Source organism: Mastigoproctus giganteus, chromosome 9, assembly GCF_048544385.1.
Source record: "Mastigoproctus giganteus isolate SK-2022 chromosome 9, ASM4854438v1, whole genome shotgun sequence".
Taxonomy (NCBI): Eukaryota; Metazoa; Arthropoda; class Arachnida; order Uropygi; family Thelyphonidae; genus Mastigoproctus; species Mastigoproctus giganteus.
Genome location: NC_143583.1, coordinates 54912334 through 55034229, shown reverse-complemented (window position 1 = coordinate 55034229; position 121896 = coordinate 54912334). Strand labels below are relative to the sequence as shown.

The 121896-nt window shown below is 38.9% G+C and overlaps 2 protein-coding genes across 4 annotated transcripts; one reads left to right on the top strand and one right to left on the bottom strand.

Moving 5' to 3' along the window:
- Positions 1 to 6000: 6000 nt before the first annotated feature.
- LOC150080252 (uncharacterized) lies at positions 6001 to 83314 on the top strand. Of its 2 annotated transcripts, none has more exons than XM_090382104.1 (7): positions 6001 to 6066; positions 8836 to 9012; positions 21931 to 22294; positions 25100 to 26418; positions 72043 to 72248; positions 79623 to 79805; positions 82017 to 83314. In XM_090382104.1, the coding sequence occupies exons 3-7, from the start codon at positions 22099 to 22101 to the stop codon at positions 82174 to 82176; spliced, it is 2064 nt and encodes a 687-aa protein (XP_090238230.1). In that variant the 5' UTR covers positions 6001 to 6066; positions 8836 to 9012; positions 21931 to 22098; the 3' UTR covers positions 82177 to 83314. The 2 variants fall into 2 exon arrangements, with proteins under 2 accessions (XP_090238230.1, XP_090238229.1); XM_090382103.1 differs by having other exon boundaries at positions 8810 to 9012.
- A 2164-nt stretch (positions 83315 to 85478) lies between these two features.
- On the bottom strand, positions 85479 to 115249 carry LOC150080251 (putative defense protein 3). 2 transcript variants are annotated; one of them, XM_090381428.1, is made up of 4 exons: positions 115158 to 115249; positions 100574 to 100805; positions 88818 to 89028; positions 85479 to 85675 (listed from the first exon to the last, which is right to left on the bottom strand). In XM_090381428.1, the coding sequence occupies exons 2-4, from the start codon at positions 100776 to 100778 to the stop codon at positions 85609 to 85611; spliced, it is 483 nt and encodes a 160-aa protein (XP_090237554.1). In that variant the 5' UTR covers positions 100779 to 100805; positions 115158 to 115249; the 3' UTR covers positions 85479 to 85608. The 2 variants fall into 2 exon arrangements, with proteins under 2 accessions (XP_090237554.1, XP_090237555.1); XM_090381429.1 differs by lacking the exon at positions 115158 to 115249 and adding an exon at positions 112565 to 112668.
- Positions 115250 to 121896: the final 6647 nt, after the last annotated feature.

Sequence of the window (121896 nt, the reverse complement as noted above, 5' to 3'; positions counted from 1 at the left end):
TTAATGATAGAGGTTAACATAGCCTTACAGTACTACCCCTGCAAATATAATTGCTTTACTAATTCCTTTATACTGATACTTTCTTTTTATTACCTCTGTACCACCATTACATTATTTTATAATCATTAACATTCATAACAAATTATCTCAACCTTAGTAATTAACTTGATTAATACAACACGAACGTTCCTTTTTTAAAAGGACTATCACTCAGTTCCTTACAGAGCTGGGTTGAGTCCTTGAGTTCACGATTCAAGAAAAAAAAAAAAAAAAAAAACAGGAACAGACTTACGTTCCGGAATGACCGCTACTTCCAATTTTCTTGCGTTTAGGCTTCCTTCGTGGCAGACAGGCTTTCTTCCGTTTCTTGGGCACTCTCATTTCCTTAGTGGCGGAAAGGCTTTCTCTATTTCTTGGGCACACTGCCTTCCGATGCCGGACCAGAATTTCTTTCTCTTCTTGGCTCACTTATCTGTACAGCTGGCTATTATCACTGCCTTCCGATGCCGGACCAGGCTTTCTTTCTTGCACGTTTACCTTAAGCTTGCACTTTAACACTGCCTTCACTGCCTATCACTGCCCTCCCATGCCAGACCAGGCTTTCTTTCTCTTCTTGGCTCACTTATCTTTCAACTTAACCACCGCCTTCACGGCCTATCTCTGCCCTCCGATACCGGACCAGGCTTTCTTTCTCTCATGTTTTTTTTTTTCCTATTTCTTCTTCATCTTGCTACCGCTAGATGTGAACTCCGACCATCAAAAAATCTACTTCTACTTCAACCCACAAACACGACTTTCTCCCCTTGACCACAGAGAAGTCAGATATGGAATGGACACTTGCTCAAATTACACCCCCTCCCCGAACCTTACTCTTTCCATCAAGTTTGGAACGCCTCCCACAAGGACTGCAACCAATTCCCATACTGTTTATTTTTTTCATTCCGTCCTATTTGGTAAAACAACTCACCCCAGCTGTCTCCCTAGCGCACAAACCAACCCTTCTCTAGAAATTTCTTATTTTTTTTAACAGGCAGTATGGCCCTTTCATGTCTGCTGGTAACCTCCAAAACACTCATTTTCGTGTTCACACTTTCTCTCTAAATATGGCCAACTTATCCAACATTCAGTCACCCTGACGCCGTTTTATTTTGACGCGAACACTGGACGTCCACTCATTTCCTGTTTACTTTCTAACGGTCGCTTAGATCAAAAGAGACGCTTCGTAATCCAGTTTCATGGTCCTATTGTTCTTGCCCTCAGCAACCCTTTCGCGCCTGTTCCCAAATGGCACCTAGTCCTACCTAGTCTACCTAGTCCTGCTGTCCTTGTTTGCTCTCTTATATTACTCGAAATTTCTTGTTTAACTTTAGCTGCTATTTTAATTCACACGTCTAAAACTTTCCCATCCCCAAATCCAGTGTTTCTTCCAACTCTAATCTTATTAACATTAAAACTAAATATCCAATCTTATTACTTACTATCTTTAACTTAATACACGGGAATTAATGCTAATTCTCACTTTCCTTCGCCTTTCCTGGATTTATTTTAGCAAAACAAATATTTCTACTTTAATTTGTAAGATCTACATCTTACAATATGAATACCATGAGTTGTGCTTTGTAACTATAATGCTGCACATATCGTCTATTCCTGCATCCGCAACTATGTTCCAAAAGCATTTCAAGATCCTCACCTCCAGTTCACAGTCCAGCCTGATGTGTCTCACATTCCATCACGAAGGACTCATAATTTTCCCAATTAGACCTGCTTCTGCCAGAAGAGATAAGAATTTGAATAAGACTCACCATATTAACCCCTGGCAATAGTGACATAGTGAAGCAGTGTTTGGTGTCAAAAGGCACCAGGTCTTCCCCAACTTCGCGTTTGTTTCTCAGTGAAGCATACAGAGCTCTGCAAAGGGCTAGAATGTGTGAAAAGTCATGTTTGTTTCTGTGTGTGGTGTAGGGTTATGTTGTTCTCTGGCCGTTTAGCCGCAACGTCCTTGCTGGGACCACACGTTCCTCCTTCACTACCATCCTCGTGGGTAGCACAGTTGGTAGAATCTCCATCTTGCCCACATCGGTGGAAAAGACCTGAGTTCGAGTCCCGTCGCTGACATGAGGAATTTTTATGGGGATTTTTCACAACGTGGCTGGGTTAGTCGGTCTCAGGCGAAGATAGCATGTTTTTTTTTCTTCCACAAACTCGGGTTTTTCATCCAGCAAAAATAAAATCAACCTCAGAACACACGCAATTTACAGATAATATACACGGAGCAATATGACCTTAGTCGCTTATGATCCTAAAACCCAAACACAACAACAACAACCGTCACTACCACTTGGAGGGAGGCCAGGTAGTACAAAGGGCTATTAATATTATGTTTAGGCCACCGAATAATTAAATTCATCTGCCGTGCTGTGTGTGTGTGTGTGTGTCTTATATCTGGTAATTGCGTGTGTTCTATGGTCGATTTGTCTGTTTTGCTGGACGAAAAATCTCAGTTTCTGGGGGGGGAAAACCTTGCTATCTACGATAGCAAGGTTTTTCCCTGAGACTGACAACTCAGCCACGGAATGAAAAAAAGCCCACTAGAGTTCCTCCCGTGATCGACGGATTCGAACCCCGGCCTTTTCCACCTGGTGTGGGGAAATAGAAAAATGCTGAGTACGCTGGCTGGACACAACATAAAGTCGCCTGAACTTCCTAAGTCGGCCCAAGAAAAAAAATCTTTGAAAGTGAGCCCGGGAAATATAGTATGAGAGGAGATTAAAGCTATGGAAATAGGATGGTGGCTGTAGGGGAGGAAGCCGCCATAGAGTTGGGCTGAAGCCGTGGAAGGATGAAGAGGGGTAGTAGGGCAGATTGAAACCATAGTAAAAAACAAAAATACATAGGGAACAGTTTGCCCCATCAGTAGTCAATTAGCTTCACGTGCGTGAAAGCACTATCAAATGCACTGTAAGTGCATTCCCATCACAGGTGCGATGTCAGTATGTCAGCTAGGTTTGGGCACAATTTAGGGTTAGTTTAAATTCAGAGTGATTTGTCCAAGTCATTCAAGTATTTTCGGATATTGTCCGAGGATTAAGTGAAGCAGCAATGAACAGTTTCAAAAAGCTAGTCATTCAAGTTCTGTGAAGCTAGATATTGGTTTCCGTATGAAGGAGAGCTCTGCGTCGGGTGAAGGCATTCTTTGCGAATTGAGAGAAGGCATTCTAGACGTCTTGGTAGAGTATGAATTTATGTTGCGTCCCACGGGAAGGACACGCGCAATCGTAATCAGGTTAGCTCTGAGGTCATCTTAGTTAGGGCAATGGTACAATACGTGTTCCTAGTCCTCCTGAGATCCACAGGAGCATAGGAGCTATCTGAAATTCCCAAACTTGTGAGCTTGAATTTGAAAGATCCGTGATCTGTCAGAAGGTAGATAACATAGAGGCAGGCGAATACCAGGGAGGAGGTTTAGGATCAGTGATTGCTACATCTGGAAAAATTCGTTTGGTGGTAGCGTCTTTGGTGTTGTTATTATCCCAGCGTGACTGCCATAACTGAAAATGTTTGCTGGTGTTCCTCTTTTCCTCTCGTATATTATTAAAGACGTCCAAATTGTATCCTAAGATGGTAGAAGGGACAACTGTCCGAAGTCGATAAGTGAGGCCACAACTGATGACTTCCAAGTCCAGGGTAAAGTGCAAACGATAACCTGGAGAGCCGGTGTGCTACACGCCCTGTAGATTGTGAGTAACATGGCTCTTTGGATACTCTGCAGATTGTTGGAATTTCACGCCAGGGTTGCTCTGTGCCACCAAGCCTCAGCACCATAACACATTATGGGCAAGAAAATATCTTTATAAAGCAATATCAGTGTTTTCCCTTTGAAACCTTTCTCAGGGCGCGTAATGCGTTTGATTAGTGCAGTGTACTTCTCGATTTTATTGCTGAGGTGGTTGAGATGAACATGGAGGGCATTAACACCTGGCCAGACAGTGATAGTGTTTTTTGTCTGTCGGCACCGAAGATTTCCCCCAACTCTACGTTTTTACTCTGTATAGAATACAATACTCTGTATAAGGCCAGGATGTGTGTTAATGTGTGTTTTGTGAGGTATTACTTTGGATTGCGTTGTTCTTCTGGCCAGTTTGCCTGGGGACCTGTGGAAAGCCACCAGCACCCCACTTACCGTCACTGCCCCGGGGAGGCGGGCCAGGACACATTAAGAGAGAATAACTCGGGAGAGGCGAAACCTGGGGTACCCTAGGCCAGTTGCGCCTAGGACATGAGCTCAAGGTGGTCCAAAAGGAGTCCCACAGGGTAGCATATTTTCTGGCTTATTCTTCATAGCCATATTCATACCATTCATTGCTAGCAGATCGGACTTATTCTGCTATGCAGATCGGACTTATTCTGCTATGCAGATGATACACATTTGTTTATCTTTGATGTGCAAATAAATAAACAAATGTTTATCTTTGATGTGATAATCTTCTCACTGAAGCTAAACCAACCACACTTCCATTGATACAATAGCACACTTTAGTCCAGATAGTCTACCACCATATAACTCTGGAAGAGGTATTCTAAACAAAGCTATAGTTCCCGAGACATCAGACATCTTGACGCCTTCGCAATATAAAGATTAAGATGGAAAGCAAAGTTGCAGGGTCTCGTAAAACAGATCCTGCAACTTCGAACCAATACGTTTATAGGATTATCCATCCCTCAGTACTGTAAGATTCAGATCTGTGAATCAGCTTCTGCATGAACGCTTCGCAGCATTCAGTCAAACGAATATTGGTTGATCAGGTGCCTTTCAGACAAACGTAGCAGAAATGAAGCACATACTACCATTATTACGGCCTACATTTACACAACATTAAAATCAAACATTAAGAAAGAAAAACTACCACAATAAAAAGTATTACAGGCTACATTAGCTCTCTTCATTTCTGGAAAATTTGTCACTGGAGGATCCCACATCAAACCCTCAGAGCTTTTTACTTTTCTCCATAACAACTGCAACAGACATTATGTAGCTTCATCCCTACCAGCATGATACGGACAGTTCAGAACCTGGATGCAGATATCCATCGATTTATTTGTAATTAAAGTTACAGCAAGTGGTAATTCCAAGCATAACACTGCAAAGCGGAAAATGTGCCTAACCATGATCACTGTATGTTCAACTGAAAAGTGTCATTACTAGTGTGATTATTTTTTTCTAATATTTTGTATAATTTGTATTTCATTTTATAGTGATGTATCCTAATTTACTTTAATCATTCATTTTTGATTGTTTACCTCTCTAAATTATGAAACAGAATATTCCCATCTAGTCATTATTAGTAGATTGAAGATGTGCGACATTATTCATTTCGTCTATTTTCAGAGTATTGATTATGTCATGCTTTATTAATGATGTTAGTTATAAGTTATACCTTAAATGGTTTGCTAGTTTGATTTTAAAATGAAATATACGCTGGCAATCAAAAGGAAATAATCTATTAAAAGTCTGACGTAACATCTTCAACGAGTGAACATCATGACAAGTTCGTTAAAAACCTAACGTGATGCAATTAAATCACTTTTAAAGCTCGCTACGGCTCAGTTTCTCTTTTTTAAAGATAAGCAGCCTTTCAACCACTGGCTGATCGCTTTTAATAATGTCAGCACTTTGAAGATATCCTTATCTAATAAGGGGAAGTTCAGTCAAGTTGAACTGCGCAAAGCGCCAGCAACTACAGCGCTTCCTCAGATGAAAGTCTGCAGTTATCTGGAAGGCTGTCGTAGAAGACTTTCCCAGTGACCCAGTTTAACGTACTCTCGATGCTTCTCTAAGGCAAGTCAGTTGGGCGGGAGGATTTTCGCAAGTGGCAGTGACGATGGCTCAAGTTCCACGTGATTACTTGTCAGAGACATGCAGGATCCACTCACATAAGAAACGCCCCTTCTCGGAGTTAGTTGTCTTAAACGGTTCCGATACTGGGATCATTTGGTACAGCTGTTTTGAGAAGGGGTGAAAGTTATGCACGAGTACCATCTAATCATCGTCTGGAATTTCTGAAAGTATGATTATTTTTTGTTGTTTGTGTTGCTATGACTCGTTAATCGGAGTTTGGAATTGTTTATAAGTGAAGCGAGATCTTAAAGGTGCAAAAATATCCCTTTGCATGAGTTTCCTAACATCTTTTGTAATTGCCTTTTGTCTCTCACTACTTCATTATATAATTGGCAAACTAACTCCATATGAATTCCGTTAAATTCGCTATGGAATTTTATAACCTATTAAGTGTATTTTAATTTATTAATCCATGTGATAATTTATTCCGAAAAAAAAAAAAAAAAAAAAAACAAGAGAAGCTGACAGGGTTGCCAGACGTACCCTATTTCGGGGTATAATACCCCTTTTTTGGAATTATATTCCAAGATACCCCTTTTTTAAAATTTGAAATGTGGTATTTGAAAAAAGCAGAAATCATAAAACGCCCTGTTTAGATGATTATTTAGGAAGAAAGAAAGAATTAACTGACGAAGTTGTTGTTGAAATACACCCTTAAGGACTCAAAAAACGACCTTCTATCCTATTTACAAAGAGGTTAATAGAATATTTATATATGCTTACTTTGTAACCTTTTACATTGTACTTGACTTCTTTTTTATTTCATTGTAATGTTTTAAGGCTCAGGCAACAAACTTTTTTTTTTTTAAATTCCCAATATCAATATCGATTTGCTGAATGAAGAATATGTTCTGTTGGAATCATTCCATAAAAATATTGAGACAAAAGACCTCAAAATACCACAGATATCTGGATAAAATTTTTAAATGCATACGAAGTACGTATGCATTTAAAAATAAATACAGAACAAAATATTTTGTTTTTGCATTGCCTCACTGAAATGCATTGAGTGAGCGAGTATTTAGCTTAATGTTTAACCCATGGAAAAAGGACAGAAATAAATTAGACCGAAAGAATGTTGAAGAACTATTGGCGAAAACCAATCACAATATGTCATGCAAAGAATTTTACGCATATGCACTAAAAAATGAAAAACTGTTAAAGAAAATTCGCTCAAATGAAAAGTATTGCCAGGTAAACATTTTGTTTTTGATAAAATAAATCGAGTTTATTGAATATGTATTGTAAACAATTATGTAAAACATTTGATGTTAATATTTATAAAAGTTTCCTTTAGTGTTTATAACTCTTGCAATAAAATTTTCCGAATTAAAGCATATACTTTAATTCGTTTAATTTTATTAAAATTTGACTAATTGCATGAACTCATAAAAATCAACAAAATATAGAAATAAAATAGTTGTTATTAAAATTGTGGAATGAATACCTCAAACATAACGATGCTCCTTTAGGCTACAGAAAACATATGAACTGTGTTTAGCAAATAATTTTCTAATTTAATTCCAACTTTTACATGGCTGCCATTGTATTTACCACATTCCTTGCAATTCTTTAAGTTAACATTTTCCATAAAATGTATTTATTTACTTACGATTACTTATTTCGCAATATTATTTAACTGAAATATAGTGTTAAATCCACAGTAAATTTAACAGTAAATATCTTCTCACGAGTATGCGCATTTCGAATGATAAATAATGTTTACGTCATCCAATTGCCACCTGGTGGAAAATTATTTACCTTGGTGAATATTTTAATATAATATAAATCAAGGTGGAATTATTAAGGTAATTTCTTAGCGGTAATTTATTCAATTAATATAAATTTAAAACCCTAATATAATATTTAATTTAATATAAATAAATAAGTAATAAATATGTGATATGCAATTAATATTACTTATATTGTATAATTAATAAATGGCTATTTCTATCGCATATTTCAATTTAAAACTAGGTTGCCTCGTCAGATAGTTCTGAACAGCTGGCGAAGGTTTCTAGAAATTTTTTTTTTGCACATACAGTTTTTGATGGAAGTTGATGTCCATTCTATATTCTAACGCATAACATACAAATCTCATAACAAACCTTCAATTCTTTGCATTAGCATGCCTGCATTTTTGTAATGAATGGGCAGAAATTTTAGTAATCGATAGTCATATTACCAATATTTGAAACTTTTTTTAGAAGTTTACTTAAGTTATAGTTATTCAAGAAAATCCATAACCTATATTTCTATTATGTTTGCAATCAAATAGCATTTTATTAATTGTGGACGTTACCATTTACTTACATAAATGCGTAAAGCAGGAGATAAACGATATTTGAATTAATTAGATTTTTCCGACCACTTTTTGGTGAACAGTTTAAGATGAACATGAATCAGAAAGAAATTAGAATTTTTCATTAAATTTTATACCTTTAACCAGTAGTAAATTGAATAAAATATTTGACTACATAAATGTGGTTATTTATGTCATATTTCATATTATATTCGCCGATCGTTGTTTGGTGAACAGTATAATATGAAGATGAATCCGAAAGAAATTGGACTTTTTTCAATCAAATTTTGAACCTTTATAACCAGTAAGAAATTGAATGAAATATTTGATTACATAAAAATGCTTAAACTATTTGAATACTACCAGAAATTATTCAGGTCTTCAATTTGAAGAGACTTTATTATAATCGCACTCCTGAAATGAGATTTTATTAAAAAATTAAGCCACAGTCTTCATGGCAGAAAATTTTTGATAAGCGACGCCTAGAGATCCAAATAAATATCATACGCCTAGAAAAGAAGGCGGGAAGGGAGGAGGGAGATAAAATACTGTATTTTATGTCATTAATTCTTTGCTCAAGGCCAAATTTCTCCTTACTCTGTCTATAGCTCTTTAAAGTTCCAATTTTCACCAGGAGCGGAATTAACTGCATAACAAAGAAGTTGACAAGATTGCAAACGCCACTTTGACGCGCAAGCGCAGGTGCTGAGGCATTGGAGCAGCGGAGATTTACCGTTCGTACAACTCAGTGCTGGCAAAGGATGCCGCAGGTTGGAGGATCGTCCGAATTGAAGAATATGGAAAGGAATAGGTAAGTTTCTGTTGAAAACAATTATAACCTAGAACGAAGTGAGCTTATCCTTTCTTTTTACATAAGTCAGCCACAGTAATTATAGTCTCTGTTATTTATTTATTTAGTCTTTATTATTTTTATTAAAAGTAAGGGCAGCATTTGAAATATTTTATGAACGAATTTATTATTATGGAACTGTGTTCCGAATTGCAGTTGTATCTAAACTTCTTTGATGAGAGGGGGAGGAAATGAAAAGAGTTCTCTTTGGATTCGCCATTGAAATGGAAAGCGCAACAGTTGAAAATCAACACTTTTGATAAGGTGAAAAAGTTAAAATCGACAAACCGAAAGCTTATAAACCGTTGCAAACTAAAATACGCATGCAATTTTTATTGCAAACAAAAATATCTTGTACAAGTTGAAAAGCTACTTTTCTTGATGCAGGTGGTAGGGACAAAATGGGTAAAATTTTATTGTAAAAGACAGGAAGGGTATAAACATTTCGTGATAGGGTTAGCCAAACAGCTCATACACCAGCAGTGTGTTGCATCTGTAAATTGCGTGTGTTCTTTGATCGGTTTGGCTGTTTTTTTCTCTGAAAATCTGAGCTTCCAGAATAAAAAAAAAAATAAAAAAAAGAAGCATGCTGCCACCTTCCGAGACCGAATAACTCAACAACGATTTGAAAAAGGCCCATAAAGCTTCATTAACGGAATTCGGATCTAAGGGGTTTTTCACGCAGTGCATAGGGAAGACAGTGATTACAATGATCATTAAATGTTTTCCAAATTCATTTGTTATTTTTTCCATTATTTCCTAATTACACTTACAGTGATCAGACGTCCCGTATTATGAGAATATTTCCGCAATTAAATTTTCATTCCTTACTGTGAAATGTTTAGTATTGTTTTTGTTCTAAAGATACAATATCTTTGTTCAATGTACTTACAATACTCCTGTATTCAAATAAAACTGCGTTTGCTGCTGGAATGTATTTGTTTTGTGAAAAACGTTTGATATGATGCAATTTCTGTTTGGTGGCTGTAGTGTTTTCATGTAATAAAATTCAAATTCATAATCTAATTCATAAATAAATTCATGAAAATAGTTATTCTGATTAGTCCTTCGTTTCACTCATATTTGGGGCGGCAGTGTACATATATGTGCGATAAATTTTAGCTTACCTGTTTCTTGAAAGTATCACTTTTCGACGATGTTGCTGTTGTTGTTGTTTTAGGAGCATCAGCAACTAAGGCCATATTACTGTCTGTAAATTGCGTGGGTTCTGTGATTTATTTTCTCTTTGCTGGAGAAAAAACCATGCTACCCTCGTTTGAGACCGACTAACTCTGCCACGTTGTGAAAAAGGCCCATAAAAATTCCTCACGTCATCGACAGGACTCTAACTCAGGTATTTTCTATCCGGTGTGGGGAGGACAGTGAATCTGCTAACTGTGCTAACCATGATGGCATTTTTCGACAATTTTAATAACAAGTAACTTGGAAAATATTTAGAGGAATATTTTTATATCTAAAATAATATATAAATTGGAACTGCTACCCAAAAGTTATAATAATGATAGTATCAGCAACTAAGATCGTATTTCACCGTATATACTGTCTCTAAACTGTGCGTGTTCGTGTGTTTGCCTCTTTGCTGGATGAAAAACCCTAATTTCTGGAAGGAAAAAGCATGTAACCTTGGCCTGACTAACTTAGCCACGTCGTGGGGAAAAAAAAAAATTCCTCGAGTCATTGATGATATTCGAATTTGCCTTTTTCACCGGAAGGAGATGCTTATATACACTGTGCTACCCATAGAGAAGTTCTGAGAAATGTTATTGTTATTTTTTTTTAGGAGCATTATCACTGAGAAATGTATTTAAAACAAAGATCCACTTCAATGCACCCAGCGATTTTTCCATTGTTAGAAGCGAAATTCTAAACTTTTTTTTTTTCGTGTTACATTCACGTTTCCTGTGATTTTTTCTGGATTTCCAAGATGTCAGTAAATCTCTTTCCTTTGAGCTTCAGTGCCATCTTTGAAAACAAGAGTTTGCACCAAGCAAGGTCTGGAGTATTTAATAATGGTAGCAGTAGTTATTTAAAAAAATATTCGTAACCTAAGCATTTTCCTCTAACGCGGTCGCGTTATAAGGATATATCTCGCAATGGATTCTGGTAGCTCTCGTCACTTTAAGTTAATTTTTCTCCGAAACACAGCATTTGGCGCATTTCGATTGCCTTCGTTCTTCTTTGCTTGTTGCTGATTCGGATAACGTATAATTATGTAGGTGATAGATGACAAAGAGACATATGAACTGCCATCCATCTGACTTATTCTACGGTTGGTTTGTGTGTGAAACAGAAGAGGAAAGGAGAGGAGAGGAGAAGAGAGATAATATATATCGATGTAGGTAGAGAGATCATGTAAATACTAAATATTATACTAGAGCTTCATATCTTTTGGATTAAATGGAATTTACACATGTAAGTCATATTATACACTTAATTGCAGGAGAAGGGTATAAATGGGGATTATATATGTATACAGTTAGAATGTAAATTCGATTTTATTTCAAATTCATAAGGTATTGATAAAATCAAACTTAGTAATGTTTATGAAAAAGGATGTTTCTTTTTTTGTTTCTAAATAAATGTTTTTTTCATTGAACAAAAGAAAAAAAAACTAAACTATTTATTTATATAGTGAAACATCTCTTTAACTTCTCTTTGCAGCGACTGTACAGAATGCTGTGCAATGTTTGAGACAAATATTTCAAAGCATTTTTGACTGATAGTTTGAATGCTGAATAGTCCAAATATGATGTTTATCTACCCTTTCTTCAAATATAAATAGCATTTGTGAAGTTCCTTATTCTTAAAAAAAATAATTCATATCTCTCAAATTAAATTCTGGTAACTTTCGGCCATACTGACTGCAGTAACGTTGATTATTCGAACAAGGATCATTCACAGCATCGTTTATTATCTAATTCCACGACTGGTTAGTCACGGAATAGCATTCCTCCTGATCTGTACATATTCAATTAATTTTAAATCAGTTAAAATATTTAATTATAAAGTTTAAATTGTGTAGAATATTGTATACAAAATCTAAACGTGTAGTGCTTGCTGTCAATAATAGATATGAAACGTGGAGAAATAGAAGATAATGATCTTCTATTTCTCCACGAATATGGAGTAGAAGACTAAGCAATTCGACATTAAAAAATGCAGTTACTTGGGATATTCTAATTCCTTTTTTGAATCCCAATCAGTATCCAGTTTTGAGTTAATTTTTGATTGATAAAATGTGCATTTATAAAGTAGTATTTAAAACTTTAAAACACATTGAAACTTTTATTATTAAAGAAGGTTGAATTCAAGGGGACTGTTTCGATTTACTATTTTTTTTGGAGCGTTCTCTCTTTTATAGAAACAAATGCGCGCTTAACTAAAATCCGTTGAAGTTTCGTTATGAATATAACATAAATGCATTTCTTTCAAGAAGTTCAAATAATTATGATGAAAAATTCCGCTTGACCTTATTTTTATAACAAACCAATAGCGTTACACCATCATAAAGTTATTGGTAACCTCCTTTATTATATAGAGCTGTAGGATGTAATTTAATTCCAATACACGAATGAAATAGAGAAGGTCTCTGTTAGAGAAAGAATGATACAATATAATAGGATTTAATTTTTTTTTCTGTTCAGCTGCAGCAGACATGTAGCTACGAAAATTCCAATCGCAGCTATGGATGTTTCACAAAATAATAGAGCTCAACAATTTTTCCAGAAAAATAAAAAAAAAATAAACTGAAACGAGTGTCTCTTATAGACAACAAGTAACCTTCAGTTCCTTTCTTTTAACTAGTAATCAATGAATTTTCTATTAGATAAGCCCGTTAAGATTTTCGAGCTGGCGACCATAAAAGGTAATTATGGCGCTACTGACATTCATCTACAGATCATTGCACACACGTAGAGCGCTGAAACAACTTAAATGATCATTATATATCACTTATAGCTCAATAATAGCCAAGTTCTCGACGGTCCGTTGAAGAATATATTCAAGATATGTGTTGAAGCTTTTTATTGAGTCGGGAACTAATCATTATAAAAAGATATGGTGGAAAAGTGAGTCAAAGGAGCGCAGACAGGATTGAACATTTGTTATTTTTGACAAAGATGAATTCCAGAATTAAAAACAATAGCGGATATTGATTATTATAACAACTGTATTAAGAGTACAGTAAAATTTATTGTGTATGAAAGAGAAAGTAATGTTCATGGCAGTGAAATTAGGGCAAAGTAATTATTATTTAATAATAATTGTCGTGTATTATTTTATTGAAACAAAAATAAAAGCAAAGTCCCCAGTTCACTTGTATGTTTTGCGGTATTCCCGATATTTTCTGTAACCTTGATTTGTATTTTTTTTTTGTTTTGTTTTTTTGGAATTTTCTAAAATAAATAGTTCGCAGGAAATATTCCTTCCAATTAATATACTTCGAGTTTTTCGCTCTTAATTAAAGAATGTCATTTGTTTTTATATTTAGACTCTTCATTTACCAACCAATTTTTTTCTAATTTAGTTCGAAACTTAGTAGTGTCTTTTCAAGGTCCTTCTTCAATTGTGTTATATTTATATGTATATTGTTTCTAGGGTGATTGAAAAAATCCCCCCTCGAGATTTCCTGCGTTGGAATGCTAAGGATCTGGTCACTTTATGTTAGCTTAACTTCTTGTTCCAGGGAAAATAATGGAGTTACTGGTTAAAGAAATAATTATAGCATGGATTTGTTAAGAGGCAATCTTGTCTAACCAATCTGATTGGATACTCTAATGCAACCGCATGCAAAAAGTAATTCTGATATCATGTACTTAGATTCGAGGAAAACTTTTGATACTGTTGTACATAAAAGACTTAGAAATTGAAGCAGTGTAGCATTAAGGATAAATTACTGCTATGGATAAAGGGATGGTTGCGTAGGAGAAGACAGAGAGTAGTTTTTAATCGTAATGGGCACTGCTCTTTGTGGACTAATGTTATTAGTGGAGTTATCTAGGGTACAGTGCTGGGCCCATTGTTGTTTTCAGTATTTATTAGTGAAGGTATACTAAGCTTAATGTCTGAGTTTGCAGATGATACAAAGGTTGGCAGGTTGGTTAATTATAGTAACCAGCGTTAATTATAGTAATCAGTGTAATTATAATAATCAGAACTAGAAAAATTAGGCAGATGAGTTGAGAAATGGCAATTGAAAGTTAACATTGACAAATGCGGATGGGTAGAAGTAATCCCAGATTGAAGAACCAACTCACTCAGGGGAGAGAGGTGGGAGGGTAATTGTGCAATGAAGTTCTCTGCGCAGTGTAGAGAGGCTGCTAGGACAGCCTCTCTACACATTGGGTTTTTATCAATGATATATAGGAACTTTGCTAGCAGGCATAAAGAGATGGTTATCCGAGCGTACTAGTCAATAGTTAGGCCGCATCTTGAATACTGCACACAAGTGTAGAGGCTTCATTTTAAGAAGAATGTAAATCTGCTGGAACGGGTGCAGAGAAGGGCAACGAGATTGGTGAAAGGAACAAAATGGTGGTCTTACCAAGAAAGGCTTTATTGCTGCAAATTGTAGCATGTGAAGTCTACGCATCACATTATAAGTTTGCTTTCTTGCATCATTTTGCGACTACTAATACTAATACTAAATATAAATAGCAGACCACAGGACAGGGAAACCTTGTTTAATGTTGCCTCACTTGCTCGTAAAATGCAATGGTAGTGAAAATGTAGTCCACGGATGGGAAAAATGTAATATTTTGTAAAATAATTGATACAAGTTGACGAAATTTGGTAGTACTAGAGTTTCAGGCACATCGTAAATTAAACCACCTTGTGCTGTATATATTATGTCTATAAATTGAGTGTTCTGTAGTCGGTTTGCCTTGTTTTCTGGACAAAAAATCAGAATTTCCGGGAGAAATGCGCTACCCTCTCTTGAGAACGAGGCTATCTCAGCGACGTTGTGAAAAAAGGCCCATTAAAATTCTTTGCGTGACTAACGGAATCTGAACTTCAGGTCTTTTCTATGCTGTGTGGTGAGGGCATTGATTATATTAACTGTGCTACCAAGGCATGAAATTTGGTATAGAAGTATCTGTTATTTTATGAAGTAAGAGTGCTTCCCCTTTTATCCCTTATGGGAAAAATATATCATTTCTGAAAACATGCAAATTGGTTCATGTGTTCCTGAAAATGAGTACCGACCTGTTAGAGGAAGGTGGAGATAATACGAAAATATGATTACTGTGGCAACAAGGCAACATTCACAGCTAGCTCTTATACTATTAATGAGAGTGTTTAATAGTCTGAGCTCATTGAAGCCCACTCATCCAGGAAAGAAGTTTTTAATTTATGTAAGGTTTCGAGGGTGGTTGATAAATCAAAATTTGCCTTCTCCAGGGCATCCACACTTGATTGTTGTAACAAACTTCTATCTGTTGTATTAGAAGTAGGCAGTTTTGCTTAATAGGATTCATGTCTGGAGATCTCGGTGAACACTTTATTCGGTAAATATCCTCAATCTGAAGGCGGTAGTTTACCAGTTGAGCTCTATGAGAAAGGGAAAGGATAGATCATTGGAAGAAAGCTGGAGCCTATTGTACCCATAAAACTTTGACAAAGGTTTAAAAGATTTCGTCCATATACCTCAGATCAATCACAGTTTCTCTCTGGAAGATGTGCAGCAGAAACAAATGGCCACGTTCTCATGGGAGTAAAGCGTAGGCAACATAATCTCTGACCATCTATTTCGGATACAATTGATCCGGAGTTTTGTATATCCTTCTGTGATTGCTGGAAACTCGGAAGATAGTTGCTGTACTGTTATTTTCGTAGTCCTCTGGACGTTAGGGACAGATAAAGGCCTCCGTAGCCGAGTGGGCAGGAGCGGGAGTGCAGTAGCACACGCTCTTTGAGTAGACCGGGGTTCAAGCCCCTGACTGCTGAATACGGTCGATCTGCCAACCCGCACTGGACCAGCGTGGTAGATTATGGTCCATTTCCCTCAACATGAATTGTTGAGGAGGCTTCCATCCTGCAGTGGGTTGATAATGGCTGCACTTTACTTTTTTTTTATTTGATCATCCGCTAGTGTCGTTTCCTTCGGTCAGTCCTCTACGATACTTATCCTGTCTCCTGGAACTTCCTCCATAGTCGGGATATGAAATTTGGGTAGTCATTCCGGAGATCTACTAATTTCGTCTGGGATTAACTGTACACGTCAGTTAATCACTCAACGACGTTGCTGTTATTACATTGGAGCATGAAACGTTTCACACTCGTGCTTGATATATGTGTACAATATTTTCATGTTAAGGGTTCCCTGAGCCGAAGTGCATACACCGTGGCGTATTGCGCCTGTAAATTGCATGTATTTACGCAATTTACAGGCGCAATACGCGCCTGTAATAAACGACTTTTTGGGGAAATAAACTATGTCCCACATAGATCAACTAACTCGGCCACGGTGTGAAAGATTCTCATAAAAGTTTCTTACGCTATTGACAGGATTGAAACTCACGGTTTTCTCAGATGATATTGAAGGACAATGATTATGACCATCGTGTTATTCCTGAGGGTAGGTATATTTGCACAATCCAAGTGGCGCACTGTCAAACTACTCAAACCGCATTTAAATATTTGAACAGTAAAACGATACACGCTCACGACCTTCGGGGGTATACAGTGATTTCGATCACTCTCCCATAATGTGGGAAACTATTCGAAATTTTCCCATTCAGAACCCTACCATAAATTCATGGTAGGTTCTGAATGGGAGCAATATCTTTCATCTCGTACCTGAGTCCACTTGAAATTCCATAGACAAACAAAGACTTTTATGTTCCATGAATAAATTAAAGTATAATATCAAAATTGATAGTACAGCTATCTGAACTCTATTTTAAAAGAAGTCTGCACTGGTCCTAAAAGAATGTAAAAATACTTAATTTTTTTTCACTTGTAAAGGAAAGAAAATTTTAGCTGCAAGTTTAAGCTTCTCTCTTGTTAATATATTATCAATATAAAAATTCTACTAGAGACTGTTGTTTGCGGTATATGCGTATAATAACACGTAGATTAAACCATTTGGGAGTTCCTTGACGTTTGGAATCAACATTACCGATAATCCCCGTTTAGTTTGGCGTGAGAGAGCAAAATAAAAACTTTTTAAAAGGCTAAATGGTGAAGAGGAAATTCATCTAATGAAGATTCATTATGCATCAACTGTCCGGGCTTATAACGACGAGGCATTTCCGGAGTGATGGGCTTGACGATGCAGGCTAATTACTTTGCCCTCCCATTTTCCTGATTTGACTTCCCTGGAATTTCATATGTTGGAAGAAGGGAAAAGGCGAAACGACCGCTTTATGCAGTATAATTTTTCAATAACACAAAAGAGCTTGTGCAGGCGTTCCCAGACTTATTTTAGGGTTCCGTTCTGGAAACCAGTCCGTAAGTCGAAATGTTACGTAACTCGGAAACCGCCCAAAATCTGTATAAAAATGTAAACATGAGTCCACCATCTAAAACATCACTTTATTTATGTCTAATAGCATTTTTATATTACAATTATATACTCATAATATTTGCATTAGAATATTATTTGAAAAACAAAACTTTTAAAGTATGTATTCATACTTTAAAAGTTACACACACACACACACACACACACAGGAAATGCAACTTATTTCCGGTGTGTGAGTGTATGGGGGGGCGGTATATATAACACTGATATTAGTTGGAGGAGGATGAGGTTGAATAGAGAGCTCTCACGTCGTCAATATCGGACTCCTCTCCCGACTCTAAAATAGCCGAAGAAGTGGAAGGTCTGTAGAAGTATGGTGCTGAAGATGGATATGGCTGAAGTTAGAGTCAGAGAATCTACAAGTTCCTTCTTTTTTCTCACATCATCATCACTAACACCTGCCCTACTTGTATAGGTGTAATGGCTGAAGGCTGGATATGGCTGAAGTTGGAGTCAGAGAATCTGCAAGTGCCTTCTTTTCCTCACAGTAGACTTTAAAGAGGCAGAACTTTTTGCATGGTCTTTTTATTCGTTCTTTATCTTTCACTACTGGATGTTGCCAGCCTTAAAACACGTGAAGCGGTCTTGGTTGTTTTTCCACCTTCATACATTTTCACAATTTCTAATTTTTGCTCTTAATGTTATTGTATTCCGCTTTTTCGAAACACCAAGGTTGTCAGATCTACCCACATGTTTTCCTACCATACTGATTGAGATAACCCGCAATAATAATAATAATAATAATAAAACAGAAACAGTTATCTGCGAGCGGTAGTATAAATAACAGTGTGCAAAAATGAGACGAAGGAAGAAATAGTTTAACAAGAAGCTCCCATTCTAGATACAAAGAAGTCGTTGCACATCATGTGAGCTATGTACATGGCGAGTTGCGTACATGGGCAATGTCTGGTGTTCTTGGAAAGTTCCCACTGGAGACCGGGCTGTAGGTACCTTTGAAGTCGACAATCCCAGCTGATTTCCACACGGACATTTATTTTTTTTTTTTGAAATTTTTTACGTAAAGTCGGATTTCCGTAAGTCGGGGAGCGCCTGTATTTGTAATTACTTATCCAAGACCTTAGGGATCACGTTTTGAAAAACTAGCGAATTAGAAATTGGCGAACATCAATAAAATCGGCAGGCCCTTCTTCCTACCTTCATCCTATAGAAATTTAACATTATACACAGAGTGTCTATAAATTATTCACCTGGTTTTGAAGCTCAATTAAAATTTCTTTGTAAGAAGAATTATAAAACGGTTTTCTGCATTTAATAAAGCAACTCAGAGAATTTCTTATCACACAACCGCAATTCAGTAAACCTCTACATGGGCACTTTTGGTAGCACGTAGAATGTCAAGACAGTAGCCGATTTCATTCCAAGCGTTTGAAGCATCTCTCGAGAAATGGATGTCACTGTCTGTTCAGTTTGTCTTTTAACTCTGTGACGTTGCTAAATATTTTGCACACATCTTGTCCTTTACGTCAGTGTGCGACTGCAACAGGATCTAGATAATTTGGGCAGATGGGCTAAGAAGTGGCAACTGAAGTTTAACCTTGACAAATGCAAAGTACTGCGTATGGGTAGAAGTAACCCCAGAGAAACGTACCAACTATGTGGTACTACACTTAAGGTGGTAGAAAATGAAAAAGACCTGGGAGTAATTGTGCAGGAAGATATGAAGTTTTCTGAGCAATGCAGACAGGCTGCCAGGGCAGGTCATGGGGTTTTGTCAATGTTATATAGGAATTTTGCTAGCAGGGAGAAGGAGGTGATTGTCCCTCTGTATAAGGCAATGGTCAGGCCACGCCTTGAGTACTGCATACATTCTCATTTTAGGAAGGATGTAGATTTACTTGAGCGTGTACAGAGAAGGGCAACAAGATTGGTGAGGGGAATGAAGGGATCCTCTTACCAAGAGAGGCTTAAGTTCTGCAAATTGCAGTGGCTGGAGACTAGGCACCTGCGCGGTGATCTGATTGAGGTGTATAAGGCGTTGAATGGGTTGAGCACGCTGAATTCTGATGGGATCCTTCCACTTGTTCAGATTACGAACCTAAGGAGGCATAAATTCAAATTAAGAAAAGACAGATGTAGAATAGATGTGCGGAAATTTGCCTTTAGCCAGCGGGTGGTTAATTGCTGGAACAAACTTCCATCTGTCGTTGTGGAAGTTGATTGGTTGAATAAATTTAAGGAAGAACTGAACAGGCATTTGGAGGGAATGGTGTAATTTTTTTTTTTTTTGGCTGATGCTGCATTAGCTCATACACATGCTTTCTTGCATCACATGCCACTACTACTACTACGTCCAATTTTTTGCACACATCTTGTCCTTTACATCATAGGTGTGATATCTGGAGAACGAGGAGGCCATGGAATGGAACCATCCTGGCCGATACATCGGTTAGGAATTTTTTTTATTGAGGATACCGCGAATATGCAAGCTCCAGTGTGGTGGTGGTGTCCATCTTGCTGATAGAAAACATGAGGACGAATATTTCCCAGCTGAGGTGCAGCACACAATTCGAGCAAATGTAGGTAATTTGCAGAGTTCACAGTGTTTTCGTTGAAGATTTATGGCCCAATCACCTGGCTGAAAGCCAATACACACTACACGTTTACCTTGGGACTATCACACTCGACTTTATATTGAGCGGGGATTTTCAGATCCCCATATGCGACAATTCCACCAGCGATGAACTGATATTCCACCAGGGTGGAATATCAGTTCATCGCTGAAATCGACATTTTTTCAGAAGAGCTCAACTTTGTCTATATGGGCGAGAATGTGAACAGCGAATTCCTCTTATTGTGATTCGTCGTGAGGCTTAATTTCCTGAACGATTTGCACTTTGTAAGCATAACGTTTCAATCTCTTGTGAACCACCCAATGTTGTTTCGCGGTATTTGCAGCTGCAGGCTTGCCCGGCGGATAGATTTTGTAGGACTTTGGGTAAACATTTCCTAAACTTCATCTGCAGATACACTAGGCCTACCTGCTCCTTTCTAGTGCAGCACACTGCTGGTTTCTAGAAACTGTTTCAACCATCGCCGCATTCATCTCTCTGTAGATGGATCTGTCCAAAATTTCCTCTGAAAACGTCTCTTTACAGTCACTGGAGATTTGGTGTCCCACAGGCACAACACGCACATTGCTTTCTTCTTCACTATCCCTATTTTAATGCTGCACTGTCGCAATACTTGCTGGGATCACACCTACAAACCGCACGAGAAAAAACTCATTGAGTTGCTTTAATAGAAGCAACAAACCATTTTAAGATGCCTATTACAGTAAAATTTTAATCGAGCTTTATAATCAGGAGAATAATTCATAGACATACTGTATTATACAATGCTCTCTCCAATATTTTCAATTACTGTAGACAGTATTATGTAATGTAGATCGAAAATAGACTGATAGCGTTTCATCAGTTGTTCAACAAGGTCATCGCCTTGTTTAAAAACTGGAATGATATCCAGTATTGTCTCTCTTAATTATAATGCCAAAAACTAATGGACAAGTACTTCCGACAGTACAAGCCCTGCTAATGATCGGAGTTGACTTGCAGAAATTCGCTTCTGATCGCAATTACAGGCGCTCGTTGGCCGAACTTGTTCCCCTTTTGTTTGGCCCCTGATGTCGACTCATACCGATATCTCCATCTGCTATCTCCTATGAGGCGCATAACGGCACATCGCAGGCAAATCGACGAACTGTCTTCACAAGAAAATGCAATACCGAACAATAATTTGGCACTGTGAAATATTCTGACTTGTGTGAATATGCTTAAATATGTGCTTTGTACATATGAACGTGCACATACCTTGGTGCACTGTCTGCCTCACAACTATGTACATACTCATATCTATTGAATGGCTAATGCTACGTTTTTAATTGTTATGTAATCTTTTATACTGCACAAATTTTTATACTGTACATATTTTTATATTACCCTATATCATTGTCAAGCCCCTGGCCTCCTGGCTGTGGCGGGCACATTATTGTATCTTTACTGTACAATAAAGATTTTCTTCTAATCTGAAATAGTAGTTTTAATAGTAATAGAACAAGAAGTCCATTTGTGTGTTTACAGTTGTACCGCAGACACCATTAATTAGGCTTTCAGTAAACATGTTTGCTTATTCTTTTACTGTTCAATTTGAAGTTTCATTACCATCTGTTGTTCTTTCACGATTTATTCTTTTACTGTTCAATTTGAAGTTTCATTACCATCTGTTGTTCTTTCACGATGAGTGAATACAATATTAACCCAACTACACGTTTCATGTATTATTATATAACGTGTCATTACTCTTTTATAATTTCTCAGACACAACATTAGTGGACAATTAAGCAAAGGAACATCAACGCCCGTCAACACGTGTTCATGTGAAGAGACCATATGTGAACAGCTGACCTAAATGAGCGCTTTGCCCAGGAACTCCCTAGTACTGCGGGGGAAAGAAAGAACGCCAAGGCCGCCTATCAGACGATACCCATGTACCTTTGTTGTCCGCTGGTTTTGAGGACTTATCTCTGCGCGATGTGCAAACTTGAGAGAATTCTTTCCACGTCTTGCAGCGTCTTCGTGACAGTAATCCTGTTGGTCCGTGGATCTCTGTCGGCCAGTTCCGATCACCAAGAGATTAAAAGGGAATTAGCCACCATGAAAGAGATGATGGCTGATATTGAAGGTGAGTGGGTGTGTTGAATGTAACGTAGGATGTAAAGGAGTTGGTGATTACCTTTCTATATTTATTGTGTGCCTTTCCTTCTCTTTATTTTTATATATATTTAAGCGCTAAACGAACCGATTAAGATTTGGCATTTGTTTATATGTTTAATGAAGTAAAAACAAAGCATTTAGCTAAGATCCAGTGATGCATTGCTAAGATTCAGAGAGAGAGAGAGAGAGAGAGAGAGAGATCGAGAGATCGAGAAAAGACATAAACGCGACAATTTTAAATGCTGTTACGTTTATGTTAGCTTAGGTTTCAGATATATGTTGAAATCATACAACACTCGCCGAAGACCGACTAACTCAGCCACGTTGGGGAAAAGGCCAATAAAAGTTCTTGCATCATTGACGGGATTCAAGCTCAGGCCTTTCCCACTCAGAAAATACATGGCCTTTAATCACTGTCTTCCCACATTGGGTATTATGGGAAGACGGTGATTATACTCTCTGTACCACCATGATGATTAGTTTTGAATGTCTATATTTTTGGATGAATTGCGCTGACATTAATTATGAGGGACGCTTGAAAAGTTCATGGCTTGATGGATTTATTTGAAGAGGAGTTTATTCTTGTAATTTTTCATCATATTCCCGTTTGGAGTCAATGCACTTTTCCCATCAATGCCGCAATGCATTGATTTCAACTGCGAGTTTTCTCTTGGTCTTCCAGTAATGCATCCACTGCACCAATGTCGTCGCTGTCGGTGGTAAAATTGATGCCAGCTAGGTTTTTTTTTTTTTTTTTCAAATTAGGAAAGTCAGACGGTGCTAGATCTAATGAGTATGGGTTATAGTCCGGTATAGCCCTCGTGGGTAACAGAGTTGGTAGAATCGCCGTGTTCTTTCATGTTTTCTTCTATGCTTTTAAGAGCTGGAAGAAAATGGTCTTGAAGGAGTTTCCGGCAGCGTTCCGTATTAAACGTATCCAGTAAAATTGGCGCGACGATTCTAAGAGACTGACTGAGTTGTACACCACACCGTGCATTTCTTGAATGCAAAGGAGGTTCCATGCATGGGAATTCAAGCTGCCTCATACATGCATATTCTGTTTACCGAAATTTACTGAAGAAGGTGGAAGAGCACTTCGTCGATGAACGATGGTGAATAATCGTCTGGATATTGATGAAATGAATCACAGATAGCGAATCACCTTTCTTTGCCAACGTTGGTCACCGATCGTTGCATCTCTATTTTATAAGGAAACAGTTTCAAGTCTTATCAAACGACAAGACTTGAAAATTAGATATTTCTAAATTACATTAAATTAGACATTTCTTTTAAACCATGCTATTGAGATAGTCGTTTGATTTTCTTGGACTCAACAACAAACTTTCAAATTTGAGCCACCCGAGAACTAACTCATCTGTAATATTTCATGAATTGCGTGTGTTCTCTGGTCGATTTGCCTAATTTTCTGGGTGGGGGCTTGCTATCCGATTAACTCAGTTACGGAATGAACAAAAGCTTTTAAAAGTTCCTCGCATCATTAACGGGATCTGAACTCGGGCCTTTTCTACTCGGTGTGAGAACAACGGTGATTATAACCACCGTGATACCTGCGCAGATAAATTTTCTTGGACTACGCTACGTATATCCACTCCCTGCATGCGCCAAATATTTTCAGGCGTCTTTACGGACTTCTTTCTCCAAAAAAAAGCACTTATTGTTTGCCATACATCCAAACTTTAAGTATTGTTACTACCCTCAACACTTGATATTTCTGGACCTTTTTTGCAAGTAAATCTCACTTTAAATCGTGCTATCCTGTAACAAAACTGCCAGCTTGACGAAACCTTTATTACACACACACATAAAAAGACCTCTTTGCTAAGTAGTGTACTCCATATTGCTTACAGAATGTTTTCTATAGGATGCATCACTAACCGATGAAAATACTCCCATTTCGTACGTGTTTAAAGACACCCAACTCACCAATGCCAGTCCAATACATCATAAGATATAGTTGCTCAAAACTGTTGCACTTTTCCTCGATGATCCTGTTTATTCCAATATTACTAAAATGGTTTCGATTTGGAAAACAAGTACAAAAAATTCTGTCATAACAATCACTTTTATTTATCATTGCAAATTATAAATGATCCATCCCAAGCTAAAGTGCTTAAATTTGTTATTGCTTTGTTTATAAAGGTGTGCACTTTTAAAAGCAGTGCTGACAGCACTTTCCAACTTGAAAAACTGTTGTCAGCACGCCTTTTCAACCTGGCATACGCTGAATGAGCTGTGGGCTGGAAAGTTATCATGAAAGGAGAACGCCCTTAATGATTATGCCAGGGAGCTTTTCTTTGATTGCTGGGTGTAATGCTGAAATACAGTATTTCTGTTGAAATATCCAACTAATATTACAATGACCTTAAACTTCATTTAGGGTCATTGTAATATTTTTTCAGCAATATTTTAGAAAGGTGAAGATGTCAGCATAACTAGAACTTTACAGTGCTTCAAATTTCTCTGCATCGTTGACTTCTGAGAAGTGGGGAATAATAATGCATAAACATGGATCTTGGATTGACGTGAATGCTTTGTGGAGTTCATACCAGTTATGTTATTAATTAATAATTAATAACGTGTTAATAATTAATAATAATCTGTTATTAATAATAGTATTGATAATAGAAAAATTAACATGAAAGTGATCAGGATTCCTTTATTATCTTAAAGGAATCCTTATCACTGAAATTTATAAATATTGAATTTAATTAATTAGTAATGTCTCATGTACTATCTTCTTTGTCATCTGCAGGGAAACTGGAACAGTTCAATGCGCTCTACATTATGAGCCTTGATAAAAGAGTCAAAGACATTGAATCCAAGCTGCAGACGATATTAGCGAGAGTGGCTGAACTGAATAGGAAAAGTTCCCTTTTGAGCGAGATCCACAACGACATAGATTCCCGAAAAGAGTTACTTCAGAAAATTTCTAGGCATGTCGAAGACCTGTCTCGAAAGCAGCCAAGCCCCGTTGGTCGAAAGCACAAAGGGGAGAGCGAAAAGTTAGAAAAGCTAAGCGATAACGTCCAAGGTCTATTCCAGATCTTCAGTGGAGTAAACAGAAAGATTGACGGTGTGATTCAAAAGATTGATCACTTAGCAGGGATTGCCTCTCCGGAAGATGTCAAAATACTTTTGGATAGAAAACTGGCTTCCTTGGAAGCTGCAACAGAGAAATTTAGCGAGTGTTCCCTCTGTGATAAAACCACCCTAACGGATACTCTGAAAAGTACTGTGAGACACAGTGTAGATGGCGCTGCACGAAAACTGCCCTCTTGTTCTACCTTAGATGTTGAACGTGGAATTGGCAGGGTGCTCGATACAAAATTTGACGTTACGACAGAAATGCTCAATGTCGAAGTGTCCCGAAAATTGGAGAAAATGGCTCATCTGTTGGAGGGAGTTAAACACGAATGTCATCGACTGGCCTACGAAGAATTATCCTCTCGACATACCCAACTGGACTCACAGGCCAGAGTTCAGAATCATGAAAAACTACTGGATCTTCCCTCCATTCTGGAACAAAGGGGAACCGATGATGATCAGCCTCCTTCCAGAGAGAGTGCCGGGAGAATATTTAGGAAACTGTGGAGAAAGCTAACAGAACCAATAGGGAAGGTGGGCGAGAAGATTGAGGCATTGACTAACGTTATGGAAAGTAATACCCAGAGATATCATAATGAAACCATCGCCAAAATCAATGAATGGGCTTCCAGAGAGAAATGGTGGGACACATGCAACAAACAATACGAATCTTTGATGGAGAATACTAAAGACACTACACAACGGCTGGGATATATCGAATCAAGACAGATGACGGTACAAAACATTTGCAGCAAGATATTAGTGGAGGTAGAACGCATACGAGAAGCCACGGAAACGGGGAGTTTAGGTCCGAAACCTACGGAGGAGTCGCTGAGTAGCAGGGAAAGCTATGACATCGCTCGAAGTTGCACAGAACTCCAATCTCAGGGAATTATGAAAACTGGCATTTATACCATTCGACCCAAGGATTCACAGCAGGATTTTCTAGCGTACTGCGATCTCCAGACGGACGGCGGAGGGTGGACAGTAAGTGATCAACTGCTTTTATTTTTATTTAATTATTGAATTATTTTTGAACCAACTACACGTTTCATGTATTATTATATAACATGTCATTACTTTTGAAAAAAAGTAATGACATGTTAATTCTTTTTAAAAATATTTTTGAAAAAGATATTAATAATATAAATTGTGAAATGTATTAATATCTGATAAATTCATTTTTTATTTTATGGAAGACTACTGTACAAATTGGAGCAGTATGGCATTAAGGGCAAGTTGCTGCTATGGATAAAGGGGTGGTTGAGGGGGAGAAGACAAAGAGTGGTAATCAATGGACACTGCTCTTCGTGGACTAATGTTACTAGTGGAATCCTCCAGGGTTTGGTGTAGGGCTCATTGTTGTTTTCTGTATTTACCAATGATATTTGTGAAGGTATATCAGGATTAATGTCCAAGTTTGCAGATGATACGAAAGTTGGCAGAGTAATTGATGACAGTACACTATTGCAACATGATCTAAAAAAGTTGAGCAGATGGGCTGAGAGGTGGCAACTGAAGTTTACATGAGCAAATGCAAAGTACTGCATATAGGTAGCAGTAACCCCAGAGTAACGTACTAACTCTGTGGTACTACACTCAGGGTAATGGAGAATGAAAAGGACCTGGGGATAATTGTGCAGGCAGATATGAAGTTTCCTCAGCAGTGCCGACAGGCTGCAAGAATAGTTCATGGTGTCATGTCAATGATATACAAGAACTTTGCTAGCAGGGATAAGCAGGTGATTGTCTCCTTGTATAAGGCAATGGTCAAGCCACATGTTGAGTACTGCATACAGGTCTGGAGGCCTCATTTTACGAATAATGTAGAGCTGCTGGAACGAGTACCGAGAAGGGCAACAAGATTGGTGAGGGGAACAAAGGGATGCTCTTACCAAGAAAGGCTTAAGTTCTTCAAATTGCAGCGCCTGGAGAGTAGACACCTGCGGGGTGATCTGACTGAGGTGTATAAAGCCTTGAATGGTTTGAGCAAGGTCAGTGCTGATGGGATTCTTCCTCGTGCTCAGATTACTCACCTGAGGGGACATAAATTCAAAATGTGGAATGATAATTGTAGAATAGATTTGCGGAAGCGGGTGATTTAGCCAGCGGGTGGTTGATTGCTGGAATAGACTTCCATCTGTCGTAGCGGAGGTCGACAACTTAAGTAAATTCAAGGCAGAATTAGAGAAGCATTTGGAGTGAATGGATGGGTGAAATGGGAAGGAGTTTTTTTGTTTGTTTTTTTATTTGGCCGATGTTATATATGTATACTTTCTTGCATCATATGCCATTACTAATGCTAATGCTAATTTCTTTTTTGGTAATAAGTTTAATACAAATTAACAACGTTGGTGTCCAGTTTTAATGTTCAGTAGTTTATGCATAAGTTGAAATTTTAGGGTCTGTACCCGTAAATTACGAGTACTTCTTCGACATGACTTCTATTATGATCAATTTTCCACTGAAGCTTTTGCTTTAATCCTCTCAGAAAAAGAATTCTGCGGCGAAATATGTACACTGACTGTAGCAGAAAATAAACCTGGAGACTAACAAATGCTGTAGTTTAAAATATGCTATTTGTGACAGTTTTGCTGAACTTAAAAAAATTGGCTTCTCCCTGTCAAAGAAGGGAGAATTTTACGAGGAGGTATGAAGAGGGTTTTGTGTTCCCAACATTGGATGAGCTTCACCTATATTTTATCAATAAGATTTCATATACAGATATAAAGGTATAATTAATCAATTCTCAATATGTATTATACACATATAGATTATATAGAAATAAACCTCATCTATTTTAGGAGATAACGAAATTAGTGTCATCAAAATATCAGCCGATGACAGCACACATAAAGGTAAATGTTACGTCAATATAATCGCAATTTAGGCACAGTGTTTAGCTCAAAAAAATACCACGCTTATACTGCTTATTTATTTTTAGGATTCTTTACATAATAAAATAAAATGTTTATTTATCTGCTTGTTTGTCTATTTTGTATTCTTGTCTATACATCTTTTTCAAAATCTTCATTTTCAGGTTTTCCGAAAACTATACACTAAAGTTAAAAATAGTGAAAAGAAAATTACTGAATTAAATACATAACACTGATTCTGGCTGTTCTTTTTACATCCCTTTTTTTTTTAGATTTTACCAAAAATGTATGAAAATATAGAAATTTAACAATCACTAACAGGAGATTTACAAATATAGTGAAGCGAAGATTTTTTGTCATTATATAGTCATTTTGGGATTTGACATTTTTCGGCAAAAATTTCATTAATTCTTTAGTGTCATCATTTAAAGTTCTTCAACATACTGTCGTCAAGTGAGCTTTGCTGTTCTAAGAATTACAACCTATAAAAACGTGGTATTCAAAAAAAGAGGTCCTAAACATGTATTTTTAAAAAGTATATACAGTACTTGTTTAAAAGACATGGGCGAGAAGACAGTCTTTGATTCACGTTATGGAGAGTAATACTCAGAGATATCATAACGAAACCATCTCCAAAATCAATAAATCAATTAATGGGCTTTCAGAGAGAGAAGTGGTGGGATAGACAGACTGTGGAAATCAAAGGATACGAATCTATAATGATTAATCTATACTGATTGACCACTTTATAAGGAGCATCTTTATATTAAATGGAGCTCGCCTTCAATAATAGCACCATGTTCCTCTGCTGTTTCACTCTAATTGGATGGCCATTAGAGTTTATACCATCAATGGGATTTATGGTATAAACAACTTCAGTCCATGGACCCACCTTGCCAGATGTCAACAGTGCAGGCTTTTAGTGGCGAGGAAACGATGTGAGCAGTGTTTTCGTTGCACACATTGGACTTCTTTATATCAGGGGAGCAAATATTTGGATGCCACAGGTTGTCTGGAAATTGTCTCTGACCAAGTGCATCTTTCATGAGTGCAGTATATCCATCTGCGGATATGTTCTTCAGGCAGGATAATGCACTATGTCACAAAATTCACTATTGTCAAGAACTGCTTTCAAGAACATAAGAGTGGATTCACCCTACTGCAGTTTCAGTCCCCAGTCACCAGATCTCAGTCCAGTTGAGCTTCTGCGGTTGAGGTAGTACGAGGTCTTCGGAGTATAATTTCCCAACTATCTAAAAGTTTAATCAACATGGAACAGCGTCCCGTGGCACGACTTCGAAATTTTGTTGAGTCCGTGCTACGACGAATGAAAGGACGGTGTTCTGAGGTTCTGAAATAGGACCTATTTCCTATTAATCAATGTGCGATGAATATTATATGAGTGTATAATGAGAATAATGTTTTAAGTGAACATTTTAAAGAGCGACTTTGTGGGACTTCAGATTGAATGTTTCAGTAAAACTATTTATAAAAAAAAATTACAAATTACAAATGATAAATCCCAAATAGTAAATGGACACACATGAAAAATTCATGAAAAAATTCATTATTATTTTTTTAATATTCACAAGTCATATTTTTTAATATTTTGTTTAAATTAAACAGAATATAATTAATTCTGTTTAATTAATTTAATATAATGATTAAACAGAATTAATACAGTCCAGTCTTGGAATATGCAAGTTAAAACGAATCCTTTTTTGATATCGACCGAACTGAGACATTGAAAATTATTTTTTTCAGAAGTTCAAAGAATTTTTTACTATAAATGTATTTATTCCTTGCTTTGAGAACGATGGTTATTATTGACGTACTGTTTACCGTTCAACTGCAATAAAAATTATTATAAAAGACATAAAGATTCAACACAATCCATTCTAAATTCACCGGAATATTTATTATTAGGCGTTTTAATTAGTAAGACCGAAAAGGATCAACTTTTACGGAATGGCTTCAAGTTTCAATATGCCAGTCCGACAGTGAGAAGACCATTAAGGCGAATTTTAATAACTTTAGGATGATCAAGAGGTTCATAAAGTTTCAGAACAGTTTTTTCGTTGGTGGAATGCATAGTAAAATTTTAAGACTTTCATCTGATAGAAGTTTCCCCCATGTTCTTTATACGAACTTTAATTAAGAAATTTTCTCCAAAATATACTCTTAGTGGGTCTGCAGTTGTCTTTTATATCTCAAGCACGATGTATATGGATCACTCAAAGAGATTTTCCCCCCCATTTTGTGAATCAAAAATTTATGTGAAAAAAAAAACAAAAACTTGAACATTGAGTTAAAAAACACTTAACGTTACAATAGCACTCATATTTTGTTTCCTTCAGTCTACAGAATTTGAATTAATTCTGATAGGCAACGCAAGAGTAGTCCATTTTCAAATGGAATCAGATGGAGAGGTAAAAAGGTAAGGTAACTTGCAGCCATTATCAATCCACTGCAGAATGGAAGCCTCCTCAACGATTCATGTTGAGGGAAGTGGACCATAATCTGCCACGCTGGTCCAATGCGGGTTGGCAGATTGATCGTATTTATCAGAGAGGGATTGAACCTCTGTCTATTCAAAGAGAATATGCTACTGCAATAACTCTCCTGACCACTCGGCTACGGATGTAAAAACATAGCTGTGATAGAACACAGTTTTTTTAGCAACAAAGATGGACATTAAAGAATGTTTATAAACATGAGAGGGCACTCTACAGAGTCTGGAATCAGTTGTATGTCTTTTCTGTTTCTAGTGAGTTTTTTAATTTGTGATTTAAGTTTTATTTCACATTATATTTTTTATCTCGCTAGTCACGTAGCTGGGTTTATTACCTAAATCAAATAGGTATTTCAGAAGATATACTTGTTTGAATTAACAACTGTTATTAGCTGTGATTTTTGGTTCCAAAACCCAACTTTGTGTAAACGTATGTGTAATTATAAATAGTATATTTAGTTAAATATAAACAGTACAGTAGCTATTTTGTACATTGGTAGTTTAGTAGTGCTTTAGAGGCAAATGAAACTGTTCATTGGTTAGTGTTACTTTACGATAATCAGTAGTGGATGATTCCGATTGATATCAAAAACTATAGAACTTCAGATTTCATATTATTGTCTAGATATTGTTTTAAAAAGTAGCTCAACTAGAAGATGTCTCAGAATTCTTTTGGGGAAATTGGGATTGATGATTCACGTGTGAGTCTGTATCCTAGTGCAATGGTACGCTGAACTGTAGCTAACTGACCGTGATATATTTCTGTTCTCAAGGTGTAGTCCTCCTTGGTAGATTAATCTGCACTATGCATCACTGTCTGCCACTCGTTTGGCGAAGTCTGGGTAGAGCCAAGGGATGCTCTCCCGAAGGATCGCATATCAGGAATGGATCATCAGACGGAGAGTACTCTGGTTCCAATAGGGTAACGTTTGCCGGTGCTTCAATTGTTATGAAACTGCAAATGTATTTTGTAATCAAAAAATAACAGTCTAGTCTTAGTAGGGTACTAAAGTTGATGATGCTAAAAGCCAATTGTCAGTTCTTAAGTGAACTAAAGGCCATATGGTTATACAAGTGGGAACTAATGGCAAAATAAAAACGAACTGACGACTTGGTAAAGAAATAAAAATAATTTTGATATCATATACTTAGATTTCAGTGAAGTTATTGATATTGTTCCACACGAAAGACTGCTGTACAAATTGGAGCAATATAACATCAGGGCAATTTACTTGTCCAGATTAAGGGATAGTTGAGTGGCAGAAGACAGGGAGTGGCTATTAAAGAGCACGCTGCTTTTTATGGACTGATATTATTGGAATCCCTCAGGGTTCAGTGCTGGACTCTTTGCTGTTTACAATATTTATTAACGATATTGATGAAGGTATAATAAGTTTAAAATATCTAAGTTTGTCAGGGCGGTTAATGACAGGAATCAAGGATAACCACTGCAAATTGATCTGGAAAAATTAGGCAGAAGTGGCAATTGAGGTTTAACATTGATAAATGCAAGGTACTGCAAATGGGTAAAACCCAGAATAACATATCAGTTGGGTGGTACCATACTCAAGATAGTGGACAGCGACAAAGACCCAGGGTAATTCTGCAGTTCGATACGTTCTTGGAGCAATGCAAAGAGGATACTAAAGACATCTCATGGGTTCCTATCATACAGGAATTTTGCCAGGAGGGAGAAGTAGGTGGTTATTCTGTTGTATAAGGCAGTGGTTAGGTACGAAAGACGTGGTTCTGTTGGAAGACGCGTAGAAAAGAACAACAAAATTAGTCAGGGACACAGAATATTACTCCTACGGAGAAAATCATCAATGCCTGGAAACTAGGTACCTGCAAGGAGAACTCATTAAAGAGTTTAAGGCTTTAAAAGGATTGAGTATACTAAAGGCTGATCACACGCTATTCTTTCTTGACAACACACATAAAGGGACAATAATTTAAATGGAAAAGGATGGTTGCAGGAGAGATATGAAAAAATTTTATCCAGAGAGTACTTGACGGTTGGGACAAAGACAAACTGCCGTGTAATTTCAACAAATTTAAGAAATGATTGACGGTTAGTTTGTTAGAGGGAATCTATATATGTGTGGTTAGTTTTTTTTTTTTTTTTTTTTTGCTGATGTGTATAAGCTAAATGTAGATAATTGACTTACATAATATTTCCTCAGTTCTTCTTTCTACCTTCCTCCTCTTTTTCCTTCCTTCCGTTTCCTTCTTCCTCTTTTTAGAGTTATTTAGGAAGATATTCTGTAGAATCTAGCCCAGAAATAAATATTTTTTTTGGAAACTGATACAATTTCTACTTTCATTAGTCAAAATTAAACATTTTCAAACCAAATAGATCCGAATTGAATTTCTCTCAAATTTCTTTTGACAGAAGTAATAAAATCGGAAGACTTCTGTCGGTGGCAACACGTTATTTGCCACAGGGATGCTTACAGTTTCCAAGGTGACACTAACGACACAGCTACCGGTGCACACATTAGCCGCTATTTATGCGCGTGATGCATTATGTCGGCCACATTTATAAATCACTTCTTTACTAAGCCTTACGAGAGCCGACAATTTAATTAATGTCGTGACACTTGTATCTCGGCGACCTCTGCTCCGAAAAATGTCGAGGGTTGTTTATCTGCACGCGTCACAATGCAACGGTTTAGAGATTAAACGGCGTTGTTCACGAGTGTTCCTTATTTAGCGTCTTTCTATAGCGTTTCTCCCTTCAGGTGCAGGTGACGCCTTATCTCGCGCTTTCACTCATGTATGTATCCATGGAAACACACTGATAACCGCCGGATGGGTCTCCGTAGTCAGATGTTATCATTGGCCGAACATGGCACTTCCAAGTATACATCGGGCCGAGTAATAACGGCTATAAACAAACATCGCGCATCACCATCCACGTGCGATGTCGCCAAATGGGAGAACGGGTCACACGGTGTTTACGATGTTCAGTCTCACTCGCAATGATTCAGAAGAGAGGACTCGGAGGTTAGGGCACAACACACTTGTTTCCAAGGTTGTTTCATCTCTGGCTGAGATATTTCTTACTTATTTCAAGGACACCAGTATTCCGTGCATCTCATCGCATCGTTAATTTACTTGTTCACGTCTTCTTTCCTCGCTTTATCCTTTTCCTTCCCCCCCCCCCTTTCTTTCTTTACCACAATGCTCCGGATGGTTGTCCTCCAGTACAGAAAGACTCTTTCTCTTTCTCTTTTTTCCTTTCTTATTATTTCTCTTTATTTTTCTCCTTTCTTTTCTTTTCTTCTTCTGTCTTCTTCCCTTTATTTCTATTTCTTTCTTTCTTTCTTTCTTTCTTTCTTTCCCTTTTATTCCTTCTTTCTCTCGTTTCTTTTTTCTTTCTATGTTTATTTATCTTTTTTTTTCTTTCATTTAATTTCTTTCTTTTTAATTTTCTTTCCTTTTTCCTTTTCTTCATATTTTCCTTTCTTTATTTCATTTATTCTAATTTATCTCTTTCTCTTTTCTTATTTCCTTCTTTCTTATGTTTTGTTCCTTTCTTTTTTTCCCCTTTTACCTTCTTTTCTTTCTTTTCTCTATATATTTCTTTCTTCTTTTCTTTATATTTGTCTTTCCTTTTATCCTTTTTTTCTTTTCGTGCTTCTTTTCTTTCCTTTCCTTCTTCCTATTTTTTAAGTTTTCATCCCTTTTTTTTTCTTCCTCCTCCTTTTTTTCTTTCTCTTCTTTTTTCCTTTCTCCTCCTTTTTTTCTTTCTCTTCTTTTTCCTCCCCTTCATTTTACTTCTCTTTCTTTCTTTCTTTTTTCTCGCTCTTCTTTTTATTCTTTCTCTCTTTATTTATTTTTTCTCTGTTTCTCTTTATTTATTTTTTCTCTGTTTCTCTTTTTCTATTCTCATGGTATATTTCTTTTTTTCTCCCTTTTGATTCCAAATGATTTTTCTTCTTTATTTTCTTATCCCCCACTTAAGTTCTGTGTCTTCGTTAATCCGTCTACTGAATTCGTGAGATCTTGGATTTGAATTCCGTTGATGCCCAGAGGAACTTTTGGAGTTTTCGAACAGAGCCTGAGAATACATTAGCATTCTTCAATTTCTTCTCTTCTTCAAGAGGAGTTCCATTACGATGAGTTTCCTAAGCTTACAAGTTATTTTTGATAGGAATTTTTTTTCCGCCACAAAATGCAGTTCAAGGTGTCTTGGTCAGTTAAACCTCAGGCTGTCATATACTCCCGTACTCCATCCATCCATATCCTCCTAGGGCTTCCTCTTTTCCTTCTTCCTGGAGGTATCTATTCCAGGATAGCCTTTGGATATCTGGTTTCTTGCATCCGTTTTTACATGTCCATACCATGTTTCTTCGATTACCATAGTCCATACCATGGTTTTTCGATTTCACTCTGAAAAAAAAAAAGACAAACCATTCTTTAGACAAAGAAAATGATTTTTTACAGACACGGTTTATTTCTGCCCAATCGTTGCATTCAATATGTATAGTTCCTAATCTGAAGAAACCAATTCAACCCAACTTCCTCAACCAGACAATCTTCTCTGTCTATCTGTTTGTCTTTCTTTTTATTTCATCCTTCTTCTTTTTTTATTTAATTTCATACCACCTCCTCTATTCTCTCTTTCTATTCGCCATATTACTTTGCTCTTTACTTGTTTCGGTATTTTTCCTCTTCAGTCATTTTCTTTAAATTTTTACTGTTCTTTATACAAGGATGCCTCACTTTAACTTGGTATACAAGGCTTGGAAAACACGACTCTAATCGAAAGAAAAAAGGTAGATAAATGTAAACTGCAGCCATTATCAATCCACTGCAGGATGGAGGCCTCCTTAATGATTCATGTTGAGGGAATGGACCATAATCTGCTACGCTGGTCCAGTGTGGTTGGCAGATTGACCGTGTTTAGAAGTCAGGGGGCTTGAACCCCGGTCTACTCAAAGAGCGTGTGCTACTGCACTCTCACTCCTGACCACTCGACTATGGAGACCTCTAATCGAAAGAATTTTGTCATAAATTCCATGCTATGAATTAAGGTTTCATGCATTCTCTGACAACCGCCCTTGTGGGTAATACAGTTGGTAGGATCACTGTCCTCTCCACACCAGTAGAAAAGACCTCAGTTCGAGTCCCGTCAATGACGTGAGGAATTTTCATGAGCCTTTTTCGGATGTGGTAGAGTTAGTCGGTCTCAGGCGAGGATAGCATGGTTCCCCCTCCCGGAACCTCTGGTTTTTCATCCAGCAAACATTAAATCGATCTGAGAACTCATACAATTTACAGACAATATACACAGAGCAATATGGCCTTAGTGGCTGATGCTCCTAAAACCCTATTAAAACAACAACAACAACAAAGAATAATTTTATCATTCGATTCATGAACCATTTAATATCCGATTGTTTTCAAATAAGTAATTTTTATCGTCATGACTTCGGTAAACAGAAGGCAAATTATTACGGTTAGAAAGAGTCGTGATTATTTGGACTGTCACTGTTACTTTTCACTGTCTTTAAAGAGTCTCAAAGCGATAGGCTTGATAGTGATTTCACTGTTGTACCACTACACGATACGGAAAAGCTATCTTTACGTACATGAAAGTTTTTCTGACTGACTGCCACTCCAAGCTGACACACTGAAAGATTACCAGGCTAATAGTTCAACACATATTTCGAAGAGTTTATCGCTTTCGCTGTCATGTCCACCTTCTGATTTAAGAGTCACCTTCGCATTAATGTCTGAGCTCGTTACTTCCATCTGCGCCTAATGGCCACACTTACAGCGACACGAGCTGCTAGGACACCATTTAATAACACGTAACCTACGTTTCGTGTATTCTAGTGAAGCAAATAGCTTACCTGGATGATCAGCGCACTCCACTTTAATGAACTGCGACAAAAACACAAACATTAAAACCGTTTCACGGCGTGACGTAAACACTTTGCTTGTCGGAAATGATTTACTTCACTATTACTCATCACATTTGGATGGGTAATCCGGTGCTCGTCGGTCGAAGGCCACTCGACGACAAAGCACGCTCTTCGTAATCTATGCGGAGCCGTTGGAAAAATAGCGAGAATGGAAACACTATAAACTTAGTAATGTGTGTATGCGACAAACAAAAAAACTTAATTGGTATTCCAGGTCGTTTATCTTCATTTCTACCCATCGATCCTGCCGATGTACTCATTTGCTAAATGCATTGGTAAAGCCATCTTTTAACAATGCCAGATCTGAGGCTGGTCAGGAATGTTTACAGGAGATATGAGGGAAATGAGGAATAAAGAATAGCGACATAGCCAGAGTTTGGACCGCCCCAAGGCGCCAGGGGGGGAGTCCTCCTTTTTAATTGTTCGTGTGACCAAGAATTCAAAATATGTATATTTTCACTTGGGCATCAGGTGAAGCCAACTTGTGTATAATAGCAAAAATTTCAGTAGAATAAATAATAATAATAATAAGATTCTTTATTAACGTAAATTTTATACAATAGTGATTCCTTACACTGAATGCTTACCGTAAGTGATCTGTGAAAAAAAAACTAGGAAACTTTTCCCCCTTAAGAAAATTAGGTTTTTTACGCCTTTGTGTATATTGATGATATGTGTGATGTACATTGCCCTACCATTAATATCCGGACACCTGCCTTTAAGGGAAAAAAAGAGCTTTTATTGTGTCATTTAATATTTTGTGCTGAAACCTTTTGCCTTTATGACAGCCTTTAATCTTCGCGGCATACTCTCAACCTGCTTTTTATAAATGTCAAGTGATATTTTCCTCCACTCTGCCTTTAACGCAGCCATCAGTTCGTCCTTGTTCTTTGGGCGATCTCGACGAGCACGTACCCGACGATCCGATACATCCCAAAGATGCTCGGTAGGGTTCAGATCAGAACTCTGGGCTGGCTAATCCAACTTTTCCACACTCATGTCCTCAAACTACTCTGTTAGGAACTGAGCAGTAGGTCATGGCGCATTGTCTTGCTGATACATGTATGGGCCTTTCCCGAAGTATTGCCATAATGTTGGAAATGCATAATTGCCCTGGTATTGCACAGCATTCATGGTTTTGTCGATAACGACTAATGGGCCCAAGTCAAACCATGAAAGGAGTCCCATGACACTGCCTCCACCAAACTTCATTGTTGAGACGATACAATCAGGAAGGGACTGTTCTCCTGGCATTCGCCAAACCCAGGAATGGCCATCAGACTGGTAGAGTGCGAAACTCGACTCGTTTGTCCCTAGGAGTGTTTTCCACTGCTCTACAGTCCAGAATTCTCGCTCCTTACACCATGTTAATCGGCGTCTAGCATTTGTTGAGGTGATCAATGGCTTGTGAACAGCTGCACGACCATTGTAACCCATATCATGGAGTGTCCTTTGTATTGTACTAGTGCTGACATTAGTCCCAATACTCTCACAGAGTGTCTGTGTGACTTGAGACAATAGCAAATTACGATTTGGCGCACAGTTCTTCTCAGAATTCTCTTGTCCCGTTCTGTTAGTTTTCGGGGTTTACCAGGCCGTTTTTTTTTTGTTTTTTTTTGTCAGATTCAGTCCCATTCCTCTCCATTTGCATATGACGTGACTAATCGTTGACTTAGGGATCCCCAGAGTGACTGCAATGTCACGCATAGAATGCTAGCTTATGTGGCATCCTACTAGCATTCCACGTTGGAAGTCTGTTAATTCTGTTGTACGTGTCATCTTGCATGCTCACTTTTGCAATTGTCTGTTCGGAGCCCAGTGTGCATATTTATAGCAGGTCCTGTGACGTGTTGCATACATAGGACCTGTTTCCCCGTCCGGCAGGGGTGTCCGGATATTAATGATAGGGCAGTGTATGTATGTTTCGGTTTAAGTACTTACGCATAACTTGAGCCATCTGGTAGTCAAAAATATTCATTATTTATTTATTTTTAACGTGGAGGTAATTTTAGTTTATAATCTAAGAATATAATTTTATAAAAGGTGAAAACTTTCACGTGTCGCTTAATTTTTTTTAATGTGTTAAAACGAAAAATGATAAAATTAATTAATAATTTTTTTTTTTACGTTACAAAACATTTGTGTTAGCCCGCTAGCATGAATATATTTTTAATTGGTTTTTAGGGCGAAACAAATAGATGTGTTTCATTGACTCCTTGGAAGGGAAAAAGAATTGAAGTTCATTTGTGATCAGATGATCAAGTTAAAAGGTAAAAATATGAGTGGAATGTCGCAATTAAACTTTTATATTGACTTTTGATATTTTCCAAACAGTGCACGAATATAAAAGAGACAGTAACACAGACTGGTAATAAATATATTTTGAGACAGTGATCTCATAACAAAATACATTTTGAATTCAGTTGGTTGCGTCTTGGTAAAGTTCTGATGCCTGTATTTCACATCAGTGAACCTTATTTTATGAATAGTACTTCGTTTTAGTATGTGTGTGGGGACAGTTGTAATGGCAAATTATGAAGGAAAGCAAGCTTATATAGCATCAGCCAAAAATAAAGAAATAAAAATAGTTCACCCATCCGTACCCTTCAAGAATTTGTCTAGTTCTCGCTTCCACAACGACAGCTGGAAGCCTGTTCCACAAATCAACCACCCGCTGGCTGAAGGTAAAGTTCCACACATCTATCTTGCAACCATTCGTCCTCAACTTGAATTTATGCTCCGCACCATGTGTGTGTAGTCCCCGCAGATGAAAGAATACCATTAACATTCAGCTTACTCAATCCATTCAATACTTTAAACATCTCAATCAGATCTCCCCGTAGGTCTCGAGATGCTGCAGTTTGCAGAACTGAAACCTTTCTAGGTAAAAACACCCTTTTGTTCTCTTTACCAACCTTGTTGCCTTTCTCTGCACCCATTCCAGCAGATTTACATCCTTCCTAAAGTGAGGCCTCCAGATGTGTATGTGTATACAGTACTCAAGATGCAGCCTAACCAAGCCTAGCCTAACATGACATTATACAAAGGGATAATCATCTCCTCATTCCTGCTAGCAAAGTTTCTGTATATCATTGACAAATCCCCATGAGCTGTCACGGCAGCATGTTTACACTGTTCAGAGAATTTCATGTCTGACTGCACAATTACCCATAGGTCTTTTTCATTCTCCACTACCCTGAGTGTAGTACCACACAGTTGATAAGTTACTCTGGGGTTACTGCTAACCACGTGCAATACCTTGCATTTGTCAATGTTAAAACTTAAATTGCCAAATCTCAGTCCATGGACCCAAATTTCCTAGATCTTGTTGCAGTAGCACACCCTGATGACTGTCATTAACCACCTTACCAACTTTTAGGCGGGGTAGTCAGGTGGTGCTAAGGGAAAAGGGGTAAATTATGCCTAGTTACAAACCGGGTTAGATAATGATTTGTAACCAGAGAAACAAGTAGAAAATATTTAGAAACAGGGATAAGCTTAATCTTAATATAGAAGTCTTCAATGAATCTATTTCTTAGTTTAATCTAAGTTGAATTATAACTATTTTTGACCCACAATTTTCATAAAGAACAACTGGTTACATTTTATGGTGGAGAATGCGCATACATTAGAATCTTTCGTATAAGACTTGACAGACTTAAAATTTCTATATTCGTTTTATAGAGGCTCAACTTTGTTGTCTGGAAAGAAATCGTCTGGTTTTGGAATCGCTAAAGAAATAGTCTGTAAAAGCGCAACAACTCTTATTTACAGGCTGGACTTGAGAAAGTCTAAACCTTACCTGGCATTCAAGTTTAATTTAAGAGAGATCAATTTAAGCCTGCCTCTCAAAAGATTGCATTGTATTGTCCAGACGTGGACGCAAATTGTAGACTAATTTTAGAGAAAACTCGTATATTTGGCTAACTCATTTTCTCCGAATAAAGGAGATGAGATTTTGTTGAGAAGCAATTCAAAATCGACTTAATACTCGAAATAAAGTAGGGTATTAAATTGACATGGTAGGCTAGGAGTGTGTTAAACTAGGTGTCAATATATCGTTTAATTTATGCATATTCTTCGATTGGTTTGCTGTTTCCTGGATGAAAAATCCGAGTTTCCGGGAGAAGATCCATGCAAGGTTCTCCTGAGGCCGACTAATTGAGCCACCTTGTGGAAAAAGCCCATACGAGGAAAACGTTGTCTGTTATTGTTGTAGTGGAATTTTAGAAGCATCGGCGACTAATTATTATTAGTATATTGTCTGAAAATTTCGTATGTTCTGTGATCTATTTGCTGTTTTCTGGGAGAAAAAAAAACCACACTGTCCCCGTCTAAGACTGACTAACTCAACCACGTTGAGTTAGTCAGTCTAACTCAACTCGGAAAAAAAGTCCCATTAAAATTCCTCACATCATCAACTGGACTCGAACTCAGGTCTTTTTTATCCGGTGTGGGGACGATGGCGATTCTATCAACTGTGCTCCCTACGAGGGCACTGGGAAAAGGAAACACCTCTTAGTTTATATAGATGGTGATTGCAGGATAAATCCTGTGTAAATAGTTATACTATAACTGTTTTCCATACTATGGCGTATAAGGACATACAATAGGCTCGGAAGTATGTGAAAGAGAGAAATTGATAGTACACTCAACCTATTGTATCTATTGGATAATAGTGATCATTTCATGCTATTGTAGATTTGAAGATAAGGAAATCTGAAGAAACGAGTTTAGAAGCTCTGTGCAGGGATAAGAACGAGACACAGCAGAGGAAGGGGGGGGGATAGAGGAGGAGTATTGCTTTTTCAAAATAAAAAGATGTAAATTAAAGATATGGCCAAACTCCTTCAGAGCGCATTTGCTTCCCATAAGTTCCCGACCCAAATCTTTAATGGTTGCTTGTGTTGCACACGCTATATACAACCGTGTCTTAATACGCAACACCAGTAATCCACATCTGAACAGCTCAGGCCGATCGACAAGGTTGTTCTAAGTATGGACAGACGGTGAAAGCCTACATCGAAATTAGGGGTGGCCATATCTCCTACTGAGGACCACCTCTTCCCTTTGTTCCATCTTTGGCAGTGATGCATCTGTATCATGGCAGCCAGTGTCATGTTGCCATGTTTGAATAAAGTCCCTCTGTACCGTTTTGTTTCCGTTGTTGTTTCCTTCATCATTTCTGTACCTCACAAGGTTCCTTTGGTATGCTTTTCCCATATCCAGGCCACTCCTATGAGAAGCTAAAGGTGAAAATTTGACTGGTCCTTAAATTTTGCACACCAGCGTACATGGTTACGAAAGTTAGAGTAGGGGGAAATTGAAGGCCCAGGGGGCGACAGGTAGAGGTATGGGGGATACAGGGAAGGCGCCCCCAAGTTTACCAGTGGTAAGAGCCACTAAAGAGAGAATAGGGTAGCAGGAGAGCGAGGCGACGAGTCGTCTCGTCACCCTGCCAGAAAGAGGAGTTAAAGTGAGAGCCGGGCAAGAGTGCTTGGCTCAGGCCATTGTTTGTCGTCATTCAGTTCTTTTTGTACATCTCCATGGTTGCTCGGCGGAGGGCCGATGAAGTCGTCCTCCCCCCGCCAGGAGGAAAGGAAGTGGGCTGGTTAGGGTGCTCAGTTCAATTAGCCAAAAGGCAGGAGGCAGATGCTTCATTAGAAGTTTCACCGCAGTAGCTCTCTCTCATAGGTGCAGACTCAGTCTGTCTTCTGAGGGGTTCCTTCTCATTTTTATGGCTGTCGTGGTTGGTTGAGTTATTGTGCAACCAGGTTACATCTTCGCTTGTAGAGAAAATTTGGAGAAAATTATATATTCCTGTTTACTGTCAAGAAGATGATTTTCCCGGTCTCTAGGCAGGAAGGTGATCCTAGTGATAAGCTGGCAGCGGAGGTCATCATAGAGCTGACATTCATGCATAAGATGGTGCTAGTTCTCCAACTCTCCACAGCAGCAGCAGGCAGGATCGCCAGTGATGCCCACGGCTGTGAGTTCGGCTCTGAAAGCTCCGTGTCCGGTGAGTAAGAAGGTTGAATGTAGTCCAGGTGAGAACCATGGCGGTGCTTTAGGGAATAATTTATCCATATTTGTGAGGAATTTTTTAGTGATTTCTCCTTTGGGGGTGTTATCTCATCTGGATTGCTAAATTTTTGCGAGATGGGCAGTAAGTCTTCTTTTCTATCGAGCGACTGGTGGCAGAATCCGCACTGAAGCCCATGAAGGAGCATGCATTACCTTGGGACAGCTCGTAGAGGACTTCACATCTTGCCACTTCGAGATCGAGTGGGAGGGTTCCTGCCAGCACCTGCAAAGCATGAGTGCTTACTGTTCTGCAGGCCCGGGTAATAGCTGTAGCATGGCTCTGTGGGTGGATTCTAATATTCTATGGTTGACTGCCATGGTGACGTTGGAGTACCATGCTCCTGAAGCGCATGTAACTATTGGAATGAAGGCAGCTTTATAGAAGAGCTTGCGTGTTTGCAGTCCAGTCCCCAGTCCTTCCTAGAAACCTTAGTGACTGAGGCCGTGTAGCATCTGATTTTTTTCTTGATGTACTGGAGGTGCGCCTTGAAGGAGAGCGTGGTGTTCAGCATCACTCCCAGGTACCTGAGTTCTTTAGATAGCCGCAATGTGGTTGTGCTGATCTTGATTTGAGGGGATCATCTGTAATCAAGGGTTCCCCGAAGGAGGATGGAGTCTGTTTTCGCGTCCGAGGTCGTGAGGAGGTGGGTCTTGCCCATGTTTGCAGGATTTGAAGGGTGTGGTTTGCCTTCACTTCAAGTTGTGATCTGCTGTTTGCAGCGTCCGTAACGATAAGGTCGGCTGCAAAGGCTTGTGAGGAAGCTTCACCTACGTCCATAACATTTGTTCCACAACGTTGGTCGCAGTACAGAGCCCTGGGGAGGATAGCCAATATGGCCGCCTTTACATTCAGACGCACGTAACTACGCTCCATAAAAATGTGTTTAAATCTGAGCTAAAATTCCAAATTGTGTCTCCACCTGAACATAGTCATCTGATGAGTGCCTAGGTGAGAAAATTTTCGTTCCTTTTAGAGAAATTAGCCAGATACTAGCATTATTCTCTATTTTCCTTTGTTTGCGAGATCTGCATGGTCACCATGCGGCTCGAGGAGAGAGAATAGAGAAGTGCTCCGGTATAACGCGGCCACCGCGCTAGGATCTGGCCCTTGACTAGGGAAGTGCTTCAACGTGCTGCAATAGTAACTTTGGATAGGGAATATGTCCGAAACTTTCCTACCGAATTCTGTGCAATTTCAACCAAAGAAATTATTTTTGTTTCTCTCCCCCAGACCATAAACTTTCCATAGTGAGAACAAATCTATGCTCTGAAACACATTACAGCAAATCTGATGCCACAATCGTCTTTGCATATAAGGAAACCCCCCTAGAGAAAAAAATCCCGACCTTCTAGGGGTACTTTTACACTTTGCTGTCCCCCTCAAACTGCCAGTGGGGGATATCCCAAGAAAACACCATTCGTCAACATTCCCAAAGCGCAATCCTGACATAAAGGTGTAACCCCAATAATCAGAACTGTTCTCGATTGACCGGATTACACTATAAAATGGAAGGAAAACTAGGTAAAAACGGCGATAAACAGTCGCAGAGGCAGAAAGATGATCCTGTCATCGTTGACCTGTAGGAGGAAGGGGAGGACATCCCATCCGGGCTCCCCCAAAGTAAGCGGAAAAAACGCAAAGAAAATGTTCCAATACCTGAACGGGAAATGCGCTCCAAGACGGAGAACAGGGAGCAGCCAGAAGCTACTTCGCTGCAAAAGAACACCAACGAGGACAGGCAGCAGGACTCACCCCTCGACTCTGTCCTACCACAGGGAACTGTTTACGAGATGACCCTCTTCCTTAAAACAGTACTAGAAAATATATTTAAGGAGAATTCAAACAGAGTGTCCTCCGGACTTAGATCCCAAATTGTGACAATTTTCCACAAGATGGAAACAATACTATCACCAATACCTTGAAAGTGAGCGAGCCACCACTCGAGTTCATGCTTACATTAAATGCGGGGCACGTCAAATGCCACAGCGCGCCCCGACATATTCTGAGGCGCTGAGGCATAAAGGCGCCACTGCTGCCGATACCATGACCACTACAACCACAAAATGAGCAACTAGGAAGATGCTGCTCCCCACCACACATCTCGTGCTACTCAAACCGACCAACTCAGATACGCTAAAAACAAGTGAAGAAGTCAAAAAAGAGGTTATTGACTCGCTAACGCAGGAATTTAAAACAGCCAGAATCCGCTCCATACGGAAGACTAGAAACACTGGTGTGGTAATCGAAACGGAAAATAAAAAAGACGCTAAATTGATTCTCAATTTAGCGTCCACCAAGATCCCTACACTCGGTCTCATTGCAGAAACTCCTAAAGAAAAAGGCCCCTCAGTCATCATATTTGTCATAGACCCGAATCTGACTACAGAGACAATCTGTAAAGAAATCTTCATGCTAAATCTGCAACAAGACTTCCCCGACTGAGACTACAAAGGACTACGATGGAGACTACCCAGATCAACACCAGCATGTTGTCACTAATGCCATCCTACGAGCAGCGGACCAGTCGATCCGGAGATGCCCCCCCCCCCCCCCAGCCAGGCACTGTGCCGTGGTGGTCGCAGGAACTTCTACTTAGGAGAGATATGAACAGGAAAAGACGCGCCTTCTAAAGAGCCAGGAGGTCGTGGCCTCCTCCTGAGGTTCAACCCATCAGACAACAATACAGGGAGGCCAGGAATAACTATACTGCGATGATGAGGCAGCAGAAGAAACTGTCCTGGGAGCATCTGGTTTCCACAGTCGGCAGTACAGACCCATGGAGCATCATATGTAGGATAACCACAAACAAGTTACCAAGGAGAGAGGTCACACCCTCAGCCATCACCCCACAAGGCACCATGACAAACAACTGGCATGACACCGTCAACAACATTCTCAATGCCACCTTCAAACTTATCGAAGAGGACAACACTCCTTAACGGCAACAGCTGTGCCATGCCAGAAAAACCTACCAGTCGGTCCGAGTGGAACAACCATTCACCCTGCAAGATTTACAAACTGCCGTATAAAAAATAAAAAACAAAAGAACCCCGGGACTGGACATGCTTGGACCAGAACTGGTAAAAAAAGGTGGCCGAGTATGCCCCGAACTTGTTGTTAGACTTATATAACCACTGTCTTCGTCAGGGCTGGTTCCCCTCAGATTGGAAGGTAGTCAGCATAAAATTAATCATATAAAACCCATCAAAGCAGTCACATATACCGGAGTCCTGCCGACTTATAGCCCGCCTGTCTGTACTCAGCAAAATCCTGGAACAACTTCTTACACAGAAGCTTGAAGTACATTACACCGCAGCAAATTTAACAACAGACAAACAATTCGGATTCAAAACTGGGAAATCCACTATGGATGCATTAGAATATATCATAAATGCCGCGTCAAACTGCCAACGAAAGTATTTTCTTCTCAGTTGACTTTGCAGGGGGGTTCGACGTCCTCCGGTGGCAGAGCATCTTCGCAAGACTGAGCTACTAACCTGCCAACAAACCTATATGGATGCATTCAGAGCTACCTGAACAATAGGAGGGTCCTAGTGCAGGCTTCTTACTGCATGGTTGAGCGCCAGGCACACAGGGGCTGCCCTCAGGGCTCTGTACTGGGTCCCCTTCTATAGAACTACCTGCTGGATGAGTTCCTCTCCCTGGAACTGGGGGCGTGCAAGCGCTCGCATACGCAGATGACCTCTCCTTAATCCTCTGTGCTGATTCAAGAGCACAACTGGAAACGCTTGCCAACTCAGCACTTTCTACACTAAGAGAGTGGACTGAAACTCGTCACCTTAATATCTCTGTCACCAAAACCCAATCTATCCTACCAAAGGGATATCTAACTCCTACCAGACCACCGCAGATAAAAAATCTACAACAGAACGATCAAGTAGGACACAGAACTCAAGTACCTAGGAGTGATCCTGGACCGAAATTTATTGTTTACTCCCCACTTAAAATACATCCAGAAGAAAATGAAAAACTAAGTTGCCATGCTTTCCAGGATTACCCGCCACGACCGGGGTCTGAAAAGAAGAAGCCTAGCAATACTTTACAAAGCAGCCATCATCCCTGCGATTGCATGTGTTTCTGGTGTCTGGCACCATAAGGCCTCTACGGCGGTAAATCTTTGGCTACTCAACATCATTCACCGACCGATTTTATTAACTCTCACCAGAGTGTGCAGCACCGTATCTATTTATGTGCTGCAAGTACTCATTGAGACCCTCCCCCCTGATTTTGAAGTGATTCGCCTAGGCATGTTACAGCAGATTAGACACGGAAATCCAGCTGCCTTCCAGGATCACACCATATACCCAAATGCAAATCGGAAAGTGGAGAAGAAAAGACTCCACATCTATTTGCGATCAATATGGCAGCAGCAGTGCTGGACGACCTTCACAAAAGGGGAAGTAACGCGGAGTTTCCTCCCCGATCTACAGCAAATATACCCACAGTATCCGGCATGGCTTTGCCCTGGATTGTACAGTACGTATCTCCTAACAGGACACGGAGCGATCCGCCACAAATTACACCTTCTCGGACTCGAAAACAGCCCAATGTGTACATGTGGCTCTGTAGAGACCTGGGGACACCAGATGCGTGACTGCGAACTTTATGAAGATTTTCGTGTTGAATTAATCATCCAAGTGTGCCTTAATCCCAAAAACCGGGAACACTACTTACTGGAAGACGAAGCCTCATATATAGCATTCACCAAGTTTGCCCAGAACCTGTATGTCAGACAATTGACCATTCCTCTACCTGCAAACCTCGAATAAACGTGTCAAACAAAGCTTCTCAGAGATCCTCAACCAGACGTCAAGTTTGACTGCTTGATCCATCATGCAGGACGAAACTGAAACGCTTCCGAGAAGTGACAAAACTCCACTTCCCAGAACATTGACTACAGGACGGGACAACAGTCCCATGAGTGACTCCCAACTATGACATTTTGCACAACCTGCTCAGCTAAACCAACACTGGATCGCCTCTGCTGGGTCTCAAGTTTTTCTGGATGGTGCAGACCTGACCCCAGGGGTCTTGTTTGCTCCCACCCATGCACAGAGGCCACACTGGCGACCTGAGCCAGCTCCCTTGTCTGGCTCACTGTTTCACCTCTTCCTGGCAGGGAGGGGAGGGGACAGTTTGCTGTCCCCTCCAGGGCGCTCGGCCACCAGAGAGTCGACGGAAACGGCCAAGACGGAAACGGCCAAGAAGTATTTTTGATCATTGGCTGCAGCCTGTGTCAAGAGATTTCACAGAGCGTCAACCGTTGACATTCCTTGTCGGAAGCCAAATTGTTTTGGCGACGCTAGATTTGCTTGGAGATAGTAGTTTTGAATTCTGGTCAGAAGGAGCCTTTCAAGAAATTTACCGCATGCGGATAGCAGGGCTATGGGCCTGTAGGACTTTGGTTGTTCTGGGGGTTTGTTGGGATTTTTGATGATTACTATCTTCCATTCTCTGGGGAAGATTCCAGTTCTAAGGCATAGATTATAGAGATTTAGGAGAAGATCAGGGCTATGTCGACTACTTTCTTCACAATCTCCGTTTCCAATAGATCTGGGCCTGGGAATATTTTTTTCCTTTGATGAGGCATGCAGCCGCTTGGAGTTCCTTCAGTGCAAAGGTCGTTCCCTGGTATCTGTCCAGTAGTTGTCGTTTTCCTGACAGATAGTGATTTGTTCTGGCGTTTGTGGGTTTACGTTTGAGTGGAATGTCACGTCCAATATGTTGTTAATTAATTCTTCCCATGAGTTTGTGAATTCTTCTAGCAGGGTCCTGGCTGGTAGTTGCCATCACCTCCCCTCTGGGGAGCTTGTTAGTGGTCATCATATAGATCATCCCCCAGTGGTAGGAACTTCCATAGTTAGTGGTAGACGTCAGACTGCCCGGCAAATGGATGACTGGACCCAGGGTATCCCAGCAGAACATCGCCCAAAGCATGACACCGCCCCCCCATCGGCTTGTTTCGTCCCACGGTGCATCCAGGTGCCATCACTTCCACAGGTATATGACCCACACGTACCTGGCCGTCCACATGGTGCAACAGGAAACGTGATTCATCACACCAGACGACCTTCTTTCAATCACTCAAGGTCCAGTTTCGATGCTCGCGTGCCCATTGTAGGCGCTGTCACTAGTGAACCGTGGTCAGTATGGGCACTCGGAGCGGCCTGTGGCTATGCAGCCCCATTTTCAGCAGGGTTCGATGTACTGTGTGGTGTGACACATTACTCCCGTCACCAGCATTCCAATTATCGGCGAGTTGCGCCACAGACGCCCTTCTGTTGCCACGTACCATCCGGGAGAGCCTTCACTCACCTCGAGCATCGATGAGCCGTAGTCGTCCAACACCTAGCCGGCGACTCGTGGATTCCCCCTCCTCGGACCACTTTTGGTAGGTACTAACCACGAGCCGTGCCGTTTCGGATATGCTCTAACCCAGTCGTCTGGCCATTACAATTTGGCCTTTGTCAAACTCGCTTTAGTCCGCTGCCTTTCCCATCTGAAGAACAAGAGTAACACTGATTATCGGAGCTCAGTATCAGGTGTTTTTTATAACGTGTCCCGACCCGCGCACACACCGTAATTCATCTGCAGTTGCTTCGATTTGCATTACAACTTGCTGGTCATAATAGTAGTAGTAGTAGTAGTAGTAGTAGTAGTAGTAGTAGTAGTGGCACTTGATGCAAGAAAGCAAGTGTAGGAGCTTATGCAGCATCAGCCAAAAAAAAAAAAAAAAAAAATCACACCATTCCCTCCAAATGCCTGTCCAGTTCCTCCTTAAATTTATTTAACCTATCAACTTCCACAACGACAGATGGAAGTTTGTTCCAGCAATTAACCACCCGCTGGCTAAAGGCAAATTTCCGCACATCTATTCTACATCTGTCCTTTCTTAATTTGAACTTATGTCCCCGTAGGTTCGTATTCTGAACAAGTGGGAGGATCCCATCAGAATTCAGCGTGCTCAACCCATTCAAGGCCTTATAGACCTCAATCAGATCACCGCGCAGGTGCCTAGTCTCCAGCCACTGCAATTTGCAGAACTTAAGCCTCTCTTGGTAAGAGGATCCCTTCATTCCCCTCACCAATCAATCGTGTTGCTCTTCTCTGTACACGCTCAAGCAAATCTACATCCTTCCTAAAATGAGGCCTCCAGACCTGTACGCAGTATTCAAGGCGTGGCCTGACCATTGCCTTATACAGAGGGACAATCACCTCCTTTTCCCTGCTAGCAAAATTCCTATATATCATTGACAAAACCCCATGACCTGCCCTAGCAGCCTGTCTACATTGCTCAGAAAACTTCATATCTGACTGCACAATTACTCCCAGGTCTTTTTCATTTTCTACCACCTTAAGTGTAGTACCACACTGTTGGTACGTTTCTCTGGGGTTACTTCTACCCATATGCAGTACTTTGCATTTGTCAAGGTTAAACTTCAGTTGCCACTTCTTAGCCCATCTGCCCAAATTATCTAGATCCTGTTGCAGTAGCACACTGCCATTACTGTCATTAACAACCCTGCCAACCTTCGTGTCATCTGCAAACTTCGACATTAAGCCTGATATACCTTCATCAATATCATTGATAAATATACAAAACAACAGTGGACCCAACACCGAACCCTGTGGGACTCCACTAATAACATTAGTCCACGAAGAGCAGCACCCATTGATTACCACCCTCTGTCTTCTCCCACTTAACCATCCTTTTATCCATTGTAGCAACTTACCCTTAATACCATTCTGCTCCAATTTGTACAGTAGTCTTCCATGCGCAACAGTGTCAAAAGCTTTCCTGAAATCCAAGTATATGATATCAAAATTATTTTTTGCATCCAGTTCCTTTGTGACCACATCATAATAACCAATCAAATTTGTCAGACAAGACTTTCCCTTAACAAACCCATGCTGTGTCTGAATTATTGCTGCAGTCTTGTCTAGATGATCCTGCAATGCATCTTTAACCAGTGACTCCATTATTTTACCCGGAACAGAAGTTAAACTAACTGGTCTGTAATTATTCGTGTCACCCTTCGAACCTCCTTTGTGAATTGGGGATACATTTGCACATCTCCAGTCCGTGGGAACCTCCCCTGAATCCAAGGATGCTCTCATAATTATGGCTAAGGGTTTGCTTAGTTGCTTTGCCGCCTCCTTTAATATAACTGGATAGATCCCATCCGCCCCAGGTGCCTTTCTTATGTTTAACTTCAACAATTTCTCCTCCACTTTGCTCTCAGTTATTACAAAATCATTAAGCACACTGCTACAATTTGATAACCTTCTTCCATTTTCAAACTGTAATGATTCCTCACGTGTGAATGTAGATGCAAAATACTCATTCAGTTTGTTTGCTATCTGAGCAGGATCATCAACAGTCGAACCATCGATGTCAAGTGGACCAATCATATTCAGCCCCTTCCTTTTTGAGTTTATATAAGTAAAGAAATCCTTGCTGTTTTTCTTAGCATCTTTTGCCAAAGATTTCTCGTAATCCGCCTTTGCCTGCCGAACCTCCTTTGTGACCTGATTACAGACTAGCTTATATCTGCTACAGGCTTCTGCGTCGCCTGATAATTTATATGCATCCCATGCATTTTTCTTCTCTGTCACGAGTCTCATTAGTTCATTTGATAACCATTTAGGCCTAAACCTTGAACAATATTTCTTCATCGGTATGAAAAGTCTAGTAGCTTCCACGATTAATTCCTTGAATGCTTCCCACTTAGAATTTACTGTTTGTAACATAAGTCGATCCCACTGTACAGAATTTAAAAACTGTCTGAGACCACTGTACTCCCCTTTACGGAAGCAAAAACCCTTTCCTTTACCCCTGACGGTAGTTACCTCTTTGAGTAAATCCCACTTCAGCACACTGTGATCACTGCCACCTAGTGGTTCCTTTATCTGCAAATTCTTAATACACGAATGATCACTGCTGATAACCAGATCAAGAGTATTACTTTCTCTGGTTGCCTCTCGAACATGCTGCTGCAGAAAACAATCATCCAATAAATCCACAAAAGTCTGACTAGTGTGTGAGTGACCAACCCACAAGTTCCAGTCAATATCTGGGAAGTTAAAATCCCCCATTATAAGACATTCTGATTTACTGGCCCACTCTATTTCTCTGTACAATTGTTCATTGTACTCATTCGAGTCATTAGGCCTATAACACACTCCTACTCTTATCTTTGCTTTTGCAGTGCTTATGTCACACCAAACTGACTCAACAGTGCACTGTCCATCTATATCAACTGGATGCACTTCTTTTGATTTTATGTTTTTCTTAATTAACAGCATAACACCTCCTCCCTTTCTGTCCTGTCTATCCTTTCTGTACACATTGTACTCCCCAAATTCCAGTTCTGCATTCCTTATATCTTTGTGACACCACGTCTCTGCTATCCCAACAATATCCGCCTTTGATGTCTTGACCAACACTTCAAATTCATCAAATTTATTTACTATACTTCTAGCATTGGTATACATGCAAGCATACATGCTCCTATGCCTATTCCTTGTTACCCTAACACATCCCATATACCCAACTATTCCAGGATGACTGCCATCCGTCCCTGAAACCCCCAACACCCCTCGCTCCAGGTCGCTTCTTATTCTAATAGAAGTTGTGCAAGAATCACCTTCACCTCTGCCTGAGGTTACTGTTAAACTATTAGTCTTTGTATCCCCCAAGCTAGCAGTTTTCCGACCCACCTAACACTGCCTCGATAGCATCAGCAAATATTCTTGCACCCTTTCTATTTAAGTGTATCCCATTCCTGTAGAAGCAGTCTCTCCTGTTAACAAGTACAGTCCAGGCTGAAAAAAATTCTACCCCTTGAGCCTTGCACAGTCTTTCCAGGGCCGAATTGATCGACAAGGCTCTCATCATATACTCCCTCCTATCGTGTCTGGGCAGAATTGCACACACTTTCAAGTTCAACCCTAATTCTCGGCTTTTTTTCAACAGTGACCTGTACTTGTTGAGTAATTCTGCCGGTCTCCTACTCTTAATATCATTAGTGCCAACGTGTACAACTATATCACCTTTTGTGCCCTTGAAAGATGATATCCGCTCTACAACGTCATCAACCTTTGCCCCTGGCAGACATACCCTGGTCCTGTTCCACCTATCCTTTTTACATAGCATGTTCCCCGTTTCCCTGACAATAGAGTCACCAACAACTAATAGTTCCCGTGGGACCAGCGCATTCTGCCTTGGGGGTTGCCGCTGTGTTGCGTGATGACCAAGTGCAAGCTCTGGCGTTGATGTGGGCAGCTGAGAGCTTGATGGGCCCCTCAATTTATTTCCTTCGAGGGCATCCACCCTGTCCTTCAAACTCTCATATAGGCCCATAACAACGCTGAGTTGTCGCCTGATTTCCTTACACTCCTTACATCGCGCACACACAAAGACATCCCCCATGTCTTTGTGTGTTTTGGTTCATCGGTGTATATATAATAAAATAAAGTATTTTTATTACTAATTGCATACTTTAGTTCTATTTCCCTCCGGTATTTTAATTTAATACAGAAGATTTCAATAGTTTCTTTTTAATCCTGGAATATTTTCCCTTCAGATTAATGATTTATGTTAGCTGCTTTGAATAAACTATAAATAATGAAAAGAATATTTTCGTTATTTTCTGGTAGATGGCGCGACATGAAAATTCTTTCCTTTTCTTTTCTTTTCTTCTTTTTTTGTTAGTACCGGTTCCGAAATTTGTAAATTAGAACGTTTCCAGTATTTAATAAAACTGTCACACTAAAATAACAGATAAGACTCACGCAATTTCGTTTAAATAGTAACCTAATTTTAAAACGAAATTGAAAATTATTTTTCGTGGTATGTAATTTGTTTTGTTGGTAATATTTTTAGCCTGAAAAAGAACGCATTCGAAGCCTTGCGCCTTCGGTATTAATATTAATGTCTGCAAGTATACCAGACATGTCATACAACAAAAAAAGTCTCTTCTCAAATAATTAAAAAAACTATGATATATTAAAAGCTCTCAACAGAATATTCGAATTAAAACTGTTGCATTTTACAAACTAGAAACATCGGAGAAACAACGTGACAACATTTCTTTTCTGGTTGTCATAACGAGAAAAACAAAATTATCTGGCAAGGTGCCAATTAGGCAAGACAGATTTGTTTTGGTTTGTGTGTCGGCAACAGAAATGTTTCAATGTGTGAGAAAAGAAACGCAGTGGTGCCTTAGGATCTTTTTAACCCCGAGGGTCTAGTGTCAAGGCGCTAAGGGTGCATTGTATCAAACTTGGCCACGGTATCTATTATAACATTATTAAATTTAACAAGTTTCGGACTTGGTTCTACTAACAAAACCTCTTGTGAAGCGTATAGCGCCTGAGGATGCTGTGTTGGACAGCCCTGTTCTGTTGGTAGGATTATTCACGTAGCCTATTAACTTAGTGTCCTTCAAAATTTGTCTAATGGTTTACAGAACGCTAAACCTACCAATTCACGAAGAAAATCGATTTTGAATCCTGGGTGGTTAGATCAGAGGCGTCTAGCAGGCGACCTTATATCACCTGCGGCTCTGCAAACGATGCTCGCTGTTCTAGTGGTTGGAAATCGTATTCGATCTCTGATCAATATATAGTTTTGATGAATGGGGAGTTCATTCAAATATGCGAATGAAAATAAAAATAATTAACTTAAGTGTTCAATCCTTATTATATTTGTTAATTAGATTATATTTTATTTTTACAACTTGCCATTTTAAACATGTAACGATTTTTTTTAATGACTTTGATTTCTAATCGATATGTTTTGGTTTTCAGTGAAAGAAATTACTAGAAACAAATGATGAGATAAATGCAGTTTTTTGAATTTTTCTCTTCTCAGACTCGGATAATTCCATTTATGAATTTTTGCTTTCGAGGAATTCAAATATTGAAGTTCAAGGTCATTTTCAGATTTTACTATAAATGTAAACAAGGGAGCAAATTTTTTAAGATTCTCGTGGACTGCGATATAACTTTTTCTTTTTTTAATTGGCCATTTTTAATTGACCATCTGAGCACAACTAAGGGACAGTTTGAAGTTGAAGTTACTCTTTTTTTTTTTTTTTTAATATTGAAGTTAATTTTTTTAGCATTTAATTATCAAACCTTGCAAATCGTGAGTGTGGGTAGGAAATGTGAGGAAACATCGGCTGTAATGAATGAATTTTAGTTTTAAAAATGCGTTTGGTCTACAGTAGTTGATACAGCCGGATGTAACTGACAGACGGCGCCACCCACACAATGTGCGTGTGCTTGTGGTATCAGTTTATTTTACTTCGGCTAACCGACCGGGCTAGCCGAGTGGGTAAAGTACCTGCCCGGCAACCCAACGGTCGCGGGTTCGATTCCCGCCTCGGGCTTGGATCAAAGTACTGCAAAAACCTTGGGAGGTGCAATATGGCCACAGAAGCCGATGCGCCAACAACTACCAAATCAAAAAAAAAAAAAAAAAAAAAAAAAACTTCGGCTAACATATTTTCGCGATGAAGCAGATTTTATTTGCTGTTCATGAAAAGGTTGTTTCCTTTCGTTTATCAGTATGCAGTGGAACATCCCAGCGTGTTTCAATTTATTTACAATTTCTTTTATACATTAAGTCGCGTTTGCAAATTCATTTTATTATATTTTAATTTTTTAAACTGTTATACCCGGAAAGTTTTTGTTGATGTTCGGAATTCTGTTCACGTGAAATCCATTTTTTGATGCAGATCTAAATGTGTGTGTGTGTGTGTGTGTGTGTGTGTGTGTGTGTGTGTGTGTGTGTGTGTGTGTGTGTTTAATGCTCTCTTTACAATGTTGGGGAAATTAATGTTGAGGAAAAAGGAAAAGGAGGAACTTCACTCTCCTTGGATTGAGGCCCCATCTTTGTTGGGATTTGAGGTCTATTTCACTCTGGGTGCCCGGGTGGTTTGCATCCACTGCATACGCCGCCAAAGGATGGAACCTGCGATGGAGGAAGGAAGATTTAAGTATTTGGGCCATTTGTTTGGGCCATTTTTAATCACCGTCCTCCCCACACAATATGAAAGAGACCTGAATTCGAATCCCGATATCAATATATCAATGACAGAGGAATTTTTATGAGCTTTTTCCACAATGGCTGAGTTAGTTTATCACAGGCCAGGAAAATTTTGTCTATCTGATATCTAATATTGGCAAATAATCGGAAACTCGAATTTTACGTTCAGCAAACCGGAAAATGGACCACAGAAAACACTCAATTTACAGACACAATATATTGACGTGTCATTGCCTTAGATCCATTGATGCTTAACACACATTACACTACCCTCTATAATGTAAGAAATATTTTTTTTCAGTAATGACAATGATTGCAGTAGTAGGAGTTGTCTGGGAGGCTTTCTCCACACATATCCGTTTTCAATCTACCGGGAGTTGATTGAAGAAGCCGGGTACGTTATTTGGGAACGGCTTCTCGAGGGACTTAGGTCGGATTCCAGCTAGGAAGGAAGGAAGGAAGGAAGGCGAGTTGCTGCTTCCCAGAGATTTGTGAGGGAGTAGATGGCCGAGCGAAGATTTTAACTATGGAGGGTACTTCCATCCTATGTATGACGAGCTTCGCTAGCGTGATTATGTTAGTCTTTATGAGTAGAATCTTTCAGAGGGATCTATCGTATGGAAATGTAAAGAACGCTTTTTGGAACGATGAACGGCCTTCCTGTGGAGCGGTCCTATGAGGCAATTAATCTGGGTCATGGGCCAGACGCCCGTATCACAGAACCATATAGTGCTACTGGGGTTTAGGGGTTTGCGGTATAACTGGAATGATCTAATGAGATCCAATTATGGCAGGTTGCGAAGTTATAATAACTACATCTGAGAGTTAAGAAAATTAAAAATAAATTTTTATTTTATTTCCTAAGAAATGTATACAAAACATTCCCTATTATTTCTTCAGTGTGTATTAAAACAACAAAAGTTATTCATGAAAATCTTCAAGATCATATAATTGCATTCAATTTTATGTTTAATTTTAGTTATATCTTAATTGTAATTTGGCGCCTCCGTAGCTATGTGGGAAGGAGCAGTAGTGTGGAGCATACGTTTCTTGATTAGACCGGCGTTCGAGCCCGTGACCACCAAATACGGAGGATGCCGAAGGTCAGAGAATGACCACCGCATATCCCCAGCTCGGATAAAGGGTGAGGGTTGACGTCAGGAAGGGCAAACACTGACCCCACATATATAATGGGAAAAGGCGAGGGCAAAAAAATTTTAATTTTGATTTTTGGAAATTCTGTGGATTATGTTTTTGATGTCTTTAATACCATCAGTTAAAGTATAAAATTAGAAAAGTACCAACTTAAAATTAAAAATCCTAATAACGAAACTACGCTTCAACTACCAAAACCAAGAATACTTCACCTACAGAATGAAGAAACTTACCGAGCCCTCACTCAATTTACAATGGACCTATTCACCAGGCAGAAGGCGCTACCACCACCATAGTATCCGAGTCAATAGGTAAAAACAAATCAACGGCTGCCAATTCTTTTGCGCATCGCTGAGCCATGGATGCTAACGCCTTTGGACCAACTTACACAAGACTTGACCAACAAACCATCCGGAGTACAGAACCCACCTTGACTCCTCACATTTTGAGTAGTCAACTGGCCTCCCCACTTGATTGGGACAACACTAGCGGTGCAATCAAAGACAGGGTCCTCACATACTTTGACAAATTCCTCATCATTGACTCCTGGACCAAATTTTCCCCACCGCACATGACACATCTAATCAAGTTCCTGAACTTGACCATCATATTTTGGACTCCCGGTTTTGACCTCCCCACTATTCATTATCATGGACTACTGGACCAGCCTTCGGTCTGGATGCGACACAGGCTCACCGAATGGAGTTCCAATGACGACACCTGGATTAGACCTTCCCGAACACGACCCATTCCACAATAGCAGCACTGACGCCACTGGATTTCCACCAAATTGTCGGCTCCTGCTGACTGGCCGTGCTGGTCGTACCTACCTTGCATTTGCGGGGTATCTTTTTTTTTGAGGGGGGGTTCACTCCCTCTCATTCTTCCCTCTGATGAGGAATTGGGCATGCCACACTGTTAGCAGGGGCCATCTTCCCTGTCGGCCCCTTCCTTCTGTTTCCTACCCTCCAGTCTTCTGCCTCCCTCCCCCTTACTTTTTTCTTACACAACGGTTTTTGTTTATATGCCTCGCAGGTCTAAATCTAAATACATCAAAATTATTGCCCGATCTATTTGGCCCTAGAACACGTAATCAACGAACAACCTCTGTTAAAATTACAAAAAAAAAAAACAAAAAAAAAACTATTATATTTAGGCCACCCAAATAATGAAATTCATCTGCCATGCTGCGTCTTATGTCTGTTAATTGCATGTGTTCTATGGTCAATTTGTCTGTTTTGTTGGACGGAAAGCCCCAGTTTCTGGGGGGAAAACCTTGCCATCTACGTCTTAGACCGACTAACTCAGCCACGGAGTGAGAAAAAAAAAGCCCATTAAAGTTCCTCGAGTCATCGACGGGATTCGAACCCGGGCCTTTTCCACTCGGTGTGGGGAGGATGGTGACGATACCACTGTGCTACCCACGCAGACTGTTAAAATTACAACTGTTGCTCATGAAACAGCGATCATCTCATTCTAAAATCTGGTCCTAGACACTGAAATCCCAGGAAAGTATGTGGCAGGACCGGCCAGAGTACTCCAGCATCAGTGGTACACCCGGTCAGCCTCCCCGTGACACGGTATGGTAACGTCGGGTTACCATACCGTGCCAAGCCCCAAGCTCCTGTCTATTAGGTGGCAGAGCATTCTGTCACCTACATCGACCTGAAAGCTGCTTTCGACTCCATCAGTATCCCCTCACTTGTTCACCTCCTAGAAAACTACTTCTACATAAAAGGTGACATGTTGTGGTTTATCACAGCCCTGCTCTCTGACAGAACCATTCTTCTTAAAGCGGATCAACACACAATCCGGAGAAAGATCACTGCGGGAGTTCCCCAAGGCGGAGTTCTCTCCGGAGCATTATTCACCGCAGTTATTATTCCGTTTGTGCAACAGAGAGAAGACATACTCTGCTATGCCGATGATATTAAAATATATATTCAGATTAACCCTGGCGAACATCTCTCAAACATCAATAAAAAGATCTGTGAAAAGTTACACGACTTAGAATCCTATCTCCATCAATTTGGCCTCCTCATTAATCCTGCCAAATCAGCCCAAATTGTCTTTTCTCTGAAGCGCCAACCCACTGAAATCCAAGCTTCTCTAGACGGCATTCCCTTCCCAGTGGTCAAGATGCATATAGACTTGGGAGTCGTCTTCGACTATAAACTGAGCTTCAACCCTCACATTGACAAGCTCATAGCAAAATTCTGTCAAATGCGCTGGACCACAAAACAACAACTGTTCCACGTTAGAGATCTGGATGTGACTCGTCGGTACATATACACCTCAGTATACTCCGTCGTACTGTATGCCTCGGAAATTTGGGGGTCCGCGGCTCCTATCAACATCAAGCGCGTGTACTCCGCCGAATACTGGCTCCTTTGTTGGATCACGCAAAAACATCGTCGTCCACCCCAGCAAAGGACAACTGCGATGGCGACGTCACTTCACTTTGCCCGACTTCCAGATCTTGTATTTGAAAAACGCCTTGTTCTCACTGTCAAGATGACAACCGGAATGGTCTCGGAGCTAAGCATCTGGGAACTGTGTGGCTGGAGAATCCCTCTACCCGAACTGAGGTCAGCTCCCACGCTCGCAGCTCACTATAACAGACTAGCACTCAGTGACCGTTTTCTCCCCAGGGAGATGCTCCCCACAATCCTTTCAATTGACGGCGACCTCTATAGGTTTGTGAAGGATCGGAGGTACCGAAGACAGATCCTTAAGAGCCTGACCTTGGTCAGGCAAAGTGCACATTGATAAGGGCAGCATAATAATGCCCTATATATTGTAAATAATGTTCAAAGCACGATGTCTTTATGAATGTGTTTTAAATAAAGTCAAGAATATCTTTATGAATATAAATATTAATATAACATAATGTAAATCTGAATATCTTTATTATTTCATTGTAAATACTGTGAAAAGCATAATATCCTGTAAATAATCTGACACTGATTCTATTTTATTGTTGGCTCTGGGGGATGAGCCCGAACTTCGATGTGGGCCCCGTCTCCCCAAGGCTATTATTGTCCACCATCCAAATGATGCAAAGAAAAACAGCAAAGAGTTCTTTACTTATGTAAACGCTAGAAGGAAGGGGATGAATCAGATTGGTCCACTTGATATCGATGGGTCAACTGTTGATGATCCTGCTCAGGTAGCTAACAAACTGAATGAATATTTTGCATCGACATTCACACATGAGGAGTTATTTAGCGAGGGGAAAACCAGAGGTGTATTCAACTCTAGCAGTAAGCTAGAGGATCTTGTAATAACTGAGAGTAAAGTGGAGGAGAAATTGTTGAAGATAAACACAAGAAAGGCACCGGGTGGATGGGATCTATCCAGTTATATTGAAGGAGGCAGCAGAGGAAGTAAGTAAACCCTTAGCCATAATTATGAGAGCTTCCTTAGACTCAGGGGAGGTACCGATGGACTGGAGATGTGCAAATTTGACCCCAATTCACAAGGGAGGATCAAAGGCTGCCACATGTAATTATAGACCTGTGAGTTTAACTTCTGTTCCAGAAAAATTAATGGAGGCACTAGTTAAAGAAGCACTGCAGGATCATTTAGACAAGACTTCAGTTATAGCTCGGACACAGCATGGTTTTGTTAAGGGGAAGTCTTGCCTGACCAATTTGATTAGATACTATGATGCAGTCACAAAGGAACTGGATGCAAGGAATAACTTTGATATTATATACTTGGATCTTAGAAAGGCTTTTGATACTGTTGCACATGGAAGACAGCTGCACAAATTGGAGCAGTGTGACAATGGAGCCAAATTGCTGCTGTGGATAAAGGGGTGGCTGAGGGGGAGAAGACAGAGAGTGGTAATCAATGGACACTGCTCGTCGTGGACTAATGTTATTAGTGGAGTCCCTCAGGGCTCAGTGTTGGGTCCATTATTGTTTTCTGTATTCATAAATGATATTGATGATGGTATATCAAGCTTAATGTCGAAGTTTGCAGACGGTACAAAGGTAGGCAGGGTTGTCAAGGACACTACTGACACTATGCTGCTGCAACAGGATCTGGAAAGGTTGAGCAGATGGGCTGAGAGGTGGCAAATGAAGTTTAACATTGACAAATGTAAAGTACTACACATGGGAAACAGCAAACCCAGGGCAACGCATCAACTCTGTGGTACTACACTGCCAGTGGTAGAGAATGAAAGGGACCTGGGGGTGGTTGTGCAGGCAGATATGAAGTTCTCTGAGCAGTGCAGACGGGCTGCAAGAGTAGCTCAAGGTGTATTGTCGATGATATATAGGAATTTTTCTAGCAGGGATAAGGAGGTGATTATTCCCTTGTATAAGGCAATGGTCAGGCTACACCTAGAGTACTGTATACAGGTCTGGAGGCCTCATTTCAAGAAGGATGTAGAGCTGTTGGAACGAGTATAGCGAAGGGTAACAAGATTAGTGAATGGAACAAAGGGGTGCTCTTACGAAGAAAGGCTTAAGTTTTGCAAATTACAGTGTCTGGAGACTAGGCACCAGCGAGGTGATCTGATAGAGGTGTATAAAGCCTTGAATGGTTTGAGCATGCTCAATGCTGATGGGATTCTTCCTCGCGCTCAGAATAATCACCTGAGAGGGCATAAATTCAAATTGAGGAAAGACAGATGTAGGATAGACGTGCGGAAATTTGCCTTTAGCCAGCGGGTAGTTGGTTGTTGGAACAGACTTCCATCCCTTGTCGTGGAAGTTGATAGCCTAAATAAGTTTAAGGCTCAGCTGGACAGGTATTTTGAACGAACAAGAGGGGTGAAGTGGAAGTGGTTTTTTTTTTTTTTTTTGGCTGATGCTGCATAAGCTTGCTTTCTTGCATCAAATGCCTCTACTAATGCTAATGCTAATGCTAAAACCCCTGGCATTGCTGCTGTGAAGGGTCTATTGTATATACCACGTTTGTATACAATAAAGATTATATATATATATATATATATATTAATCGCCAAGCCCCTAGTGGGCTTGGCGACTAATAGACAGGAGGAACAAAGGGCACAACACAATATGCAGCCCATGACCCCCACACACCTTCAAATATTTGGCCCGTACAATGTACACCATCGGAGATCAGAGAAATCCCAGGAGCCGTTAGACATTAACATACCTTACACCTTACCTAAACATCATTGCTGATCAGGTACAGCCTTTCATAGCAACGGTCTTCCCTTCTGGAGGTGCCGTCTTCCAGCAGGATAATGCGCCATGCCATACCGCCCGGATTGTTCGAGACTGTTCGCGGAACATGAGGAAGACTTCCAGGTATTGCCCTGGCCTCCAAATTCCCTAGACACCAATCCCATCGATCATCTGTGGTATGTATTGGAACAACAACTCCGATCTACGGCGTCTCAACTACGGATCTTACAGGAGTTAAAGGTTCTGCTGGTTACGTGCTGGTACCAGATACCACAAGACACATTTAGAAATCTTGTAGCGTCCATGCCTCGCCGGGTACGAGCTGTTTTGCCTGCACGTGGAGGACTAACATCATATTAGATATGTGATCATAATGTTTTTACTCATCAGTGTGTGTATATATATATATATATATATATATATATATATATATATATATATATATATATATATATATATATATATATATATATTAAAGGGGCCTCAAATTTAAATATGGTCGAGGCCTATTTCATCCTTTAATTCATCCCTAACTGACCCGATTTGAGCAATCGTCGACATCAGAAGATTTGAAACAGTAATCCGACCAAGGAAAAGAAGAAAAAAAATCTCGTAAATCATCACATTTTGTACCCTTGTAATGCCAAACAACACGATTTTGAGAATGGCCATGAAAAAAAAAAAAAAAAAAAACGTTCCATTGGAGAAAAAACCATCAGCAAGTTGTGGCTTGACATGTCTAGACGACCTCACACTTCGACCGTGTACTTAGAAGGGTTGTTTGTGAGAAAAAGATCAAGACTGTTGGCATGCGTATTAGGATTGTCTGATATTCTGACTATACCGTGCCAAGGTATAGTCAGAATATCAGGTGGGTAAATGGACGATCTGTGCTAAGTCGTTAGTAATTGCAAAAGCCTCAGCATCTCGACCAGCTTGGTCAATTGGTCAGTTTGACTAGAAAACAGGAGCCACCTGGAGTTGTGAACATTAAAATTACCAAGGAAAATTACCTCACTGTTAGGAAAGTTGGATTGGAGAAAGTCAAATTTCAAAGAGAGAAAGTCAAAGTCCTCCAAGTGATCGGTAGAGGGAGAGCGATTGAGGATACGGATGAATTTGACAGAATGTGGTGAGAGATTTTAACCTAGAGAAGATAGAAAAGAGGAGATTACAAAGTACTGTCTCTGACAGCAAATATCAGAGCGAAAAAAATGCACAAGTACCACATTTGAAGCGAAAGGAATCATACAGCGAATAATTAGGACAAATGAGCGAGAGCAGTGGTTGAATCAACCGATAATTGAGATTCTGTCAAAAAAAGTACGTAGGACGTAGTAAGCGGAAAAAGGATTTACATTTACTTGACTATCTGTTATCTAATATCGGCAAATCATTATACAGGGTGTTTCAGTTAAACGTTTCAGAACTTCTAAGAGGGGTAGGGTACATCCTGACAACTCGAAATCATATAGCAATGTGGGGTCGGAAATGCTTTCCTGAAGCGGTATTGTACACAGAAGCACCATAAAGAAAAGAGACCGTAAGTGAGAAATCGTTTTAATAATACATGAAAAGAAGCAAAATGTACATGGATTAAAGTAAGTGTTCGAAGTTTCTTCCACGGGCTACAATGCACGCCTCACATCTCCGACGCATGGACATCCGAACATTCTGGAATACTCCAGGCGAATTCCGAATTTCTTCGGCAGCTACTGCGATTCCTGCTGAAGTGTTGTTTTCCGATGAGGCATCCTTCACAAGGGAAGGAATTTTCAACACGCATAACGACCATATCTGGGCGGTCGAGAACCCGCATGCAATACGACGTCGTGCAGCACAGATTCGATTTTCGGTCAATGTATGGGCCGGTATTATGGGAGATCACCTCATCGGACCTTACCTGTTACCGTGTCGTCTAACCGGACCTATCTACTTGATCTTTCTGCAGCAAGTATTGCCACAACTTTTGAGAGATGAACAGATTTCTGCATCGACGCAACAGACAATGTGGTTCCAACACGATGGAGCCCCTGCCCATTATAGCGGAGATGTTCGTAACTACCTGGATGTCACATTTGGTCAACAGTGGATCGGACGTGGTGGTCCCGTGCGTTGGCCTGCTCGGTCACCCGACCTATCATGTCTTGATTTTTATTTCTGGGGTCATATGAAATCGCTAGTTTATGACGCCCCTGTTGACAATGCTGAGGAGCTGGTTGCAAGAATCGCAGTAGCTGCCGAAGAAATTCGAAATTCGCCTGGAGTATTCCAGAATGTTCGGATGTCCATGCGTCGCAGATGTGAGGCGTGCATTGTAGCCCGTGGAAGAAACTTCGAACACTTACTTTAATCCATGTACCTTTTGCTTCTTTTCATGTATTATTAAAACGATTTCTCACTTACGGTCTCTTTTCTTTATGGTGCTTCTGTGTACAACACCGCTTCAGGAAAGCATTTCCGACCCCACATTGCTATATGATTTCGAGTTGTCAGGATGTACCCTACCCCTCTTAGAAGTTCTGAAACGTTTAACTGAAACACCCTGTATAAATACTTTAAACACCTTAAAATATTTAAATTATTTAGGGAATTTATAACTTGAGTGGCCACTTTATTGGGTACAGAGATTTTCCCCGATGTACGTACACTGAGTGATCATTGAATTATGACCACCCTTATGAAAAGTGAATGCGACCCGTTGACCACGTGAGGTACTAGAGTGCGCAGTGAATCGACCTACCTAGCATAGATATGGTGTCAGTAGGTAGTAAAATTCCGAGCGTGATGGGTAAAAGGAAGGATTTATCGGACTTCGATAAAGGACAGATTGTGGGAGCTCGACGGGCTGGTGCCTCGATTTCCCAAACGGCTGAACTGGTGGTGTGTTCGAGAGCCGCCGTAGTTAAAGTGTACCAGGACTGGCGTCAAAATGATCAAACAACAACCCGACGGTAAAACTGCAAATGTCAGCGAAAGGTTGAAGTTAGAGGTGAGCACTGGGTCCGACGACTCGTATACAGGCGAACAGGCGCAGCACTTTTTAAGAGTTGACTACCCAATACAACATGGGAACAATACTGCCATCACCATGCATCGCACCTCGCACATATGGGCTATACCAGCAGACGACTCCTCCGGCATCCTCGCCTAACCAAGGTTCATCGCCGTAAAAGACTAGCCGGGTGCAAAGAGCATGCAAGTTGGACGTTAGAAGACTGGAAGAGGTGTGCTGGTCGGATGAGTCACGTTATTTACTCCACACCGTGGATGGCTGTGTACGGATTTGGCGTCAACAACATGAGGTTCTTGATCCATCATGTATGGTATCAAAACTGCAGGCTGGTGCAGGCGGTTATACAGTGTGGGGCATGTTTCACTGGCAGGAACTTGCACCCTTGGTGCATGTGGAACAACGTATCAGCGGTCTCTGCTATCGTCAACTGCTTGCTGACTGTGTACACCCCGCTATGTCACACTTTTTCCCGAATGGCGATGGTGTCTTCCAAGATGACAATGCGTCGAGCCATCGGACACTTGTTGTGCAGGAATGGTTTGAGGAACACAGTTCTGACTTCCAGCATATCGATTGGCCTCCGAACTCCGCCGATATCAATCCCAGATAGCACTGGTGAGACACTATGGAAAGGCATATCAGGCGTTTGGATACACCAATCACATCCATACCTGTATTGCTGACCGCATTACACACAGCTTGGTTGGGCATACCTCCCGAACGCTTCCGACATCTTGTTGAATCAATGCCACGTCGGATAGCTGCTGTACTGAAGGCAAAAGGAGGACCTACGAAGTATTAGGTAGATGATCATAATTCAGTGATCACTCAGTGTATTTTACATGGCTATTAAAAATGAGATATGTTATTAACAACCCATCTTTTTTGTAAAGTTTTCCATTTCGATGCCGGATCTGAACATAAAAAATGGATCTCATCATTATAAAAAGAGTTACTAGATATATATCGGAACATAAGAAGGTTATTATATTATCTGTGATAATTTTTAAAAGTTTTTTATGATGGTTGACGCATTCTCAAAGTCTCTGGTTTTCTCAGTAGAAAATGGACGTGTCATTCTGTCGCAGCCGCAATTTAGCTTCTCTTCATACGTCAAAAGAAATGCTTATGCAGAATTCACATCACGTTGGCTGTCACCAATCGATATTTGGATAACGGAAAGAAACAGAATATTTTTCTTCAGAGACTGCCAACCTGGTGGAAGTGACAAGTTTGCTTCTGTTAGCATTTAATAAAAATATAAAGATAAAATAGTTGCTGACTCTCTCAAAGTTTCCTGAAGTGAATACACACTTCAAGTGTATATTAACAAAAGGATTAGCGCAATAAGAGAAAAGGCTATTACTGGTTTCAGATCACATTTTAATACGGCGTAGAACGTCCTTTGGTCTAATAATACAGCTCATCACTCTTGAAACTGCATGCATGACATCTTGGGCACTATTTATGCAACTTCACGAATAGCTATCTAGATATCAAAACACGCGATCTTTCTTGTCGATGTTCAAATTTGAAGTGATTTGAAATGACCAACTGAGTTCCAAATACCTAGATGTTCTTTGACTTTGTCTGTTTCGCGAAAATATTTCTCAATATTTGTCAATAAGCCTTTTCGACACAGTGTGAAAGGGGACTGACGATATCTACTGTCCTATCCTCGAGATGCTTATTAGTTAGTGTCCCAGTGCTTTGGTAACATAACGTACATAATACGTATAATATTTGTTTGAATTGTATATAATAAATACATGTTTGAGTTGTCAAGATTTACATTTGAACTTAATGAAAAGCAGATCTATCAACTTTTGGATTTTCTGGAAAGTTTTCTTTTCTTACGTGCTAATGTGCCTATTTCTTTTCTAATGTGCGTATTTTAAAATAATTAAATTAATAAAAAATAAACCAACTTTTATTAATGATATCGATTAAAAATAATCGTTGTAATGTTCAAAAACTGCCGTTAGGTGGCTCGTGACAGTTCGTCTGTTTGGTATTTGCTTTCAATTCTCCTTCTTTTTTGGACTCGAGAGGTTTTATGTGATTTCTTCATTTGTAAATAAATTCTCCTATTGTGCTATTATTTGCTTTTTAAAATGTTTCCGAAACGTACAAATGAGCTTAAGGATTTTCTTTTCTATGAATATTATTTTAGTTAGATGTGTCAGCATTAGTAGAGGCATATGATGCAAGAAAGCAAGCTTATCCAGCATCAGCCGTAAAAAAAAAAAAAAAAAAAAAACAGCCATTTCACCCCTCCGTTTGTTTGAAATACCTGTCCAGCTGAGCCTTAAATTTATTTAGGCTATCAACTTCCACAACAAGGGATGGAAGTCTGATCCATCAACCAGATGCCACTTAGTTTTTAACAACTTGTTTTGTGCTATTATTATTATTATTATTATTATTATTATTATTATTGTTTCTCTTATAATATTTCTTCCTGATTGGGGGGTTTCCACTCCGTGACAGATACTGTTACCAAGTACACAGGGTGGTTGTAATGTCTGGTGTTACTGTCGGTCGAGGAAATCATTGACTATCCTACAGGTGTTCAGGATTGCGACTTTCTGGAGTTCCTTATAGGTGTTCTCTGGGAGACCTATTGCTGCTAGGCTGCTATGTAGACTCTTTGGTACCATACCGGTGGTTGACACGATGATCGGGATGGTTTACTTCTTGCATATGCCACATCTCCTTGACCTCATGTCTCAGGTTCCTGTACTTCCTAATTTTTTCCTCATGGGTTTTCTGGACATTGCTAGTGTTGTGCACCGCAATGTCAATCAGGTAGGTAGGTAGCCTTTTCCATCTTGTCCACAAGGTTATGTCCGGTCTGTTGTGCTGGGTGGTCTTATCCGTTATTATGGAGTGGTCCCGGTACAGCTTGTGGGTTCAGGTCTCTAGTACTGCCTGGGGTTCGTACTTGTAGTATGCCACACTTTCTTTGGTCAACTGGTATTTCCTCGCTAGCTTCTGATGTATTATCCTGGCTACCTGTTCGTGTCTATGAGTGTACTCAGTCTGGGTAATCACCTTGCACCCCGCGATGATGTGTTGGATAATTTCTGAGGCCAGATGGCATCGTCAGCATGTGTCATCTGACATTCTGGGCTTCTTTGCGATGTATTTTCTATAGTTTCTGGTGTTGATTACCTAGTCTTAGATGGCCAGCACGAATCCTTCAGTCTCGGGAAAGAGCGTCCCGCTTGTGAGCCATGCATTGGAAGCAATGCTATCGATATGATCTTGATGGAGGTCATTGTAGTATCTGCCATGGAGTGTCTTCTTTGCCTATCTTTCTAACTTCGTTTCTTGTACCGTCTGGGCGGGAGGGGGTTCCTCTTCCTTATGGCCAGGTGGATTGATGCTGTGTTCTTCTCGAAGTAATCCTTCAGGTTAACTATCGCTGTTTTCTGTTGCTCTATCAGGTCTAAGGTCCCTTCCTCCTTCCTTTCGAGCTATTGTTAGTGTCTCCACTGCTGAGTTCGGGTTCATCATTGCCCTTGTCTTTCTCATGATATCTTCTAGCTAGGTGTTAGTCCAATCTATGACCCCGAATGTGTATGTTAGTACTGGAGCTGCATAGGTGTTTATGGCTTTAGCTGTGTTCCCTCCGTTCAAATTTGCTTTCAGTAGGCTTCTGAGTCTCTGATGATATTTTTCGGTCAGGCACTTCTTGATTTATTGTGCTCTAACTGCTGAGCCTGCATCATCCCTAGGTATTTGTAGGCCTCTCCTTCTGCCATAGTTTCGATCTCTTTACCAGTCAGCAGCTAATAGTTTCGGCCAACTAATTTTCCCTGGTGTAGTGTGTGGGTTTGCATTTGTCCAGACCAAATTCCATCCTGGTGTCCTTGCTGAATTCTTCGGTGATCCGGAGTAGTTGCTGGAGTTGCTTCTCGGTTTCTGCGTAGAGCTTGATGTCATCCATGTACATCAGGCGGGTGAGGGTGTACAGGTTCTTTCTTCCTTCTTTGAGGTTATATCCAGACTTGCTGCCATTGAGCATTGTGAATAGCGGGTTGAGTGCTAGACAGAATCATAGTGGCTCAGAGCATCTCCCTGAAAGATTCCTCTTCTAATGGGGATTGGCCTGGTTGTGATGTTCTCGACCTTAATGGTGGTACTCCATTTCGCCATTGTTGCTCCTAGGAAGTTTGTCACTATCGGATTGACCTTGTAGATCTTCAGAGTCTCTATTAGCCAGCTATGAGGTACGGAGTCGAATGCCTTGCGGTAATCGATGTAGGCCGTGTATAGGTTGCGGTGCTTCTTGAAGGTTTGCTCCATAACTGCGGCATCTATGGTTAATTGCTCATTTGCTCCTCTGCTTGCATCCTTTCTGCTGTTCGGCCATTATGTTCTGACTCTCTAAGTGGTCTGATATCTTCTTGGTTATGCAGCTGGTCAGGATCTTGTACATCGTTGGGGGGCAGGTGATTGGCCTGTATTTCGCCGAGTGTCTTGTATCGTCTTTAGGCTTCAGATATGTGACTCCTTCAGTGAGAAACTTATTATTATTATTTCTCCCTAATTGGGAATTCCACTCTGTGACGGGCACTGCCATTAAGTATACAGGGTGGTTGTAATGTTTGGTGCTACTGTTGGTCGAGGAACGCTCTGACTATCCTACTTATTATTATTATTATTAGTAGTAGTAGTATATGCTAAGGACCCTGGGTGTGGCAAGTCCATACTGACCAAATGTGAGCCTCTGGGGGTGGGCTCACATCTCGTGAGTGTGGACTGGTGAGATATGAGAGTAAACCAAAAAGGTAAAGGCAATTTTTGTGTAAAACTAACCCCTCCTAAGATCATCATATATACTACTCTGTTAGAAAAGTCTACATGTGTCTCGCTTGCTTGCACCTCAGGCAGTTTTATACATATCCTACTAGAGTATTCTAGTACGCTTTGTTTAATATGGAAAAAAAAAAATTATATTACTTTTCCACGAACTCTTCATGCTTCTCTGAACATTCTCACAGTCCACAAGCTTTTCAGATGTTCGTGGCATCATATACAAGTGACATCATATACTACGCAGTATATAATGTCTGTACATTGTGTGTGTGTGTGTGTGTGTGTGTGTGTGTGTGTGTGTGTGTGTGTGTGTGTGTGTGTGTGTGTGTGTGTGTGTTCTGTGGTCGATTTGCTGCTTTTTGGACGAAAAACCCGAGTTTCCGGGAGGAAACCATGCTGTTCTTTCCCCGAGACCGGCTAACTCAGCCACCTTGTGAAAAATACCCATAAAAATTCTTCGCGTTATTGACTGGATCGAACTGAGGTCTTTTCCACCCGATGTGGAGTGAACGACGACGACGACATCAACTGTGATACAACGAGGGCACACAGGAATTGAAATTTGATGTGCGTATTTGTTAAATCCATTAATGAAGTAGAGCTGGCTCTACAAGTGTGCAGATATGTGTCTAGGTGGGCACCATGGCATTAAAGTTGGCACAACACTGTTTCGTTCTGGAAAGTTATTTTTCATCAACATTGTGCAGTAGTAGTTTAAACAGCAATTTCACGCGACAAAAACAGCATGCGGCACTTCCATCTGTTAGTTGGTAAAGAAATTTAGGAATCCGAAATTTGATTTTTAGCTTTGGAGTAGCCTAGCACGTCTTAAAGTTTCAATGGAATGTGTTGAAATTATTAAAATCAGATTTGTACAGAAGCTCTGGCAAGTCTCAGAAAAATCGCAGCAGAATGTCAGAGAGCAGAGTGGTTAAAAAAAAAATTAAGTTTTACTCGTATAAAGTGAAAGTAGGAGAGCTTAAAGAAGCCGATAAAGGAAAGGGAATATCCTATTTCAAATAATTTTGACAACACAAAGCATTTGAGCTGGACATGCTGAACAATTTAATTTCCACAGATGAATCTTGGTTTTAATTGAGTGAATCCACCAACAGCCAGAATATTACGTGGAATACTAAAAATCTACACGTTCATGTAGAAATGAAAATCTTTTGTGAAAAGCATTTGAAAACAGATTCCTTTTAAATAATTCAAAAGATTCACGAAATGATTTAAATATATAACACAACCGAAAAACCACGTTCACAATTTTGGTTTTGTTTTAAATAACTTTCGTTTTCAAGTAATAAGGAAAATGTACTTTCATGCATTAAATGACGAGTTTGACCACTGAATGATTTTTATAAATTCCGTTGCCTGCAGCTGTAATAGATGGTACCAATTTCCACATCATAAATTGTGTTATGGGATTCTTGCGTGCCACAGCTCTTTCGTGTTCAAACCTATTAATGGTTTCGTAGGTCCTTAAATATAAAAATGTGCAGCAATTGAAACTATTTCTGTTTTTTTGACAAGCGACTTACCTTCCACTTGGTGGTAATAATTACTACTTTTAATAATTACTACTAAAAATTAATTTATTTGATAATATTACAGATTCAATTAATATCAACTGCTTTTTTGTTCCAGGCTTTATCAGACTTAAATAAATCGTCGAATATACAGTACAGTATACTGAAGCGAAAGTACTGCCATCTGTTGACAGAATTGTTAATTTGAAGGCAAGCTTAATAAATTACGAGTATTTTGCTTATTAATTTCTCTTCATTATCAGTGATACTAAAATGATTTATTTATTTAGTTGTTGTGTTCTTCGACAAGTATTCTATTGCTCATATAAATTTATGCTTATTATAATATGCTTCTTATAATAATACTTGTCGAATAAAATAATATGCTAATTTATGCTTATTATAATAATAATATTTATAAATGTTATTTTCGCACAGGTGATACAGAGACGAGGGGATTATGGAGAACCAAGACAAAACTTTACCCAAGACTGGGAAAACTACAAGAAAGGATTTGGCGATTTCTTACAGGAATTCTGGCTAGGAAATGAGAAAATATATTTACTTAGTACTCAAGAAGATGTCAAACTTCGTGTAGATTTAGAAGATTTCGAAGGAAACAAGGCTCATGCAGAGTATTCTAGGTAATGCAATTTCAATTTATGGCAGTAACCACAATTATCGTTGTAATTTAGCTCAACAGGAATTTCGGCGCTCGCTTTTTAACTTTTTAGCACATATACTTATCAGAGAAATTTATAAATCTTGCTGGTTCAATTCTTTGCCAATAGATAGCACTTGGTTTTTAAATGCGCCATCAGTTATATTTATATTTTAAAATTTCATTTATTTAAAAAAAAATGTTCTTAAAGTGAGGTTAAGATTATTCTAAAGCAATACTATTTCAATTTCACGTTGATGTGCAATAAAACCAGAGTAGAAAACAGTCTTGTATTTAATTTATTTATGTTTATGTTTGTGAATGGACTTATATATATTTATTTATTTATTTAAAATTTTTGACTAAATGGGCAGACATAAACAGCGATACATTAAGAGATATTTTTAATTAAAACAGTTTTAATTTTGAGGGAGGCCTTCAGGGAGTGTATTCACCCAATTGAAGTTAATTATGAGGCATCTTTGGATTCGGGAGAGATTTCTTTGGATTGGAGAAGTGCCCAACGTATCATCAATACATAAAGGCGGGTTTAAGAACGAAGATGGTAACTAGAGACATGTTAGTCTGACTTCAGTGGTAGGAAAAATCTTAGCAGCAATGATTAAGAGTGCAACCCAGGAACATTTAGATAGATATGGTACTGAATCACACCCAACATGGTTTGTTAAGGGAAAATCATGTTTAACTTATTCGACATAGTTTTATTTGGATTTTAGCAAGGCAGTAACCTGTCATAAGGGACTGAGTTGAATAAGCTGGAACATGTTGGGATTACTGGAAAATTTTTAAGATTGATTGCAGAGTGGCTGCAGGGCAGAAGCCAGAGGATTATGATTAATGAATATTCTTAAAGTGGGGGGGTCTCCCAAGGATCGGTTCACGGACCACTGTTGTTTCTTGTTTCATATGGATGGGACAGAAGGCTTGATGCCAAAATTTGCAAACGACGTAAAGATTAGTAAGAGTAACTAATGATCAGTACCAAGCAGCGCTTCTTCATGATGACTTGAACAGGCTGCAAGAATGGTCAGAAAAATGGCAGCAATATAAACATAACATTTTGCTGCATTAAAACTAATGCAGCAAAATGTAGTCTTGCACTTGTGGAACAGCAACTTCAAAATAAATTATACATTTGGTGGGGTTAAATTGAAAACAGTAAAGGAAGAAAGGTATCTGGGAGAGGAATTACAACACGGGCAGACATGAAGTTTTCTGAGCAGTGTAAACAGGCAGCCAAGAAAGCCCATGGCGTCCTATCAATGATTTATCGAACGTTATCCTGTACAGATATGGAGGTCATAGTTCGACTGTGTAAGGCAATTGTAAGACGCTACATTTGGAATACTCTGTTCAAGTATGAAGACCTCATCTCCAAAAAAGACATTGAACTTTTTGAAAGGGTCCAAACTCGCATGGCGAGATTAGCAAAAGGGCGACCATATAAGGAAAGACTCCGATTATGTAAACCACAGAGCTTGACAACCAGGCACCTTGAAAGTGACCTAATTGAGGTTTATAAGGGAGGGGTTAGTAAAATGAACGAAGCTGGAATTTTCTCTTTTAGCGAATTCCAGAACTCCAGGGTATAAATTAAAATTACAGGGAGGGAGGTTTAAAATAGACTAGGAAGTTATCTTTCACGCAGAGAGTCGTTGATTGCTGGAACAGGTTGCCTTCACATGTAGTTGACGCTGACAGTTTGAATAAATTTGGCCAACTGGATAGTTACCTAAGTAAGGAGGGAAGCGTATAATATGTATTTTCTTATCTACTCGTTCTACTCGATTTTTTTTTTTTTTTTTGTCAGTGCAGCAAAAGCTTGTGGCTTCCTTGCACTATATTGCTATTACTATTATTTACAATTAGCTTTCTCATAGTTTACACTGAGTAGCCACTGTATTACGCACAACTAACTAATAGCGAGTATGCCATCCTTTAGTTCTCAGAATAACCCGGATTCGTTATGGTATAGACGTAACGAGAAGTCGAAAGAGTGCAACAAGGGGTGTTGGTCCATGTTGATTCAGTTGCTTTTCGCGGTTCATGCAAAAGGGGTGGTTGCTGATTTCTACTCTGAACAGCTCTTTGTTTCTCATTCCACAGGTATCCAACTGAGAACTAAAGACCGGGGAGGCCACTGCAGTAGGTTAAATTCACTGTCATATTTCATTACAATCAGTTCTTATCAATTCAGGCTTTTTTCACACGTGCATTATTTTTTTGGAAGAACCTATCCACAGATGGCCCTCCAGCTAGAGGGGATGCATCTGTTGTTGCTGTTGTAATAGGCGTTTAGGAGAATCAGAAACAAAGGCCGTATTGCTCCATGTATATTGTCTGTAAAAATTGCGTGTGTTCTGAGATCGATTTTTTTCTGTTTGCTGGTCGAAAAATCCGAGTTTCCAGGAGAAAAAACCATGTTACCCTCGCCTGAGACCGACTAACTCAGCCACGTTGTGAAAAAGGCCCATAAAAATTCCTCGCGTCCTTAATGGGATTCGAACTTAGGTCTTTTCCATCCAGGGTGGTGGGGAAAGGAACTCCTACCCGCGAGAGCAGAAAAATAATTACCACAAGTAATGATTGTATAAGTGACCGTTCTATGTAATTTTACAAAGTTTATTCGCCTTTTTTGGAAAATATTTCCAGGAAATTATATCCATTGTATACTCATAACTATTGGTTGTTCAGGAATATTATACCTTTTTTATTGCTAGCGGATTCATCTTATCCACGCACAAATAACTTGGGCTTTTTATAGCAAACAGGCAAATCGACCACAGAATACATACCATTTACAGACAGAGTATACAGACGCCGCATAGCCTCAGTTGTTTTGACGCTTAACACACACACACACACACACACACACACACACACACACACACACACACACACACACACACACGCACACACACACACACACGCACTCGCGAGCGCTCATAAATAAAATAAATTTAGGCATAGTTTCCACTCAGTGATTCATGGCAGCCTGAGTGTCAGTAAACAAACAAAAAAGAAAGAGACAGGCTAATCTCGTAACACTAATCACCAATCTTCAACAAGTGTACCAACTAGCCTGTTTTGGCATAATTCCACTTTTCGCCCTTGCCCATTATAAATCGAATTGAAATTGAGCACATACACTGTTCCAGGAAAAGTCAGTGGACACCTGTAGTTAATGAACAAAATATCTATGAATTTAAAGAAATTAATAGTGTGGCCATAATGAGTGTTTCAATGTCGTAGAAGACTTTCTTCAAATTTCAGTTAGGTATTGTGGCATTTTTTTAAAGCTGTGTAAAAGCTAGTGGCATTGTGCTTCACTCCTTTAATCATTCGTGAGAGTTCCACTAACGAAATGGGCTGCATTAATTGTACCATAATTTTGCTTTCCAGTTTATCTCAAATACGAGGGGTGATCATTTATTTTTGCAGACTAGTGCAAGTGTTTACCGCGCGAACTTTACAAAACTGCCTCTAGAGGCGAATTCCAGTACTTGTTGAGCTAGTGTTGCGTGAAGAGTTTCGTAGCCTCGTATCACTGACGATGGTTTCAAAGCAAGTATCATGTCGGACATATAGATTGAACAGCGATATGTGATTTGTTATTGTGTCAGACGGGGCTTAAATGCATGGGAAACAGTTAAAGAGATGAATGAAGCGTATGGTAATCAGTGTCTTGGTAGGACAGCCATATTTAAATGGCACAAGCGATTCACTGAAGGCCGAGAGTCTGTTGTAGATAACCTGATCAGCCTTCCTCCTCAACAACTCCTGAGCAAATCACAAAATCCCAGGAAATCTTGGATGAAGGCAAGCGAATTACACTTCGTGAATTAGCTGTTAGAATGTCCATTTCATACGGTAGTGCTCACAACATTGTGAAAGATCACCTGAAAATGTCGCGAATCTGTACTCGTTGGATTCCACACAGTTTGACTCCAGAACAAAAACAGCAAAGAGTAGACTTGTGTGACGAAATGATTGACGTTGTGAAACACAGGATCAAAACTCCTTAAATCGAATAGTGACTTGTGATGAAACTTGGATTTTCACTACGATCTAGAGACAAAACAATAGTCGAGTGAGTGGAAACAATCTGTTGAAACAAGACCTAAGAAATTTCGAGCTTCTTGTTCTGCTGACAAGCAAATGGTTCTTGTGTTTTCTGACATAAAAAGCATTCTCGTTACACATTTTGTGCCTCGTGGAACAGCTATGAATAAGGAAGCATACTCTGAGATTCTCAGGGTGAAACTTCGCCTCGCCATTCGTGACAAATGTCAAGAACTTCCGGGTGTGAAGTGGTTTCTCCATAAAGACAATTCCAGGCCCTATGCAGATAATATTGTGCAAGCAGTGATCACTGCCGTAAGTGCCGAGGTTTTCCACATTCCCCTTGTTCACCGGACTTAGCCCCGTGTGATTTCTTCCTGTTTCCACGTCTGAAGAAAACTTTGAAAGGCAAGTCGAGTCCGACAACGATGCTCGCAGAGACACAACGGGAGCACTTTTCAGTCTTTCGAAAAATGGCTTGCAAGAAGCATTTAATGCGTGGGTATGACGGTGGCAAAAGTGTGTAAAGTTCAAGGGAGAGTATTTCGAGATGTTGTTATGGTTTTTATTTGGTTTTTAGGAGCATTAGCAACTAAGGCCATATTGCTCTGGGATATGCGGTGGTCATTCCCTGACCTTTCCGAATCCTCCGTATTTGGTGGTGACGGGCTCGAACCCCGGTCTAATCAAGAAGCGTGTGCTACGCACTGCTGCTCCTTCCCACCTGGCTACGGAGGCGCCGATATTCAAGGGAGAGTATTTCGAGAAGAAGAAATCCACAGAAGATTCAGATGATGAAAATTAAGATAGGATCTTGCACCAGTCCGCGAGTTAAATGATCACCCCTCATATGTTCAATTAAGTTGAGGTCTGGCTGTCTGCTAAGAGTTGGACCTCAACTCAACTACAACCCACCTCAACTAGATTGCAATATTCCTAGTAATCTTCTCAAACCAAGTGTTCATAATCCTCACTATGTTACAAAGCGTTGTCAACGATGTAAGGCACACAAAATTGTCTAGAACGCCAGTGGCTTCATGCACTGCAACTAGTGGACCTAGTTTGTTACGAGAAACACCCCCCACCCTGGCTATGACACCTCCTTTCCTCCCAACTTTATAGTTGGACAACAGCACAGATGGTAAGCGTTTTCCAACCATCCTCCATACTCAAATAAATGCATCAGACCGTAAGTGCATAGATTGTCACTCTGCAGCATCGATTTTCATTGTCCACAGATTATCAAATGCTTGTGGGCTGCAGCTCTTCTCTGTCAGTTCGTGACATGTCTTACGTATCTTAGAAGTACAGGTTTGCTTGCGGTTGGTCGAAGCTCCGAACTCATACGCTCTATGGTGTGGTGGCTAGATGTGGTAACTAAGTGTTTCAAGGCTTGTTGTCTATTGTAAATCAGTATTTCACACTTACGTGTTAATGATAATTTCTTGGGCTCAGTACTATCTCTGCATTTCCATTTTTTTTCACAGGTTGCTAACTTGTAAACGTTAGTTCTCGTAAGCATTTTCCTAAAATGACATCCGACTATTGTTCCCCTCTGAAACACTATTTTTGAAATGAACTCCAGACTATTATAAGCGTTCATATTTCAGAGAGATGTCTCAATTTTTAGTAGGCTAGTGTATATTAGAATGATAGAAGTTATCCCACCTTAAAATCAATGACTATAGGTTTCTCCAAAGGTTTGAAACCTTAGTCTTATCGTTCATTAACGTTGTGAAAGTTAGAAATCCAGAAGAAAGTTGATGTTAATATTATATTTCTGTAATTTTCAGAAAATGCATGCAGTGGAAGATAATTTCAGAGAGTGGAGATAGAGGGGAATGACTGAATGATGAAAAATTAGTTCGGTGATTTCAAAGTTTAATTATGAATGGATTAAAAGTTGGTCTAGAAGCAAAAATCAAAGAACGAGTGAAAAAAAAAGTCCAGAAGGGAATTTTTCAATGACTACCAATACCACTAATAATTTTAAGAATCTGGGAGAAGTTTGAGTTCAATGTTATCAAACAAGACATGCACATTCGGGACGTCTTAGTAACAACAGATCATTGTCAAAATAGAATTTTCATGGACTTTTTCACATCGTAGTCGAGTTAGTCGGTCTCGACACTTACATACCATTTTATTTCTTTTTTATATAAATTACTTCAATTTTGTCAGCCAGTAAAATTTGAAACAGTTGTTGCCATTTTAAGAAGTGGCTTTCAACCCACAAGACTGCCAACTTTATATTCTAACTGCACCTTAGAGAACCATAATTACGGAATAAGAAAATATTTAATGAGCCCTCGTGAGTAGCACAGTTGGTAGAATCGCCGTCCTTCCCACACCAAGTGGAAAAGACCTGAGTTCGAGTCCCATAGGTGACTTGAGGAATTCTTATGAGCCTTTTTCACAAGGTGGCTGAGTTAGTCGGTCTCAGGCGAGGGTTGCAAGGTTTTTTCTCCCGGAAATTCGGATCTTTCGTTCAGCAAACAGCAAATCGACCACACAACACAATATATGCACCGAACAATACGTTCTTTGTTGCTGATGCTCCTAAAACCCTACAAAAACGACAATATTCAATGAATAATATCAATTCGTCTTCATAGATAGCTGTGTGAGCTTGCGTGTGTGTGCTGTTCCCCCTTCTCTCCTTAAATGAAGGGATAACTGGGTCATGCCATGTGGTTTAACCACGTGTATTACCTGTAGATCTATGAGACACTTCCTTTCTGTTAAACGGAACAGTGCATGACCTCAAGCAGAAAAAAAAGGGGGGGGACAGGTAGAATCCGGAAATAGGAAAAGAAGATATAATTGATCGCAGGTATTGTGATTTCCTTTCACTATCCTGTCTTATTAGACTTCTGAGAAAAGGAGCTTTTGCATTTCTTTCACTTTTTAGTCTTTATGTTGAAATATTTACAACTGGTTTGCAAATAAAGAAAACAAAAGTGAGTGACTTGTCTAAAAATAGATAACCAGAAAGGTAGATCGTTGATTTCCGTATACTTCACGTGCTGTCAAAAAAGGAAATAAAAATAGTAACGTAAAATAACTAGACCAAGTAAAAATTAGTTTTTATAATAATTGAATAAAGTGACAAAAACACCACATCTTATCTAATAGCCTCAATTCCTGTTCCGGTTATTATGATGATTCTTAACACATTTGTTTCATTTCGTAATTAATGTCAGTTTTAATATTCTTTTTTATAGTAATGAGCTTTAGTGTTCTTTTTTTTCTTTCTGTTCATGTGAATACGCAGATTTCGAGTGGAAGGAGAAAGCGAGCAGTTCAAGCTTAGTGTTGGAGGTTACTACGGGAACGCTACTGATTCCCTCAGTCTTCACGATGGGAAATTATTCTCTACTGTCGATAGAGATAATGATGAGGTGGCTTCATGCTGTAACTGTGCAGATACATTCAAAGGTGGCTGGTGGTATTACAGGTAGGTTTTCAACCCAGATGATCTTATATTACAATAGCATTAACCTTCTAACGATGTACTGTTTGGATTTGCCTCTTAATCGGAAGCTCAGATGATCACCAATTAGTCATTTATCAGATTTACGAATGGTATGCTGTTGTTGTTGTTATTGGGTTGTTTGGAGCAGTAGCGATTAAGGACATATTGCTCCTTGTATACTGTCTGTAACTTTCGTGGGTTCTGTGATCGATTTGCTGTTTTCTGGAAAAAAATATCCCCGTTTCCTGAAGAAAAAATCATGTTAATCTCGCCACGTTGTGAAAAAGGTCCATAAAAATTCCTCACATCATCGACGGGCCTCGAATTCAGATCTTTTCCATCTGGTGTGGGGAGGATGGCAATTCTGCCAACTGTGCTACCCACTAGGGCCGAATGGTATTCCTCTGTTTATTTCTGAACGTGACAATAGGTGACAATTCTCATCTATTTCTTTTATTTTTAATTATATGAAGGTTTACACCCAATAACTTCTCTATGAAATGTCGTATGCTCCTGAGAAAGCATTTCATATTTTCATTTCTCTGCCAAATGTCCTTCGACGTAAAAGGGTATACTGGAGAAGGAATATCATATTAATAATGAAATAAAGAGACTACGCAACGTGTGTATTTTAAGCTAAGATTATTGGCTAGTTGAAAATTGTCGCATATACTTAAAGAACTCTAGTCTTAGGCATGTGAGACAACTAATTCAAATAGCAGCACTTTTAACATCCTGATATGCACTCGTCGGTGGTATAGTTGGTAGAATCGCCGCTCCCCCACACTGGGTGGAAAAGACCTCAGTTAGAGTCCCGTCGACGACATGAGAAAATTTTATGGGCCTTTTCCACAACGTGGCTGAGTTAGTTAGTCTCAGACGAGGATAGCATGTTTTTTTTTTTTCTCCAGAAACTCGGATTTTTCGTCCAGCAAAGCAGATTATTGAACACGGAACACATGCTTTTTACAGGCAGTATACAAGGAGCACCCCTGGCTTGTAGCCGTGAAGGGACATTGCTGTATACAGCAATGTGCCTTCTGTATATAATAAAGAGTTCTTCTTCTTCAATATTGCCTTAGTCGCTGATGCTTCTAAAACTCTACTACAACAACAACATCCTCTTATTTATCATCCTGAGACACAGCTGTACAGTAAACGCCGAAATGTAGAAGAACTTTTCAGTTTTATATTAAAATAACCGTTTGTAATTTTATCATTTAATACCCAATAAATTGAACTTAAACATAGGTATAGTGTCTTTATTTCATTAGCCTTAGGCTTCCTCGCACCATCTGGCCATTACTAATACTAATACTAAACACATAAATATCCTTATTCGACTTCTTTAGGGTAGATAAATTTTTGAAAATCAAATGAGAATATGATTATTAATAGTAAGCAATATTATTAACGAACATATAGAAATATTAACTATGATTGACCAGCTAATGGAAGTTCTATTTTCTATTGAAATTGTTATTAACCTCGTTTCTTTAATATCATTATTTTTTTTTATTAATTTACTTCATTAATGTTATTAATTGTCTCCAATTTAATGAGAGAATTGTCATTAATTTGAAATGAAAGTAAAGTTTTCGAGTAATTATTTGTAGAAACACTACGCTGCATGCTTGCAGGTAAATTCAGGAAAAGTAAAATGTATTGTTATATTTCGGAAAAGCAAATATGGTCAATGCACCTGGGCAAGAGAGAGAGAGAGAGAGAGATCATTGACCCACTGATCTAATTGGAAATGCAGCGAGAGAGAGAGAGAGAGAGAGAGAGAGAGAGAGAGAGAGAGAGAGAGAGAGAGTGTGTGTCCAGGGATTCAGGAAAATAAACGAAACAGTTGAGTTAAAAGAACCAGTTTGTACAAGGAACTGACAGATATAAGGACACACAAATTTTCCTTTGTCGTAATGACCGATAATTTTAACCGTGATGTTATCTTTCTTAAAAATGGCCCTGATTCGTTCCTGTTAAAAAAAAATCATTTCCCAAAAGTTAAATACATCACCGATAAGAGAACAAGCATGCCTTGAATTTTCTCTGTTTTAATGCATTAACAATGCCAGAAAGTTGCTATTTATAAAGCGATGGAATGCATGCTGCCAGTTAGATAGTATTTTACGACTACCAATATCGCGTTTACTTAATTAATTATTACTTAATGTTTTATTTTCTTTTTAGATGTTTTGAAGCAAATCTGAACGGTCCTTACCACACTGATCCAACGGACAATGGTTACTTCCAGGGTATTATTTGGGAACGTTGGAGAGGAGATTACTCATTGCGTACCTCAGAAATGAAGATTCGTCCTATTTCTTTTGACGACATTAAAGATCCCTAGAAATATAGAATGCGAAGAAAGTTGGGGGGGACAACGGCCGATGCAGAAGAAGGAAAGTAAGACTGTTATAGAATTGACACGCAACTCTTCTGGGAGTCAGCATGAAAAAAATGCATACCTCTTCGTTGGCTCAAAAATTAATTATTTACATTCCATTAGCTACAATCTCTTTATTGTTTTTCCCCCCGTTAAATGTGTTTTTGTTCAACGTTTGCATGTTAGAGTTAATGTTTCTATATCAGTACTGATGTTACTCAAAGAGAGTTTGTGACGTAAGATGTAATAGCTTATTACGTGGACAGATGTAGTTCAGCCTAATGGAATAGATTATTGTACAGTCAGTTATAATTTAATCATTAGATTTGTATTACACGAATAGTTAAAAGTTGAACAGAACTATGAAGATTTTAGGGGTGGATTTATAATTGGGGTAGTGGTAATTGAAATAAAAGAAAATAGATGAAGCGCAAATGTTTACTGCACATATTGTTATCAGTGACTTTGATAAGTCCTTCTATTTTGGAAATATTAAATCTTTGGATGGATACCCTACATTAGGGGTTTGACTGTTGAGGAGGGAGTTGTACAGAGAGGGAATTTGCTTACTATACTGACTAGAATTAAGAAAAAATCTTGAAAATGTATGATTGACGATTTCAGGACATCTGGGTTAAATAACGTGGCTCTGCTGTCATTGAACACGTTAAGATGTTGATCAAACGTGTGTTTGTATAAGTGTCTTTATTCATATTCTCTATATACTTCATGATAATCTATCACTGCCATCAGATATCTTTAGTTATAACGTGCTGATATAACGATTGCCATTAACTTATTGTGATTCTTAATCTACAGTACATATGCAGTACATCAGAAATAAGATGCAAATCTTTATCCTTGAATGAATTATTAACGAGAGGGAATATGTAGCCAAAATCCAAGAAAATAGGCAATAATTGAATTCACAGAAGGCTAAATTTAGTCTTTGCCAAGTTTGTCTTCTGTGTGTGGTTTATCAAACGTATAGCAAACCCAGAAAAGACAATTATATGCGCGCGTGTTCGAATGCATTTAAATCATCCAGTGAATTCTTCCTATTTACTTCAACCAATCGTTCGATATTTTAGAATGCTAGAATTCCAACATCTTAAATTATGTTAAATAAAAATGGAATGAGATTGCGCATGCTCATGACGTTAGAATTGCATTCACTTGAGTGAAACGTTCAAAGCTTGTTTATAGAAACAAAAAATAAAAGATTTTGTCATAGGATGCGAACAATGTGTTCAGTAAAAAATGCGTATAAATGTGTTTCTATTTGCTGGAAGTGCTAACAACGATTTTATTTGAAGTTAACTATTTGATGTGTAGATATCTGAAAACTGTTACATAAATTTACAGAGATTCTATGACTGTTATCTAATAAATATCACTCTAATGAAAACAGATATTTTCACATTTTTAAATCTACAGCTGCATAGTGCTTCCAGTTGATCTGATGTATATCCACGGCTGTAATCAAATAATAATAAATAAAGTTATCACAATAAACGTTTCTTTCCTTATTCAAGCACCATTCAGAATCCGATTTGGTATACACAAATTTTCAGTTTAAAATTTTGTAATTTTAAAATGAAAATTATAAGATAAAAATGACTTACAGGGTCAAACGTGATAAAGTTATTTATTGAATTATTTATCAAATATGAATGAGCCTCTCGGAGACTCTCAGCTGTGTTTAAAATTCTATCTATGTAATAATTATATCTACATGAAAAAAATGTAATTTGATTACAAAAAAAAAGTACTTCATATTTATTAATTGCATATTTTACTTAAAATTCATCGAAGGTTGTTCAAACTTTTTCGCTTTATAAAATAATAAAGCTAACTATCCATTTAATTATTAGAACTTCTGTATTTTCAATTGTAGCGTAACTTTTTTTACATATATAATTTCTATAAAATGTTTTAATTAATTTTATCCCTATAGTACTTGCTAGGAAAAGTAATTTTTAACCGGTGTTCTTTTTAAAGTTGAAAAACAATAATAAGATCTGAATATGGGGGATGATCAAGTTACTCTAGCCCTAATATTGAAATAATTAGTTTCGAGTTCTTTTGAAGTATGTACATTTTGAAATATGTTTATTTTTAAATATCTACTTGTATTATATATCCGCATGTCTCTGCTGCATGTACACGAAAGTAGAGGTCACTCATAATAACACTAGTCGGCATTAATTTCCTCCCTGAAAATAATTTCGAAGATTCTTATAGGAAATATGTTCAAAAACTCAGATATGTGCTTAAAAAGTTTTCATCACCCGCAATTTTCAAATATCTTAGGTAAATGACCGAAAACCAAAACCTGTGGTTAAAGCCTCATTTCCCATTTGGACTTTTTTCCTGGAAACTTTGGAGCGGTCTCCGATAAACACGGTGACTGGTTTCATAAAGATATTCTCAAATGGAAAAAGACACCAGGGAAAATGGAGTCCACATAAGTTGGCAGACTATTGGAATCTCGTACGGGAGACATCAATGGACCATTATAAAAGGCAAAATAAGTGTTTTGTTATCAGATAAACATTCTAACCAACCAACCAGAATTTCCATGAGAAACCGACTGAAGGAGTAGTACTACCGCTGTATGAAATTAAGAAAACTGAGGTTAGAGCTGTTATCAAATCAAAAAAAAAAAAGTTAAAGCTGTTAAAAAATATTTTTGAAAAAAACTGAACTCCGACTGATATCAAATTTGGCCCCATATTCACCATCAGATTCAGCCTGTTCCTAAATCTAAAGAATTATCTTCGTGAGGTAAGAAATTTGCAGATGATTCTGCTTTTCTGTGCGCACCTGGTTGGATAGCCAACCACAAGAATGGTAGGAATTAAAGCCTTGAAATATCGTTAGGATAAATGTATTAGTGTGCAGGAACTACCTTGAAAAATTTAAATATTTTCGTCGTTGTCATCCTATTATTTCTACCTGAGGGGTAAAGCAACTTGATCATCATTCGTAAGTAGTTTTGAATTCTGACAGATTCTTCCTATTTTATAAAAATATAATGCGTATAATCAAACGTTTCTATATAGTCAAACGATTATCATTTTAAAGTTTGACCACAAAAAAAAAAAAAAAAAAAATGGCTGCACGTTTATATATTATGGTGGTTCGCCGAATAGGCAATTTTGGCTTCTTAAGATTAGAGAATGTTCAAATATTTCCTTATTATTTTATCATAACAATTCGTAATCACAAGAAACAGATGAATGAATGACCTCCAATTATATAAATGGGTTCTTCGGTATACGGTAATTTTATTTCGTCACGCTCATAGTTTTCTTTTGAGTGAAGCAGTCTCTCTTTCTGACGATATCTTTATATACATGAGCGCACACACACTGATGATGTTGGTCAACCATTTTAACTTCTGAGTAAACGGGAATCTGCGCCGACGTAGAAGTTGGTAAAATCTTCAACAAAAGTTCCCCTAAAAAGACAAAATCAAATGTGATTAATAAACATTGTGAACTCGTAATATTAAACTACTAACTCCAAAAGTTAACTGGAAACCATTAGTTTGAATTATCGATTATTCAGACAACCTGATAATGTGAAAATGGTGTTTTCTGGTAATCATTTGTCATGCTACAAAATTCATTGGCATTAACTTATAATTAGCTCATTATAAACAAGAGTGTTTCATACATTGCGCGAGATACTTTCAGGCTCAATTCAGAATCCGAAAACGGAAAAAAAGTTTATATAAATATATGCCCGAAATCGCTTTGTTTCTAAGTTACACTCTATTTAGAGTTCATTAGCCTACTTTAGTTATACTTCAACAAAATCTGATAAACTGCGATTCGGATCTAAACTATTATTAGATTTTAGTAAAGGAATGGAATCTGAGCAGCCAATTTCCTTTTCTATTTCATAGCTGTTCAGAATGGTCTTGTCGAGTTGGGCAAGAAATAATTATTCAGGGCCATTTCGATAAGAAGATGCAAGACTATAGATTTGTCCAAGTGGAGTACTACTGCAGATAGTTAAACATTTCAGAAAAGTAGTGAACATGCAAGGTAAAATATATATATATAATCGGTGATTGTCTGCTTGAGGATCTCAAAAAAAAACAAGTTGATGAAATTCATACACGAGTTTGGAGCATCTGAAACGACAGCTGTATATTGAGTTGTGAAATACAATGAAGAATTTTAAAGTCAGAGAGGAGTACATTGCTAAAAATGTACCCGGATCATTTACTAATTCGCTTGGAATTTCTCTGCCTTACTAAAGGAAGAGCTGAAAATCCTGGACATAACCTTTTGCTCAAACAAGGCTTATTTCAATCAAGGATATATGCTATCAAATGAAATAAAATCAGATTTATACCGGAAGTCTTCTTGCGGTAATAGAGAATCCCACCTCATTCTGAATGTACCATAGGTGCAGTATATATTGGTGATATCTAGACCAGATTTCTTAGAGTGAACAGTCACTTTGGCGTTTACCGCTACTACAAGAAAATTTCATTCCTATTGTGCTGGCGTTTGATAAGATGCGCAAGACCACATACTGCAAATATGTTGCAGTGTCACTGCAATGTTAAAATATTATTTTTATTTTCTCTATATTTCTTTAGTCTTAGCTAATTAGTGTGTTTCAAGCCTTATCCAGGCTGAATATGACACCACCCATGAGTTATGATTCATCAGTGTCTTTTCTTTTTATGATCCGAATTTTTGTTATGCAGTAAGTACTCAACACACATGGGTAAGTATATACTGTTTATAGGTCAGTGTTTCCAGTATACGTATACTCTTATTTCGCCAAGCTTGATATGCTAGTCACGAAATGAAGACTAGCAGTCCAAAATCTCAAAATATCGAAGCTTGATATTTTATGGTTCGATTCACGACCCGAAAACAATGAAGAAAGTTTATATAAAGATATGGCTGAAATCGCTTTGTTCGTGGATTGTAGCCTATTTTATGTTAAAACAATTAGCTATCTTATATTTAAAGGAATTCTTCAGAATTACTGCCCTGAACTTGAATACACGCCTGAATACCCCTTGGACTGCCCTGAAATGCTCAAAATTTCCAAGTATTATTCGGATTTGATGGCATCCTCGTTCTAAAAGTTGGAGAAGTATTTCAATATTGTCAATGGCGTAGAGAAAATTAATAACCAACATGCATAAACCGCATGACTGTTCTTCCTTGCTGGCATCAGTATTTTCCTCTGCGCGTTTAAGGACTAGTTACTCCAGTTAAATACTTCTCGTGCTGATTGGTCTAACACCGTCTGAAGCTCGCTTGATGAATGACGTTCAGGGGCGTCTATTTCTCTGAAAGGTCTTATCGATGATTTGGAAACTTTAGTGTGTGTAAACTGTGGCTGAGAAAACTCCTTACATGAGTTGCATGTCTGCCATTTCTCGGTTTTGAGTAAGCCCCCATTTCCGCTTAAAATGCACACTATCACTTAATATCACAAAGGCTTTTAAGCTATTTTCTGGAATTAGCGCTGATTTTTAAGGTAATAATGTATTATTATAATCAGTAAAATTCTCGTTATATTGATAAATTAAAATAAATGTAGATTATTCACACAGAAACAGTAATCAATTTCTATCGTTGTTGTAACGTGGTTTGTCAACAAGCACATTTACCGGATAATTTATGAACACAAAAAGGGCTGCAACTCGTAAGCAAAACGATCTTGGGCATATGATTACATAAATTTTTTTCTTTTTTTTTTAAGGTCCTGAATCGACCCTAAAAGTATGATCCACGTGTTACGAAACACTCTGTATAAACAAAAAGTAGGTAATGTACGCAGTGGGTTACAGTTCAAGCACGTTCGATCTATTATGTTTTTGTTTTTTCTTAAATTAATTGGAGTTTTCCATTTTCTGTTTTTAATAGATGTGAAAAGTAAATAACTAATTAACTTTCTACTAATTAGTTACTGATTTAAGTACTTGATAATGTAATGACACAACTTTTTTGTAATGTATTTTATTTATCGCCTCCTGGATTTTAATTAGAACTGAAATGCATTTTAAGGAACTTCTGCGCCCTCGTAGGTGGCACAGATGGTAGAATCACCATCCTCCGAGCACGTGATGGAAAATACCTGAGTTCGAATAACGTCGATGACGTGAGAAATTTTTACGGGTTTTTTTTCACGACGTGACTAAGTTAGTCGGTCTCAGGCAAGGGCAACATGGTTTTTTTCTCCCGGAAACTCGGGGTTTTCATCCAGAAACAGAAAATCGATCTCAGAACACACGCAATTTATAGACAGTATATATGGAACAATATGGCCTTCGTTGCCGATGCTCCTAAAACCCTACCACAACAACAACAACAACAGAACTTCTGAAATTGATAGAATAAGTAAATGATAAAACATTATTTACATATTTAGTAAATTAATAACAAAAAAGAAACGAACTCTTCAAAAAGCAATCACTATGCATAGTGCTTAAACACGAGAAATTTTAACTTGTGTAATATAAACGAAATATATTTTTACAGGTTGTCATAATTATTTATAATTATTTTTTTAAAACAAGAAAGATTACAAATAATTCTAACGTTATTGTTATAATTTTTCCTTACCTGAAGGCAACTTTTCCGTTAGATGGCGGTGCTGTCCACACAAGGGTTGCCGATTTTTTGCCACGATTGTCTGAGTGAGTTACAGCAGAGCATTCCTCAATTACTTTCAAACCGACTCCATTTTCGAAATTCCCTATTGGTTCACCAGTATTTGGGTCAACGGCTTTGATCATGAGTCCTTTTAAGGGTACTTTTGGGGCATCGACTGTGACTAAAGAGAAGTAAGAATTACTATTACTGAATAAAAAATAAATGTTAAAAAAAAAACTATATAGATAAATCAAAGAAAAACTCCAAAGAGACATTTTTCCCGTTACTGTGGGAAAATATTTTTCGGCTTTAATATATAAAAATAATCATTTTAAATATCTAAGATATTAATTTTAATTAATATTAACATTTTAAAATGAATAATTATTAATTGAATGTTTTAGTACGGTTTACTGCGAGGGCTGAATAGTATTTTAAGCCTAAATCAAAAAATACGGTTAAGAAATAATAAATTCAGATCTCATTAGAGGGCGCTACAAACGCAAATGCCGATTTCAACGTTCCATTATACATTTGCAGAAGATAAAAATAAAAATGGCTGTAAGTCAGTAGTCTGCATATATTACTTAAAAAAAGGAATCCGGTCTATTTTTATTTTTATTTTTTAACCTGCAACTTGTTTTGATGTTACATATATTTAAAACAGAAAATGGTTTATCGAAACTGAGACTTAAACATGCATTTGACAGGTAAATTTTATTACTGTTTACAGAAACCCCTTATTAGGAGCAATTTTTTCTCTGCATCACCCAACCGGAAACGGAGAGTTTGTTCAACCTAGAAACCTATAATTTTGTAACCAATAGAAATAACAAAATTCAATGGGGATTTTTTTTTCTCTTTTTTAAGCTTCCAGTGTAACCATTAATGGTGTCCTACTTCCGTCTACTTTTTGATAGTAAATTGCACGAAAATTATCGCATTTTGTAATCAGTGCGAAAACGTTGTCAACTCAAATAATATAATCTTTAATATAGTATAGCCAAAACAAGAATATATTTTAGAGCCTGCTTGTAAAGGTCTATCCACTTCTATGCTGCCCTCAACAACTCTAGTGATATCATAAGTGTTTTGAGTTAATTTTTACGATTAATCCGAATTTAATGTTTAATTATGAAAAACTATGATTTAATGTTTCCACCTGCTGAAAGACAACTTGTTTTACCATCAGTGGAAGACTTAATCTGTAAGACTGGTAAAACTCCTATCTGAGGAACCTGTAACCTTAATTAGCATCTACTAATTCTAGTGGCAACTTTCTCCTTGTTTAACAATAATGTACAGACCGACAGTAGGAAACATGGTTCTTTTAGCAATTTTCTGCTTCGATGAAAGTAGGTACCGCTAGCGAAGCTTGTCTGAGATGCCTCCCGGTGCCAGGAAATCGAAATCCTTAAGTGCATTTTTCACTTGTTTAAATCATGAAGTGGAATTAATGCGCTAATCTCTAAACAGGTTACAAAGACTCAGGAAAATAATTAATGTGTAAAATTTCCAAATACTAAGAACATCTTTTCAAAGAGGATTACAGGATTATCTGTAGAGGTCGGCAGGTTTTAAAATTATGTTAGACAAGGCTTGAGAGTGTCTTAGCAGAATGAATGACGCAACGCCTGAAGTGAATAAGATTATTTGGGACACTATTTTTGAGAATTTTGCTACTCACTTGAAACTTGTAATCAAGTACTGCTGTTAAGGAAAGATTGACGATGTTTTTCTAGAAAATAGGGGTCTATTGTTCTCTCCAGATATTTGCGTGTGTGTTTGTTAATCACCAAAGCACCTCAAGCTATGAGGCGCGAATATATTGCGTGTATTCTGCAGTCAGTTTGCTTTCTGAAAATCGAGTTTCCGGGAGATAAAACGCATACACTCCCTTCCGAGACCGACTAACTCGACACGTTATGAAAAATGCCGATAAAAGTTGCTCGCATCGTTGACGGGATTCGAACCCAGATTTTTCTCACATGGTGTGGGAGGGAAGGTGATTATATCCACTGTGTTATCCGCCAGGGCAAGATGGTGTGCAGATATGGAGTTGTAGTTCTAGTGCGCATCGCAAAAATGCTCAGCTCTGGCTTTTAGTTGGCGTTATAAGAACAATCACTCAAATTCAGTATCGGACCACAAAAAAGTAGCGTGTTTGATAGGTGGCAGGTGGTTACATTCTGATTAGTAGTATCAAATTATGGACCGCAACAAAAAGTAGAGCATGTACAGTAAGACCTGAAAGTTTACAGCAATTTAATAATAATCTGCGTGTGTTTGTGTAATCCTGTAGTCAGTTTACAGGCTTTGATACAGATATGACTCTAGCTATCCAGATGTGTTCTTGTTTTGGAACAGATACACAGGTGAAGAGTTTGAGGTCTTTGACAAACGTGCTGTGTTTGTGTGTGTGTGTGTACAAGGGTGAACAAAATAATCAAAACACCTGATACGAAAGTACTAATTTCGTACTGACTGCATGACGTTAACATGCAGTAGTTTTAATAGGACGAATTGTGGCAGGAAACCGAAGCTCACTGAGACTGCCGGACACTGAAAAGGATTGTACCCAAAAACATAAAACTTCTTCTTCAAAAAAAAAAAAATGACTGCAGAACTAAATGTGAGTCTCAGCAATCCAGTTTCTAGCAAAAGGTTCGGCGAGAACTTCATAAAGCTGAAATTTATGACAGAACCGCTAATGTCAAGCCACATATCCTTTATTGACGATAATACTAGAAAGAGGATGCAATGGTGTGAGACGCACAAATACTGGACACTTGATGATTGGAAACGTCGTCATATTTTCATACGGATCATCATTCATGCTTTTCCGAATATTAGGGAGAGTTTACTTTTGGCGAATGCCAAAGGAAGCGCATCATCCTGACTGTTTTGTGCAACCGTCAAACATGAAGGAGGATAGACAATGGGTTGGAAGCAATATCTTGGTATTCTTTTGGTCTTATCATTACCCTTAACGGGCGAATTATTTTCACGGATTACCTTGATATTCTGAATGATCAGGTTTATCCTATGATGGAAACATTGTTTCCTACGAACTATGCCATGTTTCATGATGATAATGCTCCAACTCACACAGCCAGATATGTCTAATCTTGTTTTGAGGAACACGGAACTGAGGCAAAGCATCTCCTATTGACTGCGCCATCGCAGACGTAAGCGTTACTGTGGTCATATTTGGATAGGACAGTGAGAAGCAGATTTCCTCCACCTTCATCACTCAGGGAGTTTGAAACGTTCCTCCATGAAGAATAGACCACTACTCCTCTTAAGACAGTTTGAGATATATTTGAATTAATTCCACGTACAATATAAACTGTTTTAAAGGCAAAATTTAGCCAACACCATTATGTGGACACCTGTAACTCTTATTACTGGAGTTTCCGTTATATTTTCCGCTCCTATATGCATATACTCATAGTGTTAGGGTCAGGCGCCACCTGTGGTTTCCTACATCTGCGCCATATATACCCTATGAAGAAATACAGTACTACTGTAAATGCCAGAAAATTGTTGGGTTCTGTTGTATGTCCTGGCATTTGGCCGCAGGGCGCCTGATGGAACCCCACGTTTCCCGCAGCCACCACTAGGAGGTAGCCAGGCTGCCCATTATTCTCTGGCTAGTCTCCGTCAGGGTCGCCTGACAGAGACTAGCCAGAGAATTATCGGCTTCCTGAGCGGAGACCAAGTTTAAAAAAAAAAAAAATAATAATAAATAATAATAATAATAATAATAATAATACAATACAATACAATACAATTTTATTTATCAAGAGAATTCGTTTACAATAAATGAACTTGTTAAGAAAAGTAAATTTCTTGACAACAAGTTGTAGTTCTTCCTTTACAAGTTTTGTACAAATTTGTTATCTTACAGAAAAGACTATGAAGTCACTACACATAATATATTCCACACTGTAAACAGAGGTAGTTTATCTGTATATCAATTCTAATCTACTGTGTCATTGAGTATCAAGAATTTTCTTATTAGGAATTTTAATTTGGAGATGGGATAACTTCTCCTGAGCCTGAAATCAATGCTAGCCAACAAGTTGTTTATTACATTCATTGTGTGCCTATCTCCAAATCTATTTAGTATCCTAGGGTGAGGCAAAGTAATTGCTTTTGGGTTCCTTAAATTATGTGAGACATTTCTTGGCAGATTCGACTCTTCAAAAAAAAAAATAATAATAATAATAATAAATGAAAAAAGCCGATTAGATAGAGTGAGGTAGTACATGATGTAGGAAGAAGAGGGGGAATGAAAGTAAGAGAAAGGGGATACAGACGAAGGCATTCCCAACCAGTCGATGGACACTCAGTCCGTCAGGCGAAGGCGAAGAAAGGGGAAGAAATGGGGTGGAAAGTGACTGTGCAAGGGAGCACAGATAGGATCGTCATTTGGAGCCTCTATCAAGTCTGGGTGGTGTCCAATCCAGGTGTTTAAGTCAATCCAATTTTAGCTTTCAAACTCCAATCGTCAGATAGCTGTCCGTTTGATGGTGTGACGGTCAAGTTCATGACAGTGTAGTCTGGATGGAATTCCATCATAGTCTCAAACCGTCTGTTGTCTTTCTTGAGACCATTGTGGTGCCGGCACAGGTACTGTAAATAACGATTTCCTTCGGCTGAAGAGCTCTTGTGTGAAACGCGTAAAAGCTGTATATTCCTCCATACTATCAAGCAGGTGTGTTTCTAGGTATGTAGGTCAGGGAAGTGATGAAGGTGCAGCGGAGGTCCTCATACAGGGGGCAGTCGTACATAAGGTGCGACCAACTCTCAGTCCCACCACAGGTGCAAGTGGGATCATCGATGATTCCCAGGGCCGTCAGTTTGCCTTTTAATAGAATAGAATAGAATCTTTAATTGCAGCAATGATAGACATACAATTAGTCCCGTCACGGCATGGTGGTGCCAGGGGTTAACAAAACATATTTACAAAAGAGATACACATGAGAAAAAAAGATAAATCAGATTATTAACAAGGCGCAGTTTTACATTTTCAGTTCGACGAGGATACCCTTCCTGTATTTTTTATTATTGACCACTTCTTGGAGATCCCCATCGATGGCTTGCAGTGAGGGCAGCATTTGCTTTGGCAGGAATCTGTCGGTTAGTACTAGCCGGTTACGGTTTGCTAGCAGCTGTGCTGAAGACCGGAGATAAGGGGGAGGAATGCGCCAAGAGCAGTGATCCCAGAAGTTCGGCTCTGTAATTTTACCGGTGGCCATCTTGATGGTGAACAGCAGCCTTCTTTCTGCGATGTAGGACCGGAGCCTGCGTAGTTGAAGAGCTTCTGCTAACTGCGTTGATCTGAGAGCTGGGGGAAGGTGGAGTTTGCTGTTGGCCCATTTTAGAAGCCAGAATTCGGCAGAGAATATTCTTTTGATGTTGGATTCGGCGGCCGAGGCCCATATCTCTGAAGCATACAGTATTGTCGGGTAAAGGATTGATACGATGTATCTTTTTACCAGTTGTGGGTCGGTGGTGTGGAGCAGCTGTTGTTTGGCGACCCAGCGTAGTGAGTTCAGCCTCGACTGTATGAGGTTTATGTGATCGTTGAAAGATAGTTTGGAGTCGGATATGGATAATGATCCATAGCCAGTTAACAAGTATATAGCATAAAGGCCAGGTGAAAACCAAGGGGGGGGGAAGCCTGGGGAACATCCTGTTAATGTAAGGGAAGAACTTTCTAGTGATTTCGCCTTTGTTGGAAGTAGTCCCTCTCGCTTGCCACGCCTGCTGCAGATGCGTGAGGAGACGCTTCTTTTCTGCTGTTCTGTCGTTTGCGGGGTGTGCTGTGAAGACGAGGATGGTCTTGGAATTTGTTTTGGAGAGGTGGAAGAGTAGTCCACAGCGGACCACCTTCAGGTCCAGCGGCATGGCTCCTGCCAAGATTTGCAGAGCATGGGTATGACAGTGCAGCAGGCACGGGTAGAGGCGAGAAGGATGTTTCTTTGCAGAGAGTCGAGGATTCTTCTACCAGTAACAGTGATGGCTTTCGGGTACCAGAAGCCTGCTGCGTATATTATAATCGGAATAAATACCGCTTTATAGAATAAGGAGAGAGTGAGCCTATTGAGTCCCCAGTCCCGTCTGGAACCCCTGGTGACGAGGGCGTGTAATTGCGCATCTTTCTTCTTAGGCATTTAAGATGTGGCTGGAAATTTAGTTTGCTGTCAAGGATAACTCCTAGATACTTAAGTTGAGTGGAGAATTTTATGGTCCTGTTGTCAATTTTTCTCTGTGGCGGTCTGGCTTCATTGAGACTTCCTTTGAGAAGAATATAATCTGTTTTGGTGGCAGAGATGGTGAGGTTGTAGTGTTTAGCCCAGTCCTGTAGCTTCTGTAGTGCATTATTCGCCAAAGTCTCCAGTCGTGCCCTAGAATCGCCGGTAATGATGATAATAAGATCATCTTCATAGGCCTGAGAGGTGACCTCTCCCAGGTCCATGCCTAGTAATTCATCAAGGACAAGATTCCACAAGAATGGACCCAGAACTGAGTCCTGTGGGCATCCTCTATAGAACTGTCTGGTGATTTTCATATATGGAGTATTGACAGTGATTGACCTCTTGGAAAGGTTGCTTTTGACAGGTTTACTGGAAGCTTTCATTGGCGCAGTCTGCCCAGGACGCTCGGCCACCAAAGCGAGTCGAATGCCTCAGCAAAGTCGACACCAATGACCAGAAAGTATTTATTTTGGGTAATTCCTACTGCTTCAAGGAGATTGTGGATTGCATCCACAGTGGAGTGCCCCGTTTTGAATCCAAATTGTCTATGAGAAGCCATGTTTGCACTGTTGTAGTGTTTGAGAAGTCTGTAGTAGAGTAGTCTTTCATAAAGTTTACTAAGTACTGATAGGAAGGTAGGAAGGGAGTCAGGTGGTTTCGTCGGTTTCTTCAGGATTAATTTTACGTTGGCCGACTTCCAATCTATTGGGTAATGACCATCACGTAGACAGGTATTGAATAGATGAAGTATTAACTCGGGGGCACACTCCACTGTTTTCTTTATAATCTCCAGCTCCAGCAGGTCCGGTCCTGGGCATTTCCTGTCTTTGATTAGGGCCGCAGAAGTTTCTAGTTCTCCCAAGTCAAAGGAAGATTTCTGCTCTTCAGTGTGGTAAGTTCCATTCTCTGCACAGAGGGATTTTTGTTCCTGAGTGATTGGGTTTGTTGCTAGTTGTAGGATGGCGTCCAAAATGTTTGTTATGGATTGCTGCCAGGTGGTTGCTTTCCGTACCTTGTAATGACTTGGTTGCAGTGGTGACCTCTCCCCTGGGTAGTTTGTTTGTGGTGATCTTGTACACCACTCCCCAGGGGTTGGTATTGCCAGTGGTAGTGACCAGGTGTTGCCAAAATTCTTGTTTTCGTTTGCGGATCAGGGCCGTATACTGGTTTCGCACTTCCCAGTAGTTCTGTCTGAGCGCTTCCAATTCCCGTGCCGACCAGGTCCTCCGGGAACGCTGGAAAGTCTTTCTTCTTATAATGACTTCTCGGCGCAGCCTACGCAGCTCTGGGCCCCACCATAGCTTTTCGGCAATCAAAAGGAAAAACCCGGGGCAGGGTTTTTCCTTTTGATTGCCAAGTTGCAGGCAGTTCTGATCAGATCAGTGACTTGTCTTTGGATGGCATCTGCGTTGTCAGGAAGTATATACTCAGTGATCATTTAATTGTGATCCCCCCATCTAAAATGGACTATGCCGCATAGCTCGCAGTATAAAAAGCCGAACAGCTTCATACGCTACAGAAGTGGTAACTTGCATCTGGTCGTGATAAAGTGACAGTTATGGGGCGTAGTTAAGATATCATGAAGTTTCAAAAGTACAAGATTGTGGGAGTTCGTGCGTCAGATGCTTCCATATCGGAAGTAATTACTTCAACAGTTCAACAGAATTCAACAGATCACCTCAACAAATGCTAGACGCCGATTAACATGGTGTAAGGGTGCGAATTCTGGACTGTAGAGCAGTGGAAAACAATCCTATGGACAGATTAGTCGAGGTTCTCACTCTGCCAGTCTTATGGCCTTTTCTTGGGTGTGGCGAATGCCAGGAGAACAGTTCCTTCCTGATTGTATTCTCCCAACAGTGACGTTTGGTGGAGGCAGTGTCATGATATGGAGCTCCTTTCATGGTTTGGCTTCGGCCCATTAGTCGTTATTGACAAAACCATGAATGCTGTGCAATACCAGGACAACATGGATAATTATGCACTTCCAACATTATGGCAATACTTCGGGGAAGGCCCATACCCGTCTTAGCAAGGTACTGATCGGGTCGTAACAGAGTGGGTTGAGGACATGGGTATTTGAACATGGGACCTTTACACCTCGTGCTGCTGACAGAGGACGACCAAGATCTACGACTCCTGAAGTAGAGGGATGGACCAACTGCCTGGCCTCCACGCTCATCTGATTTAAACCCACTAGATTTAAAGTCATTGGTATATTCCTGATGTGGAAACTCTCCGCAATCGAATTGTGGCAGGTTGTGAGACAATACGAAACATACCAGGAATTTGGCATCGTCTTCGCGAGTCCATGAGACGTCGATGTGAGGCCTGTATTCAGGTAGAAGGTGGACATTTTGAACAATTACTATAAGGTGATGTGAACAGTTAAGTGTCATAGACAGACCTTCAAAACTCGGAAACCAAGCATTTCCGGAACTATGTTGATATAAAATATTTTTATTGTCTACCTATGAGGAACTCATTCCTGAAGTTAAGCCGTGTACTTTTGAGACACCCTGTATACTGAGTGATCACTGAATGGGGGTTTCAGTGAAAAAAATAATACATTCTGTATTATTTGTTTCATTGCTATCTGTCGGGCAAGCTGTTGTTTTGCCAGTTCGCTGCTAAATTTTAATAGATATAATTTGGATAAATTTAGATCAGTTGAACTTAGCTAAGCTAGCAGATAACAAACAGAAACAGATAGCCTTTGCCAATTATTGATTGGATGTGTTGAATGGTTCCAGCCTTCATCAACGTACCGTTCAATGTACAAAGGGTACTAGGAAAGTTTTGCAATACAGCTTTGTTTATTTAATTTTTTAAAAGTAATTTCCTCTACATTCAACACACCTCTCCATCCTCCGAAACCAATCTTTAAACCAGTTCTGCCAAGTTTCACTAGGGAGTAAAGCACACTCGTTGTCCCAAGCCCGTAGAAGGTCCTCATCACTGGAAAACCGCCTCCCTTTTAGCTTCATTTTCACATGCGGGAACAGTGCAAAGTCGCAGGGAGCAAGGTCTGGACTGTAGGGAGGGTGCTCGAGAAGTTTCAGTCCTGTCGTGGTCAAATATTCGGTGCAGGCTTTGGCGCGGTGAGCTGGAGCATTATCGTGATGGAGGTACCAGGTGTCCATTCTTGACTTTGGCTGCAGGTTCTTCATAGATCCAATGACTTTAGGCAGGCATTGTTCAGTATACCACTTAGCTGTGACTGTCTTCTGCGTGTCCAAAACGACACGTTCCACAATTCCACTCGATTTGAAAAATACAGCTATCATTTTCTTCTTTACAGATCGGGATTTTCTGACAATTACGGGTGTGTCGTCATCATCAAAGACCCAAACTTTGTTTTGAGCCTTGGTCGGCAGATCGTAATAGTACAGCCAAGTCTCGTCACCTGTCACGATGTTGTTCACATACCGAGATTGTCCCTTATCAAACTTTTTTAACATCTCCCGGCACCAAGTCACACGTCGTGTCATCTGCTCTTCAGTCAGTTGATGCGGCACCCAGAGAGAACAAAGTTTCTTCACGTGCAAATGATCTTGCAGAATCGAACGAATTGCTGGTGCATTTAGGCCCAACGTATCCTCTATCTGTTGGTAGGTCACTCGCCTGTTTTCGTCAAGCATTTTCCTCATAGCAGTAACGTTTTCCTCCGTAACTGACGTTCGTGGCCTTCCCGGCCTCTCAGAATCCTCCAGAGTGAAATTTCCCCTTTGGAATTCTCTATACCACCTGAATATCGTTGTACAATGTGGACAATCATCATCTAGTGCAAGAGTCATTTCTTCTAAGCACTGGTCTATGGTTAAACCACGCACGAAATTATACCACAAAACTGTCCTTATCTCATTTCGTGACCACGATGCCATCGCAAGCACTTTACACTCTCACTACTAATGAATAACTGAGCCCATCGACTTGGCCCGGCGGCTACTATGCACGTATGAACATGTCTCAACATGCAGCAACAAGCAGCTTCCTGTGATTCATTGTTGCGTCATATTGCAAAACTTTCCTAGTACCCTTTGTATCCTAATATCAGTAATTTGCCTCATCATCATAATTTTATTTTCTAATATATTTTTTACTTGCATTTTATTATTAATTATTTGTTTATTTTGTTATAGGGTATAACTCATTAAACTAATTCAGGCCATCTAAGTCTTTTGGCCTCATGGCTCACTGGGTATATTTTATAATGAATACCTTTATTCTAAATCCTTATGATAAAATCTTATCTTACATCTTCTTTATTGGCCTAAAAACTAACTTTGAATGCTTATATTATTCTTAATACACTCTTATTCAATTCATTTGGTCTTAGGGCTCTCTTGGAAAGCTTTTATTGTACAATATTGTACTATAAGCACTGTTCAAATTCCTTATCTTACATTCTGTTGTAATTATATATATATATATATCCTGAATGAAATGGAATACAGTATATGCGTTTATAATTCTAAAAGAATAGCAATTTTGAAAAATTATTACGGAAGAATTGTTGGTCACAGAAAAATGCAGTTTTTACAGTAATACTCTACAAATAATGGCATTCCAGGTACAAGAGTACTCGGAATGTACTCTAGTAGTACCTGGAATTCCAAGTACTCTTCACTTGGAATCCATGTAACGTATTTCTAGTGGCGAGCACTAGAAATCCATACATTACATGGATTCTTATAAAATCCAGAATGCGTAGCCATTATTAATACAAGATTTCTCGAAAGAGGGAAAATCTTGTATTAATAATTACTAGACTGCAGAAGTCTGTCTGCAGAAATCTAGCTTGACTTCTGTAGACATTCTCAGTAGAAAAATATTGGTTGGTTAATATGTTTTTAGACGGACAATGCCCATGATTCGCTAAATTAGGAGTGAATACCCAACTGCTACATTTTGGCAAAAAATAATCCCCATGCTTACATCTAATCTGCTCTGTGGATACCAAAGGTATATAAGGATGTATCAATAAAGGTATTTGATTGATACATCGGTCGTGATTGGGCTATATGTCTTTGGGACTTGTGTGCCACTGGTTTTAAAACCTGCACATTCACAGGTCTGCGACATGTCGACCTTTTATGCCATCTTACAAGTGGCGATCTACCGTACCTCCATGCCAGCCAATCGGGGAGGGGCGAATAGAGTAAGGGAGTTGCAACACGGATATTATTTTTCATTAAGGCAATACCACGCGTACACTGAGTTCTGGAATGTGTTGGTGGACACATTGTTATGAATCCTAGCAATTCATAACATGTAATTTTGTAATGATTCGTATGTATTATTAATGTTATTTTTTGCGTCAACGTCTTGGTTTGTAACTAAATAAATTTTGATTCCATAAAGAATCCCATAACAAGCGTATTTTTCTGCAGCCAACAGTCTTTTCTAACCTGCAAATAGATTTGCATAATTCCGTGCACTTTCCGTATTTCTACTTACCAACTATTTTCTGCCCTGGACGATATGTGTCGCTGGATTGTGAAAAGATGAATGGAGAAAGGTGAGAAGGTTGGGGCTGGTTGCCGCTGTGACTTGGCTTCATACTGCCACATACTTTAGAGGGGGCACCACTGGGCCAGCTTTTTACAGAAGAGGGAACAGCGAGGGTGAAGATGAAAACTACGGCAGCAATTGTGAAAACCATTTTGATGAGATGAGTTACGTTGAGACACTGAAAAACATATAATGTTACTGCAATAAACTATCTTTAAATAAAACTGTCTTTTGCTGACAGGACAACAAACTGTTTTTGAAACAGATTGCACAAGTTAACTAAGAGATTGCCTAAATATAAAATTAGCGAAATGCTTAAAGAATTCTATACCTTTATACTAAGAGATTGCTAAATTTCATTAATGGAAGAATTTACTCAAAATTATAGTATTTTCAGTATTTTACAACTTTATGGTTTCGTAAATCCCTGGTTATTACTTTGTTTCATCTCTTTAATTCTATTGTTCAATGTATATTCAATTAAACATTGAAAAATGTACTGTATATGGTTCTTAAATATTTACTTAAGGTCAATTTTTCACTAAGATACTCCTTCCGAAAAAATAAGCAAAAATGTCTACAGGCATTCTGAACTTCAATCACCATTATCAAATTACACGATATAGAACTTATGTGACGTTATTTCTGTTTGGATATCCCATCAATTACGGGAGGAATACTTACGGGCTGTCTTCACTTCGTGGTTGAGTAGTCCCGCTCAGACGCGGGCAGGAAATCCCCTTACCCCCCGGACACTCAGGCAGTTGTAGCTGACGGAAAAGGATGTCCCACAGTCACTGGAACGATGTGGGACAGTGTTCTTGAAGAGATTGCTGTTACTGTGGCCGATTGTGCATTACAAAATACATATTCGTTCATTAGCGAGGGCAGTGTCACAACAGCGTTGCATTTCATGGTCAATCGTTCGCAAAGTTATTCGATCCGTCATTCATTAGTAGCTGTATAATATCCATGTCGTGTAACAGCTAACAGGAACCGATCCACGTCAACGTAACGATTTTGCTCTTTATGTTGTAAAGTGCAAAGACATGTGGCTGGAGAACATCTTGGGGACCATTTCCAGTTAAGTAGCAGTGTGAATACCTATATATGTCGCGTGTTGGATCATTACATAAAAGTTTTGTCAACGAAGTACTCCTTCATTGTCCACGTGTTACTGTTTGGTGTGGGTTTACAAAGAATTTCGTAATTGAACCGTTTTTCTTCAGGGAGGTCCCATGGTCAAGAGACATACGTGACTGCGTACCTGCGATCTTTGGAAACAACGTACCCCTTTCCCTTTTCTTTTATGCACTAAGGAGTTCCTCTAAACATTGGTTCGCTAGTAACTCAGCTGCTTTGTAACACATTTGATGATAACACAATTTCCCGCAACTTTAGGAACGCTTGACAATCTCGATCTCCTGGACTCAATCCCTTTTGACTTTTAGTTAAGGATATCTCAAAGACAGCGTGTATTAAGGATATATGCAACCTCTGCTTGATTTGAAGGAAAACATCACAAGGGCTTATCGATTTCATACTCCAAGACATTCTTTGCGCAACAGCTGGACGTGTCATACCGTGCTTCCAGCATATATGGACACAAATGGTCATCACATTGGGCACCTCAAGCTTCTTCTCAATCTCAATGTTTTTTTACCCTGGCAGGCCCACGTAGGTTAGAGGTCAAAAGTCCCCTTTGACGATACGGCGTATTATGTTTGCAATTTTTTGGGAAAAAAATCCTCAAGAAATATAAATCTCAATTTCTCAATCATTCTGAATTCCTAACCGGAGATTTAATTTTTTCCCCTACGATTAAGAAATTTTAAAGAGCAACTACAAACAGTGGCTCAATTATATTACAGGTGTCTGCCTTTTTGTATCATAAAAAGAAGTAAGGCAAAATAATGCATTTTTGTGATACTATAAATTAAATACTGCAATATAAAAAGCTCTGAGCTCAGTGGGATAGTCTAAAGAAGTGTTACAGTAAAAAAATAGTCATATCTTTGGGAAGAATCAATATTTTTCTCACATCTACTCGTTACAAGACTTTTATTGGAGTTTTATGTTCGCACCTGTTTCTTAATCTGCTGTTCATGTTCTGGAGTGTTTTTATCTGATAAAACTCATGTTATATAGCGAAAAGAGATGTTGGAACAGGATTAGACAACCTACATATCTTTCACCTGAAGGGCAGGGAAGGTTTCTAGTACTCTTACCCCTACCTCCCCTTGTAGTGAACGAAATTTCCTTGGTGAAAACGGATTAATTGCTTCCGACCTATTTAGTTAATAACTTGTCTCACTTTGTGAACTGCCCAAGGAACCCGAGAAGTTCCGACCCGCCACGTGTCAGCTCCATTTATGCGATGATTACACCGTTAAATTCCTGATAACTACACGGATGTGCTATCCCACTACCAAATATGAGCCTTAGCGGAACAAATGTTTATATTAGTTCCACCATTTGATATGACAAAACTAATATCTATATATTCGGCATCCCTGTGATATCGTGCACATTCAACAAGTTACTCAGCGATTGATACTCCATATATGACCACGTTTACATTCTTTATTAGTCATGCGTATTCAATTAGCATCGCTCTATTTGGTATCTGTGGTAACTGAAAAATAAGAGACTTTGTTTTGCTAATATGGTGTAGGGAAATATTTAGAACTATTTTTGAGCAAATGCAATTATTTCAGAGAAATATATGACGTAGTGAATACCTTATTGGGCACATGTACCTAATACTCACCACAACATATCAGCATGGATTTCGCTAACTTTCGATAACATTATGCAATTCCCTCACGGTACAATGACACCAATGCTGGATTGCCCTTTGGATGTCGTCCTTCATAAGGTTTATGCGACTGAGATCCGGTGACTGTGGAGAAGGAGAGAGAAGTCTCCGTTATATTCTTCAGACTAGTCTGATGTTGTAAGCACGGTACAATGAATCCTGCTTCCAACTGTACCATGGTGATGACCGGGTTAAGAGCGGATTTATTCTTCATGGTTCGGGAGGTAGTGATAAGGGTAAATCCAGCCTTCGTAGTGGGGTTCACACAAGAAAATTGCTTTAAATAAATAAATCTTTATTTGCCTTTTACCAATGACAAAATTCTATAAACAGAAAACACAGAAACCAAAATTTCCTTCTTTGCTTTCTTTTGGGATTTGAACGGGCCTATTCTGGAACATTACTGGGAACGTCCAAAATGTTATATCAAATTGTAAGAGTTGTTTATATCTGTTATTCGCAGTAAGCGCAGAGGTTTGCTGTCTAAAAGGTTTGCTGCAGCAGGACAATTCTCGACCTCATTCAGCCGTTGCCTTCATTGAAATGATTCAGAAACTTCATTTTGAACTTCTTTCCTCACCCATCATATAATACGAACCTCATCCCTTTCAGACTATCATTTTTTGGCCCCTCTAAAAAAAGTATTACGTGGATGTCGTGTTTCAAATGATGACGTATTTCAAATGGTGACGTGTTTCAAATGGCTTCAGGAAAAACAGAAAACGTTTTTTTATTTTTTTTGACTTGCCATCCTATATAAAAGTGATGTCAAGGTTTGGGGGAGTGTACAGTGCTTCGTGAAACGAAACATATCGTAATCATTTGCACTAAGGGGAAATATGTAGGTGAAGAGATAGGACTCTATTTATAACTATTATAGTTATTTGCCTATGAATTTTCCTAATCTCATATTTGTTAAGAAATGAATGATATCTAAAGTTCTTTTGTGTATTTAAATAGAACAAACAGCAGAGGAGTCACCGACGAAAGACAAAAGAAACAGAAATAAAAGAAGGAAGCAAGGCCAAATAAACGCATTGAAACGGTAAACTGAACAACTCTTAGGAGTGGTGAGATTTTTGTAAAGTAGGTCTGCGGTCAGTGTTTCTTACGAAACCAGCCCGTTACAAGTGGCTGGCCACAACCCTCCCATTACCCCTTAGGTGTGTGCCGAATGTACGAGACTTTTATCTTTTATTTATGATAAAGACATTCACGGAGTCGCTTAGGGATTACAGATACCAAAATAAGGTCAGTTCAAAATCACATTTTGAAGGAAAGAGTTTATCGGGAGCCACGCCACGTTCAGGACAAAAACATTTCTTTCTGCTGTCTACAAAATAGCTGAAATATTTTCTTTCTGCTGTCTACAAAATATCTGAAATATTTTCTTTCTGCTGTCTACGAAATATCTGAAATCTTTCTTAGGCGGAACATGTGACTGGTAATCCTATCTATCAGATGAACACGTTACTAGTAATCCTGTTCAATGAAGGATGACAAAGCACAGATCAAACGTATTTAATATTATCTTGTACCATCCGTTAAAAGCTAATGAAAGTTGCATAAATAATTTTATTACTTTAAAAGATTACCAACTGATTAGAAATTTCATACTGGATCTAGCAAGAAGTCATTCTAATTAGCTGTGCTTCGGACATGTTCTTTGAACAAGAGTTATAGAATTATCCGAAAGTATCGGATTTTAGAAAATCATGGCCATTGTGTACATGTGCGAAGTAAATATTGCAACTCAGTCAAAGATGCAATATTTTACAATTTTTTACATGTTTAAACAAGAAACTGTATAAAAATAGAAAGTTCAAACTGAAAGTTATTTTGGAATATTATTCCAAATCTTCTACTTTGTCTTCTACTTGATTATTTAATGTCGGTGGAACTATTTTCTTCATCGACAGTTGTTCAGGAAATCTTCCGTTAAGATAAAGGGAAAATTTTCCAAAAGAAAGTTTAGAGTCCGACTCTTCTGTAGAAGCAAAACTGAAGATCTTTAGCAATCAGCAAAATTACATGTTTCTCGAGGTTTAAATTCAAACAGATTGGGGTTACCGATCCACCAGTCACGTGAAGTCATAAGGAGAAAGCATGGGAAAACATATTTTTGAATATTGGATGAATTATGTAAATACACAAATTAATCTTTGAAATTTGCCACCATAGAAACCGATCAACACATTTTTCCACCCCATAATATCCTCGCTAGTACAGTAGTTATGATCGCTTTCCTGCCACACAAAGGGAAAAAGGGGAATTTATGGAGAAGTGAAAATAGAAGTGTGGCCTAGTTAGCCTGCGGCCTCGGCCAGTGCGGCATGGATTTTGCCTCATCGCCTTAGCTGCTTCAGTATGAAATCAAAAACTAACAACTTTCCTTTATGCTGTTGATGTGCTAATAGTAGAAGAATTTGAGAAATCCAATGAAGAAATCGCTATGCCTATCTTTAGTTTTTTGAAATGTTGAGAGAGACCCTAAAATCCAGCAATAAAAATGATAATCTGACACTCCAGGACAAGGAACAGGGTGTTTCTTGATTTCAAAGACAAACTATTAAAAGAATGCCACCAAGTAGACCATCCATACGTGAATGGCATAAGAAATTCATGGAGACTGAAGGTGTTTCAAGACGGCCAGGATTCAGGCATGTAAGCATAAGTGCTGGAAGTGGAACGGATCCGAGAATCATTTGTACAGTCCTTAGAAATCCATACGCACGCATCGCCAGAAATTGGTAATCCACGTTCAACAGTGCACAAAGGTAGCACAGGCGCTTAAGTCTGCATGGATGCAGGATTCAATTTGGACATATGTCAAGCCAATGATTATTCGCAAGGCATTCGCCACAGAAATGATGACAAAGCTGGATGAGAACAATAGATTCCTAAGACGTATTGTTGTCTTCTATTTCTAAGTTCCATTAAAAGAGTCAATGGTCAGTTGACGAGAGTCAGTCGCCACAAACTGAGGATCTGGGGATTCAAAACTTCTCATGTCGTTCGAAAAGTGCAATGTGCCAGCAGAAAGGTAAACGTGATTTCCTGAATCGTGTGTTGGGACCAATTTTATTTAATGAACGATAAAAGTAATTACGAGCCAATATTATTAAGCGCGGTCCATTCCGTTGGCCTCCACGCTTTCTTGACATAACTCCACTTCCTGTATGGATACATCGAAACATTGTAAACCAACAGATGGAACACAATACTGAAGCTATAGCAGCAATCGAGGCAGGTATGCTGAAACTTAACTAGAGAGAGAGAGCCAGGGTACCTCCTTGATATTCTCCGAATGACAAGAGGAAGCTCATATCGAAGTGTAAAAATGATTAAAATGAGTTGAATATAAAGTGTAGGAGATTTGCAAATAAAACAAACTCCACAAAAATACGTGTTCTCATTTCATTTCAACAGTGAGTGGCTCTGAGTTGTAAATGTTTCATGTGGGGTCCTGAATTCTAACAGAGGGATAAGATGATTGGACTGCCAAAGTTCATAAAAAAATCCTTCATTATCAGTAGTTAACAATGTCTGAGTCTTAAATTAAGAAATTTTCTGTAGTATATTTAAATTCATGAGACAAAAAGATACAAGTTCCCACTGTTTTTAGGATAGCTATTAACCTTTTGAAAGAGCTATGCTAAGCTAGGAAATTTTCCAAAAAGAAATACAAAAAAAAAGAAAGGGATACTCTACAAGAAACTCAAAATGGAAATGAGTTGTCATTACACAAAAATTGATCAACTAGTCAGGAAGATGAGAAAAAAAACCTAAAAATTCTGGACTATCTCAGGACGTGATAAGTTACTCTTAGAAACTTAGGAAGGGCATCCGGTCGTTAAAACTATGCCAAAACAAAAGGTGATTGATGGAAAGTAGATGTGTCAGGGCTACCGAACAAAGGACGGGTCCGGTTAAAGAAGTTAGTTCAGCTAGAGATGAAGAAGGAGTTGAAAAGTGTTAGAATAGGAACATTGAACATTGGGACGATGAATGGAAAGAGCAGATGGATTGTGGATTTGATGCAAAGAAGAAGAGTGAATGCCGATCCCATATGAACGTGGGAAGAAGGCGAGGACAAAGAAGAAGAAGAAGGCTCTTAGAAACTTATGAAAGCATCATATTTATTTGTAAATAGAGTTTAAGATCAATTTATACATATCAACAATAAAACAAACATTCTGTTCTAGATGAATGATTGATCAGTTTTTATCAAATGATAGAATTAAGGAAAGATTCTTTAATCCATATTAGTAACTAATTATTAAGGGTTATTTGTTATGTTATTTTGGTTTTTAGGAGCATTAGCAACTAAGGCCATATTGCTCCGGGAATATGCGGTGGTCATTCCCCGACCTTTCCGTATTCTCCGCGTTTGGTGGTGACGGGCTCGAACCCCGGTCTAATCAAAAAGCGTGTGCTACGCCCTGCTGTTCCTTCCCATCTGGCTACGGAGGCTCCTAATTATTAAGGGACTCATCCCTTAATAACTAGAGTAAGAAAATTAGATGCAACACTTCGTATAAGAGTTGCATCAAAATTTTTCTCTCAATTGGTAACCAGGTACATCACATAATATTCAAAGACTTTAGAATTAAGGAAATGTTTTTCCTTTGCCGGTAATCACATCAATTTTCTTTCCTTAAATCGCATACAAAATATCGAATTTAAATAAGACGAAGTTATCTGGAAAGACCTTGTGCAGGAGGTATCATTAGAGAACGTGTTTTTTAATATCTTCGTCCCGGTACACAGTCCTCGTTTCAGCCATAATGAACACATTTATGAGACATTTTTCTATTTTATGAAGGTTCAAGGTTATACCCATAAGACCTGGACAGGGCTTTATGTAAAGGGAAAGGAGCGAACAATTCTTGAAGACTGAAGAGTAAAAGTCAAACTCATTACCCGATTTTCCTGTAGCTGCCTGCCATTAGATTTCGCTTCATTCTGCTTGAACACTTTTGAATAGGTTCTGACTATTGTTTAGTTTCCAAGGAAGTGAACACAATAGTCGAAATTAAGTGTACTGGGAAAAAAGTTGGAGTTATAATTATATGGAAGCAGTTGCGCCTTTTAGATCTTTTATGTTATTGTTGCTTTGTGTACTTAATTTCTTATAAATGCTGTATTTATAATATTATAATCTATGTCAGTCCACCTTTGTTAATCGTTTTTCATTAAGATTAGATTGAATAATTTCTGATCAAATAATTTCGGTGATCGAAGTTCATTGTGTACGATTATCAATCACCCTTGACCTTCTCTTCCATGATCAGAGGTCCATGTAAGATAAACTTTGAACAATATTTTAGAAATTTTTAAGAGGCACTGTAGTTTAAACGTTTTGAATAACGCTCTGCGTACTCATAAGAGCAACTGAAGTTCCTACTGGTAGGCAATTAAAGTTGAGTTTGTGGCTGAGAAACCTCCACAAATAAGCATAGGATTGTTTCTGGAGTATGAATTTAATCATGGGTAACCAGAAAGGGAAAACTTTTATAATTAGCAGAAACTAGTATTTGTGCCGGTGTTCATTTATGGCAAGGAAAGAAAGGAAGTTAAGTGTGTAGTCAAGTAGAAATTTGTGCACCATTTCACAGCAATACTTCCTTTGACATCTAGATACCAAGAAGTCGTCTTCGTGTATGTTTCTCTGAGACATCTGGTTTTGTTATTTAGGCTTCTAATATAAAGACATTGAGATTTTCTAAATCGAAAAGTAAAAGGTTTCTGTACCTCAGTATTTAATGTTTTTGTCTGTCCGATGGCTTTTCTGAAAGATGAATCTCCAGCTTTGCGTTCTTTTTTAAGTTATAACTTATTTCTTCTTCTGTTATTGGGAAAAAGGACCAGAGGGCAGAAAAGAAATCTGAAGTAATCAAAGCATTGAAAACGTCACCCTCAGCTTTACGATAGAAGATGGTTGATGTTGAAGAAGACTTTCTTGTAGGCCGTGTTTACTGATGCATTCCAAAAAAAAAAAAAAGGTTTAAAACTGAATGGACACATCAGTTGAGTATGGAATTGATTCTATCAAGGTTTCTTGTTATAATGACAACTCATGGTACCTCCATGAGATAATGCTATATGTGAAGCTAAATTAAAGGGAGAAATATATATATATACATACTCAGGCGAAGTCTTGGGCAAGGATTCCCGTTAGTGGCAAAATCTTGTTGCGTACAGCGAAAATTTGTTTATTCCAGATTAACTTATTATCTATCTTATCTAGCCAGATTCCAGGAACATGGTTTCATTGTTCATTAATAATTGTTTTATATTGTACAGTAATTTGAAATCAATATTTAATGTTTTGTTTTTGGACATAATAATTTAATTCTAAGACAGAATACTATTGTTATCATCATCATTAATGTTCTGCCAAGGTCAGGTCTAAGTACACAACTCAACTACCACTTCTCCATATCTCTCTCTCTCTCTCTCTCTCTCTCTCTCTCTCTCTCTCTCTTTGCCAGGTCATGGGGTCTTTTTTTTTTTTGGATATGTTTCGTTTGAATACTCTTTTTGTTGGATGACTTAATTGACTTCAACAAAACAGATTCTACTAAGAAAAATTTTGTCAAACAATTTTGAAAAAACTGAGATTAAAGTTATTGGACGAAAATTGTTGATAGAGTTGCTTGCTATAGCTTCCTATTGGAACAAGGACAATGTTCGTTTGTTTGTTAGTTTATTTTTTTAATTGAGAGGGCAATTCAGTAGATCGAAAGGCGAGATTCGCAGTAAGTCATATTTACATGGTACCGTAACTGAGATACGCCTTCTAAAGCCTCCTGATAAGAGAACAGGGCAAGAAAAAAGAGCTAAATGTTAAGTGCTGAGCTGATTCTCTTATATCACCGTCTCTGTAGTCAACTTCACCTTGAAAATGGTTATTCGCACTCGAGGTGAAATAGTTTGCAAAACGTTAAAGCTTTTTCATGATCGCATAAAATGTATACTTCATTCTCAGCTACATCTCCAACGTAGTTCTTGGATTTCAGTTTCATTTTCCCTTTCTTGTTATGACGAATGCAAGCTGGGGACCATGAAACTATCTTCTCGGACAGAACAGCCAGTGACTTTGTTTCACTACATTGCATATTTGTCGCTCTAGCAATTCTTGTGAATTTATACCTTTTCTTTAACGCGTTTCGAATTTAATTTTAGATAACGGGCACATTTCCCTCTTTGTCTGGTCAACTCTTTCTTTTCTTCTTTTCCTTTTTGTTGAGCATCTAATATGGGGCACGCGTTTATCATATATATTTAGGATATGTTTAAAGAAAGCGTTGGAAGCGTCGGTAGGAAGAACCTCCTCCCATGAAGACTTCTAGTGGTCAGCAAGCTTATTGAAAGCATTGCCAACTGAACTATAATTGGACCACGACATATTATGAACTATAATAATTAAAATATAATACGCTTAAAATTCAATGACTTTTAAAATCATTTTATCGTTTCAAAACATAAAAAGACATTTTATGAAAATTTAATGTTATCAGCTATTACTTTTTTAAAATTAAATTTTAAAATATTTTTATTTCTATTCCTAATCAAGTTCCACAAAAAGCATATTTATTATTTTAACATCATATTCAAAGAATATAATAAATAATTATGAATTACAAACTAGGTTGCGGAAGTTCAGATGGAAAAAACATTCCAACCTAAAAAAACAGAAAATATTTAGTATTAATAGTGGAAATCGACACAAGAATGCAAGATTACGTTAGCCAAACAAAACAAGAAAACTTCCCACTTCACCTGTCCGTCCCCTATAATAGTTGGTCTAGTTCTTCCTTGAATTTAATCAAACTACCCACTTGTACAACGTCAGATGGAAGTTTGTTCCAAGAATCAAATACCCTTGGGTTAGTATTAGTATTATAATGGCTAAAGGTTGCATGGAAGTCTGCATCTGACAAAAAAATAAAAAAATTATCAATCACTCATACCTCCCCGTTTCCAAAAAAGTATCTATCCAATTCGGCTTTGAAATTTACCAGACGCTCTGCCTCGATCATTGTGGCAGGTTCATTCCAGTGATCTACAACACGTTGCCCAAAAGTAAACTTCATCATATCCAGTATTCAGTGACACGCCAAAATTTTGCATTTGGGTCCTTCTTCCTGATTCCTTTCAGGACCTAATATACCTGAATAAGGTATTCCCACTAAGGTGGGAATACCTTATTCAGGTAAATTCCCACTTGTCTAATTGCCAAAGTCTACAACCAGCACCATCTAAGCCGCTCTTCACGCGAACATCGATTAGCACCCCTTGCCAACCTGGATGCTTTTCTTTGAACTACTTACAGATGCTTTATGTCTTTCTTAAAGTATGGCCTCCAGACCTGGACACAATATTCTAAAGCGTCTTGTATAGCGGAACAATGACATCCTTTTCCTTACTTTTGAAGGTCCTAGGACTGTGTCTTCGTAGCCACTGAATTAAAATCCCATGTCTGATTGGATCGACCCCTGAGTCTTTTCATCCTGGACTACATTTTGCTGCATTCCCCTTGGTTTATAAGTAACTCCTGGTTTTAGTTAAACAGTTAAAAGATTAATTCAAAAAGCTAAAAAAAAGTAGTTATCAGAAAAATAGGAAAAAATAAATTTAAAAGTTGGCTAACAAAAGATGAAGAATCTCAATTTAAAACTAGATGTAAGTTATGCAACGTAACAAGCGACCCGAAAAGAGGTAAAACGGCGCCCAGGCCTGGTCTGTTTCAGCATCCAGTACCATTGATACTGGTATAGGAAACATAAAATGAAAACATAAATTACACTGCTCGACAAAATTAACAGAATGCATAGAAAACGTGGTGTAACTCATGAAGAGTCTCAAATACAAGGAGACTCTTCCATTATTGATGGGATATCTCCATCAGTAAGATGAGAGAACGAGTTGTATTCACATTACATACTAACTCTTACAATAACTTCGCTCACAATTGGACAGCTTATACGAATCTGTTTGCAAGTCAATTCATTATTCGATTCACAATGTTATTTAATGTCTGCATCCACCCTCTCACATTCGCATTCATCATCCCACACCATCCTCATCGTACCGCTGACACTTAACTAACTTACCTTGCAGCTGACAGGAGCTCTGCTAGCACGAGACACTGAAAATAAACTGCATATACCGCGTGCTTTCCTCGTTTTTAAGTTTGTTTTCCTGATCTACCGCTTTTCCGCAGTCGACCTACATCGATGAGGTCATTGTTCCGCACAGCCCCGCGATTGGGTAATTGTCTTCATCTCCGACCCACTTCCAGCACCTCTCGGAACCACTCGACACTATCCGTATGCTCTCAGAGACGGGGTTGTCTAGGAGACAAGTTGACGACATCGGCAAACGAAGGTCACTTTTATAACGATTAAGGCATTAAAGGGAATTGACTCTCCACTAAGTTTTGATTATCCTTAACTCCCATGCCGTCCAGTAGGTATGAAAGTCAGAATGTGTAACCAAACCACAACACATCGATAAAGAACTAAACAGACACATCCACGTACACTATATTTGTATACAAGCAATAAAATGATTGTTACTGGTGTGTGTTCAGTCATGACTAGAGTGTTCCAGATACTCCTTTAATGATTAAAATTGGAATGTGTTGCACGATATCCTGCTGCACGAATTCTCTACCTGTAATTTTAATTGTGAGGGAAAAGGTAATAGTCTAATGAGCCTTAAAACCTTCATTGCAAAATTTCTTTGTAAGCGAAATTCATTTTATATTTATATACATTTTTGTAGAAATTTTAAGCATAAAACACAAAATTAAGAATACGTTATATCAAATACAACTCTTGTTGTTCACTACTTGTGCCGCGGCAACCAAGGTCACCAGACGAAATCATTATTTGTAAACTTCTTTTATTCTATACTGGTTTTCCCTCCCTATTTAGCGGGATGAAATACAAAGGTTCTGGGGGGGGGGGGGATTATGCAACCTTTCCACAACTGACTAACCCAGCAGGTGTTAAAAGCTCATGTCGTTGAGAAGGAATTCGAATCCAGCTAACCGTGAGATTATTGAGGCTTGATGGTACAATAGTTTACCTGTCGGAGGAAAGAATTTGAATCCAACTGAATCTTTAACTACATTCTGATGAAAAATGAAGTAACCGCTAGACATTAAAATTAAACCCTGCTTCATACATTTTTGATGAGGATTGGTAGCACAGATGTTTGTTTGCATTTTCATGGAGTTCTTTTGGATATAAAGATTATAATGGAAAGTAATAACTTTCCCACCAAAGAGTTAAGAGGAGGATACTTAATATTTAAAAAATGCGGGCTTGTACAGAGACTAATTTTACGACCCCTCTTAACAGCCTTCCTTAAAACAACAAGAAAGTATCGATATCTCAAAAGGCCATCTTTGCAAAATAGACATAGGCTAGTCAACTTGAATCTTCACGGTGAAACTTGTCCATATACATACAGACGTCCCAACCTGGATGGGATACCTATTCCTGTTGTTAGGTAGTACATAAACTTTGTGTCACTTTCAATTTTCACCCCTCATTTTAAACCCTGGTTCGCTTGGCTCTTTTTCCACTTGAAAATTCTCAAGTTAAAATCGAATAATAAGCAGCGTCTGGAAATCTGGATGACAAAAGAAACGCTCACTTGCAAATTTAATTCTTACCTTTTGTAAAGCTAATTCACTAATGCTGGTGTTTTATTGTTTTAAGTTAATTCAGATAAGTTGCATTCTTTTCTGTACCTTGTAAGCTTAAAATCTTAAGTTAGCAGTAGATAAATTTCTTCGGTTCATCGCTTGAGTAGCTTGTGGTATGTATTCCAAAGTCGATATAGAAGATAATTCAAGTTGAACTGACGATTATTTTCTTTGTTCTCGATGTAAAGAGTGTACGATCTCAGATTAAAACTTGGCGTTGTACTAAATGAATTTGAGTCATTGAAGAAACGGGTGGGTGCCCTGGAGACAAATAAAACTAGTGAGTCACCAAGGGCTCAAACATCCAGTGATCTGTCAGGCTATGCATCTGCGATTCGAAGCCCAAAACACAATAGTCACGTGCATATAGCTCTGATTCAAGAGAATTTAAATTTCTTGGGCGATTCCGTTGTCAGCAAAACTGGTAACATTTTTGTAATAAAGATAGACTGGAAATAAGGTGGGTCCTGGAGCAACAGTTGATGATGTTACCAATAGATTAACCGATTTTAAGTGGGTAAACAGAGCATTTTTATTCATCTGAGGTGTGAAGATATTAAACGCATAATATTTGTATTTCCATCCGATGCAAATTTCCTCCAAACAGAGGGTATCTGTTACTTTTGGTGGAACGTTCTATCTGCACCATGTAGCGAAACGAAATCAGCAAACTTGGTGCCAATCCGAAAGAGAGTGTTTTTTCCGTGTACCAGTAATCCTTTCGTTCAATCGGTAATTCTGCTTCTAATATCGCCGTTCCAAATCCGAAGATTAATTTCTCTGAAAGAAATGCTTTTATCGTCTACTGCCAACACAACCAGTTACAGAGATAAGTAATCTAAAGATTTAAGTGTAAGACCTTTAAGAAGTCGACACAGTTCCGTATAACATCTGACAGAACTCGATAATCAATCAAAAATTAGTTTCTCGTAAGCAATCGGATTTTCAGTTATCCAAGGCTTTAAAGAAAGAATTTTATCAAGGCTCACCTGATGGTTACAACTTGCGAAACCCTTGCTGACTGAAAGAAGAAAAGAAAGAAATATTCGGACGCGTGCTCAGTAGCTCTACGTTTAGGTGATACTCAGATAAAGTCGCTTTCCTCTTTCTCACGTGTTCAAATATAGTTTTCCTCCTCGCCGACAGATGGTGCTCTATAAAGAAAGGGAAATTAATCTTTTAGTGTTACCTGCCTTGACCCTGTATCAAAGAAATGTTCTTCCACCATTGTTTCTCGCTTAATGAATCAATTTGTGTTGGTTGCGCAGGTGCCACGACATAAATGCAGCCGCATGTGTCGTCACCAGGATTACGGCAGCCATTATGATTAAAGACCATTTCTTGCCAAACTCACTTTCAACTTGTTTGCCCTACTGAACAGAAAACGAGGATGATGTTACAATCTTAATATGCACGAGAACTTGAATTACAGATTGCGAAATTTGATATTAAAAGCGAATTATACCTTCCACTGGACGACATCGAAAAACACACTTGAGTTGTGTACAAACAGACATCCTTCACACATTTCTAAATGATGCCACGAAATATTTTTAAGCAAAATAAGAGAGGGAGAGAGAAGAAAATAAGAGAGAAAGGAAGATAGATGGAAACAGAAAGGGAAGGAAAGAGATTCATTTGAAAATAAACGATACAAAAATGAAAGGATGATCAAGAGATAAAAGAACATTGAGGGTGAAAGATGGACAGAAAGGGAAAGAAAGAAAGAAACACGGAAACACGAAAATAAAAGAAAAAGAAGAAAAAAGAAGAGAAAGAGCAAAAGTAAAAAAAGAAAAAGACGAAGATAGAAGAGTGAAACGAAGAGAAAGAGTGAAAGCAAGGGAAAGGAAGATAGAGGGAAACGGAAGAGAGAGGCAGATGAAAATAAAATATAAAAGAGTGAAAGAAAAGCAAAGAAAGAGATGGAGAGAGAAAGGCACAGAGAAAGACGAAAATAAAAGATAAAAGAGAGAAAACCAGAGAAAGATCGAAAGAGAGAGAGAGAGAGAGAGAAAAAAAAAACTGATGGAGGATGCAGAGAGGAGAAAGAGAAAGGACAGAATAAGTGAAGAAAGAGAAGAACATATTTTAGCTCCATTTTGGTTAGTATGCGGAGTGGAGTGCGTGAAAATATCATTGTCCGTCTGTCTGTGAAGCATTGTGGCATGTGACTGCTATAAGTTGCCTCAGTAGAGAGATTGACTGCGTGTTGCCAGTAGAAATAATGTGCCACAGATGTGCCACACACGTGAGAGCAACGTATAGAATAAAATTTTCATATGAGAGCATAAATTCCATCTGTAGGAAGAGCATCGGATGATAACATTTGCAGGTAGCGCAAACTCCTCATCACGAAAGTAACTGACTCCATTGCACGCAGTTTTATGTCTGCTCCAGAGGATTAACTGAAGGGGATTGAGATCAGGTGTATTGCGCCACAAAGATCCCACCCCCTTCCAGCAGTCAATGTGACGTCACATTTTGATTCCTACCGACAAGTTGTTCGCCTTTAAAGAAAAGTTGAGTAAATGAAAAAAAAATTAGAAATGTTTCCCTTGACTGCCAGAACGAATTATACTAAAATAATTAATGTCATAGGCGAAACATTAGGGCTGTTAAAGACAAAAATTGAGCTTTACTTCCCATCCCTTGATACCAAAATATTTGTGGTAAGAGGCCCATTTGCATCAAGAAACCTTCCAACGTTAGAACTTAATCTGCAAGAGGAAGAAGAATTGGTTGAGATCCATAGTGACCAGTTGCTGGAAATTCACTTTAATAACGCTAATATTAGCAAATTAAAATATTAGCAAAATTAAAAATGAATATCCACGAATTTCGGAAAAGGCAATTAGAATTTTGTTGCCATTTTTCCACTTCCTCCTGCGAAACACGGTTTTCCGCTTTAAACGAGATTAAACAAAGAGAGAGAGAGAAAGAGACTCGGTAGAAGAGCTGAGAATAACCCTATCCACAATAAAAACTCGTAATAAATAAATCGGTCAACTACTGAGTGCCGGGCACTCAGGATGACGGTCAGTACTCAGAATGGTCGTTAGTGTAGTATCTCAAATAGGGGGCTTTATGGTAACTGAAACAAGTTTGGAGTTCCCCGGCTTGGCCTAAAACTGAGGAACTAACGAAAACGTTGTCTATTTGAGTCTTTCAAGTTGTTGTGAATGAAAAGGGTGGGAGAATCGACTCCGACTTCTTCTTGGAGAAGCGACTGGCAGATGATAGCCGTGCAAGATTCCGCGCAGGTGCCTTGCCATCACCGCCTCTTCAACACTGGCTATCTGAGTTCCTCCTTACCGGGACAACTCCAGCTTTGAAAATTCTTAAAAAATACTTCTCGTCGCAAAATTTATAAATGACCTTTATAGAATTATTAAGTAACTATTGAGCAACCTTTTTGTCACCAAAAGGAGAGTTACTTAATACAAAGAAGCGCGCTATCGAAGTGCAATAATTTTTTTAACCCAAAAAGTAAATGATAGATTTCAATCGGAATAGTTTTCCTTTCATAAGCATCGAATAACGCATAGCTAATGTGAGTTTTAAATTTTCAGCTCCATTAGCGACGGAAATAGAGGGACGGAAGGAATACGAAAATTATTCACATTTTCCAGTCTGGCGCCGCCATTTTTAATTTAAAAAATATTTTAAAATTATATTTTAAACCTACTCGTTGAGCTCTTTCCAACGGTGTATAATGAGCTATAGGTTATCGACAAGACAACATTTTTGTCCCCCACATTTACCCCCCCCCCTCTATTTCTCAGACAAATTTTTGTCAACAACGATCAATATGGCGTTTTGTTGGCCCACGTGATCTACGAACCCATACAAAATTTCAAGTCAATAGGTTGAGTGGTTCCAGAGATACAATGCTGTGAGAGATGGACGGACAGACAGAAAACCGAGTGACATTATAAGGATCCTTCGTTAGAGTACCGACCCTAAACCGAACCGTCTCACTGATTAAAATGTTATAATTGTATATTTAATATCGTGCCCCAATGTTATTAGTGAAGTCTCTCAGGATTCAGCGTTGGGTCCATCGTTGTTTTCTGTATTCATCAATGATATTGATGAAGGTATGTCAGGGTTAATGTCCAAGTTTGAAAACAATACGAAGGTAGGCAGGGTTGCTAGGGACACTAATGACAGTACGCTGCTGCAACAGAATCTAGAAAAGTTGAGCAGATGGGCTGAGAGGTGGCAAATGAAGTTTAACATTGACAAATGTACTGCATATGGGAAACAGTAACTCATATGCAGTAACCCAAATGACAAATGTACTGCATATGGGAAGCAGTAACCCCAGAATAACGTATTAACTCTGTGGTACCACATTGACAGTGGTAGAGAATGAAAAGGACCTGGGGGTAATTGTGCAGGCAGATATGAAGTTTTCTGAGCAGTGCAGACGGTCTGCAAGAGTTGCTCATGGTGTCTTGTCAATGATATACAGGAATTTTTCTAGCAGGGATAGGGATGTGATTATTCCCTTGTATAAAGCAATGGTCAGGCCAAACCTTGAGTACTGTATACAAGTCTGGAGGCCTCATTTTAAGAAGGATGTAGACCTGTTGGAACGAGTACAGAGAAGGGAAACAAGCTTAGTGAACGGAACAAAGGGTTGTTCTTACGAAGAAAGGCTTAAGTTTTGCAAATTACAGTGTCTGGAGACTAGGCACCCACGAGGTGATCTGATTGAGGTGTATAAAGCCTTGAACAGTTTGAGCATGCTCAATGCCGATGGGATTCCTCCTCTTGCTCAGAATAATCATTTGAGAGGGCATTAATTCAAATTGAGGAAAGACAGATGTAGCGGGTGGTTGATTACTGGAACAAACTTCCATCTGTCGTTATAGAAGTTGATAGCTTAAACAGATTCAAGGCAGAACTAGACAAACATTTTGAGCGAGTGTATGGGTGAAATGAGAATGTTTTTTTTCATTTTTTGGCTGATGCTATATAAGCTTGCTTTCTTGCATCATGTGCTTTTACTAATGCTAATGTTAATTTGTTTGTTTTTATATTTAAATATGATAATTTCTTACATATTTTATTTTAAATTTCATGTATGTTCTTTTAAATAATTTCTGTTCTTTTAAATTTCATGCAATTCACGTATGTTCAGAAAATAACATTGAGATAAAACAAATAATCAGTGTATTTGTAAATAATCAGTGAAACAAATATATATATATATATATATATATGAGTATAATAGTGATTGTAGTGTGCCGCAAAATTTTGTGGCATACTACACATCTTTAAATTTAAATTAGCATCTAGCATCTTTAAATTGTGCCGCAACAACGAAAAGGTTGAGAAACACTGAGGCTTAACTTTTCTAAAGTATTTCTGCTAAGTTACCTTCTTTCCGGTAACTTCAACAAGCGGAATAAATTCACTAGTGAATAAAATTTTGGGAACGGTTTAATTTCTGTAATACTCTGTTAATTCAAATTCTGTAATATATTGAAAATTTCAATTTTTAAATATTTCTTAAGTTCAAATTTAACTTAAATAATAGTTCTTCCAAGATCCCTTTTCAATGCATCATCCCTGGATATCATGACTCAGACGGAAATGCTTGAGGGATTTCGGGTGTGAGTCACCAGTTCGTCGCTACTATAGCAACGAACTCATGATTCACACCGGAAAGTATCCTAAGATCGATATAATATTAGCATTAGTTGAGGCATGTGATGCAAGAAGCCAAGCTTATATAGCATCAGCCAAAAAAAAAGAAAAAACTTCCCATTTCACCCATCCGGTCACTCCAAATGTTTATCTAGTTCTTCCTTCAATTTATTTAAGCTATCAACTTCCACAACGACAGATGGAAGTTTGTTCCAGCAATCAACTAAAGGCAAATTTCCGCACATCCATCCTACAACTGTCTTTCCTCAATTTCAATTTATGCCCTCTCAGGTTCTTAGTCTGAGCAAGTAGAAGTATCCTGTCAGCATTGAGCTTGCTCAAATCAATGAAGGCCGTATACACCTCAATCAGATCACCTCGCAGATGCCTAGTCTCCATACTGCAACTGACAGAATTTAAGCCTCTCCTGGTAAGAGAACCCTTTTTTCTCTCTCACCAATCTTGTTTACCTTCTCTGTACTCGTTCTTGAAACTCTACATCCTTCCTAAAACGAGGCCTCCAGACCTGTATACAGTACTCAAGGCGCGGCCTGACCATTGCCTTATACAGAGAGACAATCACCTCCTTTTCCCTGCTAGCAAAATTCCTGTATATCATTGACGATACACCATGACCTGCTCTGGCAACCTCTTTGCACTGTTCAGAAAACTTCATATCTACCTGACAATTACCCCCAAGTCATTTTTATTCTCTACCACTGTCAGTGTGTACCTCACAGTTGTTACGTTTCTCTGGCGTTACTTTTATCCATATGCGGTACTTTGCTTTTGTCAATGTTAAACTCCAGTTGCCACTTCTCAGCCCATCTGCTCATCTTTTCTGGATCCTGCTGCAGTAACACACTGCCATTACTGTCATTAACAACCCTGCCAACCTTTGTGTTATCTACAAACTTCGACATTAAGTCTGATATACCTTCATCAATATTATTATCATCAAACAACAAACACCCCTGCACAGAAATTATCAAGGAAGGCTCATCCAACTAAACTTATTAGAGTGTAACAGAATAAAATATCAGCAAATACATAAGATAAATAAAATATAGAGGAAAAATTACATAGATACAGAAATCATACATTCATAGAAAAATTACAAAATATTATGCATACATAGAAAAATGGCATCGTCATTTACAATATGAATTGGTTCTGATTGTCATTCTCTGAGCAAAAAGGAATACCCTCAGTCCTATAAGAGTCTTTTGGAGACACTATAAATCGTTCATTTAAAATTTCTATGAGTTCGAGGGCACTTGAAATCTTTCTTGAATTACGTTCTTCAACATATTTGTAGTTTCGTATACAGATCCGCTGCAATGAGCTTCCTGTAAGTTTTCTCATGGCAGTACCTGTCCGGGTCTATTTTGAAGTCTCTAAACAGCTCCAGAGTATTGGCAGGAAACATCCGCCTTAATCCGTCCGTGTTATTGAGAGCGCTTCGGAGACCATGAGAGTTGTGGAGGCGGGCTCCAAGGCGGGGCCTTACTACAAGATTTTCCATTTGAGGGGCATCTAAACTCCCAGTCAGAAGTTTTGCTGGAGTGCAGATGTTACGTATTGTGATCATCTGAATCCACGGAGCTGTGTTCAAGTTTGCGTACAGTATGGATTTTGAAATTGTGAAGAGCTTCCCAGCAATCCTATTCAACCACCGAAGCAGCCAGTATTCCGGGCAGAGAAATTTCCTAATATAAGTATTTGGAGCAGAGGACCAAATTGTCGAAGCATATAAGAATACAGGAACGATACATCTTTGGATATATTGGGTCACTAGTTGCTGGTTTCGAATCCCAGTTATTTCCTGTCTTATAGCCCACATGGCAGCAAGAGTTTTTGATCTCGTGTTCTGAAAGTGCCTTTGGAAGGTAGGGCCCTCGTCCCACGTCACTCATAGGTCAGTGTATGAGTGGACTTTCTTAATGTTCATAAATATACAAAACAACAGTGGGCCCTACACCGAACCCTGGGGAACTCCACTAATAACATTAGTCCACTAAGAGCAGCTATTGTGCAAATAAAGGACTAAATTTTTTGTAATAAAGATAG

Bases quoted from the DNA above. Each gene is read 5' to 3' on its own strand.
- LOC150080251 (XM_090381428.1), bottom strand. From the start codon at position 100,778: ATGGTTTTCACAATTGCTGCCGTAGTTTTCATCTTCACCCTCGCTGTT. The intron at 89,029-100,573 runs GTAAGTAGAAAT...ACTTCTCTTTAG, and splicing joins TCCAGGGCAGAAAATAGTTG to TCACAGTCGATGCCCCAAAA. The intron at 85,676-88,817 runs GTAAGGAAAAAT...TTGTCTTTTTAG, and splicing joins AACGGAAAAGTTGCCTTCAG to GGGAACTTTTGTTGAAGATT.
- LOC150080252 (XM_090382104.1), top strand. From the start codon at position 22,099: ATGTACCTTTGTTGTCCGCTGGTTTTGAGGACTTATCTCTGCGCGATG. The intron at 72,249-79,622 runs GTAATGCAATTT...GTGAATACGCAG, and splicing joins GCTCATGCAGAGTATTCTAG to ATTTCGAGTGGAAGGAGAAA. The intron at 79,806-82,016 runs GTAGGTTTTCAA...TTTTCTTTTTAG, and splicing joins GGTGGCTGGTGGTATTACAG to ATGTTTTGAAGCAAATCTGA.